The sequence below is a fragment of the Tiliqua scincoides genome, chromosome 3 (assembly GCF_035046505.1).
Source record: "Tiliqua scincoides isolate rTilSci1 chromosome 3, rTilSci1.hap2, whole genome shotgun sequence".
NCBI lineage: Eukaryota > Metazoa > Chordata > Lepidosauria > Squamata > Scincidae > Tiliqua > Tiliqua scincoides.
Genome location: NC_089823.1, coordinates 23,654,149 through 23,798,327, shown reverse-complemented (window position 1 = coordinate 23,798,327; position 144,179 = coordinate 23,654,149). Strand labels below are relative to the sequence as shown.

The 144,179-nt window shown below is 42.9% G+C and overlaps 2 protein-coding genes across 11 annotated transcripts; one reads left to right on the top strand and one right to left on the bottom strand.

Moving 5' to 3' along the window:
• The first annotated feature begins 40,121 nt into the window (after positions 1-40,121).
• SACS (sacsin molecular chaperone) lies at positions 40,122-109,165 on the top strand. 3 transcript variants are annotated; one of them, XM_066620798.1, is made up of 10 exons: positions 40,122-40,255; positions 55,196-55,708; positions 75,267-75,417; positions 76,708-76,795; positions 78,823-78,908; positions 80,398-80,509; positions 82,343-82,489; positions 83,769-85,245; positions 87,560-87,651; positions 95,666-109,165. In XM_066620798.1, the coding sequence occupies exons 2-10, from the start codon at positions 55,671-55,673 to the stop codon at positions 107,230-107,232; spliced, it is 13,758 nt and encodes a 4,585-aa protein (XP_066476895.1). In that variant the 5' UTR covers positions 40,122-40,255; positions 55,196-55,670; the 3' UTR covers positions 107,233-109,165. The 3 variants fall into 3 exon arrangements, with proteins under 3 accessions (XP_066476895.1, XP_066476897.1, XP_066476896.1); XM_066620800.1 differs by lacking the exon at positions 55,196-55,708; XM_066620799.1 differs by lacking the exons at positions 40,122-40,255; positions 55,196-55,708 and adding an exon at positions 73,019-73,085.
• Positions 109,166-113,813: 4,648 nt separating this feature from the next.
• SGCG (sarcoglycan gamma) lies at positions 113,814-142,305 on the bottom strand. 8 transcript variants are annotated; one of them, XM_066621934.1, is made up of 9 exons: positions 142,199-142,292; positions 137,248-137,317; positions 131,331-131,367; positions 128,644-128,745; positions 127,381-127,468; positions 125,680-125,805; positions 124,196-124,265; positions 117,511-117,631; positions 113,814-114,373 (listed from the first exon to the last, which is right to left on the bottom strand). In XM_066621934.1, the coding sequence occupies exons 2-9, from the start codon at positions 137,307-137,309 to the stop codon at positions 114,194-114,196; spliced, it is 786 nt and encodes a 261-aa protein (XP_066478031.1). In that variant the 5' UTR covers positions 137,310-137,317; positions 142,199-142,292; the 3' UTR covers positions 113,814-114,193. The 8 variants fall into 8 exon arrangements, with proteins under 8 accessions (XP_066478031.1, XP_066478032.1, XP_066478025.1 ...); XM_066621935.1 differs by having other exon boundaries at positions 131,331-131,364; positions 142,199-142,291; XM_066621928.1 differs by lacking the exon at positions 137,248-137,317 and having other exon boundaries at positions 131,170-131,364; positions 142,199-142,305.
• Positions 142,306-144,179: the final 1,874 nt, after the last annotated feature.

Sequence of the window (144,179 nt, the reverse complement as noted above, 5' to 3'; positions counted from 1 at the left end):
AGGCATGCCCGAGACAATCAGCACTGGAGCCCACACTGGCCCAACACTGGTCAGAAGCTGGCCAGCTGGGCACTGCCCAACGCTGCTCAGTGCTCCGTGTGAGTGCCTAGAAGCAGAACAGTAAGTTGGGGAGGGGAGGGAGGCATTCTGGTGTGGGGGAAGACATGGAAGGGGAGGAAGTGGGGCAGGAGGGGGAAGAGATGGCGGCAAGCCCTTCCGGTCTGGGAGTCCCAACACGGGTCTCCTTGAATCTGCTCCCGCTCAGTAGCAGGCACAGATCTGAAGAGACCCATCAAGGCTACCTATTTATTGGATTTGTATTCCGCCTTTCTCCCCGAAGGGCACCCAAGGCGGCTCCCATAAGCTCCCTTACTCCGATTAGCCCTGGCACTGCTTCCCAGTCCAGCTGGATGCAGTGATAGCCGTTTTGGCACCATTGCAGCTCTGGGTGCTGGGAAGCATATTGAACTGTTAATCTGTTTAGTGTCTTTTAAAATCTCTCTTTGAAATCAGTCGGATTTAGCCAAGCCCCTGTCTTTAGACATCTTCCAATTGAATTATCTCTTTTCTAGTCTTATTTTCTGGTCTTATTTTGCCTGTGCTTTGGGACAATTCCATGTACTGTGTTCTTGACAAACTTGGAATTGCTGCACGGGATTGCAGATACACAACGCTAAACAGTCCCATGTCCTATTTTCAAAGGCAAATGTTTCTAGGGAAAATTATTGTTTGGCAGTGGTAAAAGTATTTTGTGTCCTTATATTTAAGTAAATACCAACAATGGAAAAATTGCAAGTATTCTTGGTTCTAATCCATAACACGAGAGGGAAGGTGAAGATTAGAATTTGAAAATTGTTAGTGTATTGACAATAATACTGCATGCTTACGGAATGTTTTTTAAAATGTGGAGCCCAGCAGTCTAGCCAACCCAGTTCCTTGTTATCCTGTTTCCATCCATATGGCTTAGAGGTTATTAAGTAATAAAAGGTTACTTTGCATCTATATTTTTTATCCAAACATCTCAGAATACTTTCCAAAATTGGTTAGGCCTATTTTTGCCGTTTAACACATACAGGAAGCTTGGGTTAGAGTACATGATTTTCTGGAAATTCTGTGCTAGGTTGGTAATAGAGAATGAAACAGAATTTCAGTTAACCTAACTCTTTCCCAGGGCCTTTTCGCACTGTCATTCAAACTATATCCTGCAAGGACTTTGGTCGTTTCATTGTTTTCTTGAGACATTTAAGCAATAACAGAGAAAAGCTCTGTCCCGTCTTGAAATCATAGGAGAGTTCACACATCATGGGAGCCAAGCATGGGTCACCAGGATGACAGGTCAGGTAGAGTCAAAGGGACCAATTCTATCCAATTTTCCAGATCCAGCACAGCTGTGCCAATGGGGCATGCACTGCATCCTGCAGTGGGGGAACAGTCATGGGAGGCCTCCTGGAGGTAAGGAAGCGTTTATTCTCTTACCTTGGTGTTGCATTATGGCTGCATTGGTGCTGGAAAGTTGGATAGAATTGGGCCCAAAGTCATTTATGATCTTTGACACCAGAGCATATCAGCTGAGATTTCATCAGGTTCATCCACAAAGACCTGCAAGGTGGCCTCATGAAGATAGGTTTTACTACTTTATCCCAACATAAGCTTTCACAAGCAACCCAATCCTACCTAACTCCCTGTGTGCCAATGCAGTCATGCCAACAGGGTGCACACTGCATCCTGCAGGGTGTTTCTAGCAGCGAAGCCCTCCTTGAGGTAAAGAAACCTGTGTTCCCTTGCCCTGGGGTAAGACTTGGATCTGCACCAGCTATACCATATAGCTGGTGCATATCTGAATGGACCCAAGAAGGTGGATTGAGGCTGGGAAGGGGGAGATTGGTGGCTACACTGGTGCTAGTACTGCCTGCTTCCCAGCTTCAATCTGCCCTCCTCTCTGCCTTGGTCTTCTCCCTGTTCCTTCCCTTCTCTGCTCCGTTCCACCCACTCCTGCCTTCCATTCGTCCCCTGTGCTGAGCTGGAACTTGTTGACAGGCATGTGGACCTTGCCACTTTTGGTGGCCAGGCTGTGCTGCATGTGCTGCATCTTGTGGCAGCCATAAATGACCATACAGGATGTGGTGATGGCATCTGGCCTAGTTGCCTCTAAAAGAGGATTTGGCAGATTTCTGGAGGAAAAGTCAAACACAAGTTACAAGCCATGTTGGGTATGTGCAACCACCTGGTTTTAGAAGTAAGCTACCTCAGAATGCCAGGTGCAAGGGAGGGCACCAGGATGCAGGTCTCTTGTTGTCATGTGTGCTCCCTGAGGCATCTGGTGGTCTACTGTGAGATACAGGAAGCTGGACTAGATGGGCCTTTGACCTGGTCTAGTGGGACTCTTCTTATGTAAGGTACTGTTAGAATTGGGCCATTAGTCAATTCTCAACATGTACCAGAGTGAGGAAAAGTAGCCGTACATCTGTCCACCATTTTTAAAAAGGAAAAAAGTGAGGTCTGATGCACTAGTCTGAGGTAGGGTGCGAAACAAACAAAAAAACTCCATGTTTGAGCAACTTAAAAAAAATCTTATTGGAGATGTGCTGCTAGAAAAGAAAAATTAAATAACATGATTCGGCATGTTTGGGATTGATGAAATGTAATTCAATAGGGGAGGGTTGTAAACTGTGCAGTAAATACATCCCAAATGATATCCAATAGGTGTTCATAGCACACAGACAGCTGCTTTCCACACGTCATTGATAATGATCATTCCTTCCAAAGCTGTAGCTTGCCTGCTGAAATGTTATTGATCATGGATCATCATACTCCTGGTTCCATGTCCTGTAGCTGTGTGTAAGACTACCCTGTATACAGTTCCTACCTCTCTACAAAAGGATGTGTAAGTCCATTCACAATAATTGTGCAACATATAGTTACAGAAGGCAACAACCAGCTAAGCAAAAGAGCTGGCCACCTGATTTTAGGCTGCAATCCTTTACACATTTTCCTGAGAGTATGTCCTATTGAATTCAGTGAGACTGACTTTTGCATAGGCATGCATAGGACTGTGCTGTTAGATTCATTTTAGATAAACAGCTTGCCTTGTGGTGAAACAACCTTCTGGAATCAGTTTACTCTGCAGGCGGAGAATTTCTGCTTCTCCATATTTAAAACAACCTTTCTGCAAACAGAATGCTAGACATCAGAAAGAAGGTATCAAGCTTAGTCTTCTCCTTAATGTGCTAGTTTTCTGTGTATTGGAATTGTTTGGATGGGGGGAGGGAATAATCAGTTCCCCACTTCTAATCTGAAGTCCTACATTTGATGGAAATTTTTAGACTTTAACCAGGCTTTAGTACAGCCGTTAATTTTCTGTGGCTAGAGGTGGAAGAAAACGGTTTTCTTTTTCACTGATTTTGGTGTTTTCCAAAAGTTAAAAGTGCAGAAGGCGGTGTTATGTGTTTTTATTCAAAATTTACATTATAATTCTAAATTGTAATTGATTTAAAAGTGTACTAGATAGGTGAAATAGGTGGTATAGTGTCAGCAGATGCAGCTACAGTCATAACCCATGCATTCCTCAATTTAATAATAAATAGAAACCAATAAAACTGTTTTATTTTTTGCACTTTTTTGTTTTTTTTACAAACATGAAAAGTTAAGAAAGCCGTGTTACATGTTTTTATTTTGTTTTCACCATTTTCTCTCACCTCTGTCTATGAAAAGTGATAGATGTGATTAGATGTATTCAAAGCCTGAAAACAGAAATAGCCACGTAAGTGCATGATTTGTATATCTGATTTTTGCAGTTTCTTCCCCTCTTTTTGATGCATGCCAGTCTGACATGTTTAGCTATTCAGAGGCCCAGGGACTTTCTGGCAGGGATGGGCAAGTCAGACGTGGCTTGACTCGTTGAGTCATGAGTTTCCACCCCCTGCGACTCAACTCAATGACGAGTCATAATGGGCACTTTCCAAGTTGCCCAGAGCGACTCGACTCAACTCATGAATCTTTCCCTTTAAAAAGCAAGCTGCAATTCCATGGAAAAAAGGAGCTGCTGCTGGGGGTGCATGTGTGTCAGAGTTCTCTTTAAACATTCCCTTGCTGTCCCCATCCCACCTGTCAAACAAGGCAGGAGTGGGTGGGACGGACTGCATGGGAGGGGGGACAGAAGTGGCAAGAGGAAGGAGGGTCATGTGCAGCAGCTGTGAGGCTTACAAGGACAACCCAATCTTTTGCAGCTCTACTCAGAAGTAGTCCCATTTGCACCATTCATTCAATGGGGCTACCTCCTCGTAAGTAACAACGGTGCTCACAGCAGCCATGCGGTTGGAAAGCACAATTACTACGAACCTCCGCCCCCCAACTTCCCCACCTCCTTTTCCCCTAGGCTTCTCCAGCCAAGGCAAGAACCCTCTTGGCCTCCTCTTCCAGCCCTTCCTCATCCAAAGAAACAAATCGGTCTGCCCATCCTTTGTCCAATGACCATCGGTTCCTTTATAGATGGACAAGAGAGCCTGTTCCTGCCTCCCCGCTCCTGCTCAGATGTGAAAGCAAATCTTAAACCTTCCCTGCCTCCTGGCTGGAACCTCCCTGCTGCTTGCCCAGTCTGAATGATGAGGTCTTTCACACCACGAAAAATGTAAGCAAGCACACCCAGACACAGGCAGACTTGAGTCTGCATGCATGGGGACAGAGTACAGAAACAGTGGCCTCATACTTGAGTCAATTCCCAAGTCATTGGCGCAGCTGACTCGAGTGTACACGAGTCAGCGAAAACCACTGATTTTTGTGACTCAGACTTGAGTCACCTGATTTTGAGTTCCCACCCCTGCTTTCTGGCCTTCATTTGGTTGTTTGACATGTCCAGAAAATGCCCACAGTGATCCAGTTTGATCCATTACATTCATGATTGTGAAGCTAAAATGTCTCCATTATTTCATAGTTCTGCAGAAACAAAATCTATGGCAACTTTATACCTGCCAGGGTTTTAAGAGCTCTGCACCAGCATGCAAAACTTCAATAATGCAACATTCTTTGTAGAGGTTTCGGTACGGTTGAGTCCATGAACTGATTTCCCCGGGCTATTGGAATTAGATCAACACTTAGTATAGTTAGGCTAGGATAGGCCCATGTTTTTGAGAACCATTTATTGAATAACAGTGATGTGTTGAATTTTTAATAAGAGTTCATTCTTTCCTACTGAGAAATACAATAACCAGGGCAGTTTTGTTGCAGTTCCATAGTATAACATCACTATTTCTATGGAATAGTTCCCTGTTTTTCGTTCAAAAGTGGAATATCCCACTGCAGATAATGAAACAGAACTTGGAAGGATTACTTTTTGTGTTTCTCTCTCCTTATAGCTTCATGTGTTTGATGTTTTGAATACAATCCCTGAACAAGTTCTTCATTGCCTTTACTTATCTGTACTTTATTGCCCTTATGAATGTTTTGTCATGATGAAACTGATGGATTTGATTATTTTTCATTGGCTATGCTTAGCTGGACTGCAGATAACATGCTATAATTTCTTTTCTGTTGTAGTAGAAGACTGTTCCCTGTAGTGTTCATGACAGTGTTCATATCAGCTTTACATCTACAATTGTCCAAAGAGTAAGACAATATACAGTTGTGTTTGAGTAGTAAAATGCATCAGTTCTATCTATCCACTGTCTGTTTTTCCCAGCAACTGCTACGACTCTGGTTGTGGCCTGGAGATCCATGCCTACTATCAACAGGTATCTGCTGTTCCCTCTTCCCTCTTGAATTTATCTTCCAGTTAGCCTTAAATGCTATATTACTATTTCTACTGACTTGCTTTATGCCTGTTTTGTTTTGTTTAAAGGCAAAGGGCGCAATCCTAACCCACTTTCCAGCACCGACATAAGGGCAATGCAGCTCCGAGGTAAGGGAACAAACATTCCCATACTTTGAGGAGGCCTCCATGAGTGCCACCCAACTGCAGGATGCAGCATACACCCCATTGGCACAGCTCTGCCAGTGCTCGAAAGTGGGTTAGGATTTGGGCCAAAGTTGTCTGCCCTGACCAGGTGCTGGGACAAGATCTCTACCAACTCCAGCATTCTGTGTTTCTGTCTCCCAGATGGCTGGAGTGTCCAAGATCCTTGGCAGTTCTGAGTACAATCAAAAGGCCTCACTGCATGGGTTGCTAGGTTAGCAAAGAAACAATTGAAGTTTGCTGTAAAGGCATTTTGACATTGCATTGGTGCTGCAAGCCAACAAAAGGCAATACATTGGCAGAATAGGGTGTGTTGTTATAACACATCAAGAAATAAACAGCACAGTAATTCAGTGGGAAGTAGCAGTGGCTCTAAGGTAGCTAAACAGCTTGGAAATGGGCAGCAGGTAGGCACAATTTGGTGCCTGTGACAGGATTGAACATTTGGCCAATATGAGGATATGTCTTTGCAGAAAGCAGCCAGAGTAATTTGTTTGTTCTTTTCTAAAACACAAAACAAAAAGCTTATTATCTGATGGAACTACTAGAGGATTTTGCAATTTGCAGGCTAGATCACGGCAATGCAGATGTCTCAATCCCCTGTCTGCACTGCCCCAAGCTTAACTACAGCCTTTGGTGGAAACTCAAAATTGAAGTATACATGTTATTTACTTTCCTTTAATTCAAGATGGCTTGTAATTAAAGTTAATGACGCTGTCCTTTGATATCTTGTGGGAAGACATTTAAGATTCCATGACACAGGTGCTGGAGGGAAGCAGAACTTTTTTTGTGCCATTGAATGGTAGCCAAAGCATTTGTGATTACAGTATCTATCTGACTCATTTTAACTGACCATAGGAAAATATCAGTTGCTGATATTGCCTGCTGCTCAGATTTCACTGATATGCATCCTTGCCTTTGAAGTGTTGCCTATATAGTCATCATAATTTGTTCCACTAGTGTGTTTCTAAATAGGTTATACTCATATGTTGCCAAAGAATAGCATCTTTTGGACATAAAAATACATTACAGCTTGACAAATTATCTTCAAATTGTCCCAATGCGAAGCCTTTTGCGGAATTACTCATGTGTTTCAAATTGTGATCATTTTAGCCATAAAAATGATTCCTCGCAACCGAATTAACTGAGACCATGATGTAAAAGATTTCTACCAATGTGCCCCTACCGCATGCATTCACGCTTCGTTATAGAGCGACTGAGTGAACCAGTCCTAGGTGTAATGTTTCTAGGAAAGTATTTTACTAATGTGTGTCTTCATAATCCTGTGTTGCTTAAGATATCCTGCCACCCCACTAGTCATTCAAGATGGTTTAGTTGCAGACAAAAACCATGGTCACCCATGTCACTTTTGATGCACAAACTCTAAAATGATGAAGAGGAATTTGAGTTGCCAGTTTTTGAACTGGAGCATTAAAGATGGTTTGGGGTGTAACAAGAAACCGGTGATATCATTTTAGCTCCTTGCTGTGGTAAACATCAGCTACTGATTTCTACATATCAAACTTCTATTGATGGCACAGAAGCAGACCAGGGCAGGTTTTTCTGACTAGATTGCAACCCTAAGGGAAGGCAATATACCTCTTCAGTTAAGTTTCCGTTTTACCAGATTGGTTTAATTTCTCAGGCATATTTAGCCTCTGACTAATCAGGCAGAGTTCTTCGAAGTCTGTCTCATGTAGAGTTTTTAATTAAAGTTCAGAGTTCCAGGGAAATTGAAACAGAAGTCCTAATGTACGGAATCCCCTGACATGTAGATTCCCCCAAGGAAATCTGGTTACTCTAATCAGTCTTTACCACATAATTATAAATAGCCATGTGCTTGGTCACCTGTGATGGTTAAGAATTGAATTTCATTGGGGAAGCTTGGGTAAATTTGAAAAGAATTCTTAATATTTTTCTTTCAGGGAAATGTTGATTGTCCTGTATCTAATTCAATCATAAAAGCAAGCAAATAGAACTGCAGGCATGTAACCTCTGGATCTCTGTAGGACACTGTCAAAATGGTAATACTGTCTGAATAAGTAGAGATAACTTAAAAGTTTTTACTTGGATGTTTCAGGTTCTGCCTTCTTCAGTAACATTCAGTTTTTATTAAAATACAAGCCAAAGTGGCAGTTTGGAGAAAGCCGAGGATGGGGGAATTCTCAGCAGAGTGACGCGTGCAAGATAATTAAAGAGACATGCACACACCAAGTTTTATCCTCTATACCAAGGTGTGTTCGCACAGTCCTAATAGGCCCTCAAACATGTGAGTTTGTTATTAATAAAATGCCACATGAGTTTATGCAGGTTAAGGAAACATAAGATTTCTGAATGCAACTCAGTGCTGGCTCTGAGGATTTTGAGGAGTTGATTTAAATAGATTAACAGCCCAGTCCTACTGCTGGGCTACGCTGGTCTCCTGTGCTCTGCCCTGGCAATGACTGTTGCAAATATGCCATAAGGCATGTTATGGCAGCTGGGAGAGGAAAGGAGCCAGTGGGGAGGCCAGCACCAATTGGTGTTGGGCCTCTGAGCCGGTTGGACAATTACCAGGCTCTGTTGACAATAAGTGCCCTGCCAAGTAATGGGGAGGGGTTCTGAGTGGGGAGGGAGGCAGGGAGGGGCGTTTGTAAGAGGAGGAGGGTGAACCGGGGGAGGTTCAGGCCTGGGAGAGGACATGAATGGCAGCAGAGGCTGCCACTGCATCCTATCCCCCCTCCAGGGCCTTGAAGCCTACATGGGTCTCCCTTGCTTCTGCTCCAGCTAAATAAGAACTGTAGGGGTCCGACACAGGGTAAGGAGACCAATGTAGCCTTAGTTCGAGGAGACCTATGGCTGCTTCCCTGGCCCTGCAGGCTACAGCAGTGGCCATTTTGGTGCTGTTGTACCATGGGGTGGCAGTCTGTATAGGATTGGGCTGCCCATCCATCTATCCATCTCTACACTGCTTTTCCCATGTTCAAAATGGCGTACAACATAAAGATCAAAATTACTCTGCAGTAATGGGAGTTTCCTTTCCAGGCAATTGTCCTCAGAATCTAAAAACTGTCCTGGCAGTTCAAAGGCAGTAGACAAGAGATGAAAGTGTGCTAGGAACTTCTAAGAGCTGACATGCCCACTGGTTTAAAAGATACCTGCAGCCATCATTAGAATCTGTTTCCACAATGAAAACAACAATTATACTTTTCCAAACCACATTATAGAAATTAATGAAATTCAAGAATGTTTTATAATTATACTGAGTATTATTGTCTTGACATACTAACTTTCATGTAAGGATCATGAAGTCTCTTGCAAGGCAAGGAAGTTATTATTATTACAACAGCAGCAAAGGGGATTAAGTAGACAAGAGTTAGAAGGAGAAAATCAGAAAAAAAGACCCCTTTGAATTGCCAGGAGTTGAAGAGCAAGAATGGATATGTAGCATGATTGGATGAGCTCCTGTGTTCTGGCTCCTGTTGTATGGTATGAATTAAATCGTCTTTAAGATACAGCTCTATGATTACAGTATGGACTGCGCAATTAATCCTTTAAAATACATTTTCAGAAGGGACCAAACACAGTTACATATATATCATGGTTACAGCCTGATTGGACTACTACTCTAACAAGCTCTGTGTAGGGCAGCCTTTGAAAGTTGTCCAGAAACTTCGGTTAGTGCAGAATATAGCTCTAAGCTACATATAGGAGTTGTGAGTTTAGTGGTTAATGAGGTCTTCTTACTGGTGGCTCCTGACCTTAGGAACACTTTAACTCTGTTCCCAGTGGCTGGAGATTTGGAAGATTCTTGGACCTCTTTCCAGGCACCCAGGACCAGGGATGGGAAAATTCAACGTGGCTTGAGTCAAGTTGAGTCGCTGAGTCACCAGCCCCCGCAACTTAACTAGAAAAAGAATCCTAACAGGGGCACTTTCCGAGTCTCCAAGTCACCCTTTAGTGACTCTGATAGACTTGAGTTGAGTAGCTCTCCTCCTTTAAAAAGTCTGCCATGGAAAAACAGGGCTGCTGCTGGGGAGTGTGTGTGTTGGAGCTCTTACTCACTCCCCTGATGTCCCCGCTGATCTGTAAAGAGGGCAGGAGGGGTGGGAGAGACAGCAAGAGAGCAGGGATGGAAGCAGCAAGAGCGAGAAGGAGAATCACAAGCAGCAGCTGCAAGGCTTACCAGGACCTTGCAGCTCTACCTTGCAGCTCTATGCAGAAGTAGTCCCTCTGTAGCTGGTCATTCAATGAGGGTCCCCCTCCCAAGTAACAACAGAGTCATGCTGTGCAAAGTGATAGCTATGAACTCCTTCCCTGCTTCCTCCCTCTCCCTGGGCTCAGTTGCCCCCTTTCAAAAGCCAACCATGGGAAAAACAGGACTGCTGCTGGGGTGTGGGTGTGTCGGAGTTCTCTTTAACTACTCCCCTGTTGCTCCATCCCATTTGAAAACAGGAAAGGTGGAAGGGACTGCGAGAGAGCTGAGGCAGAAGTGGCGAGAGGAAGAAGGGTCACAAGAAGCAGCTGCAAGGCTTACCAGGATGACCCAATCCTTGCAGCTCTACTCAGAAGTAGTCCCACTTTAGCTGGTCATTCAATGAGGCTCCCTCCCCCCACCTGTCATGCTGGCTCCTTCTCCTACTCTCTCTCAGCCAATGGAAATATGAGAATGTCCATCCTTTGTCCAATGATCATCAGTCCCTTCCTACTTATCAGAGATGGGAAAACAGAGCCCAGTCCTACCTCCCCCATTCATTGCAAGAGGAAAGCACAAACCCTTTCCTGCCTCCTGGCTGGAACTCCCTACTGCTTGCTGGTCAGAATGCTAGCCCCATGTGGTTTTCTACATGGTGGAAACAGTAAGCAAGCACCCCCAGACACAGGCATACTTGAGTTAGCACGCATGGGGACAAGTGTCAGGTCAGGGGGGGCCCTGACTCAAGTCTTTTTCAGAGTCTTCCATGAATGTGACTCACAAGTCGCTGAGTCACCCAAAATCACACATTTTCGCAACACAAGCCTGAGTCATTGATTCAAGTTCCCAATCCTGCCCAGGACATCCCAAGCCTATCCTCCTTTCCTCTGATTGTCCAGCCATTTCTTCTTGCTGACTCCCTAGCTTGGCAGATGCTGGGAACCTAGTGGGAACAGCTGGCTAGTGTGCACGCAAACCCATTGTAGTAAGGAGATGTGCCACTTCAGGCATGTTGGGGAGTTGGACCAGGAGTAGGTGGAACAACTATGTTTATCTCAGCATAGTGTCCCTCCCAGTGGGTGCTGCTGTTTTTTCCTTTTGTCTCTTTACTTGTGAGACCCATTGGGAAAGGAAACCAATGTCTAATTAATGGGTTTAATACTATGAAAACTACTTCGAGAACTTTTGTTTTTTGTGCAAAATGGGATGTAAAAAGAGCCTTCTTGGTGGTTTCCTGAATTTGGAACTCCCTCTCAGGTGGATCACAACCAGCTTCCTCCCTGGGCACTTTCCAGTGGGGCTTGAATTTTATTTTTTTTTTACATTTCAAAGCTTTGACCCAGTGGTGGGTAGGATGTAGTGGTTTGGGTGTTGGACTTAGACCTGGAAGATCCAGGTTCAAATCCTCTCTCAGCATGAAGTTTCCTGGGTGTCCTTGGGCCAGTCACTATCTTTCAGCCTCAACTACCTCACAGGGTCGTTGTGAGGACAAAAGGAGGGAACGAGCTATGTACACTACCCTGAGCTCCCTGGAGGAAAGGCAGTATAGAAATGTGAAAAATGGATGAATGAATAATAAGACAAATAAATGAGGTATTCATAGATCTTTCACTGCCCATTTATTCCTTCCCCAGTACTCCTGCTATGAGATTCATGGGGAAATGAACTGTGGAAATCATCCTGCAGTCGTTTAGATTTCAAGCTGAAACAACTTCAGCAACATTTAAACAATAAGGCATGCCAAATTCATGTTGGCACATATAATCTAAATGTGCAAGACATCTGTCCCAGTTCCACGTGGCCCATCACATGAGGAAAATGGAAGAAAAGTCATGTGATTCTAGCATGGCAACATTCACGGTAGCAAAGAATGTTGGTGCTTTCATGGCAAGATTTTTTTTTACTCTTTGCAGTTCACTGCTTACAACTACTTATTTTGTGGAAGATGTTTGCACTTCACCACATGACTATCTAATAGCATCTTGTCACAGATTCCATCAAAGAGGCTTTATCAGTCACATCAGCTAATTCTCCTGTGTTATGTTCTAAAGAATTGTCGCTTGAAGGCACTGTTTTCTGTTACCAAAAACCACATTAGTTTATGCCAACTGTGCCATGTTTTGTTTTCAAATATTATTACAAATACTTCAGATATTACAGCTTACTGAGCTGTAACCCTGGGATCTAATCATGGAGTTAGCTGTTCCGAAGGGTTTCAAGTGCTGGCATTGTAAAAGGAAGAATTTATGAAGTGACTTTAATCAGAATGCCAAGAAGTCAGGACTTCAAAGCAATAGGGAAAGATCAAATGTTGTCCTGTGAGATAATTATGTGTACTTGAGAAGAGTGTTTGAAGAGCATGGGGTTGAATTTGGTATTCATGAAAAAGTTTAATAGCTCTGCTTTGTGTCAGCTAGTCACTGAACAGGATTCCCTCCACAGGTTGGTCTTACGTTTCCGTCTGCTTCTGTTTGACTTTCCCACAGGACTGTAGTACATGCTCTTTGCCACCTCCTCCAAAAGTTATTCCAACCCTTCCAAATGTTTTGTGAATGCAACGGTTTCTATGCAGCCCAGCCATTTGGAACCATTTCAATTTCCCATTTTTGTGGAAAAAAGAGGAGAAAAACTTCCAGAAGTATTTTCACAACGAACAATACTTCTGGTGCATCTGAAGATATATATATTGCCATATTGGCAACCTTCAGTCTCGAAAGACTATGGTATCGCGCTCTGAAAGGTGGTTCTGGCACAGTGTCTAGTGTGGCTGAAAAGGCCAATCCGGGAGTGACAATCCCTTCCACACCGGGAGCAAGTGCAGTCTGTCCCTGGTCTGTCTCCCTGGCTATGGGCCTTCCTTCTTTGCCTCTTAGCCTCAGACTGTTGGCCAAGTGTCTCTTCAAACTGGGAAAGGCCATGCTGCACAGCCTGCCTCCAAGCGGGCCGCTCAGAGGCCAGGGTTTCCCACTTGTTGAGGTCCACTCCTAAGTCCTTCAGATCCCTCTTGCAGATGTCCTTGTATCGCAGCTGTGGTCTACCTGTAGGGCGCTTTCCTTGCATGAGTTCTCCATAGAGGAGATCCTTTGGGATCCGGCCATCATCCATTCTCACGACATGACCGAGCCAACACAGGCGTCTCTGTTTCAGCAGAGCATACATGCTAGGGATTCCAGCACGTTCCAGGACTGTGTTGTTAGGAACTTTGTCCTGCCAGGTGATGCTGAGAATGCGCCAGAGGCAGCGCATGTGAAAAGTGTTCAGTTTCCTCTCCTGTTGTGAGCGAAGAGTCCATGACTTGCTGCAGTACAGAAGTGTACTCAGGACGCAAGCTCTGTAGACCTGGATCTTGTTATGTTCTGAAGATATGAGTTGTAAAAACAACGCCCTTATGTCCCCATCAGCAGCACAATCCTGGGGATCATGTCGCTGCCACCCCTCCATCCCCTTGAATCGACTCACAAGTCATCATGGACAACCTTCATGACTCATCTGGAACCTTATTTAGAGTAGTTTTGATTCGAGCCTGATGCAATATCATATCCCCTTTTCTGCTCTTCCCCAAGTACCCTTCCCAAATTTAGGATAGATTAGACAAGACATTCCCCAATGAACATGTGCAGCTGGTGCAAGAATGGAGCTCTAGCATCCAGAGTTCAGTTGGAAATCCTGTTCAGAATTCAAGAAATAAAAACCCTCAGAATGGAGAAGCCCCACACAAGATTTCCCACTGGTTCTTTGACATCACATATTGTGGCCTCATTGCTAAACTTTGTAGATCAACAAGTTCTGAATATGTTATTAATTAATACGTTGCCTATTATTGCTAATAATAATGAATATGTTGTTTGACTTATTTGTATGTGAGCCTGCCCTAAATTGCTTCTTTTGTCAGAAGCATAAATTGGCATGTCTTTGCAGAAACTATGCTGCCATTGACCTGTTGTCTATTGCTCTTCATGGTCTAAACTCTCTTCCAGATTAATCTCCATGCCATTCTTCTTACAGCAGATGAGGTCTGTAAGGCTTTTCAAAGTTGCCAAGATCTGTTTTGGCAAGAGGTATTTCTGTATGAAGTCTGCACCATCTGCTGGTCAGAAAAAAAAGAGTAGTTTACACCCAAGAATAAAACAATGTTTTTTCCTAAAATTTGTTGTCACGAAGGGTGTTCTTGCACAGGACTTGACCCAACTATCTTTACTTAAAACTTTGAATACCATTCCAGGGCAACCACTAGGGCAGGGGTGTCAAACTTGTTTCATACAGAGGGCCGAAGTTAGCATTCAGGGTGCCAGCTGAGGGCCAGAAATGATGTCATCAAGCAGAAAGTGACATCATTAAGCAGCTGATGGCCAGAATTCAGCACCTTGCTGTCATATAGAAGTTCATTAACTTCAAATGACAGAAGAGAAAATACACAAATCTTGATCATATTTCACGATATGGGAAAGCCCAATTTTCATGTGGGCCACTGTTTCAGTGGTAACACCTCAGCACTGCTCAGCAACTGAGAGCCTGAGGGCCGGATAAAAAGCTTCCAGGGGCCACATCCGGCCCCCGGGCCTTATGTTTGACACCCCTGCACTAGGGAGAACATATTGTTTGATATATTTGCATTCCTCTGATGATCCCTGCTCACGGGAAGACCGGAGCCTAGCAGAATCATCATGTGTGGCACAGTTCAAAGCAACAACTTGTGATGCAACCTCCTCCTACTCAAGATGATATGTTTTGCAATATAGTACTTTAACTACCAGTTCAACAGTTCAGTGTTTCAACCTGCTGTCTGACAGATGTTATGTGGAGAAACCCTTGAGCCAACTAAGGGTTGAGCTCATCTAAGGGTTGAGCTAGAACTGATTGAGGCAAGCAAGTTTGTTTATTAAAGCATCTCTGACCTCTTCGTGTCTAAAGCAGTTATGGGGTGGTTGCATTACAACATCAAAAGTGGTGTGCAAGTGACAAACCACACATGACATGGGAAATCCATGATTGGATATTGTGGTATTTCACTTAATGGCAGCCTGGAGTTTGGATCAGAGCAGCAGCATGGGAGGGGCAGCTGACTAAGCCAGGGCAGGCGCAAGACCTCCTGACACCTGAGGCAGCAGGCCAAATGCTATCCCCCTTACCAGATGTTGTGCCAGCCTCTGGTCTTTCCACTCTCCAATATTCTAGCTCAGCACTGCTCCCCTCCACATTTGCTCTTGTTCTATGTCCCCTCTTTCACAATCCAGGGGTTGGATGAAGAAGGAGAAGCAGTGGAGGTAAGTAGGCATATATGACGGGTATCCCCTACCAGTCTGCTGCCTGAGGTGACTGTTTCAGTTGGCTTCATGGATGGGCCAGCCCTAGACCAAGCTTCCTCATCACCACCACAGCTTTCCCCTCAGTGAATCTGAAGAAACAGACAGGTTTGCAGCAGTTCCAGAGAACTTTCTGATTGCTTGCAAAGCTGAAGGGGAAGTGTGTCAATTCCAGCCATTTCATTAAACATTTTTCCCCTTACTGTTCACTCCCACACTGAAAGGCGGGGATGATGGAATTCTCTAGACTCCAGACAGCTATGCATTTTGCGTGAGAAGGGAAAAAAAAGTAACCTTTCCAAAGAGCTATCTAGAAACCATTTCACCCTAATGCCCTCCAAGAGCTTGCACATACCTACTATTACCTGTAACCCATAATGAACTTTTCCTCCAGAAATTTGTCCAATCCCCTCTTAAAGACATCCAGGCAAGATGCCATCACTACATCCTGTGGCAAGGAGTTCCATAAACTAATCACACGCTGGATAAAGAAATATTTTCTTCTGCCCTAACTCTCCCAACACTCTTTTGTGGATGTCCCCTGGTTCTGGGGTTATGTGAGAGGGAAAAGAGCATCTCCCTATCCACTCTGTCCATCCCCTGCATGATTTTGTATGTCTCAATCATGTCCCCCCTCAGGTGCCTCTTTTCTAGACTGGAGAGGTCCAAACGCAGTAGCCTTTCCTCACAGGGAAGGTGCCCCAGACCAGTAATCATTTTGGTTGCTCTCTTTTGCACCTTTTCCATCTCCACTATATCCTTTTTGAGATGTGGTGACCAGAACTGGACACAATACTCCAGGTGTGGCCTTACCATCGATTTGTACAATGGCATTACAATATCAGCTGTCTTATTCTCAAAGCCTTTCCTAATGATCCCAAACAGGGAATTAGCCCTCTTCACTGCCGCCACACATTGGGTCGACACTTCCATCGAGCTGTCCACCAGCACCCCAAGATCTCTCTCCTGATCTGTCTCAGACAGCTCAGAACCCATCAGCCTATATCTAAAGTTTTGATTCTTTGCCCCAATGTGCATGACCTTACGCTTACTTACATTGAAACACACCTGCCATTTTGCTGCCCAGTCTTCCAGTTTGGAGAGATCCTTCTAGAGCTCTTCACAATCTCTTCTGGTCTTCACCACTCGGAAACATTTGGTGCCATCTGCAAACTTGGCCACCTCGCTGCTCAACCCTGTCTCCAGGTCACTTATGAACAGGTTGAAAAGTACAGGACAGATCCTTGGGGTACTCCACTTTCCACCTCTCTCCATTGGGAAAATTGCCCATTGACACCCACTCTCTGCTTCCTGGACCTCAACCAGTTCCTAATCCAGGAGATCATGGAGTGGGAAGCCAGTCCTTTCATCCCCTTCCCCCAAGTAAGGGCACAGGGGCCTCAATAGGTCTCCTTCAGTCTGCGCTGGCTATTTTGCTGGTGCAAACTGAAGGAGCTCCTTGTTGGGCTATCCAGCCCAACACGGAGCATAAGATATGACAGAGCAGGGCTCTGCTGGTCCCACCCCCTCCTGCCCGCTTCCTCTTCCTGCCCTGGAATGCCTCCTCTCCTGCCCAGAAAGCCCACACCACTGCCCAGCAATGTACCACGAGTGTTCTTCCAGTGTCGACCTCCTGGCCCTGGGCCCAGCACTGACTGACACAGACCCAGCACTGGTGCTCCTTGCTTTCTCAATGCCGTAAATATGCTTTATGGCACCCAACAATGGTGCTGGGAGGGCACAGGATTGGGCCCTAACTCCGTTAGGAGCTGTGCACTCCTGTCTACTCAGATATAAGCCTCATTATTTTATTGGGACTTACTCCCAGGTAAGTGTGTGTAGGATTGCAGCCTTAGGGCGCAATCCTAACCAACTTTTCAGCACTGGCCTAGCCACAATGCAGCCCCAAGTAAGGTAACGAACATGCCCTTACCTTGAGGAGGTCCCCTTGACTGCTTCCCCACTGCAGGATGCAGTGCATGCCCCATGGGCACAGCTATGTCAGTGCTGGAAAGTTGGTTAGTACTGTGCCCTTAGGTAGGTAGGATTGGTCTGCTTGTCCTGCAACATATATTTCTTTATCATCAACAGTGGCAGTCCTGGCAAATGGGAGGTGAAATGCAGACCTGAATTATACATCTCACAACTCTACCATTTATAAGGCAAAAAAACTTTGCTGTGAAAAGCTACCATGACCTCAAATTCAGATCCACTTAAAAATAGTGACAAACAATGTTGCCTGTGAGAATAAAGTCAGTTTCATATTTTAAAATAGCAGTAAGCCAAGTTGATCAATAATCTAATTACTAGTGACCCATTTTCTTTATTTCTAGTTAAAAGAAAACATCTGCAGCTCTGCATATGTTATTATTTAGCCAACTTGTTATAGATGAATTCAGATGATACTTTTCCTGCCTTTAGGATGAGCTGAACCTAATCCAATTTTGTGAATTAAAAACAGGTGTCCAGATGTTTGGAAATGACCAACTAAAGCAGATCTGTGTACATTCTTTTTCCTACAGCATTCAGTTCTCCTGCCAAAAATAGTTAATATCATTAACATGAAAGATTTAGTGCCAAAAGTTTGGGCCACCTTAAATTACATTACAATTAAGGTTCGTCAGGGATTAGGTTTCAGCAGTTAAAGCAAACTTTTAGCTCTTCATAAATCATCCGTTTGGGAGAATCCACATTTTGCATATCTTTAAAATGAGATCTATAGAGCTCTATAGAGCTGCTTATTCTAAAGTAGCATTTGAATAACATACATACTTTTTTTAAAATAGCAAAGAACCGTGTGGCATTTTGGGAACTAACTATTTTATCATGGTCCAAACTTTTGTGGGTAGAGCTCATTTCATCAAATGTATGATGTAGCCACAGTTGGGAGATATATATCATTATTAAGAATATTTATACACTGCATTTCAACAAAAAGCTTCACTAATTGGTTAACATAGCAAAATAAATTACAGCACTGTCCTTTGCATGCCTACAGAGAAGTCTTTTTGAGTTCAGTGGGACTTACTCTCAGAAGTGGTGGACCTCCCATAGGCTTGATGGGGCAAATGCCCCAGGTATGGAGCTTTAAGACACCATGGAAGCCTCTCCGAGGCTCCTGACAGGTTTGGAGACTGTGCTTCTGATTTACCGGAAGCACAGTTTAAAGCGTCAGGGAAACTCAGAGAGGTTTCCCCGCTACGTCCTGGAGTTGCGCTAGGCACTGTGCGCTCCAAGCAAGTGAGAGGGAGCAGATTTGCATGAGGGGGGGGCAGCAGTATCCTGCAGGGGGCTCCATCTTCGACCTTTGCCTGGGGCGCGGGGCTGGGGAGGTCCGCCACTGACTCCCAGGTAAGTACTTTCTTGATGGAATATTACCATCATGTTTTAAATCACATGATGCATAATTTCATGTGGGATGCAATGAAACAAACCGCGTTGAAATATCTCTATTCTATCAAATGTTGTAGTCAAAAACTTGGGGTGGGACAATGGTGTGTCACCATGCCCATTGCCCAGGATGTTGCCCCGCCCACTTCATAGGAGGAGGTCCATTATGGGGCTGATTTATTGGCCTCCCACACCAGGTGACGCAAAACCTAGTGTCACCACTGGTGGGGTGAAGGGGAGAGTTCCTTCCTCCTGCTAAATATAAGCAGAGCACTAATTAGCCCTGCCCAATTAGCAGGGGAAGGACACACCTACATCCCTACATATGTAGGGATATAGGCTAAAGTAGGTACAGATGAACACAAAGCCAAAGGTTATGATATGTGAGAAGTTAAGTTTGTGACATTTCGATGCCAAGTTGAAATGCACAGTGCCCATTTACATAAGCAGTAATCGGTAATAACGTAGTCTTCACTGTGAGATGTCCAGTGATTTGATGACCTTGTTAAAAAATATTTAATGGGAACTCTGAAATGCATTTGAAAATATTCTTAAGCCATTTATGGCAGAGATTCTTTGTTATGCCCTGGAAGCGATAGAGTTACTGCATTGCAGTCAATGGAAATTTGGATTTTTGCCAATGCAATAAAATGCAAAGAAATCCCCCCCCCCACTGTGCATAACTTGTTTGCTGTAGCTTGTTTGTTCAATCTTTCAGCACCCACTTTTAGGCCACAGAGTGTCCTGTTGTCCTACATAAAATAGCCACATTACTGACCAAAAAAAAGACAAAGGATGAAATAATAGCCATGTTCATACAACAGTAGCATAGCTAGAAGGGATGGAAAGCACTAAGTTTTGCACGGCGCCTCATTGCGGTGTGCAAGCAGCCCCTTCCCCTCCCCTTCCGAGCCATTCTGGGCTGCTAGAGCAAAAAGGAAGAGATGCCTCCCTTTTGCTCTAGAGGCCTGGAATGGCTACAAGGAGGCAGGCCCACTTGCACATTGTGGTGAGGTGTCATGCAAAACATAGTGCTTTGACCCCCCCCCCAGCTACGATACTGTCATACATCCCAAGGAAGCTTGCTTTAATCCTGGATCAGCATAATCCTGGATCGGTACCACATTCATGAACTTTAGACTTGGGTGCTCCCCTTTCCTTCATGAGTGAGGAGAAGTTGTCTACTTCCATCTTCTGTTTAGAACAAGCTAAGATCTGCCATGATGTCCAAATCTGGCAAACTGTGGCTTGTTCTGACTAGAGTTTCTGAATAAGCCAGGATATTAAACTGTCTTTCTTTAAATCAGGGCCAGGGTGTCAAACATGAGGCCTGTGGGCTGGATGTGGCCCACAGAAGCAATTTATCTGGTCCCCCAGGTTCTTCTAGCACCATCATCAGCTGCTCTCAGCTACTGGGCTTGCTGAGGTGTCATTGTTGAAAGGGCAGCTTACATGATAATTGGGCTCTCCTATATCTTGCCATTTGCAGCTAATTAGTTCCCAAATGAGAAAAAAGTACTTATTTTTGGTCGTGACCTGCTGAGTGACATAACTTCCTACTCAATGCCATCACTTCAGGCCCTCAGCAGGCATCATGAGTGCTATTCAGCCCACTGTATGAAAAAGGTTTGACACCCCTGATTTAAATCATGTCCAACACATTGCCCTGAGAGCTTTATGTTTCAGAGTAGCTAATATGATCACTAAATAACTAACAGACCATTAAGGGCCAAATCCTATCCAGTTTTCCAACAGTGGTGCAAGCCATGCCAACGGGGCATGTGCTGCATCCTGTAGTAGGGGGAAGTCACAGTGGCCTCCTCCAGGTAAGGGGATGTTTGTTCCCTTTCATCAGGGTTGCATTGCAGCTACACCAGCATTGGAAAGTTGGATAGGATTGGGCCCTCAGTGGGTTGTTTCTGTCATCTGATAATCAAAGATTATCAGATTATTACCTCTGAAGATGGTGGCATTTTAGAATGAATGAATTTTACTGAGTTTATTTATAATACACATGAGAATTATAATATAGGCATGTAGAACTACATGAGAACCCTGCGGGCCAGATTGAGGATCCCTAAGGGCTGCAAATGGCCCACAGACCAGGCTTTGTCCACCCTGCTTTAGAGTGTCAACAAGCATGCAGACAAGTGGTTCCCAAACTACTCCTCAGAAGGGCGAAATAAGTGACATGATTGCCAGGATTGTGCTGCTGCTGGAGACAGAAGGGGGTTGCAGCGCTGGCCTGGTGCAGTGCTTACCAGGTGCAGCGCTGGCCTCCCAGGGGGTGCGGGGAGCCTGCAGATGCCTCCACAGGGCTTCCAAGGCTCCGTTCATCTAAAAATAATGATCCCGACCCACTTCCAGTTTGCAGTCACAAACCGGAAGTGGGTTGCTGCCTTCACTTCTCCCCACCCCTTAAAGGGACAGAGACAGGGCTTTCCCTGGCTGGTGGGTCGTGCCCCACCAGTTTGGGAACCACTGACATAGACAGTAGCCATATTTACCAGATCAGCCGATTTCCCATCCTTTAGTCACATCTTCATTTGACTATTACAATATTCTCTATATGTTAAATGGTGCAGAATGCTGCAGCTAGATTGGTGGTAGGTGTCACCCATGTGGAGCATATTACCTTTGTCCTTTCTGTTCCATATAGATCTGTAAACTCATTTAGATAATCAAGTGGGGGTTCTATTCCGCATGATTATGGCCTCTAAGGTGTTTTGGTGGGCTACTGTGCTTGTGGAACGGGCTTCACCATCTTCTTCTGCTGGGCTCTGGCTCTGGTGTGACCACTCTTGGAAATATGAGCTGCCATTGTGACAACTGGCAAATACATGGCTTTTTCACCATGTTTTTGGCCTGGTTTGGCCTGACCAGATGGTTTCTCATAGCTTTATTCCATGCTGTTGATTGAATTTTATCTATTGCATTTTTATTTGGCGGTTTTATTTTGTGAGTTTGTTTTATAATGCTTTCGGTTGTAAGTTGCTTTATGAAAGAAGATAAAAATAAATCAGTTAAATAAGGGTCAGACATTACACAAAGGTAATAACATGGCCTGGTGGGTTAAAAAATTGTTTTTAAAAAATAAGTTGAAATTGGCTTTGAAATCAAAGTGTTTTGCTTATTTGTTTAAAGGAGTGCATGGGAGGAAGTGATTGGGAGTGTAACTTCAGCAAGAGAGAAATCCTAAAGCCCCCCCAGCTATAATCTACCATGAACTCTATCATGGTCCTGCTGTTTTGCAGTCTCTTGATCGCTGTTTAACACAACAAACCAGTCCATGTTATGCATTTAGTTAACATATGAATTGGTCCTAAGCAAATATTAGGTATTGGACTTTCAACAAGCTTTTAATAAACTCACTTAAACGATTAAATTTAGCAGCCTTAGGATAGGGGGGTGGTTCTTCTTCTTATGGAAACAAATAGTTAAAGAAAGGAGGAGTGTGAAGGGTAGGAGTAAAATCAGTTCTCACAACAGAGGGGAGTAGTAGAGGATTCCCACAGAGATCTGAATTGGGGCCAGTCTTTTCATACATAAATGATCCAGAGCCAGGGATGTGCAGTGAGGCAGCCAAGTCTGTGAATGTCGCCAAATTATTCAGAATACTGAAAACCCAAGAAGACTGGGAAGCATTCCAAACGGATTTATCCAAGTTGGGTGAATGGGCAACAACAACAAATAAGATTCATTGTAAATAAGTGTAAAGCCATTAATTCCCATTGTGGAATCCTGCCTTTGTATTTATTTTTTTTACTGTTGTCTTCGATGTCTCCACATCAGACCCCTTTGACATCCGAAGCGGTGTGAAGCAGGGCTGTGTTCTTGCACCAACCTTGTTTGGGATTTTCTTCGCTGTCCTGCTAAAGCATGCCTTTGGAACCGCAACAGAAGGCATCTATCTCCGGACCAGATCAGACGGAAAGCTCTTCAACCTCTCCAGACTGAGAGCAAAGTCCAAAGTCCAGCTGAAATGTCTGCGTGACTTCCTCTTTGCCAACGATGCAGCTGTCACTACCCACTCTGCCAAAGATCTCCAGCAGCTCATGGATCGTTTTAGCAAGGCCTACCAAGATTTTGGACTGACGATCAGCCTGAAGAAAACACAGGTCATGGTTCAGGATGTGGACTCACCTCCCTGCATTACAATCTCTGCGCATGAACTGGAGGTTGTCCATGACTTTGTGTACCTTGGCTCAACGATCTCTGACACTCTTTCTCTCGATACCGAACTAAACAAACGCATCGGTAAAGCAGCTACCACGTTTTCCAGACTCACAAAGAGAGTCTGGTCCAACAAGAAGCTGACGGAACATACCAAGATCCAGGTCTACAGAGCTTGCGTCCTGAGTACACTTCTGTACTGCAGCGAGTCATGGACTCTTCACTCACAACAGGAAACTGAACGCTTTCCACATGCGCTGCCTCCGGCGCATTCTCGGCATCACCTGGCAGGACAAAGTTCCTAACAACACAGTCCTGGAACGTGCTGGAATCCCTAGCATGTATGCTCTGCTGAAACAGAGACGCCTGTGTTGGCTCGGTCATGTCGTGAGAATGGATGATGGCCGGATCCCAAAGGATCTCCTCTATGGAGAACTCATGCAAGGAAAGCGCCCTACAGGTGGACCACAGCTGCGATACAAGGACATCTGCAAGAGGGATCTGAAGGCCTTAGGGGTGGACCTCAACAAGTGGGAAACCCTGGCCTCTGAGTGGTCCGCTTGGAGGCAGGCTGTGCAGCATGGCCTTTCCCAGTTTGAAGAGACACTTGGCCAACAGTCTGAGGCTAAGAGGCAAAGAAGGAAGGTCCATAGCCAGGGAGACAGACCAGGGACAGACTGCACTTGCTCCCGTTGTGGAAGGGATTGTCACTCCCGAATTGGCCTTTTCAGCCACACTAGACGATGTTCCAAAACCACCTTTCAGAGCGCAATACCATAGTCTCTCGAGACTGAAGGTTGCCAACAACAATTTATTTTTTTTGTCACATTTGTTCCCACCCTGGTGAAAATCCGCAGTTAGGTTCTTCACTTCCGCAACTTGCCTGATTTTTCAAAAGTGTACATGGGAACTTCTATTTAATTTGGTGGGAAGTGGTGGGCTTTTAAAAACATTTGAAACTTAGGCATGTGTCTTAAATAGGAAGTGTGGAGCCTGGCTTTATTGCCTGCATCTGTTTTCAGTAGCTCAGTGAGAAGGGTGGGTGGTTATCGCTTTCTTTAGAAAATAAGCAGATTCTTTTAATTTAATTTTTTTTCCACGCTTGCCTTGCTGTCTGCATTACAAAGAATTGGCAACTGTGATCCAATATCAACAGAATTGTGGTGCTGGGAAACACATTTTAAAAAATCATCTTCAGTGCTCCAGTTTGGGATCTTGGTTGCCACTGTATGTGGATCTTTCTGAGTACAGTATTGTCCTCTAACCTTTCTAGGCTGTTCCCAGACTTGTATTCTCATAACTGTGGGAAGGACTTCTTCTGGTGAAGACTCCTCCAATGCACTTAACCTGCTACTTCACAGGCAAGAAAATCCAGAGCAGTGCCTAAGGCACTAGCCTTGAATTGTCTGTTTCTGAAGGGGAGCCCAACTATGCAGGATGGATCTTAGAGAAATGAATCCTTTGGACATGGTATAATGCCAAGTGGTAATGAGTGCCAGTTGGTATTCCCAGAGAAGTCCAGCATAGGGATAAAGGAAGGCTGGAAACTTCTGTGGCTAAGGTGCAGCCTCATCTCAAGAGATTCGTTTCCATGAATTCCCAGCACAAGTCCACAAGGACCCAGGTCAAAGGACTGAGGCTAGGAAGGAGGTTAGGATTCAGCAGACGTGGCTGCCACCGAACCCGTCTCCTTCCCAGTCCTGATTCACCTTCCTCCCCACTCTTATTGCTGTCCTGTTCTGCCCAGCCCCTGCCTTCTGGGGAGGCTGCAGAAGGGGATGGATCAGGTGGTGATGGCATATGCTGGATCCTATTCCCTCTTTTAACAGAATCCCTGTCTCCTTTTCTCCTTGGACTTGCACCAACTGAAAGAGCTTGCTTGGGTCCAAGTGTGGGTCCAAGGAGTCCACTGACAAAATATTTTCCATTACCTCTCCTAATCCTCCCGATCTGCCCCCCCCCCCAGATGCAGCAGTTGCCTTTTTGGCATGGCTGCATCAGTAGGGGTGGGGGGAAAGGATAAGATTGGGCTCTAACTCACTCATTTGGATCTGAAATTTTGCTTATTTGTGCTACTATTTAATTATGATTACAACATTCTTCTTAAAATGTACACTATGACTTTCTGCAATTTAAACCTACTATGATTTTTCTACACAGTAGTCAAATCAGTATCAATTTCAACAACCTTTAATGGCATAATAGAAATCAGTATCTATCTAATAATCCTTTACACATTAGACAGGTGTTATTGCATGCCTGCTGCCTTTTCTGCTTGGCCGTAACATTATTTTTATTCTCAGTTTTTAAAATAATATGCTTTTATTCAACCCCCCCCCCCTTTTTTTTTTTGCTAAGTCTATGCTTTTATGAACATCAGATGGCCGGTACATGATAAAGCGTTTTGTAAGATGGTGTTAACCCAAAATATTATGCTATTAAATATTGCAGCTAGTGGCCAAACTTTCAAAAAAAGTAATATGCTGGCATCCAGAAACATTTATAGCTGAAATAACTCTTTGTTCGGCCCCTATGATCTCCTCCTGCCTTCCTGCTCAACAAGTAATCATTTTATAGCAATGGCTACAAGTCTGTAATTTACATGCTTTGTTTTAGTTTTGATCTTTGGTTTGTAAAAATGTATTTTTTTTCACACTCTAATGACAGGATAACATATTTTCTTCTAATCAGTACCCAAAAAACTACTTCTCATTTTCCCTGAGGTTCTACAGTGCCACCCCATTTGCTTCTGCTAGTTGTTCCAGGCAAACACTTGCATTGTAGTTGCACATCACAGTACAATACTGGGGCACACTGCCAGCTCAGCAGTTTCTCCTGTGAACAATCTTTCTGTGAGTGTTTGCCCAGAGATCTTCCTGAGGAGCTCAATGTCAGATGACAGTAATTTAAATGAAAAACTCAAGCAATGTGGTTTAAATCCTGCTGGCCCAAATGTAAGATTTTTAGAGCACATAAGAACATAAGAACATAAGAACAGCCCCACTGGATCAGGCCATAGGCCCATCTAGTCCAGCTTCCTGTATCTCACAGCGGCCCACCAAATGCCCCAGGGAGCACACCAGATAACAAGAGACCTCGTCCTGGTGCTCTCCCCTACATCTGGCATTCTGACTTAACCCATTCCTAAAATCAGGAGGTTGCGCATACACATCATGGCTTGTACCCCATAATGGATTTTTCCTCCAGAAACTCGTCCAATCCCCTTTTAAAGGCGTCTAGGCTAGACGCCAGCACCACATCCTGTGGCAAGGAGTTCCACAGACCGACCACGCGCTGAGTAAAGAAATATTTTCTTTTGTCTGTCCTAACCCGCCCAACACTCAATTTTAGTGGATGTCCCCTGGTTCTGGTATTATGTGAGAGTGTAAAGAGCATCTCCCTATCCACTCTGTCCATCCCCTGCATAATTTTGTACGTCTCAATCATGTACCCCCTCAAGCGTCTCTTTTCTAGGCTGAAGAGGCCCAAACGCCGTAGCCTTTCCTCATAAGGAAGGTGCCCCAGCCCCGTAATCAGCTTAGTCGCTCTCTTTTGCACCTTTTCCATTTCCACTATGTCTTTTTTGAGATGCGGCGACCAGAACTGGACACAATACTCCAGGTGTGGCCTTACCATCGATTTGTACAACGGCATTATAATATTAGCCGTTTTGTTCTCAATACCCTTCCTAATGATCCCAAGCATAGAATTGGCCTTCTTCACTGCCGCCGCACATTGGGTCGACACTTTCATCGACCTGTCCACCACCACCCCAAGATCTCTCTCCTGATCTGTCACAGACAGCTCAGAACCCATCAGCCTATATCTAAAGTTTTGATTTTTTGCCCCAATGTGCATGACTTTACACTTACTGACATTGAAGCGCATCTGCCATTTTGCTGCCCATTCTGCCAGTCTGGAGAGATCCTTCTGGAGCTCCTCACAATCACTTCTGGTCTTTACCACTCGGAAAAGTTTGGTGTCGTCTGCAAACTTAGCCACTTCACTGCTCAACCCTGTCTCCAGGTCATTTATGAAGAGGTTGAAAAGCACCGGTCCCAGGACAGATCCTTGGGGCACACCGCTTTTCACCTCTCTCCATTGTGAAAATTGCCCATTGACACCCACTCTCTGCTTCCTGGCCTCCAACCAGTTCTCAATCCACGAGAGGACCTGTCCTCTAATTCCCTGACTGTGGAGTTTTTTCAGTAGCCTTTGGTGAGGGACCGTGTCAAATGCCTTCTGAAAGTCCAGATATATAATGTCCACGGGTTCTCCCGCATCCACATGCCTGTTGACCTTTTCAAAGAATTCTATAAGGTTTGTGAGGCAAGACTTACCCTTACAGAAGCCATGCTGACTCTCCCTCAGCAAGGCCTGTTCGTCTATGTGTTTTGAGATCCTATCTTTGATGAGGCATTCCACCATCTTACCCGGTATGGATGTTAGGCTGACCGGCCTATAGTTTCCCGGGTCCCCCCTCTTTCCCTTTTTAAAAATAGGCGTGACATTTGCTATCCTCCAATCTTCTGGTACCGTGGCTGTTTTGAGGGACAAGTTGCATACCTTAGTCAAGAGATCTGCAACTTCATTCTTCAATTCCTTAATAACCCTTGGGTGTATGCCAAGTTGGTTAGCACAATCCTAACCAACTTTGCTGCAGCGAGGTAAGGGCAATGCAGCTCTCAGGTACCAGCAAACATTCCCTTACCTTGAGGAGGCCTCTGTGACTGTCCCCCAACTGCAGGATGCAGCACATGCCCCAATGGCACAGCTATGTCAGAGCTGGAAAGTTGGTTAGGATTGGGGCCTTAGTGCAGTGGTTCCCAAACCTTTTAGCATCAGGGCCTACCTAAAAAAAAAAAAGTGGTTTTTACCAGCAGCTCAAGGCTCTGTGGCTATAATGGTGATTGGGCAGAAGTGCTGCCCCACAAGTAAGTAGTGGGTTTTTTAACCCTTGACGCACGTAGCCTAACCTAACTTGTCGGTTTCGCGACCCACCAAAAATTGGGTCACAGCACTTGGGAGCACAGCAAATTGGGAGAGCACAGCACTATGTTTTGCAGGGTGTCTCAATGTGCCCTGTAAGTGGCCCCTCCCCCTCACTGTCAGAGCCATTTGCAGCCATTTGGAGACCCCTCCACTGTGATCTTGCCACCACACTCCAACAGCAAGGGGGAGAGGCAATTTACATTGTGCATTGAGGTGCCCTGCAAACCTAAGTGCTGTGCCCTCCCATAGCTACGCTACTGGCCATGCCCACTGGTGGGCCACAGATCCACAGTTTGAGAACTGCTGAGCTAGTGTTTAATACACTGACACAAGTAATACTAAAAGGTATTGTTACAAATTCTTTATTACTTTTGCAGAAAAAAGATTGGGCCTCTGGTACACCAAAGGGGGTGTTTATCTCTTTTCCTTTAGGTTGCTATTCCAATGAGAATCTTTGTTTCCCTACAATCCCTCTAACCTTAAGAGGGAAGCTACCTTGCCAGTAATCGCTTCCTCCCTGAGGCTAATAGAAACAGCTCCAGGAAACTCTCCAAGGAGAGTTTTTCACCAGGATTGTGGTGTGAGGAGAAAGAGTTAAGTAACTCCTCCCCAGGTCCCAGTGTCCCAGTTCAGATTTCCTAGATCCATAGTCACTGCTTTAATGTAGAAAAAAGACATGCTGCAATGACACTTCTAGCATCACATCTGGCTTGACATCTGACTAATGCAGTGTGTACCTTTTTAAAAGTTCGACTTTCCGCTCAGTGGTTGACGTTAAAAATTACATTGCCAGGTCGTGACATGCAAAGATGCTTACCAGAGACCCAGATGGTGGTCCTTGTGAGCAGCAACCAAGAAGAAATAAATGAGTTTTTTTAAAAAAAACCTCAACTATTCAATTAAAATACAAAATTAATGTCTCCTAATGTTTCAGATGCAGTCTTTGCCCTTGAAGAGTCACCAATTCACCCATTCACCAATCAATTAAAAGTCCCTCTTACTACCATTGCATCTGGGTGGTGAGTGATGTGGTGAATACACACATGTTGGCATCCTTCAGTCTCGGAAGACTATGGTAACGCGCTCTGAATAGTGTTCTGGAACAGAGCGTCCTCTCCAGTGTGCGAAAAAGTAGGTATGGGTAAAGTAGGTATGGAGGATAGGCTGTTACCCACGCAGCAAATCCCCCCTCTCCACGTCGGTGAAATGGTCCAATGGAAAGGCAGAAGCCAATACGGTTGGTTCCAGCGGCGTCGCAGGAGTTGCCAGAAGGTGATATGTTCAGCCACGAACTGCCTCAGGGACTCCGGCTCCAGATTTTGCCTCGAGGTTGACTCCTGAAGCCTTTTCCGTAACTGGATGTAGCCACAAGGCAGTGGAGGTTTGGGATCAGAGCTTTCCTTCTCTCAGATGAGCTGCCTTCCCAGGCTGACGAGTCTCATCTACCCGGTGGCTGTTTAGTCGCCTCTTACGACAAGTACAGCCAAACTGAGGGCCTATTCTTATCCCCAGCCCCCAGGGGAAATACAGCATCTCTCCATTCAGGGGCTGAGTCATAATTTGTCTGTCATGATGGATTCAACACATCCATGGAAATAAGCCTGAAATGTTGGCTTTGTTTTGGGAGTGCCAGAGGTAATACAGATTGAATTTGTCATTTACTGGACGGCTTGAGCCCTACATACTTCTCAGATCGTGACTTCCCTTGGTCTTGTTACAATCTTTATCATCAGTGGATGGTGGCTGTTAGATGTTGCATAAAGATATGTAGACATTCTTGGTGGTCAGTCATTTGGAACTAGGTAAGAACATTTTACGCAAGCTGATATTCTGTGGTTTGCGAAAGTGTCTTTTAACTTTGGATTTTAAAAGCAATGACTGGAGAGCTCAAAACAGGTTGTGAGCTATCTGTAATTAAGACATTCATTCAATGGAACTTACCTTATTTGTACCCATTTGTTTTCTTGATTGTTTCATGCTTATGCCACTGACTTTTCATCCTGTGGGGCTGTTTGTAAAGTGGGTATAGTAATTTAATTTGTACCTTGCTGAATGGGTGGGCAAGGTAGTGCTTGTACTGCTGAGAGGCTACTTAACAGAGAATATGATCTAATACAGTACTATATATTATCTTCTTGACTTGAAGCAAATTACTTCTGATTGGCATGGGGTTACTGTGGTATACATGGATGTGCCCAGACTTGAATGTATGTTAGTGGATATGCATATACAGATAAATAAGTGGGGTTTGAACAGGCCTTTTCAGGAGAAAAAGGATTAATTGTTTAAAGACTGCTCCTCTTTCTCGTCCTTTGTCCAGCCACTGGTGCCTCTATATGCAGTCCCTCTAGCCCAGTGGTTCACAACCTTTAGGAGACCGCAGACCACTGAGGCAAACATTGGAATTGTCGGGGACCACATGCAACCCCCTTCATCCCCACCACACACAAAACCATTCAGTTTGGTAGCCCACAGGGGACTGCTCAGCAAGACACTGGAAATGCCAGCTGCAGGGGCTCTATTCTTTGCCCTCTCTGGCGGTCCATGGGGAAACATCTCACCAAGTGACCACTCCTCCACAGAATACCAGAAAGCATGGAGAATGAACCCTCCCGCAGGTGGCACTTCAGCAAGTGCTGGACCACCAGAGAGAGCGGAGAATGGACTACCTACAGCCACAGCCAACACTTCAGTGGTCCATGGGGGAGCGCTCACTTGGTGAGACACTGGAAGTGATCAAAGGTGGACTTCCCAGGGTCTCACAGACCACCTGTGGTCTCCGGACCACAGGTTGGGAACCACTGCTCTAGCCAGAAACTGCTGCTGCTTAACTTCAGATTGGTTAACAACTAAATCAGCTTGCCTGAGATTCAGGTTTGGGACTTTCAACTGGTTTTAGCTGCAGCTGTACTCCCTCTGAAGAAGTAGGTTTGTAGTTTGGGGCTCCTCCTGGATCCTGTGCTGCTTCTAGAGCACCAGATGGCAACAGTGGCGGGGGGAGGGCAACAGTGGCGGGGGGGGCTTTTGTAACTTTGGCTGGTATGCCAACTGCTTTATTATCTAAGGGCGCAGTCCTGACTGCACCTTGGGCTGGTGCAAGTCACTTGTACTGGACCAGGACGGTCGCAAATGTGCAATAAAGCACGTTTGCACCTTTTCGAGAGTCGGCTGGACTGGCACAGGGTATCCATTCTGAATCCAGTCTCTGCACCAACTTGGGTAGTGAGGGTTGCATCAGCCGAGCTTGGTTGATGCAAGGGTCTGGGGAGGAGGCGGAAGGGAGGTGTTCCGGAGCAGGGGGAGGGCAGGCAGAGGGCGGGAGGTGGGGCTGCGACCCGGCTGTTATGCCAGATCCCAACCCCATTCCCCAAGCAGCACAGAGTGGCTACAAGCCCTCTGCTCGACTTGGACTTATGCCACTTCCAGAGGTGGTGCAAGTCTGAGGTCTGAGGAGACCCATTGGGGCTGTGGTGGCTTACCTGGGGGTAAGGGGAAGAGTTTCCCCTTGCCTCTGGCTGAGCCACTTCGGGTCCCAATCTTGCACTGGATACAGCACAGGCCTCTAGGCCTGCCTGTTCCAGCACAAGATAGGATTGCACTGTACATCAGTCAGACCCAAGCATGATGGTCTCTGCACTGGTGATATCAAGACTTGTGTTGTAAATGCTGTAGGTGGGGCAGTCCTTGGTGACCATCTGGAAAACTGCAGGTACTGTGAAATGTGGTTGCGCATGTAGTGACCAGGGCCAAGAAGTTTGACTTTGTCAGGCTTACACAGGCTGCAGTGTGTAGTGGTCCATTTTCAGGGTGCTGGTATTGACCTTAAAGCTCCACATGGCTTAGGACCAGGGTGCCTGAAGGACCACCTCTTCCAAGATGAGACGATTTATCAAGATCATCTGGCAGGGATGTTTTACATTCTTAGCTGTCTTAGGGTTCAATCCTAAACAGGGCCAGTGCTGGGTGTTGCAAATGTGCTGTAAGGCATGTCCATGACACCCTGCAAGGAGTTAATTTTTAAGCACCAGTGTCGGCCCAGCACCAGTTGGTACTGAGCTCAGCACCTGCCGGACTTTGCCCAGAGTTAAGTAAGAACTCCGGGCAGTGGTGAGGGCATCAGGGTAGGGGGAAGGCATTCCGGGGTGGGAGGGCAAGGAGGGGGAGGAACCAAGGCGGGAGGGGGGATGAACTCTCTGTGTTGCTGGATGCAGTGGTTGCTGTTCTGCTGCCACTGCAACCTGCAGAGTTGCAGGCTTTAGGATTTGTCAGCTGGATGATAAGCTGAATGAGAAAAAACTTGTTCTAACCTGGAACATATAGTTTGGGCTTCAGACTTTAATAAATAAGAAACAATGTTAATTGTTTAACCTTAAACAGTTGTCTAACATTAAGCACCTGAGTTGCATTCTCTTGGAATCATGTGTACAGTGGCCTGTTTCTGAGCATGTATGGGTTGTAACTTAATTGGGGTGATTGTACTATATGTTTAAACTTTAAAGGTACTATACAGGATCAAATCCTTGTATTTCTAACCAAACAACAGCTCAATCATAAAGGCGCATTGCGCTGGCACAGGCCCCATAAGCCGGCTTCTGAGTGTGGCAGATATGCTGATTCTAGATCCAGTAGCGTTGGCACAAGGACATGCACCAGCCTGCTGGCGCAGGATCTCGATCCTGCACTGGCTGGAGGGGGTGGGTCTGTGCTAGCGCAGGGGGCGGGAGAGAATGGCAGGAGGGCATTTTGGGGGTGGGGGTGTTTCTGTGTGGGGAACGGAGGGAAAACTGAACCTGGGAGAGGGGGTGGGATCAGCAACAGCAGCACACGCCATATCCTTATCTGACCTCTTGGGCCTCAGAGCTCCAAACAGGCCGTCCAGGTTTGTATCATCTAAATCGCTGGTACAGATCTGAGAATCACCATACGGCAGGCTGGGGTGTTACATGAGATAAAGGGGAAAATATGCTTGCCCCAAGGTAACCTCTGACAGTCTCCAAATCTGAGTAGGATACAATGCAGACCATGCAACCTGGCTGTACCGGTGCAAGTTAGAACTGTGCTATTTGTCAGCCCAGTTTGTCTGCTGCTTTTTCAGATGATGAGTGCAAAACATGTTTTATATAGGCTGCAATCCTAACCTCATTTTCCTGGGAGTAAGTCCCATTGAACACAACAGAACTTACTTCTGAGTAGACCTGGTTAGGCTTGTGCCCATATTTTTTAAAAAGATGAGAAACATCTTTCTTGCTGATCATGTTTGAAATAATTACATGAAGTCAAATGGTTGATTGCCATCACTGCTTTTTTTATGTCAATGTAAATCTCTCTCTCTCTCTCTCTCTCTCTCTCTCTCTCTCTCTCTCTCTCTCTCTCTCTCTTGTTTTACTTTTCTCTCTTTAACTACCTGTGCATTATGTGTCATAGAATTTTGATTTCTCTAACAGCCTGGCCCAAAGGGATTTGGGTGCAAGCAAAATGCCACCAAACATTTCACTTAATTTTTAAACATTTTTACAGTCACTGCAAAGAAATGATGCTGTTATATGCCAATTTACCTGTGATACTTTGGGGAAGCAGCTTCTGTTAATGTTTTCTAAAGAGGGAAATTGATGTTTGGGGGGGGGGTCATGGCAAATACAGCAGCTATGATTAAAAATAGAGATTAACAGTAATAATTAAACACGTGAATTTCAGTGTATCATAGTATGTTCTGCCAACTTCAAATGCTGCTTATTCTGTTTCTCAATTTTTATTAAAACCTCTTTGTATTGTTTTAATAACATAATTACATTGCTGGATTATTTGTTAGAATGCAGTAAATGTGCAGTTGAATTTTTCACGGTGCAACAGGGGCCTCTTGTGGACAACTTCCAGACAGCAGTGTTTTGGAACTCTGTTCTGTGCAAGGTTCAGCTGCAAAAACATTAGCAGAGAGCACAACAATAAAGAATGCTTTTTTCCATTATGCAAAGGGACAAACTTTCTTTTTGAAGGTTCAGCTCTTTTCGGAAAAAACTGTATGCAGGACATGTAACTATGTGACGGATCTGAATTAAGCTACATTGGTTTAGGCTGCAATCCTAAACACACTTACAGCACAGTCCTATGCATGTTAACTCAGAAGTAAGTCTCATTGTGTCCATGGGGCTTACTCCCAGGAAATGATTGCAGCCTTACTAGTATGTAAGCTCCATGGGACACAATAGGACTTCCTTCTCAATAGGCATGCTTAGGATTGCACTTCCATTATCTAAAATAACTGTGAAATGCCTTGTTATTGCTATCTTTAGATCAAATTTATATAAGTTAGGATGTAATCCTAACCCCTTATGTCAGTGCTTTCCAGCACTGGCATAGCGGTACCAATGGGACGTGTGCTGCATCCTGCAGTTGGGTGTCACTCATGGAGGCTTCCTCAAAGTAAGGGAATGTTTGTTCCCTTACCTCAGCGCTGCATTGCCCTTATGTCAGTGCTGGGAAGCACTGGCATAAGGGGTTAGGATCGTACCCTTAACTGCTGTGTCAAAGTACAATAGAATGCTGGCTTGAAATCTTGGCTTCATTACAGAAAGTTGCCAATTTACATAAGAACATAAGAACAGCCCCACTGGATCAGGCCATAGGCCCATCTAGTCCAGCTTCCTGTATCTCACAGCGGCCCACCAAATGCCCCAGGGAGCACACCAGATAACAAGAGACCTCATCCTGGTGCCCTCCCTTGCATCTGGCATTCTGACATAAGCCATTTCTAAAATCAGGAGGTTGCGCATACACATCATGGCTTGTACCCCGTAATGGATTTTTCCTCCAGAAACTTGTCCAATCCCCTTTTAAAGGCATCCAGGCCAGTCACCATCACCACATCCTGTGGCAAAGAGTTCCACAGACCAACCACACGCTGAGTAAAGAAATATTTTCTTTTGTCTGTTCTAACTCTCCCAACAATTTTAGTGGATGTTCCCTGGTTCTGGTGTTATGTGAGAGTGTAAAGAGCATCTCCCTATCCACTCTGTCCATCCCCTGCATAATTTTGTACGTCTCAATCATGTCCCCCCTCAGACGTCTCTTTTCTAGGCTGAAGAGGCCCAAACGCCGTAGCCTTTCCTCATAAGGAAGGTGCCCCAGCCCAGTAATCATCTTAGTCGCTTTCAGGGTCTCTCCCATTAGACAGGGTTTGTAATGTCAACCACTGAGCGGAAAGTCGAACTTTTAAAAAGGTACACATTGCATTAGTCAGATGTCAAGCCAGATGTGATGCTAGAAGTGTCATTGCAGCAGTCACCGGGGCCTTCTTAAGGTATGGAAACATTTTCACAGGGCTGCACTGTGGCTACACAGGAGCTGGAAAGTTGGATAGGATTGAGCCCCCAGTTATCTGAGGCTCAATGATGAGAACAGCCCCACTGGATCAGGCCATAGGCCCATCTAGTCCAGCTTCCTGTATCTCACAGCGGCCCACCAAATGCCCCAGGGAGCACACCAGATAACAAGAGACCTGCATCCTGGGGCCTCCCTTGCATCTGGCATTCTGAGGTAGCCTACTTTAAAATCAGGAGGCTGCTCATACCCCTCATGGCTTGTAACCTGTGAACAAATTTCCCCCAGAAATGTGTCCAATCCCCTTTTAAAGGCATCTAGGCCAGATGCCATCACCATATCCTGTGGCAAGGAGTTCCACAGACCAACCACACACTGAGTAAAGAAATATTTTCTTTTGTCTGTTCTAACTCTCCCAACACTCAATTTTAGTGGATGTCCCCTGGTTCTGGTGTTATGTGAGAGTGTAAAGAGCATCTCTCTATCCACTCTGTCCATCCCCTGCATAATTTTGTATGTCTCAATCATGTCCCCCCTCAGGCGTCTCTTTTCTAGTCTGAAGAGGCCCAAACGCTGTAGCTTTTCCTTATAAGGAAGGTTCCCCAGCCCAGTAATCATCTTAGGGCGCAATCCTAACCCCTTATATCAGTGCTTTCCAGCACTGACATAAGGGCAATGCAGCTCTGAGGTAAGGGAACAAACATTCCCTTACTTTGAGGAGGCCTCCGTGAGTGCCACCCAACTGCAGGATGCAGCACATGCCCCATTGGCACCGCTATGCCAGTGCTGGAAAACACTGACATAAGGGGTTAGGATTGTATCCTTAGTCGCTCTCTTTTGCACCTTTTCCATTTTTTGAGATGTGGTGACCAGAACTGGACACAATACTCCAGGTGTGGCCTTACCATCAATTTGTACAATGGCATTATAATATTAGCTGTTTTGTTCTCAATACCTTTTCTAATGATCCCAAGCATAGAATTGGCCTTCTTCACTGCCACCACACATTGGGTCGACACTTTCATCGACCTGTCCACCCCACCCCCCCAAGATCTCTCTCCTGATCTGTCTCAGACAGCTCAGAACCCATTAGTCTATATGTGAAGTTCTGATTTTTTGCCCCAATTTGCATGACTTTACACTTAATTACATTGAAACGCATCTGCTATTTTGCTGCCCATTCTGCCAGTTTGGAGAGGTCCTTCTGGATCTCCTCACAATCACTTCTGGTCTTCACCACTTGGAAAACCTTGGTGTCATCCGCAAACTTAGCCACCTCACTGCTCAACCCTGTCTCCTGGTCATTTATGTAGAGGTTGAAGAGCACCGGTCCCAGGACAGATCCTTGGGGCACACTGCTTTTCACCTCTCTCCATTGTGAAAATTGCCCATTGACACCCACTCTCTGTTTCCTGCTCTTCAACCAGTTCTCAATCCAGGAGAGGACCTGCCCTCTAATTCCCTGACTGTGAAGTTTTTTCAGAAGCCTTTGGTGAGGGACCATGTCGAACGCATTCTGAAAGTCCAGATATATAATGTGCATGGGTTCTCCTGCATCTACATGCCTGTTGACTTTTTCAAAGAATTCTATAAGGTTCATGAGGCAAAACTTACTCTTACAGAAGCCATGCTGATTCTCCCTCAGCAAGGCTACATCATGTATACATGCAGAACTCATGGATATTGTTACTTAGGGCTGGGACCCTTTCTTGTAGGACCCTCTGTACTCTGGGGTAGATAGAGAAAATGTCTTGTGAGAAGTGGCTCTTGGTTTGGTGGTTTATAACAAATGTGGGTTGAATTGAGGGAGGGAAAGACTTTGGGGAAGAACTGGCAGAAAAGAGACGTATCTGCTAAAAAGACCAGAAGGACATATAGGAGGCAGTAGCATAGCTAGATGAGGGGGCTATACAGTAAGTACTGCAGGCACCACAATGCTCCCTGTAAGTGGCCCCTCCGGCACTGCATTCCAGGCAGTGATGGCAATGCAGGAGATGATATTTGGATCAGTCGTTTTGTCGTCTCCCCCAGCTATGTTACTTATAGGAAGAGGGGTTTTGGTGGGGGAAACACTGTGACTGTGGAAGTCCCATCATAGGGCTTATGCCCATAGGAAGATTTTGGTATGTGTTTCCCAGGCTCAGAAACTAAAAATAATAACTCTGCCCTAAATGGATATCAAGGGGTGAAGGGGTGCTTTGCCAGTTTTGCAGATGCGTATCCATTATAGCTGTCAAAAATGAAGAGCTAACAGTCTCACTACTTAGATGATGCCTGCATTTTATGAAAGTATCTGACAACTAAAATAGGACTCAAACCGATCAAAGCCAGAAGAAAAATGGAGTTATTAATGTGATTGACAAGCTATGGATTATGTTTCCCTAAAGAGATAGACGAAGGGCAGAGAGAGCAAACTGATAATCTGACAACAGGCTTGCAGCCCAATCCTATGTGGGCCTTATACTGCCAGAACTAGTCTTCTGGCAGGGTAAAGTCCTTTATGGCTGTTGCAAAAATGGCACATCATTTAGAGCAGCTGGGTTGCTGCTTCATTCCTGATGGAAGAGTGTCTATTTTCAGAATATCAGATATGAAATAAAAATTTCCACTGTGTGCTGCTTTTTTGCTGTTTCATCTCCAGAACTGCCTACACCAGTCTAAAACAAAATAAGCCACAAAAATCCAATAAAACCTAAAAACTTGATACAGTATAAAAACCAGAGACTAAGGGCCCAATCCTAACCCCTTATGTCAGTGCTCCGTGAGTGACACCCAATTGCAAGATGCAGCGCACGTCCCATTGGCACTGCTATGTCAGTGCTGGAAAGCACTGGTATAAGTGGCTAGGATTGCACCCTAAGGGTCCAATCCTATCCAATTTTCCAGTGCCAGTGCAGCTGCAATGCTGCCCCAAGGAAAGAGAACAAACCTTCCCTCTTGAGGAGGTTTCTGTGATTGCCCATCTATTGCAGGATGCAGCGCGCGTCCTGTTGGCACGACTGCACCAGCGCTGGAAAATTGGATAGGTTTGGGCCCTAAGGGCCCGATCCTATACAATTTTAGGTGCAGCCACGCCAGTGGGGTGTGTGCTGCATCCTGTAGCGGTGAGGTAGTCACAGAGGCCTCCACAAGGTATGGAAACATTTGTTTCCTTATCTCAAGGCTACATTGTGGCTGCACTGATGCAACTTTCCAGCACTGATGCAGCCATGCCAATGGGTGTACACTGCATCCTGCAATGGGAGAGCAATCTTGGAGGCTACCTCAAGGTAAGGGAATGTTTGTTCCTTTATCTCGGGGGTGTATTGTGCCTGCATCAGCGCTGGAAATTTGGATAAGATTGGGCCCTAAAACAGTTCTAAAAAGCCTGGTAAAATAAAAGGATTTAACCAATTACTGAAAAGGGTAAAGGGTGTGCATCACTCTCGTTTACAAGCAATGTAGGACTATTGGCTCATGACAAATGGGAACATACTTGCAGCTCAATCCTATGCATGTCTATTCAGAAGTAAGCCCCACTGAGTTCAGTAGGAGTCACTCCCAGGTCAGTTTGGATAGGGTTGCAGCCTGAAGTTTGTACCTCTTATTGATATCAATTAGCAAAGATGGAAGCATTGAAAAGCATTCAGGTTTCTGACTTGCATGAGGAAGAAATATGTCTTGATATTCTCTATAACGCAGAAACAGTAATGAATGGTGCTAAGAGGAAATAATGGTACAATCAGAGGAGTAACAATCTTATGTGCTTCTCCTTGGGTTATTTTTAAGCCAATAAGAATCAAAGTTCGTCATATTCATAAACAGAGCTAGAGGGGGGTGGCGTGGTAAGAACAGCATGCTACGCAATGTACTGTATAAGCTACCCTTCCTCCTTGGCGTTGGAGTCATTTGGGGCAGCGATGGCAAAGCACCATTGTTGCCCTGATTGGCTCCAACACCAAGGGGGAGGGGCAGCTTACACGGTACATTGCGGAGTGTGCCATACTTACTGTGCCACCCCCTCTAACTCTGCTTCCGGTCATATTGCTAAAAACTCATGCTTTTGTTTGGGACTTAATTTTTGGATACTTTTTATTTTCTTGTTATCATTTGTGTAAAACAGATCAAGGGCAACTGTGATTCTTTTCAGATTTGTTCCTCACAAAATATTGTTCTGAGCTACATCTTCTGGTGCATTTTGAAATCCCCCAAAACTGTACTGAACCGTAAGTTTCGAACATACTTACTGGTTCTGTTCAGGAGGCCTATCTGGAAGTTGTAATGTATGTGTCTTGAAAAAGCTGGCCCAGCACTACAACTGTGCCTGTGTGAAAGTTCCAACACCAGTTGTCCGTGGGACACCAGTAATTCAGGCACCAGTGTATTGTATAATTATAGAAGAGCTACACTGTTCATTATTCGCTTTGGAAAAGATTACTCTTAAAAAGGAAAGCAGGATTGATACAAAATAATATTTGCCACTTTGGAAAAAAAAAAGGTTTTCAGTTATAATAATCTGAATGGTTAATTAATAGAGATTAAAAAATAATTCTAAATATTCATTATTAACACTGTAGTGGTATCTTGCCCTTGCTCCATGACAGTATCAATTGATGCAATTGATTTTTGACAGCTGCAATTGATTTTTGGGTGTACAGATGCCTAAGCTTTGTGAGATCCTATCACTTTAAGAAAAACAAAGGAGAGAGAGAGGGAAAGGCAGGAAGGGGGAGCTAGAGCCTTTCCTGCATTGATCTAGCTTGAATAGGCAAAGACTGCAGCAGTGTTCATGCATGGCTCTGTAGAAACAGCTGATTTAAGACAAGGCATGCAGTCCTCTCAAGTTGCAGATGCAGTCAAGCAGAAACCACCAATGGAAGAAATGGCATAACAATCTGGCCAGTGTGTGGACGTGGCTTGTAGAGAAACAGGCAAATACAGTGGCTGGCCAGTGGTCCTGCTGGCAATTCATCTGCTGATGTAAGTAGGGGCTTGGTTGAAAATTGCTCAGTCACTGCAGTTTCTTGGGTGAGATTTGATAGGATGCACCATGCTATTTGCCTGCAATGTCCTTAACACAATAGCAATTGCTTTTTAGTTCCGACTATTAATCCACTGTTTTGCCTGTAAATTTAGGGGGATTTCTTGAAATGTGCCTTGCAAGTTGCGATGTTATTTGGAGGGTGAATGAAACTTGCTTCTGTCTTGATTGCATGGGAAAACCTGAGCTTTACTGCAGATGTGGTAATGGGCTTACTGAAGATGTGGTAATTGGCTTCTGTATGGATTTGGGACACAACCAACCAGGCACAGCTGCTGCACAACTTCTGTTCATTTCAATAGGGCTTATTTGGGAATACAGCAGGAGTGGACACTGAGGTTCATGATGCAGTCTTTGTTTGGAATGACAATGGATGATCTCATCAATGCCTATACATAGCCTTCACACAACTAGATAAAACAATGGACATCCCCCTCACCGTATGCCTTGAACAATTGGACGTTTTCATAGGCAGATAGTCACATTGTGAATGCTTGCTTTCACCTTGCCCGATTTTCACTGTAATGCTTTGCAAAGCAGAAGTCAAGTATGATTGATATGATAAGAAACCTTGAGATTTTAAATTTTTATTTAATGTTTTGTGTTTTAGTCAGTAACCCTTCCCCTTAAGGAAACTCCATACCATGTATTTTGACAGCTGCTTTTCAGTTAATGCTTTCCCTCTATCTGTCTGTAGGCATGAAATTGTGTACTCTTTGTAGACAGATGAAAGAAGGACTGACTTTCCAGTGCAAATGGAAGAGATTACTCAGTTACAAATATTTTAATTGCAACTGACCTGTTCATTTCTGTATTGTGTCTAATTGATTGTTCTTGGTCCACATGCATTCCCTAACAAAATCATCTTAATTGGAAATGAAAGAGCAGCCTCTTTCTGACTTCACATTTTCTTATCTTACAGTATTAAGTAGTACTATAGTACCATAAGCCCAACCAAGGCCTTGCTGACATCTGTGATGGAAAATTACCAGTAATTCAAGAGAGAGCAAAAATAAGTTGCTCCGGCATGGCATTCTTTGTCTGAGTGTACATAGTAGGTCTTCATGAGGACTTTCGGGAGGTCCAGCTATTCCTCAGGGGGCAGGGAGAGGGTATTCCCCTTGCCAGATCATGCTCCTTATTGCAGAACAGCACAACCCCATAGAAAAATCATTTTTAAATGCTTCATTTCCTTAGAATTCTGTTGAATGTCAGAACAATGCAGTACATACTTGAATTATGGGGGGAGTTAAAGGTCGTGAATGAAATCCACAGGCTCCAACCCCTGATTTGCCCCAGTTTTAGCAGTCTTGCCCCCCACAAGCTCTATATTAGAGCTCAAAACAGATATTTCAGCATTGATATTTGTCAATTTTATGATGTATAATTTCTCAAAGACAGCAGGTATGCCAAAATCAGATCTTTGGCTGCAACTTGTTTTCAACCAACACCTTTGGCTATAGCACTAGTCTTCCACTGTTGGTCAGGAAGACCCAATTAAGGGTGACTGGTGCACCAGTACGATTTTGGTGTTCTTTAGGATTTGGTGGTTAAAAAGAAAAAAAGGAAAAAGGAAAAATAGAGAGACAGAGAAGGGGGCGAAAAGAAAAGGAAAGAGTGCAAGCCAAAAAAAACAATTTGGTGTAAGATTAAAAGTAGATCCTACATCACAGATTGGGGCTGAGAACAGATCAAGGATTTAAACAGCTGAGGACTACTGGCTACACATTGTGTAAGTAAGTAAGTAAAAAGAGTCTTTGCTTTTTAGATGTGTGCAAAGTATATTATCAACCACTGCCTTGCTCTAGCCTTGTAGTTGGTGGTTCTTTGCGGAAGATGGTAGCCCTAATTCTTGCCCTGTGAATCAGTTCCTAATACCCCGTTTCTGTAATTGCATCTTATGGCTTTCTTTAGAAGCACTGCAGTTCTAGAGCTACTGCAGACCCAGTGTACATTGTGAAGGTTTCCTGTAGAAGGCTATAGGTAGAAGACACACTGATAAATAATATAATAAAAGCTCATACACTGGAGAAGACAGTAAATTATCTGTACAATCATGGTAGTGAAGCACAGTCTGTACATAAACCCCCCTTACTAGCAAGGACACAGGGGAACACTGCTTTTGCAGTACTGCCAAGTATGTTTAACTGCCTCTGCTGCAGAAATATGCTCCAGGTCACCTCTTCCATTTTCTAACCTTGATGCTTAATGGTGATATTTGTGCGCATGTGCTCTGTCTTTCACACACACTATTCACTATTCACACACACACACCATTATGCAGGGGATGGACAGAGTGGATAGGGAGATGCTCTTTACACTCTCACATAACACCAGAACCAGGGGATTCTAAACCACCAGAACCACTAAAATTGAGTGTTGGAAGAGTTAGAACAGACAAGAGAAAATATTTCTTTACTCAGCATGTGGTCAGTCTGTGGAACTCCTTGTCACAGGATGTGGTGACGGCATCTGGCCTGGACGCCTTTAAAAAGGGATTGGACAAGTTTCTGGAGGAAAAATCCATTATGGGGTACAAGCCATGATGTGTATGTGCAACCTCCTGATTTTAGAAATTATGTCAGAATGCCAGATGCAAGGGAGGGCACCAGGATGAGGTCTCTTGTTATCTGGTGTGCTCCCTGGGGCATTTGGTGGGCCGCTGTGAGATACAGGAAGCTGGACTAGATGGGCCTATGGCCTGATCCAGTGGGGCTGTTCTTATGTTCTTATTCAGGGCACATACAGTTGTTCCCACTGTCATTCCTACTGCTCTCTTCTTCTCTTTATTCCCTCCCCTCCTAAAGTGCTGATGTCCTGGCCTTGGGCGGCCTATTTCTAATTCTTTCCTTCACACTGCTCAGATTATACAAAAAGAGTCCTGTGACACCTTAAAGCCTAACAGATTTATTGGGGCATAAGCCACAATAAGCTTCTTTGTCTTTAAGGTGCCACAGGACTCCTTTGTGTTTGCTGTGACAAACTAATACAGCTTACCTCCTGGAATTGTTCAGATTGTCGTAGAAAGTCAGAACAAATGAAGTGTGCTGTGCCAGATGGATGTGCAAGGTAAGGAATGAATTTAGACTTTAACAAGAAAAACCTGTGAAAAATATTCCCTGCCTCGGTATGCCTCATTTTCCCTGTTGGGCAGAGTCCTAGAAGTACCATGGGGAGAGCTTCTCTGGAGCCGTCCAGCAAGGGCAGTAGCAGCACCCCTTTCTTCCTTAGAGTCATAAAGTTGGAAGAGGCCTAATAGGTCATCTAGACCAGGGGTGTCCAAAGTTTTTGGCAGGAAGACCACATCATCTTTCTGCCACTGTGTCGGGGGCCGAGGAAAAAAGTAATTAATTTGCATTTAAAATTTGAATAAGTTTACATAAATGAATATATTAAAGATGAACTTATATGAATGAATGAAGGTCTTGCAATAGCTCAAGGCCTATAAAAGGCCTTGCACAAAGCAAGACCAGCCTTTCCTTTGCTGCTGCTACTGCATCACAGACGTGAAACAGCAAGCAGTGGAAGGAGACCTCATCCCACAGCTCATGTGAGAGGCCAAACAGTTGCCCTCATGCTGAGAGCAGTTGCGTCAGGCCAGTGCGGGCTCCAACAAATCTCCGTAGGGCCAGAGGCTCATTGGAGACTGGGGGCTCCCTGAGGGCTGCATTGAGAGGCCTCGAGGGCCGCAAGTGGCCCCAGGGCCGGGGTTTGGGCACCCCTGATCTAGACCAACCCCCTGCCTGTAGCAGGAAATCCTCCTAGAGCATCTACAACAGGTGCTTGTCGATCCTCTGCTTGAAGATCTCCAGTGAGGAGAGTCCACCACCTCCCTTGGTGATCTGTTCTGCTGCTGAACCACACTTACTGTCAGGAATTTTTTCCTGATCTCCTTGACTAATATAGCAGTTTCATGACCATGCTGTAAACAGTTTGATGTGCTTGAAAGTGTTTTTCCATATTTCAGTCCCAAAATTCTTGGGAGAAGAACAGTCACCTTATGGTCAGCTGCCCGCTTAGCATCATTTTTGAACCTTGGAGGAATCTAAGATAGCTGCATAGCCTTCTGGATCTCAGGTACTCTGATTTTGTGCATGCCATAAGTTACAAAAGCACTATAGTTGCTTATGGATAGAGGTGTTTGAACACGGTTTTATTTTTTCATAGATTTTGTGACTTGAAAAAAAGGCAGAAAGTGGTGTTATATGATTTTATTCTGAGTTCTCATTCCAAGTTCTCATTTTATTAATTTTAAATGCTTTAAAAGTGTACGAGGCAGGTGATATAGTGCTAGCAGATACAGCTGCAGTATTATCTCAAAGTTTTCCAGTTAATTTCTGGAAAAAAAAAAACATCAAAATGCGGTGTTTTGTGTTTTTATGTCATTATTAACAAAAACAAACACCTCTGCCAATGGACAAATGATAGTATATAGTCCTAGTAAGAAACTGGGAGTGCCTATATTGCCATTGCTAGGGGTGTTTTTTGTTGTTATAATTCATAAAAGCACAAAACACCACCTTTTTGGTGTTAAAATATCTGAATAAGAACACAAAACACCACATTTTGATGCTTAAAATATTTTACAGAAATTAAAATAGATTACTTTTCCAGTTATCATACTGTGGCTGCATCTGCTGACCTGATACCACCTACCTAGTACATTTTTAAAGCGATTATAATTTATAATTATAATTTATTAAAATATGCTCTTGGAATAAAAACACATAAAACCACAATTTGCTATTTTAATCAAGAAATTGTGGAAAAAATATTACCAAAAAAACACACCCCTAGTCATAGCATCACATTGCTGAAAGTAATGAGATTGATTAATTGAGAGGGTGTTGGCCTATACCAGCGGTGGGCAAACATTTTGGCAGGTGGGCCACATTATCTCTCTGACACTGTGTCAAGGGCCAGAGGAAAAAAACTTAATTTACAATTCAGATTTGAATAAATTTACATAAATGAATACATTAGAGACGGGGCATATATGAATGAATGGATTTTACTGAACATTAATACACATGAGATCCAGAAAAGGGGGAGGGGTTTAAAATAACTCCTGACCACACTCCTCAATACAAACATACACCAGCATGGACTCTCTTCCCCTCCTTGGAGGAGCATGATTTTATTCTCTCTCTCTCTCCCCTCCAGTGCAAAAGCAGCATGTTTCTTCCCATTAAAACACAGCAGTAATCATCCCCCCTCTGTCAGGCTCCCCATTAAAAGTGAAAGCAACCCACCCCAGTGATCTTCCCCCCTCTGTCAGGCTCCCACATCTCAAAGTGAAAGCAACCCACCCCAATGATCTTCCTCCCTCTGCCAGGCTCCCCACACCTCAGTGAAAGCAATCCACCCACCCCCATTCAAACCGACCTGCAAGGAGGCTGGAGAGGCAAGATGTGGAGGCGAGGAGGCTTGAGGAGGAGGTGGCAACGCTGGAGAGCTTGTCCCGGCTGCCTGTGATCCTGCTTGCCCCATCTCCAAGGCTTTCCCCAGCTGCTGTGAGCTTCAAGCTCCACATGCAGGCAGCAAGGAAAAGCCACTCTTGCACTTGTGCAAGACCTTTCAGAAACCTGAACACGACATTTGCAAGTATCGCATTAGTTCAAGGCTATAAAAGGGCTTGTACAGGGGCAAGGCTGGTCTTTTCTCTGTTGCCTGTGGAGCTTTGCAGACGTGAAGCTCACGGCAGTCTAGAGACAGCCTTGCCGGAGCTTGTGCGTCGGGCCAGCGCGGGCACCGGTGAGTCTCCAGCAGGCCGAGTGCCCATTGGAGAGGATGGTGCTCTCTGGGGGCCAGATTGGGGGTCCCAGTGGGCCACAAATGGCCCGTGTGCCGGGGTTTGGGCAATCCTGGCCTAAGGTTCCCAAACCTTTTTGACTGGCAGCTCCTTTGACCTACAGGGCCATTTGCCATGGCTCCCCATCAGGGTTACAATCATATACATTGTACCCGGTGGCAGGTTTTTCGCTAGGATTCTGCAGCTCCTCACAAACCGATCGCAAAGCAGAAATGGGATTTCATTGGAGATACGAACTATTTGGGGCAGTGGGGAGGTTTGCAGGGGGAGGTTTGTGAGCTCCTTGCACCTTCTGGATGACCAGTACTACCCCCAGGTATGTTACAAAGCCCCTTGGTTCTGGCGGTGGTGCATCACTGTGGTGCCACTGCTGGAATATTTGCTGGGCCACTCCCCTTAAGGGGGAATGACCTGCTTCCAGTTCCCTGATGGGTCCACTGGGAAACACTGGCCTATACCATTGTTTCACACCAATTTATGTCTCATTTGTTAACAGGCAGTCAGGATTTCTGGCTGTCAATGGGATAGTGGCATGAATCGAAAGTATGAGAATGACTTCCTAAATGATTAGTTTTGATCCTATTTGGGGGTGTGCTTGTGTGTAAGTGTTAAATTTTACACCTATTGCCACACTACTGTTATCAGTTGAATAATATACATAGTATATTAATATACATATACAATATAAAATGATATACATAGTATAGTATCTAACAAGATACTTAATCAGATATTGATCTATAGATACAAGATACTGGGCAGGAGGTCTGGCTCAGTTGGTAGAGCTGCCGCCTTGTATGCCTGAAGATCTGAGGTTGCCAGTTGGAAACAACTGGAAGTACCCGAGAACTGACGACACGCTGATATACTGATGGGCTGACCCTAGGTGGCAGAGAGGAGTTGCTGTCAAGTGGAGCGTGGGAGGCGAAGGGCCAGAGAGGCCAGACCAAACCGGGAAGGAATCCAGCTGGAATGAGGAGTTCTATGAAAGACTAGAACCATTCAATTGTAAAAATCCCTAAGGGGGTTTAGAACAGCCTGCCTATGTAAACAGCCTTGGATTAAAGTCTGAGAAGAAATCTGATGACCAAAGAAAGGCAGTATATAAATACCTAAATAAATAAATACCTAAATAAATAACAAGTAGCTTGTTAGATATAGTATTGGTCTGTAACATTTGCCCAGATGCAGTCACAGGCCATGGTATCATCAAGTCTAATATATTAAAAATAAAATATTGAAATGAATGGGGACCCACCTGAAATTGGCTTGTGACCCATCCAGTGGGTTCCTACTCACATTCTGAGTCTAACGCTGAGTTAGACATTATGGGCTAATTTTATTTAAAAGTTACAGACTGATCCATGCATGAAAATTTTCAATTCTTCAAAATGTCATAAAGGTTTATAGAACATCAGTCAACTTTACTTATTATGGTATGGTTCTTACAAATGTTCCCTTATCTTGTGGAGAACTCCGTGACTGCCCCCCCCCCCGAATACTGCATGCATTTTGGCATGGCACAGAATGGTCACATTGGCATTGGAAAATTAGTTAGAATTGGGTGGTGAACCTGTAATTCCATAGGATTAAAATCCCACCAAAGTCAAGCATTGTGCTCCAGGGATGCTGAATCTATATGCAAGGTAATGCATGTTTAGGGGCTTTCTGATCATTTTCTATGTCTTCTCTTGGGATGCCCACATACACTCAGAGCATTTTGCATCTCAAGAGCATGTGAAATGCTTGTAGGCAAATGGCTCTGGATTGCCATTGGCATGTTTAAGCATGGACTCAAAGTTAGTTTTTGTGATTAGATATGCAGATTTCTGGCTCATGTGCACTGATGGCATTTCTGTGTTCTTACATGACAGAAGATGTTGAAAAGGAGGTCAAATTCTGAACATATTTTAAAAGCTCTTTTTAGAACTTGGAGGTCATGTGTTTTCAGAACTTGATTGTACACACAAATGATTCTCTATCAATTATTTATGCCTTTGCTGAGGAACAAAAGGAGATAGACTAATTTGCTGCTCTGTCCTTTCTCTGAGGGAAATTTGTCTTTGGATTCTTCCCACCAGCTTATTTTTAGCGCTTTCATAATGCCAGTGTCCAATTTCAAATGGTATTTTGCCTTAACACACCTAAGCAATGTTATAGTTGCCTTAATAATAAAAGTTGTTCATCACTTTGAACTGTATTTTTCCCATATGTTTTTATATATGCTTTTTATAATATGTTTGATCTGTTCGTAGATCAAAATATACTGAAAGAGATACAACGAAGCAAAGGCACTCCTTTTATTCAGGTAGCTACTTAGTGATCTTCTGCGAACTAACCTGAAATTATGAACCATCTTGTAATTATTTTGCCTGATGAAGCTTGCATCTTCCAAAACAACTAGTTTGTCCAATAAAAAAAATGCAATATGCCTCCTTCACCAATTCTCTCCCTTTTAACTGTTTGGGAATTTTTTTTTTTTAATCACAAACTTGCATGTGGATGAATAGGAAAACCTCACTGGGAGCGATAATGCAGAGGTCACAGAAAGGTGAGAAAGCAGGCACTGAACTGGTAATCCTAGTAGGAACAGCTGGCTGAAGCATCTGTGAGACCCCATCAGGGAGACTCATCAGGGAGGCCCCAACAGAACACAAGACACAACAGGCTCAGATGCTTTTGCTCCGATGACTTGCAATTCTATGACCTGGAGCTGGATGGAGAGTAGGGCCAGATTCCATCTAAGTTATCTAAATGTGCAAAGAGGGTTATTGACTCATTGCTTGAGGGTGTTCAGGGTGAAAGGTGGAAATTCCAGAGTGGTGGACATCTTTGTCTGGGATTTAGTTGTCCATGTTTGTTAACTTAAGGGCGCAATCCTAACCCCTTATGTCAGTGCCTTCCAGCACTGGCATAGCGGTGCCAGTGGGACATGTGCTCCATCCTGCAGTTGGGTGGCACTCATAGAGGCCTCCTCAAAGTAAGGGAATGTTTGTTCCCTTACCTCAGAGCTGCACTGCCCTTATGTCAGTGCTTTCTAGCTCCCTTAGTGTGTTAACACAATACTTTTAATCACCCTCTGAGAGTGGTTCAAAATGGTGAAGTCCTTTTGTGGGTATGATGCACAGTCTCAAACTGATTTGGTTTTGGATACTGTCTGTAACTGATTTTGTAGGCTACCTGAAAGCTATGCACATGCATAAATCCTGAATGGCATCACAACAGTGAACCACATCACATTAGTGAACGCGTTGCATTTTTCCTTTTGATATGAGCAAAGGTAGCTTGGTTATACTAAGCATTGAGTAAATTGCCCTTTCAAATGCCAAAAGTAAATACACTGAAGAAATTTAGATGGTGAAATAATTACAAGCTGTCCTTAACCCATTTCTGCCCAGCCCACAGGTGTACACATCTGGTCCCTGACGTGTATATGCAACGTTGGGCAGAAATGGCTTAACTAATGCTAGAACGTAGCTCATTGAATCATGCCTTTCTGCCTAGTTTATGTTTTTGAGGAAAAAAAATCAAAATGTTACTTTTAGCCAAAATTGTTCCTTCGAATGAAAACATTACCTAGATTTCCACCTAAAGCTACATGTTTGCTTACCACATGAGAATTTGTTAATAAACCCAGTGTAGTTTCTTTCTCACGCACACACCCATGGGCCTGTGAGAACACTGTGTACTATTATTTTTATACCACCAATAGAGGGCCTAATAAAAAGGTTTCTAAGAGCTGTCTCAGCAGTTACCCCTCTAATTTGTCCATTAAAAGCTTGGACAAGGCCACAGAATGTTTTATTTGAAGATGGCCTATTTGAAGATAGCAAATGGATTTGCTTTCCTGGATTTGCTAGGTAGCAATGGTAAAAATTAGTCTGGCTGAAAATTATATTTATGTTTTTAGCTTTGCTAATTTTTATCCCCTCCCAAGTGGAACTAGATTCAGTCCAATATAAACTACTCTGTTTGAAGTGATGACATTCCCAAGTTATAAAAGATTCCTTGCCACATGAGATTTGATGAGCTTCCACCCTGCAAAAGGATAAGATTGTTTCTGTTCTGGCAAGCTTTTGATTTCATTCATTTCATTGTGCTCTCTCTTGACTCTGGTTATTTTCTTCTGTGTTTTGGCCTGCTGTTTGTACCTGTTTTTGTGAGTTTATGAATGTTTTTAAATTGATTATAAGCCACCTTGTGTACCTCACTAAGGAGAGAAAAGGCAGGACACAAGTTTTTATATTAATAAAATAATAAAACAAGGGGAAGTTTGGTCCCACATGATCAAAGATTTTAATGCAGTTGTTTTAACATTAATGCTGGTAGAACCTGGCAAGAATAGTTTATGTTGAGAATTAGAACTCATTTTTATGGTTTATCAGTGGATGACATTTATGACAATCCTTTGAGAGAGACCCCACTATTCTAGATGGTTGTGTCTTCCAAGTGTCAGGGAGATTTCACATGTGGGTTTCATCAAGGATCAGGGAGATATCACATGTGGGTTTCACCTGCTCTTAACAGAGAGGGACCCTCAGAGCTTAGGGCTTGTTTCTCACTCAGCAGAATCCAAGAAGCCAAGAAACAATTGAATAGGTTTTAGAGAATTGTACTTCTAAGGCAGGGGTGTCCAAACTTTTGGGCCGGAGGGCCACATCATCTCTCTGACATTGTGTCGGGGGCCGGGGAAAAAAAAAGAGTTAATTTGCATTAAAATTTGAATAAATTTACATAAATGAATATTAGAGATGGAACTTATATGAACGAATGAAGGTCTTGCAGTAGCTCAAGGCCTATAAAAGGCCTTGCACTAAGCAAGGCGAACCTTTCCTTTGCTGCCACTGCTGCATCACAGATGTGAAACAGCAAGTAGTCGAGGAAGCCCTCGTCCCACAGCTCAGGGGAGAGTCGAACAGTTATCCTCATACTGAGAGCAGTTGCGTTGGGCCAGCACGGGCTCCAGCAAGTCTCTGGAGGGCCAGAGGCTCATTGGAGACTGGGGGCTCCCTGAGGGCCTGATTGGGAGCCCCCGAGGACCGCAAGTGGCCCCCGGGCCAGGGTTTGGGCACCCCTAAGGACACAATCCTAACCAGGTCTACTCAGAAGTAATTCCTATTTTGTTCAATGGGGCTTACTCTCAGGAAAGTGTGGTTAGGATTGCAGCCTAACTGTATAGTAGCAATAGCCCCCTCTACAGAACTTAAAATTTGGAAAGAAAAAAATTCAGTGAGCCCTTATTTTATGGCCAGAGTTCCTTTCAGAATTTCTAAAAATACCATTCAAAGATCACTGTCATTAGTAACATCTGTTCCACATGCAGTCTGCCATTCTTGTTGTGATACCTAATAGTACAAGGAGAGGAATGGAATATTCTTATCTTTAAGGGGATGTCTTTTTAAAAAATGTTTCTGTATAAGAAAGACATAATGTTACTCCTCATTCTTCTGCCATTTTTTGTATTCCTAGAGCTAAATTTTCCAGCATGGTGTAAGTTTCAGATGTCATATGGAATTCTGACATCAAAAGCAGAGAGTCAGTAAGCTAAATATGTACATCCAGTAGTCACATGTTTCTTGCATGCCATACCTCCTAAGTCAGCAGATGGTATACAGCTGGGAATTTTCTGGGCCCCATGTGAAGAAAGATGGCTGTGACTTATTGATAATGAATAGTAAGCAACTTTGAGCAGAATCCTAGGCTTGTCTACGCAGAAGTAAGTACCATTATCTTCAGTGGGGCTTACTCTCAGGAAAGTGTGCATAGGATTATAGCTTTTATATTGTATTTCTGTGAGCCTCACTTTCTTATATCTGATTATGAGTGTTATATTCTTGCTGATTTACAATAATGAAGCTCAGATAACTTGACTGTTTCTTCACTGTATTTTGAAAATATAGTACTAAAAATTTAGTCTTGCAGTATATTATAGCAAACAGTTGGAAAGGCCCTCCTAAGGTTGCAGTCCTAGGGCACAAGCCTAACCAGGTCTACTCAGAAGTAACTCCTATTTTGTTCAATGAGGCTTACTTTCAGGAAAGTGTGGTTAGAATTGCATCCCTAGTCACATTTACTTGAGAGTACATCCTATCAAACTCGGTGGGGCTTACTTCTTAGTAGAGAGGCATAGGATTGTGCTGTAAGTTATGTCCAGTTTTCCATGTGATCAGCTGCAAAAAATGGAAAGAGGAGGTGGTCTAGTCCTCGCTGTCCTCCATGACCTCTCCCTCACTATTCTTGTTTAGCCCTCTGCTTCCTGGCGGTGATGTATATTACATTAATAATGAATGCATTATTCCAGTGGTTCTCAAACATTTTAGCACCAGGACCCACTTTTTAGAACGACAATCAGTTGGGACCAACCGGAAGTGAGGTAATTAACGTGTAAGTGATGCCATGGCCAAGAGTGACATCATGAAGTAGAAAAACTTTTAACGCCCCTCATTTGATTTTATCATATGAAGTACAAGTTTAAAAATTTATTTAAAATAAAGAAGAACCCTCCTAACCCTTTCAAGCAGTTGCTGATCCGTTTCAAAAAATTCCCCAGACATCCCAAAGTCTGCAATCCTGTTCACACTTACGCAGGAGTAAGCCCAATTGACTATCATTGTTAAAAGCATATGCCTAGTAACCTGTTAAAAGTATAGATCTGTAACATTTTCCCAAAAACAGTCACATACCATCATAGCATCAAGTATATTAAAAATAAATACACATTGAATGAATGGGGACCTACCTGAAATTGGATCGCGATCCACCTAGTGGGTCGCGACCCACAATTTGAGAAACACTTCATTATTGCACAACTGGTCTATACAAATGTCATATGAGAACGTAAGAAGATCCCTGCTGGATCTGACCAAAGGTTCATATACGTAGTTCATCATCCTGGATCCCCTTAGTTGTCTCTTTTTTTTTTTTTCTAAACCAAACAGCCCAGACTTTATAGTCTTTTCTTGTAAGGAAGATGCTCCCACCTCCTATTCCTTTGGGTTGTCCTCTTCTGCACCTTTCCCATCTCTGCAATGTCCTTTTGAGATGTGACCAAAATTGAACATGGTACTCCACACGTGGCTGTATCATAGCTTTGTGTATGGGCATTATAATATTCAGTTTTATTTTCAAATGTCCTCTAGCATGACTTTACCTTTTTCACAGCTACTGCACTTTGGGTTGTTGGTTCACTGAATGATCCTCCATGACCCCAAGACCTCTTTCCTGGTTAGTCCCTGACAGCTCAAACCCCATCAGTGTATATATGAAATCTAGAAATTTTTTTGCCCCAATCTATGTCACTTTACACATATTTGCATTTACACATATACCATTTTGACCCATGGTGCCCATCTTAGTGTCCATTTGTTGATTCGTTCCTTGTGAAATAGTTCTGAGGGTGATTTGTGCCATTTTACTCATCCACCACCCATTTTGACAGCTAATTCATTGCAGTAGCTGCTAAAGTCAAATACTTCTTATTCTAAGGACCTGGCTATGTCACAGTTACTCCATACGGCTTTTTTCTTTTATCATGGGCTTCATGGCACATTTAAATTACTGAGGTGTGTGTAAATGCAATTGTATGGAGGCTACAAAACCCTTTGTCATTATCGTGTGATCATTTTCATTTTCTTGAAAGGTGGCAAATGTTATGCAGTGGTTCTTTTAAAGTGCACATTCCTTATTTTCATATGATGAAGGCTTTATTGAAAGATAATCCCAGGAAATGACGCAGCATGAATCAAACACAGATTTTATTCCATATGGAGTTATTTGGAACAGATGGGTTTATTTACAGCTTCTGTGGACAGGAAGATGCATCACTTTCATGGCTGAGCCACTGCAACCTCATCTGTTTGTCTTGTCCTCAGTATGGCTCTTTCTTGGTTATTTTTACTTGAACTCCCCTAGAGAGAATTTACAGTGGACAAATTAATCTCCTATCCTTTATCAAAACCTCATTTTGGTCTTCTCATTATTGGGTCAGTTTCTTTTGATGTCCTAATACAAAATAGGGCTTCAGAGGGACCCAAACTTGCTAAAGGCTGCTTGGCTGTTAGCCAGATCATTATGAGAGAGAGGCAGTGAGAGCTGATTCACCAGCCCCTGAATGAATGGCTATAGTCATTATTGTTGGCAACTCGGTATGTCTGATGCGTCTTTGGTTTGACCCAGGGGTTCTGGTGCATGTTTTAATGAGCAGTGTACTTCTTCCAAACTTTTAGAAAATGAACAGATTCTTGGAATATCCTCTAGAAATTAAACAACAACTTTGAAATGTCAAAGACAGAATTATCCTGACCAATCTGGTAGAGTCTTTTGAAGGTCGTGTGACTATTTCTTAGGGAAAACTAAGTATCTCCAAAGTACAGTTAAATAGACCAAGTATTCTTTGGTCCTATCTGACAGGAGAAGTACAGGTCTGTAACATTTCCCCAAATGCAGTCACATACCATGGTAACATCAAGTCTAATATATTAAAAATAAAATATTGAAATGAATTGAGACCCACCTGAAATTGACTTGCAACCCACCTAGTGGGTCCTGACCCAGTTTGAGAAACACTGGGCTATAAGGTTGCATTCTAAACCCACTTCTAGAAGGTAAATCCTATTGTGATGAGTGGGATTTACTTCTGAGTAAATCTGTTTAGGATTACACTGTACACTTACAATCCAGTTTTTTCCTGTACACATGAGAAAGAAAACCACTTTTCTCTAGAATTATCTGCAAGGTAGAAGAATTTTAGCTATCTTCTATTAGCATATGATGTGATAAGAGAAAGTAGCACTCTGGTTTTTAACTAATACAGCTACATTTGTACAGAGAACAGATATTTACACTTGAGCAATTAGTTTATAAGAGGAAGGGAAACTTTTTTCTTACTCTCCCTCTGCTTACAGCACCGTACAGTGCAGAAGAATTTATAATTGGAAGTATGACTCATAAACCCAGATAGTGCAGCTATGTCTTCATGAGGAAATGACTTTTCCATACCCTTCAGAGCTGTTTCTCTCGGCGTTCATGTCTATCTCTTGTCTTACTCACTTTCTTTTTTATCCGTCAGGAACACGGATCTGATGTTAAGATTCAGGGAACATAAAAGGGGCAGACTCGGGATCAATTGTAGCCTTTTGCGGCCTTGAAAATTACAGCTTCCACATTTCCACACTCTCAGCAAAACACAAGGTTTGCCTACACAAGAAAGAAAGTTGTTTGACTTTATCTGAAGTGCAGAATGAACCCATATAACGTTCCGGGCACAGCACCAGTCTCTTTAATTTGAAGCTGAATACAAGGAAGCCAAGCCCTCCAAAGAGCTACTTACAGCGAAAGGTTTGACAAGGAAACTGGATAAGGAACAGGCAGTGAGAAATACTGTGTTCTTCTGGGGAGAGGTTTAAGAAACTAGTGAGATGCTCTACATGGTTCGTCATAGCTGGATTTTTTCTTTCTTTGAGATGACAGACTGATGTACAGTCACAGAGTTTTTTTTAATTGTGGCACCTGTACCTGCTTCGTGTTCCTAGTGGGAAAAGATCATGGCCACAGAAAGGATGAAGACCATGGATGGCCTCAGGTAAATTATTTAAGCAATGTCAAACATTTAAAATAAGTAGACATGTACAAATTATTTGATCTTGCTCTCCTACTTCCAGTGGGAAAAAGTCTGAAAAACACAAAGATTCCATTCACATGTAATACTAAACTATGATGGTGATAGAGGAACAAGCTCTGAGCTTGTATATTTCCTCCCCCCCCCCCCGTTCACTCAATTTAGGGTGCAATCCTGTGAGCCTCTTACAACAGTATATCTCCCTGTTCATTGTTGTAAGAGGCCCAGCAATGGCATATCACACTGCTGCCGGGCCATTTGGGGCATGTCTGCCACTGCAGAGCCTACCCTGTGCTGACCTTGCTAAGTAGGTGTAATGGGTGGGGAAGGAAACGGCAGGGGTTGGATAGGGGTGGAGAGGGCAGGGCAGGGGTTGGATCCCGGCAGCAGTGACTTACACCAGGATCCTAACCACTCTTTCTCAATCTATCCATCTCTTTTCTCTTCTTGGACTTACACCAGTTACGTACACCAGCTACCTAAGTCCAAGGAGACCTTCTGGCTTCCAGAGGCTTTATTTACTAGAGGTAAGTAAAATATTTTACTTACCTCTAGGTAGACCTCTGGCAGCTAAAAAGACTTGGGTAGCTGGCCTATGGTTGGCCTTCTGGCTGCTTGCCCATAGCATGTAGCACATGTTCTGTTGGCACAGCTGCATGTTATAATATGGCAGGGGATAGGACTGGGCTTGTAATTAGCTACTTCCTGATTTGTGGCAAACTATATTTCGCTGTAGCACCCAATTCGGTAAACCATTTTTTAGTTTCTTCCTGCATACCTATATTGTGAGGGAAAATCCATGGTTTGGTATTATGGAGACGGTACCCACTGAATAACATACCACCTCTCCAACATCAATGCACACCTACAGCCATGGATTTATTTATTTATTTATATACTGCCTTTCTTATCCTCAAATTTCTCATCAGATATTACTCAAGGCAATTTACATAGGCAGGCTATCCTAGACCCAATAAGGGTCTTTACAATATTGTTCTATTCATATATAGAGCAGTCTCCAGGTGTTTCCCATTGCACAGTTCTCTAGCTGCACAGCACATGCCCTTGCGCTTCCACAGACAGCAACAAATCACTCCAGACAGGATCTTAAGCCAACTGACATTCTCAGCATTCCATTGCATCCTTTCACCATGGTATGCTAGCAACTCCCCTCTCTCACCGAGGGTTGTGGCAGTTTGTCAGCGACTTCCAGTCTCCCCTCCAGGCACAAACGAGCTGCGTTGTCTTAGCTTCAGGCAGCTAAACCTCCAGACCACACCTCCTGCCCTCCACACCACCTCCTGGTATAATGTTCATTCTACCTCCCAAGGGATGTTGGAAGATAATAGTTCCGTGAGGGGCGCTACAGATCTCTAACAGAATTCTCAGCTGCAAGGTTGGTATCAGAGGTTGGCCAAGTTGAATCGCACTGACACTGGGTCAGGACATGCCCATCAGAGGGCTCACCTATCTGGGCCGACCGCTCAACCCTCCATGCCAGCAGATGGTACCCATTGTGCCATCAAACAGAGCAGTTCATTGGCTCTTCCTCCTTATAAGTTTCTCTCCCTCCTCTCAGCATGGCAGCAATAGAGGAGCAGGGGCTACGTAGCAAGAAGTCTTTCCTGATGTTGTTCTTCTGGCTGCCATGTGCTGCTTGTGAAATCTGCTGCGGTACACATGTGCATACGTTTGAGCGCGCGCGCGCACACACACACACACACACACACACACACACACACACACACACTCCCAACCATGGAAATTAAAAGTCTATGCACTTGTTCCTTTAAAATATTATTAAAATTGCATTACTGTGTCAGATAACTTTGTTTGTTTGTGGCATTTTTACCCCACCTTTGTCCCCATAATCAAATGTAGAAAAAATTAGTTTGATCCTTTCCCAGGTATTTTCATTGTTTTTTGGAAAATGGTGCCTTCTATGGCTGTGAGCCATTGATTGACCATTATGTTCAGTCTTGTTACCTTCTTTCAGCCTGAATGATCCTTATGTGCAATGGCAAAATTTCGTGCAGAAATTGAAAGTTTTCTTCATAGATGAACACAAAGCACATCTGTGTGCTTGGTGCTCACAAATTTCCCAATATTAAAGCAAGCCTCCTTGTATGGCAGACTTAGGAGAGGTAGCCTTATCTCAGGTCCACCTGCCCAGGACTTGTCCCTACACCCATGCCATGGTGTGACACCATACAAGAAGTGGGGTTCAAGAACTTCCCAGGCATGAGAATGTCACAGCCGTACCAGGCCCTGTTGCTGGGCTACTTTTCAGCTGCTCTTGGAGTGTCAGCTTCTACCCTCTTGCTCCACCTGAGCACTACCCAATTTCTGCTTAAAGGTGGGAGCTTCCACTATACTAGCTCTACAGTCGTATCACCCAGTTGCTGCAGGCGATAAGCCATACAGATGTTTAGGATGCATTAAGTGCATGGAATCTAAGAGTTAAAAATTAATTTTTTTAAAAGTTTTTCCCCATGTGTATTCTTTTCGTATGACCCTTGTCTTTGACTTTGCTCTCTTTCAGTTTTCTCTCCTTTTGCCAAAATGTAATCAATTAAGAATTTGTCAATCAAAAAGTAGGGATTTTCCTTTTGGCTTATGTTTGTACAATGTTAAGCACCTGGTATGCAATAATGCATTATAAATAATAGTTAACACTCTCTGTACAGCATTCCCTAGACCAGTGATGGTGAACTTTTTGGGTTTGGCGTGTCAAAAATCTGGAAAATGCCTAACTTGACTCTGCTGGCATGTCACACCCTCCTCCTAAACAAAACGGAAAACGATATATTCATTTACGAGTCCTTACCCATTTATACCCATTTATACCCAAGGTACGAGTCCTTACCCATTTATGAAATGTGTATATTCATTTACAGTCCTTACCCAGGGGTAAGGGGAAACGTTTCCCCTTATCTCTGGCTGAGCTGCTTCTGGCCACAATCCTGCGCTGGATACAGTGCAAGCCTCCTGACTTGCCTGTTCCAGGGTAGGTTTGGATTGCGCCCTTATAGTTACTTGAACTCATTAGTATAATCTCTGAATTGAATTAAACTGTATGCGCACCGTCGTTCTCTACAGCCATTCTAGATACGAAGGGCTGTGAATAGGCCACCTCAATAGAAATCCTGCTAAACTTCAGTAATAGACTTACGGTACCTTTAGAGATGATTTGGAATTTCATCTAATGAATAACTTCTTTGTTTTTCTATGGTTCAAACAGAAATGAGTTAATCTTATTACAATTAGTTTATTGATAAGTAGTGACCGTAAGACAGATAAGCTGCAGCCTGTAAAAAAATTTTCCTAAATGGCAGTGGGACAATGCAAAAATATATATTTTATTTCAGTTTAAATTAATATTGTTTTGTTACAGCACTGGTGACCTGAGGTGTTATGTCAAATGCTGCCCCCCTTACCCAATGTTGTGTTGTCCTCTGCTCCCCCCACCTCTCCAATATCAGCTCAACAATCTCTTCCCCTCTGCATTTCCTCTTTGTCCCTGTCTTCCTTTTCCAGTACAGGGACAGGAAGGAGAAGGGGAAACGGTGGAGGCAATTAGGTGGACAAAACACCAATCTGCTGCCTGAGGTGATAGCTTCAGTTGGCCTCATAGATGGGCCTGCCCTGCTTTGTTACTCCAATCTGTTAGATGGCTGTAACCATTGTTCACTTATAAAGAATCTAGTTTATCCAGATTTTTTACTGTGGCTTGATCTTGGAGTCAAATCATCGGGCCTCAGGCAAGTAGCCTACCCAATCTGTTTAGCTAAATGTGATCAGTTTTCTAGAGCTGCACGTCAACAGGAGTTAACAGAAAGGGAAACTCAAACCTCCACATGCCCAAGGCATCCTAGGTGACCTTCTCTAGATGTTTTAGAAGGCATCTCTAAAATTGTGGAACTCCTGTCTGTCACAAAGGGGAATTTTTTTTGTCAAGAGTTTCAAGAGCAAAATGGCCACTGAGGGGAAACATGCTTTGATTTGCATGCAGCTAGATGCACCCCATTCCCCTAGCAGAAGGACATGGCTTATGTTGACTCTGCCTAGCTGTGGCCTCTTTCAGTCTGATATTCAGATATGGTTTTCCTTGACTTCCTTTTACGTTCAGTTCACCCCATTGTTCCTTCTACTGCCCACTGGCTGTTCACCAGCATTGGTTTGGTATGTGGGCATTACTTCTGTCCTGGGACCGGTGCTTTTCAACCTCTTCATAAATGACCTGGAGACAGGGTTGAGCAGTGAAGTGGCTAAGTTTGCAGACGACACCAAACTTTTCCGAGTGGTAAAGACCAGAAGTGATTGTGAGGAGCTCCAGAAGGATCTCTCCAGACTGGCAGAATGGGCAGCAAAATGGCAGATGCGCTTCAATGTCAGTAAGTGTAAAGTCATGCACATTGGGGCAAAAAATCAAAACTTTAGATATAGGCTGATGGGTTCTGAGCTGTCTGTGACAGATCAGGAGAGAGATCTTGGGGTGGTGGTGGACAGGTCGATGAAAGTGTCGACCCAATGTGCGGCGGCAGTGAAGAAGGCCAATTCTATGCTTGGGATCATTAGGAAGGGTATTGAGAACAAAACGGTTAGTATTATAATGCCGTTGTACAAATCGATGGTAAGGCCACACCTGGAGTATTGTGTCCAGTTCTGGTCGCCGCATCTCAAAAAAGACATAGTGGAAATGGAAAAGGTGCAAAAGAGAGCGACTAAGATGATTACGGGGCTGGGGCACCTTCCTTATGAGGAAAGGCTACGGCGTTTGGGCCTCTTCAGCCTAGAAAAGAGACGCTTGAGGGGGGACATGATTGAGACATACAAAATTATGCAGGGGATGGACAGAGTGGATAGGGAGATGCTGTTTACACTCTCACATAATACCAGAACCAGGGGACATCCACTAAAATTGAGTGTTGGGCGGGTTAGGACAGACAAAAGAAAATATTTCTTTACTCAGCGCGTGGTCGGTCTGTGGAACTCCTTGCCACAGGATGTGGTGCTGGCGTCTAGCCTAGACGCCTTTAAAAGGGGATTGGACGAGTTTCTGGAGGAAAAATCCATTATGGGGTACAAGCGATGATGTGTATGCGCAACCTCCTGATTTTAGGAATGGGTTAAGTCAGAATGCCAGATGTAGGGGAGAGCACCAGGATGAGGTCTCTTGTTACCTGGTGTGCTCCCTGGGGCATTTGGTGGGCCGCTGTGAGATACAGGAAGCTGGACTAGATGGGCCTATGGCCTGATCCAGTGGGGCTGTTCTTATGTTCTTATGTTCTTATGTAAGCCTGGAGAGGAAGGTGTATGTGGTTTCTGGAAATGTGTTGAAGCAGGTCTGTTCAAACTGTTATCAACTTATATGCTCTGAGATGCCAGGAGGTGCTGGCAAAGTGAGATGAGACTGAGCATACTGGAGAAACGGGGGGGGGGGCGAGGGGCAGTGAGGAGATGTGGCTGAAACAAGTGCAGGATTCACTAGGGTGGGGGGAGAGAGAGAGAAAGAATGGGAGGCAACTGGTTATGAACTTTGGAAGGTGGGGAAGAGGGAGGGGTGGGGAGGGGCAGTCAGAGGGGTTAATTGCAATTATGATGGGGGGATGTGTGTGCAGGAGGGGAGGAGGTGGGGTGGGAGAGAAAAGCATCACTTGCCTGCTTATTTATTCAAGAGAGAGTGCAACCAAGCCTCTGTATGTCTACTCAGAAGTAAGCCCCATTATAGTCAATGGGGCTTATTCCTAGGTAAGTGTGGATAGGATTGTGACCCAGCGCCCTTCCTGCCAAAGCCTTGCCAGTGGAGGCAAGGCAGGGAGGGTCACTTTGGGGCATTGCTGGCAAGGAAAAGGGTTTCTCCAGGATCCTTTCCAGCTGCTTCTGGCTCCTACCTGCCTTCAGGCTCGCTCTCACTCCTCGCTCTTGTGGCTCACCCTCATTCCCTCCATGTTCCGCCAGGATCCCTTCCAGGCTCTTCTGACTGCCTGCCCAATCAGCGTGCGGGGCAGGCACCAGCAACAGCAGGAGTGTCCAAGCTGCTCCTTTTTCTCCTGCTGCCGCTCCAAGCAGCCGCTTCTCCCAGGAGCGCTGCTGCTGCTGCTACCGCTACCACCGCCTGATTCCTTGGCCCCGCAGTACACCTGAGGCAGCCTCACGGCACACCAGTGTACCACATCACAGTGGTTGAAAACCACTGCTCTAGAAGTAGAAAGAACCTTTACCTATAGCAGTGTTTCTCAAACTGGGTCGGGACCCACTAGGTGGGTTGTGGGCCCCTTTCAAGTGGGTCCCCATTCATTTCAGTATTTTATTTTTAATATATTAGACTTGATGCTACCATTGTATGCATCAAGTCTGAATATATTGTATGCAACCATATCTGAATATCCAGCTTCCTGTATCTCACAGCGGCCCACCAAATGCCCCAGGGAGCACACCAGGTAACAAGAGACCTCATCCTGGTGCTCTCCCCTACATCTGGCATTCTGACTTAACCCATTCCTAAAATCAGGAGGTTGCGCATACACATCATCGCTTGTACCCCATAATGGATTTTTCCTCCAGAAACTCGTCCAATCCCCTTTTAAAGGCGTCTAGGCTAGATGCCAGCACCACATCCTGTGGCAAGGAGTTCCACAGACCGACCACGCGCTGAGTAAAGAAATATTTTCTTTTGTCTGTCCTAACCCGCCCAACACTCAATTTTAGTGGATGTCCCCTGGTTCTGGTATTATGTGAGAGTGTAAAGAGCATCTCCCTATCCACTCTGTCCATCCCCTGCATAATTTTGTATGTCTCAATCATGTCCCCCCTCAAGCGTCGCTTTTCTAGGCTGAAGAGGCCCAAACGCCGTAGCCTTTCCTCATAAGGAAGGTGCCCCAGCCCCGTAATCATCTTAGTCGCTCTCTTTTGCACCTTTGGGAGTTTCTTCTTTTGGGAGTTTTGCTTCTTGGGAGTTTCTTTCATTGTCATGTAATGATCTAAGGCTGCAATCCCAACCACACTTTCCTGAGAGTAAGCCCCATTGAACAAAATAGGACTTACTTCTTAGTAGACCTGGTTAGGCTTGTGCCCTTAGTTATATTAATTAAATTAATTGTAACATAATAATGTAATTAAAAACTAGTAGTGTGCCTTGACAATTTTAGTGCCTTGTGAGTGTGCTGTGAGCTGAAAAAGGTTGAAAATGGCTGTTCTAGAGGATCCTTTTACAAAGGCTGACTGGTTACCTTCCCAGAAAGGAAGCATGAGAGAAATGGCAGATATTCCAGTTCACTGCTTGTGCTTGCATTGATCTGATTTTAAAAGCTATTGATCTCAAGCCCCTGTTGCTAGCCTGTTGTGCTGTGATTGGCTTGATTCCACTGCAGTGAAAAGTGGAGCTTTTGTCCCTTTGCAAGGATTCAATTTCCCTGCCTAAGAAATTATGTTACAGATATGCCAACGCTGCAGGATGTTTCAGGATTCAGTATTCTACGGCTTCTGTTTTTCTCAAAATCTGTATATTTTATTCCAGCAACAGGATGACCCATTTCAATTTTACATACCCTGCATCATAAATAATTTCATCCCTAATGCTTGGCAACCAAATGTTCATTGCTGATAAGAGTAAATTCTATTTCCAGATTTTATGTATGTCATAAAAATGTATAAGAACAATATGTTAAAAAAAATGACCTTGAATAAATGTGAACTGTAAATATAGCTAGCTCCTTAGCTAAATAAAATATTAATGTAACATTAAGGGCTTTTAAAAATCGTATTTAAACAAAGGGGATGAGTGGTACTTGTTGAGTTTTATTATTTTATTTGAAAGCTCAGAATAAAAGAAATTCCACATCTCTATCATACTACAGTATATTCCAATCCAAGTTGGCAACCAGAAAAGTGTCTGGAAAGAAAATAAATAATATGAATTGAGATTGATTCTTATATTAATTTGTGTGTTTTGTTACAGTTGTGAGGCTGAAGAGAGGGCCTGAATAGTTAGGATTTTTCTCAGGGGAAAAGTACTGTATATATTGCACAGGAAATCAATAATTGTATCTCTGATGTATTGTGTCGCCCCCCCCCCCCCCCAAGAAATAATGCAGCCAAAGGAGGTCTATCAACTTGATTGGAGCAGCAGGGTGTTTACTGCTTCCATTTTGCAGCTGAGGTGGGGTGATTTTTATCTGGAAAGCAACTTGGAGGAAAAGGGATAAACAGCCAGGTCCAGCACATGACATTATGTGGCCTGAAGAGGAGCACTAAATGGAGCTCCCTCCCTACCACAGTGTCATCTTTTTTTCTGTGAAAATTACACACCCATCCTTCTTTCCAGTCTTCTCTCCTTTCTTCCTTTGCTGTTAGGAATGGTACAGGCAATTTATGGGAGGGTTCTGGGAAGGCTGCCATGCTGCCCCACATGCCTGAACTAGGTGCTTCACCCTGCTTCATGATGGGGCCAGCCATGTAAGAACCCAGTGCTGCTCCTCCAGTCAAACTGGCAGTCCCCCAAGGCTGAATGTCATTAAAAAAGAAAACATCAGGAGATCAGATTATGAATTTTCTTCATAATGTAGTTTAGCTTGCAGTCATAGACTAAAATAGAAGCTGGGAAAACAAACTAGGATTCATTGGGTGCTGAGTCAAGGGGAATAAATCTGTAGGAACGACTACTGGGAGCAATGGAGAAGAACTGTGATCTGCAGAGAGGTCTTCTTTTCTAGCCATGGAAAGCTCCTCCTCCTGTCCCTGGCCCATCCATTCTTTTCTAAACTTACAATGCACACTTTTTGCAAACATTTGTATTTTCTTTCTCCACCATGGCAGCTAGAATTTACGCTTTTCCTGTCTGCAAACAAAAGATGAGATTTGCGGGATACTGTTGAGATATTCCAACATGGTGCGATCACAGCCACACAGATAACCCACCCATGAATAATCTGAGTAGGGATAGTAAGATTTGACAGCCATGTAAGTACTGTACTATCCACAGTAATACTGATTATGTATGGTCATTGTATGAAACAGAAATAGAACAATGGTATACTCCAAGCCTGGAGTAACATTTTGAGGATGTTCAAAACTGCTTGTGTGTTTGGTTGTATTGAGTAAACAGCTCTGAGGTCGCTTATGGACATAACTGAGCCATAAAATTAGAGTATATAGGTGAGGCATACTCATTGCAGATGGGATGACTAATAGGCATATATAAGTATGGTAAGCACTACTAGATCATTAGACTGACTGTTATAATGACAGGTATTTGTCAATAATTAGGAAAGGGATGGCCCCACAGTGTGAGCAAAACAATGTTTTTTACTTGAGCTGCAAGTGTTTTTGAAAGTCTTTAAAGAAATTACAAAGACTAGTTATACATTGATGGGTATTGCAATAGTGTACATGCCCCACAGATTGCTTTCATTGTACGATGTATGAGTGTATGATATTCTGTGTGCATGGCACTCTGTACTGTGCATAATATTATGTGATGCATATGGTTTCATACACATGTATCATTTCATTATTTCCCTTTTGGAAAATAATATGCTAAACATGTTTCCTAGTAGAAAAAAGATTGAAGGTTAAAATCTAGGTTATGCTGGTCAGTGAGTGTCACTTGTAAAAGGGCAGCCTAATCCTAAAGCTGTCGGCTCCACTGGGTGCAGCTGCACCAAAACAGCTATCGCTGCATCCAGTGGCACTGCTGAGGCTGCCAGATGTCTCCTCAGAGGAAGGGGACTATTGTCCCCTTCCCACAGGGAAAGCCCCAAGCCCCGCAATGACTCTTCTCAAATCTGTACCAGCTATTTAGCTGGCGCAGACTGGGCCAACCCCTTCCTCCTAGATTCCTCCCCCTGCCCTGCCCCAGAATGCCTCCCCCAGCCCCAAGGCCCTCACTGCTGCCCGGAGCTCTTATCTAGCTCTGGGCGGTGTCTGGCTGACACTGCGCAAGGAGTCACGGACGTGCCTTACAGCACATTTGTGACACCCTACACTGGCACTGGCCCAGTTCAGGATTGGGCCCTGGGTCATTGTAGGAAAGTTGAGCCTATAAACGTGCTTTAGTTGACTCTGAGCAGTCAAATCAAGTTGTGCAAATCAGACTTTTCCCATACTTTTTCAGTGAAATATAGCTTTCTCTGTCAACAGAAATCTGTGCCATGCGCAAACTGTAAATTCAGTCTGTGTTGTTTTGAAAAGTGATTGGCAATTTAAATAGCATGTAGGTACTTTGCGATTAAAATAGGGAAAAATCATCATGAAAATTCTCTAGCATGGCATAAATGGCATTAAAAAATGACATTGAAAATCCATTCAAGTACATGACTTAACTTTTGATATAAAAAACTGAATATATGCATTACTTATTACTCTACAAAAAGTTCCCGAATAGTAGTGCATTGTTTCACATTTAAATGTGGTTGCTGAGTCACAGGCATTTTCCTGCCAGCACTGCAGAATCTTAGCAGCTGTTGTAGGTCTCTTACTGCAGTGTTCTGTTGCATTAGTAAGCCCCAATTATAATGCCCACATTTATGCTACCCTTCCCCCGGCTCTGTCCAGGCTATTTATTTGTAGACTTGTAACACATAAGGTAAAGCTGAAGATCAACACTGTGTGTGGTTGTCCAAATGAGCACAAAAATCTCTAGTCATTCAAAATCAAAAGATAGCAACTCAAAGAAAAGGTTATTGGTCCCTTGGTTTTTATGATAAAGACCACAGAATTGCAGGCACCATTCCTGCAAATATTTTATTTCCACAGTTGCGGCCAAGCAGAAGTACTGTGGTTCAGTGCATGCCCATCTTAAAGGAGCAACAAACCTTGTGAGCACTGCATTGAATGTGCTGCTGTTTTAAAAGGCATAGTAGCTTGAAGTGTTGGAAAGAACGACATCGTGCTGCGCAAGTGTTGATGTGGAAACAGGATTTCTCCTCTTGAATTCTAATTCTGCAGAGTCAGAATTGCTCTGAGTGTTGAACAATATTCTTGTACATCAGGAATGGCTTGCTGCTGTTCAGCATTAAGGTTCCTTCTCCTTTAGCAGTTGTACAGAAGAGGAAATTTAGGCACATGCTGCTTTTCATGCAGCTCTGCACTTGATAATTTGCACTTACTGAAACTCTCACTTCTATGCAGTTCTTACCTATGTGATACCGATGGATTGCTACTGGGTCCTTTCGTATCCTCAGTGTTTTTAACATCCCCATGAGTTGCTGGGTGAGGTCATCTGGACATTTGGGCTTGGGTGTATCAAACTGCCAGTGAAATCCAGGTCTCTCTCATCTGATCCTGAGGAGGCGGTAGAAGTTCTAATCTAGTGCCTGTGGGAAGTTTTGGTATAGATGAGGGGAAGAAATTGAAGCTTAATCAAGTCCTGTTGTTGGCAAGAGGATCTGATGACCTGGGAGGAAGAATGCTGCTGGTTCTAAAAAAACTTGTGCTCCTCTTTAAAGAGCACTTTCAGAGGTTGGGAGTGCTCCTGCATGTTGCCATCTCCTTATTCTGAGTGCCTGAGTTATAGCAGTGGCCAGGCAGGCCTTTTACAAATTTAGCCAAGTACACTAGCTGCATGCCATTCTTGGAAAAATCAGACTAAACCACAATAATTTATGTTCTGATCACTTTGAGCTACTGTAATGCTCTTTAAGCGGTTGCATCCTTGAAAACAGTTTGGAAATATTAACTGGTTCAGAAAGCAGCTACCAGGGCTTTTGGGTAAAGAGGCATTTTTTCAAGTGCTCTTCTTATACTTAGCAGGGAGAGAGTAACTGACCCTTTGATCCCAGCAGTCTTTTCTAGTGGCTATTTGCATCTTTTTCTTCTGCATCTTTTTCGACTGGGAGCCCTTTTGGGACAGAGAGCCTCAGGCAGGCCAATCCTATGCTGCATGAGCACTGGTGCTGCAGCCCCAGCATTGAGTGTCACAAATTAACGTGATGCATGTTTGCGCCCAGGAAGTAAGTGATGCTGGTGGAGAGGCCTGTGCCACCCTGTCAATATCACAGTTGGAGACCTGGCTGCTGGCAGAGACCAAGTAAGCACCGAGTGGTGCAGGGGCATGAGAAAGGTGGTAGGTGTGTGTGTGTGGGGGGGCATTCTTGGGTGGGGGGAGGGCGGAACAGTGGTGGAATGGGCCTGGGAGGTGGTGGGACCGCTGGAGGCGTCCACTGCCGAATCATATCTCTTCCTCTCAGGCTAAACCCAACATGGGGCTTCACAAGTCTGCTCCAGCTAAATAGTTGGCACCTGACAAATGTTTCTTTACTCCAAGGAGACTTCCAGCCTGCTCATAACCAGCACAGGATAAAGTGGGAGCTGTTCGACGCTGCTGTGCCTGTGCTGGATAGGACTGGGCTCTAAGGTATTTGATTTTATCTGTAAATTGCTTTTTGCTGAAAAATGGTATACATAAATATTCTTAATAAATAATAATAATAATAATAATGATACAATGCAATCTGCTGGTCCTATTTTATCACACCTATCCTTTATCAGCTTCACTGGCTACCACTTGGTTTCTGAGTTCAATTCAAGGTGTGGTTTTTTCAAGCCCTAAATGGCCTCAAACCCCATTGAACACAGAGTATTTTGAGGATTGCTTTCTTCTGTACAAACCTGCCTGTGACCCTCACTCCCCTGTGAAGACCCTTCTTTGTGTCCTATCCTATCTTCCCATCTGAGGGGTGGCAAATGTCACTATAGGCTTAGTATGCCTTTGTACACCCGGTTCCTGTCTTCATTAGAGATGTTGCATAGGATGTTGTGACGTATTCAGTATAACACAGGAAGTTAGTGGTTGAGCTAGGAAGAAAACTTGTGGTCTCAGGTTCATTTATTCCTCACTGGGTAGTTATAGTACAAGCTTATATGCATTTACTCAGAAGTCCTATTTTCTTCAATGAGTTGGATAAATTCTATCCAACTTTCCAGAGCTGATGCAGCCCCAAGGTAAGGGAACAAATGTTCCCTTACCTTGAGGAGGCCTCTGTGACTGCCCCCTCACCCAAGGATGCACCGTACACCTCATTGGATTGGGCCCTTACTCATTTAGGGTTGCAGCCTTTGCTTCATCTAGAGATTTTCCTTAAGTTACACATTAAAGTTCATAGTTTAAAGTACATTCCTTCAGTTCTCCTGTGGTTTCAGTTAGTAAGCTTAATGGGTCTTTGCAAGGTGATTTCCCATAAAAAGGCTAAAATTGTACACACAATCATTTTTTAAATTAAATTGGGATATAAATAGTATGTACTATGTTACAATTCTAGCTGACTCTTTTGCCAAAAATGCTATTGAAAAATGTAGCAAGCACATAACATTTACAATAACATTTGTAATATTTTTTACTTAATTTTGGGAAATCAATAAAATGATACAAGTATCAAAATTTTCACAGTATCAGCATTATTCATTCCATTCAGTAGGCAATTTTGAATGTATATCTATTTAGTAACCAAGGAACATTTTTGAATCATAAAGATTTCCTTTTGGGGATAAGACACTTAAAGGTTCAATGGTGTTTTTAAAAATATGACTCTTCAGTCATATTTTAGGTAAAGGATGCCTTATATATGGAGGTCTTTGTTTCTGGTAAGATAGGCCTAACAGATAAGCCTAAGGCTTATTAAACACAATGGGCTTACTTCTGAGTAAAATAAATAACATGATTTTCAAACACCACTACAGTTTTAAATACATGATTGAATGTATCATGTATTTGACTTTTGCAGTAGCATAAATGAAATAAAGCTGTACACACTCAGGAATAGTGATGGCAAGCATAGTATGAGGTACAATGGTTCACTGATAAATGTAGTGAGATTTTGGCATGGTATGCCACAACCAAGGACCTAACCAAGAGTGTGATTTTTCAAAGATTGCATATTGTTTTATGAATGGCCCTCTTTCTGGAACTCTCACCTCTATGTAGTAATGATAATGCCCTCTTTACAACAGTTTGGTGCCATCTCCAGATGTTTTTGTTCCAAAAGGCCTTTGCTGGCTCATTAATAGTGCTCTTTTCCACATTCATTATTTTTAATTTGTCTTTCTGGATTTTTAAAAAAATATGCTGCAGTTAATTTGTTGCACTGCTACAGTTCATCTGTGCTTTGTTTGTTTTAGTTACTTCAAACCACCTTGATTTTTTTTTTTAAAAGGGGTATATATCTTTTTAACAAATAAATGCTCCTATACTTTAAAAAACAAACACATGCAATCAAATCTCTGTGACACCCACATACATACAAGAAGTGCCTATAAGAACCATAATAGTGCTCTGAGCACTAAATATATGGCTCTGCTCTCTTAACAGGGTAGAATAAAGTGTAAATGAAATTATTGCAAGAAGAAATAAAAGATATTCAGCAGAGCAGTGTTTTTCAAACTTTTTTTGCACCAGAATCCACTTTTTAAAATGACAATCCATTGTGAACCACTAGGCAAAAAAAATCTATAATTTATTATTTATAATAATTAATAAATTTTTGATTAATAGTAAATGGCGTCCTGTGCTCCCAAGGCTGTTCGAAACCCTACATATAGTACATGTGTATGTAGACATTTGCTAGACCAGAGATGTCAAAGTTGTTTCATACAGAGGGCCAAGGTTAGCATTCACGGTGCCTGCTGAGGGCCAAAGTGACATCAGTAACCAGAAAGTGACAATAAGCAGATAATGGCCAGAAGTAAGCACATAGAAACTCATTAGCTGCAAATGACAGAAGAAAAAATGTGCAAATCTTGTTCATATTTTCAAGCTATGAGAGAACCCAATTATGAGGCTGGAAAAGTCCAGTTATAACGGGGGCTGGATAAATTGCTTCCAGGGGCTGCATTCGGCCCCCGGGTTAACACCCCTGTGCTAGACTCTCCCTTGAAATGGAGTTCATGGACTGTTCCCCCAAACCCTTTCAGTCATTACAGCAGTGGTTTTCATGGAGAGTTTAAGTTTCATGGAAACTCATGGAGAGTCTGAGCCACTGTAAGTGCTTGCAGGGACGGGGGGGGGGGAGGCAGCGGGGGCAGGGGGGAGGCAGCGGCGTGATCCCCAGGATTGTGCTGCTCAGGGGGCTTGGGTGCACTTACCCAAGCCTCCTGCAGCCTCCCTGGGGTGGGGGAGCCCAGTGCGACCTTTGGCAGGGCTCCCCGTAGCAGTGGAAGTGGAGCGATCGTGCTTTGCTAAAGTGGAAGGCTGAAACTGGGTTCACACGTGATCTATGGCATGCCAATTACTAGAGAAAATTGGAAGTGACATTTTAATTTGGGGTTATGAAGTTTATCTCATACCAGCTAACAATTTTTTTCTGCAAACAGGGAAAGGGTGCTTGCAAAGTTTTTGTTTTTTTTAATGTTTCAAAAACTTTTCATGACCCACTGGTGGATCCCGACCCAGTTTGGGAAACACTGGATTAGAGAAATGCTGCTCATGGTACAGTACAAGGCATTAGCCTGGATACTAGTTCCTTGTGCACCACGAAGGAATTATTTTTATGTGTGTGCTGCCATTTCTGTGGAGTTTGGCCTGGGTGTCCTGCCAGGGCAGAGATGGTCTGGAGTGACGCAGTCTTCCCAGGAAGGCAGGAATGAAGCTGCGTCTTTAGGGGGATGCTTTTCCTCACTTGTAGAAGATGCAGAAGAGCATGACCAAAATGATTACTGGGCTTGGGTACCTCCCTTATGAGGAAAGGCTACAGCATTTGGAGCTCTTCAGTTCCAGAAAAAAGGTGCCTGAGGAGGGGCATGATTGAACATACAAAATTGTGCAGGGGGTGGATCGAGACTCTTTTTCCTCTCACACAACACCAGAACTAGGGGACATACACTAAAATTAAGTGTTGGGAGAGTTAGGACTGACAAAAGACAATCTTTCTTTACCCACTGTGTGGTTAGTCTGTGGAACTCCTTGCCAAAGGATGTGGTGATGGTGTCTGGCCTGGATGCCTTTGAAAGGGGATTGGGCAGATTTCTGGAGGAAAAGTTCATCACAAATTACAAGCCATGATGGGTATGTGCAACCTCCTGATATTAGAAGGAGGCTACCTCAGAAGACCAGGTGCAAGGGAAGGCATCAGGAAGCTGGACTTGATTGTCCTTTGGCTTGATCCGCAGGGGCTATTCTTATGTTCTTATGACATGCCAGGTGCAAGGGAGGGCACCAGGATGCAGGTCTCTTGTCTGCTCCCTGAGGCACCTGGTGGGTCACTGTGAGAAGAAGGAAGCTGGACTAGATGAGCCTTTCGTCTGATCCAGCGGGGCTCTTCCTATGTAATTAGCTTGTGGAACTCCTTGCCACAGGATGTGGTGATGGTGTCTGGCCTGGATGCCTTTGAAAGGGGATTGGGAATATTTCTGGAGAAAAAGTTCATCACAAGTTTCAAGCCATGATGAGTAAGTGCAACCTCCTGATTTTAGAAGGAGGCTACCTTAGTAGGTCAAGTGCAAGACCGGGCCTCAGGATGCAGGTCTCTTGTGGTCTTGTGTGCTCCCTGAAGCATCTGCTGGGTCACTGTGAGATGCAGGAAGCTGGACTAGATGGGCCTTTGGTCTGATCCAGCAATACTCTTCCTATGGCATTAACCTGTGGAACTCCTTGCCACAGGATGTGGTGATGGTGTGTGGCCTGGATGCCTTTAAAAGGGGACTGGACAAATTTCTGGAGGAAAAATCCATAACGGGTTACAAGCCATGATGGGCATATGCAACCTCCTGGTTCTAGGAGGCTACGTCAGAATGCCAGGCGCAAAGGGCGGGGTACCAGGATGCAGGAATCTTGTGGCCTTGGGTGCTGTGGGATGCAGGAAGCTGGACCAGATGGGACTGTGGCCTGATCCAGCGGGGCTATTCCAATGTAATTAGCCTGTGGAACTCCTTGCCACAGGATGTGGTGATGGCGTCTGGCCTGGGTGCCTTTAAGAGGGGACAGGCCGTTGTTGTGGGGCCCTGCCAGAGGCTTTGGGGGCACTGGCTCAATACTGCCGAGGGAGAAGGGGTGCCTCAGGAGGGAGCAGCCCTGGCGTGACCCAGTCCCTGCTGGGCGAGGACGCCGCAGTGCTTTGCCGCAGTCTGAAGGGGGAACGACGCAGCGCTCGCTCGCTCGCTCTTCCCTTCCCCGCTCGGCCAGCCTCCCCTCCCCCCCCCGCTTCTCCTTCCCCTGCTGCGGGGAGCCACCTCGGGCAGGCACTGCCCTCTTCCTCGGGCGGCCCCACCCCTTCCCCCATGTGCGGAGGGCGGCGAGGCCTGCCGGATGCCGCAGCTAACGGTCTCCTTTCGCGTGCCGGGCGCGAGCGCGGCGAGTTCGAACTGGCCTGCCTGAGGCGCTGAGGAGGCCGCGGGGCCTTCGGAGGGGCATGTGAGTGGGCGAGGCGGGGCTGGGCGGCGCGCGGGAGGGGGGACGGTTGGAACGGTTGGTCACACCCCACCCCCCCCAGGGAGAAGGGCGGGGGGAGGGGCCCCCGCACGCGCCTGGCTCTCCTCCCCGGGGCGCCCCATGGAACTCTGGGCTTCGTAGATAGAATGGGGCGCTTGCCCAGACAAGGCAGTGCTGTGGTGGCACCTTCAGGGCTTGGGCTCTGAGGGGCTTCCTGAGGGGGGTGGGTGGCATTTACCAGCTCAGGTTATCACGAGGACTGTATTCCCCCTTTCATGGCTGAGGTGCGCGGGGCACCCACACTCCTTTATATGTCCTGGCACAGGGTGACCAGACGGCTGGGACATGCACTGGGTGGTGAGGCAGAGCCTCCCCACCGGAGTTCTTTGAAAAGCACCGCCACCTTGTGAGGTGTGCAAGCACTCACAGCCACACGCTGGGGAGGCAGGTGAGGCAGAGCCTCCCCACTGGAGTCCTTTGAAAAGCACCATTGCCTTGTGAGGTGCCCAAGCACCACTGCTCATGAGGCAGAGCCTCCCCACTGGAGTCCTTTGAAAAGCGTGAGGCACCCAAGCACCCACAACCCATGCATTCTAGGGGCAGAGCCTCCTCACCGGAGTCCTTTGAAAAGTGCCACTGCTGTGTGAGGCGCCCAAGCACCCACAACCAATGCACTCTGCAGCAATGCTTCTCAAAGGACTCCAGTGTGGAGACTCTGCATCACCTGCTTCCCCACGCACTGCACATCCCTGCCAGATGTCATAACTGTCGAAGAGGACCAGGTACCCAAAATGTAGGACACCTGAGAAAAATGTAGGACACGACAAACTAAAAGCTCAAAACACTCATGTATGTTGATTTCAAGTGGTTAATTTAAACCCTATGTTACTTATGAGTAAGTTTAAAACTATACTACCCATAATTTATTCCATATAATTTATTAATTACAAGAAGGCTCTGTGCTGCCTGCTCACAGGGAAAAGGCTGAAAAAGAGGATATATGTAGATAAGAGGGGATATAACTTTTGGAGATATAACATATATATCTGGGTGTTAATTTAGATTATTAAGATACAAAGCTGTAAGTAATTAGAATGTTCAACTTTGCCCATGTTACACTGTTTGAAGTACTCTTTGTTCTTTTTATAGTATTTATGCGCCTTTAATGTTTATTTTCTTAATGTGTTTTTCCTTCCTTTTTACTTTAGTATTATAAATAAATGTAAAAAAAGAAAAAGAGAACATCTGGTCACTCTGTCTTGGCAACTTCAGGCATCTTCCAAAAAGAGGTCAAAAAAAATTTAGAGGTATTTCTTCCACATCCCTTCATGTTTGAACCTAAAAAAGGTTATGGCACAACCACGTGCTAATTTTCACAGTACCATAGGAATCTATTTGTCTTTTTTAAGAGGATCCTCTCTCCCAGTTTTAATTGTGCTTTGTAAAATGAAACTTGGTGCTGTGGTGTGGAGGGTAAGTTGCTTGTGTGTGGCATCTGTTTGCTGCTGCTGTGAAGGAGAGTGCCATGTTCTCTTTCTGCCTCAGTACTTGGAGGTGCTGTTGGTTCTTTCATCACTTTTGATCTGGAGGAAGTTATAGATGCAAACACCTCCTCCCAAGCCCCTAGAATGGGTGCCCTCAAAAACATGATGTGGAAGAAGTATCTCTTAACTACCTCTCTTTTTGTGTAATACTGCAGAAATTCCTATCGGACTGAAACAAAAAATTTAACAAAAACAAAACAAAAATGGGTGAAAACTGTATAGGGTGGTTTACCAGTGTATAATTCACATATGTTATTGCTGCAGGTTGGTGAAGGTCATTAATTTGGATGATTTCAATAACAATTGCAGTATACACATTCTTATAAATGTGTTACTGGATATTAGCAGGAAGGGCAGTATCCTGACAGCCAGTTGCTGGATAAAACATCACTGCCATCACGCTCATTTGTAAACTTCCTAAGGTACTTGGTTGGCCATTGTCCAGAACAGACAATTCTTACATATTGTTATTAGTTGATGAAATTACATCTGAAGAATTTATAGAGGTTTGAGAGGCTACATATGGTAACTAGCAAAACTTATCACTCTGTCTTTTTATTGCTGTTTTCTTTTTGCTGTTCATTTAAACATAACTCTCTTTGATTTGTTGTTGATTTAGGTCAGCCAGGGTAACCGTGCTTCATGACTATGTGGGCTGCAGAACGTTTGAGGTACCATCTTCAGTGTCTGTGGGAGCCATCAAAGAGTTAATTTATCCTGAGACAGGTTTCCCAGTAAAAGAGCAATGTCTGCATTACCATGGAAGGGAGGTAAGCCTCTTCTTGGAAATTCCCTAACTGGGGCCCAGGTATTATTTTTGAAATAATTCATCTCATGAATGACATGATGATGATAATTTTTGTTAAAGTGTAACAGCCCAATTCTATGCATGCCTACTCAGAAGAAAGTCCCATTGAATCAAATGGGATCTACTCCCAGATAAGCATGTATAGGATTGCAATCTAATAAACTGGAACACTGACTTGTGTATACATGGGTGTACTAGTAAATAAACTTCTGTTACGCTTGGCAGTGCAAAGACAAAGTGTTCTCCTGAAAGAGTTGGGATTATAAATATTGTTTTTCAGACATAATTCAAAGCACTGATTTTGATATCCAGAACCTTAAATGGGATATCCAGAGTGCCTTTTTCATTGTGTCCCAGTGCAAGATCTAGATAGACTGAATAGGGCTTCTTAAGAGTGCCAACTGTGACCTAAAGCAGTAGTGTCTTTGCGCAACCCCTTGTGCTGCTCTCTTTCCTGCCTTTCATCTGTAATAAGTAGGAGGTCACAATGAGCAGTAGAAAAGTATGCTACTAGGAAAATCACGGAGAGCTGGAATTCTGGAACTGATGGTTGGGAGTTCCTGTACCTTGAGAGAGTGTATTTTGAAAAATAAGAATGTATGTATAAATGAGGTTCACAAATGGAAGATTTGTTGTAACCCAGATTGATTAAAATGTACATAAGTAGTGGTAAATAAAATGATACATTTTATTGAACCACTTTAACGTTAGTGTGAGTGAAATCTTTTATGTTACTAAAGGCGCAATCCTAACCCCTTATGTTGGTGCTTTCCAGCACTGACATAAGGGCTATGCAGCACTGAGGTAAGGGAACAAAAATTCCCTTACTTTGGGGAGGCCTCCGTGAGTGACACCCAACTGCAGGATGCAGTGCATGTCCCATTGGCAAAGCTATGCCAGTGCTGGAAAGCACTGACATAAGGGGTTAGGTTTGCGCCCTCAATGTATGGATATTTGCTTGCACATGTGTGTTGTATAAAAGGATTTCACCTTTTTAAAAAAGTATAATTCACTGGTGTTTCCAGCACATTGATATAACTTTGTGGTTCTATAACAAACTTATAAGTCTCTTTAAGCATTTTGTGACCTTTGGTGTATGTTATCATGTCCTCTTCTATATCCTGATTACTTTTGAGAAAGCAGCTGCTAACTTCTCATTTGTTGACTTTTAGTAGTCAAAGGTGGATGCAGTTTATTTACTTTGATGTAAAGTATGCACCATTAAAAAAACTAACAACTTTTTACCTTTCAGTTATTGGACTGTGTCAAGATTGAGGACCTTCAGGCTTCTCAGAATCATGTATTTCTAACTCTTTTGTCAAAGGGCCTGAAAGGAGGAGGTATGGTAAATTATGATAAATCAGCCCTTTGGCTCCTTTTCCCTTCCAGTCCCATTCCTCCCTCTCTTTATTTTTGTTACCCATCTGTCTTGCCTCCAGAGTGATAGAACTTTTGGACAAGGTGATGTCACAGTGTATGATAAACAAAGTAGTGTTGGTTATTTAGATAAACTGCAATGTATGTCTACTTAGAAGTAAATCCCATTTATTTAATGGGCCTTACTTCCAAGTAAGTGTGTGTAAGATTGCAGCCTAAGAAATCCTACATCTTTGTGTTATGCCAAATTGAAAATAGAACCCCCAAATTTAGATTTCTTACAGTTGGAGTGGAAGACTGAAGCTGATAATAGAAATCACATCAGTGCAGTGGGCAGCAGTTCTTAAAATTCTGCCAAGTTTCAATAGCTCATACATTAAAAATAACACAATGTAAGATTGTTCATAGGGTTCATTGGACACCCTTATGTGTGTTCAGGAGAAATTTATATCCTAACACTAATATTGATTCTGTGGAGAGAAAAAAGGGGAATACTTACTCATATGTTGTGTCAGTGCCAGATTGTGAATTATTTTTAGATATGAATTACGAATCATGTTAGCATTATTTCTTTGATAGATTATGATATTTAAAGTAGTGGTTCTTGCACATTAAGCAAACTTAAGCCAACTTAGTGGCTATCACAACATAGGCCAGTTAGCCTAACATCTGTTCCAGGTAAGATGGTGGAATGCCTCATCAAAGAGAAAATCTTAAAACACATAGACCAGTGGTTCTCACACATTTAGCACGGGGACCCACTTTTTAGAATGAGAATCTGTCAGGATCCATCAGAAGTAATGTCATGACTGGAAGTGACATCATCAAGCAGGAAAATTTTAAACAATCCTGGGCTGCAATCCTACCCATGCTTACTCAGGAGTAAGTCCCATTTACTATCATTGTTAAAAGAATATACATAGTAGCTTGTTAAAAGTTCAGATCTGTAACATTTCCCCAAATGCAGTCGCATATCATGGTAGCATCAAGTCTAATATATTAAAAATAAAATATTGAAATGATTGGGGACCCACCTAAAATTGGCTCACGACCCACCTAGTGGGTCCCTACCCACAGTTTGAGAAACACTGCTTTAAAGAATTGTGGGTGCAATCCTGCGCCCTTTTGCTGGACTAGGAGGGTTGCAAACGTGCCATAAGGCATGTTTGCGCCTCCTCAGGAAGAAGCCGGGCTGGTGTTCCGAGAAGTGCCAGCCTGCAGAGGCTGACGGAAGCCTCCATGCCAGCTTCCTCCCAGTGCTTTGCGTACGCTTGGATGTACCAACTCAAGGACAAAAGGGAAGTGGGAGGAGGTGGGAGGGAGGCGTTCCTGGGCAGGGGGAGGGCGGGTGGGGGGGCGACCCCTGGGACAGGTGGGGAGCGGGATCCAGGGCTGGGTTCCGGCAGTTCCCAGGGAGAACAGAGTGGCTCCAAGCCGCTCCACTCTCCTTGGACGTGGCGCAAATCTGAGGAGACCCATCGGCGACAGAAGCCCTTACCCAGAGGTAAGGGGAAATGTTTCCCCTTGCCTCTGACTGAGCCACTTGTGGCCACTATCCTTCTGTGCCCTGAGATGGTCTTCAGGCGTCTCTTTGTACTGGAGTCTCCTGTACCAAAACAATAGTATCCAGAGGTTTGGCTCAGCAGCATGTTGTTGGGGTATGCTACAGCAGCACACAGTTCACACAAGAACCTTTTGTGTGAACACCGCTCTCTTTCATGCAGAATCTTTCACCAACAGTGGTGACAGGCATGTGTCTTTTAGCACTCATGCTAATGTTCCAAGGAGTTCTCATTGCGTTGGGAATTCACATTGCTGCATAAAGTATGGAATTTCAAATTGAAATTACTTTTAAGTAAGTTTGCATAAATTTTCAGCTTATCTGTAAATCAACAATAAAAGTCCAAATCCAGTAAATGCAACAATATGCCGAAAGATAGCATGTATTTTAAAAATAAGATCACAAACATATTGTTGCTTCTTTATCTAGGTCGTTTTGGGCAAACAACTCCACCACTTGTTGATTTCCTTAAAGATATTTTAAGAAGATACCCTGAAGGAGGACAAATCCTTAAAGTAAAGTATAATATATATAAAATATAAAAATTTTCAAATATTATCAAAGATTTCTACAACGTTGTGCCTGTTTTTCTGTCCAAGCCAGTTGCTTTTGTTGTATTTCACTGTCCTATTTTGTGAAGTCAGTAGTATGAAGAAACAATTCAGGGAGTTTATTTTGTGAGAAGGGTGGAAAGAGGCAATGCATTACCATCTCCATTCCTGTGTTAAAAAATACATACACAGAGATGAAATCTGACAGACAGGGGACTGGGGAATACTATTATGAAGGCTTTTTATCATCCCAGAGCTCGTTTCATACCTACATTTCATAATTAGACATTGTAAAGGGATTGCAATACTGATAGATGATCTACACTAGCTTTTATGTTTTAAGTTTTGTATTTTTTTTATTAAAAATGGGTACCCCATTGTTGGGAGAAAGATTGGGGTATAAATCTTTTAAATAAATCACTGCTACTTGTCATACAGCAATATGAATAAAAAGCATAGAAATTATGAAGTCCCTCCTCTTCAACAGCTCATGCACCTCAAATGTAATTATTAGTGTTAACTAAAGTTTATATTCTGAACTCATAAAGAACATCAGGAGTTATGCATTGTAAGTAAAGCAAAAATTTTCAGGATCTTGTTACGGTTATATTATGAATTGGAGTATGGGCTTTGTTTTTCTGCTGCTGTAAAACTATTATTTTAGTGACAAATTTAACACTCCCCATGGTAGATGTGTGTTACTATAGGTTCCACATGAGATAAAAAAAACTGAGAAAAATATGAACTGCCAATAATAAAGATACCATCTTAACTAATGTGCCTCTCAATATGTTGTACCAGCAAGGCAGTAATACATTCAAGAAAAACTTAAGGGCCCAATTCTATGCTTTTCCTCACCATAGCATGCATTCATGCCAAAATGGACTGTGCTGTATGCTGTGGTGGTGGGGTGATCAGGAGGCTTAGGAGGGAAAAGGAAAAATATTTTACCACGCCCCTTCACTGTCAGTTGGTCTTCTTGGACCTGTGCAAGTCCAAGGAGACAAGGGTGTGTGTAGGCTTGCTCCAAGGGGATAGCATCTGGTGCAAACCTCCTGTACTGCCCCCCCTTCCTCTGACATGCCTCCGGCCCTCTCCCATTTTGCCCCATTCCATCCACTCTACCTACTCACCAATGTGGATGGACCACCTTCTCCCCACCGCTGTGGGCTGGACCTCCACAGCATATTAGTGGCAGTCCAGAATCATGTGCCTATGCATGCTTCCAGATCGCGGTTTGCAATGGCTGTGTTCCAACAGTAGCAACACTGCATATATTTGGTCTGTTAGTGGTTGAAACATTTGCTGTGTTTTTCTGCATTGTACCTTATGTTTTAATGAGTAATAATTTGACCATAACAACTGTGATTACATTTGCATAATCAAGTATGTTTTGTCCTGATGTTTCAGTTACTTTTTTGAAACTTTTTAAAAAGAATGTTTTTTTCTAAAGGAATTGATTCAGAATGCAGAAGATGCTGGTGCCACAGAAGTTAAGTTCCTGTATGATGAAACTCAATATGGGACAGAGTCTCTCTGGTCAAAAGAAATGGCCCAGTACCAAGGTAAGTGTATTTTTTCATATTTAATTTTGTTTTTCAATTACTTGTTTTCCTGTGATTCACTGATACAACAAGAAGCATCATTGGTGCTAAAACTGCATTGTTACATCTGGCACTTGCCTTTTAGGGATCAATATTTGATGTGAATCCCAGCTGCATCAGTTTGCTTACCAGTATGGTCCACCATAGACTTCTATTGCCAGTTAAAATTAAATTTTTGCCAAGTAATCAAGCTCCAATTATCAGTATGCCTTATCTCAATCAATCAGAGGGCAGAGCCTTTCAACTGAAAAGTTTTGTTTCTTGCTAAAGCAGGCTCATTAGAAGCAATGCAGAGATCATTTGTTTCTATAGTAACTTTCCTGGGAAGTTCCACCCAAAGTTAACCTTTTATTCTCCTCTGTTCCATTTTGCAAATGCTGTTGCAGCCTGGTTCTGTTTAGCAAAGGCTTGCATTTAGCAGAGATCTGTTTTTTTCAACGCCAGGATGGGATCCTCCTTTCCATTTGAAGCAAAGTCCCAGGCTACAATTCAATGCACCATTACTTAAGAATAACACCCATGGAAAGCAGTAGGTCTACTTCTGAGTAAAAAGAGTTGCAAATATATGCAGCTGCATCTCTCTGCTGTGAATTGAATTGCACACCCTCAATTATGTGTTATGGGTTGTATGTTTTATGTAGAGCTTCTGGCTTAACACACCAGACATCTTAAAGGTAGATTTGATTCATGGATCTCCTGCAGTGGTTCCCAACCTTTTTCACTTGCATATCCCTTGGCAGTCCATTTGCATAAATTGTACCCTTCATATTAGCAAAATGTTTGTAATTAATAATACAAGCCCTCATCTCCTCTATATGAAAGCCCAGACTTCATGTATTTATCACAGTTCTGCACCAGAAGTGTGCTGAGAGATTCTGGGTGATTGATCGCTTTCTATATTATGTTTTAGCTTTTTTACTGTGCTGGTTTTCAATCACTGGTTCATAGATGAATTGATGACCAAAAACTAGCTATTAGTGGGGCTTTCACAACCAACTAGCTACCTTCCTTCCTGCCTTGCTGGCCCTGCAAAGCATTCTGGAGTACGACCTGCTGGTTCATAGATAAATTGATGACCAAAAACTAGCTATTGATAGAGCTTTCACAGCCAACTAGCTACCCCCCTTCCTGACTTGCTGGTCCTTGCAAGACATTCCTGCCTTGCAAGGCATTCTAGAGCACTACCTGCTTTTTTTTTTTTTTTTTTTTTTTGCCATTATTCCATTCTTTTTCAAATACCCCTAAAGGTCCTGTTGAGTGTCCCTGGGAGTACATGAATACCAAGTTAGGAACCACTGTTCTACTGGTATGTTGTTTACAGTGCACTTACTCTGATAGTGTTTACAAAAAGGTGGCTAAGACCAGAATTTAAAAAGAATAAAAATGTATCTTATGATCTTTTACTATGCTTTTAATAAATTAGAGACTGTACAGTTCTTACGTGACAATTAGTGGTAGGTTATTTTTCAGGATCTGGCCTCGGGTAAAATCAGACAAAACTATAGTCCAACTTATCCAAGGGTCATAGAAAATTCCATGATTTTTGCCTCAAAACCTGCCCTCAGCTTATCTGTGGGATCGACTTATAGGCGAGTGTCTCCTGTATGCATTGTTGTTAGCATAGATTTCTCATTAGTTAGTTAAAAACAAGTTTTTGAAGTCACCCAAACCTTAAATTTGTAAGAGAAGGGATCAAAAACCATTTGTTTATCCCAATAGTCTTACAATATTAATTTCATTCAAATGAAAATGAAATCACATTTTGAATTTCTTTTGTCTTATATTATCCCTTAGGACCTGCACTTTATGTATACAACAATGCAGTTTTTACTCCTGAGGACTGGCATGGCATTCAGGAAGTAGCAAGAAGTAGAAAAAAGGATGATCCTCTCAAAGTTGGAAGATTTGGAATTGGATTTAATTCAGTTTATCACATAACAGGTATGTATAGAGAAGTTCTTATTTTAAGAACATTTTTAAAAGCATGTACAGCAGTGGTTCCCAAACTGTGGGTTGTGACCCACTGGTGGGTCATCATCTAATTTTTGGTGGGTTGCCAAAGAGTGATGGAAAGATTAGAACTGATTGCATCAAGCCTTGGGACTATTCAAAAATCAGATACTGTAGCTGCTAATTACCCTGCAAAGAACTCAGCTCCTGCAGTTTGCAAGCTAGAGTGACTATAGGGAGTAATTGACAGTTTTTTCCTGGTTATTATTATAAATTAGTAAAATATTACTTTTCTAGTTCTCTCTTAGTCTTATAAAGCTAGGTGGGTCCTGATAGAGTGTCATTTTAAAAAAGTGGGTTCCAGTGCTAAAATGTTTGGGAACCACTGATGTTCAGGATTGTACTACAATCCTGAACACCAGCAGTTCCCAAACTCCTGCAAGGAAGTTGGGATTGCTTTTAGTCTTGGCATGAAAACTGGAAGTGCACTCCAATTGTTGACTGTAATGATTTTGAGCATTGCAGAGGTCCACAGAGGGCACTGTGAGCCTTCCAGACCCTCCTGAAGGCCAGCCAACCCCCCCCCCCCAGGTAAGGGAGAAAGCCTGTTGTTCCCTGCGGTGCTGGAATTGCTTCAGCATCGTCAGGACACTCATTTCTGGGCCACTGCCCTCAAGGGGGAATGGCCCACTTCCAGTTCCTCTGGTGGGTCACGATCCATCAGTTTGGGAACTGCTGCTGTACATGCTTACCTGGAAGTAACTTTGGGGACTTCCTTCATTGATCTTGAAAGGCTTACTTCTGAGTATAAATGCTGAAAGACCATAATCTCCAAGGGCATTTGCACCATCTGTATGCACATTTAAAGTTTGTTTTGTTTTGAATTTTAAAACTAGCTTACAGTGCAATCTCATGAAGCAAGTTCCATTAAGTTCAGTGGGGTTTACTCCATGGAAAGCATGTATAGAATTGCAGTCTTAGTATTTTGGGTATGAGCTGTTTTACAGAAGAATGTGGTAATGTGTCCATCAGTAGTTGTTTCCCTTTAAAATTTTATAGGTCTTTTTGCAGACTTTAATTCCCCAAGGTGGTGGAGAGGGCTGTTTGCTTTATGTGGTTGAATTGTAGCAGTTTTTTGTTGGTGATATCTTGTTGTTTAAATGTATTTGTTTATTATATTGGTAATTAATGGATGGCTTTAGAAGCTTTTGTTTTTTGCTCATTTGTATTTTAAGCATGCTGTTCATTGTTCTGGTTTTTCATTTTGTAGATGTCCCTAGCATATTCAGTGGTGACCAAATTGGAATGTTGGACCCTCATCAAATACTTTTTGGACCCCGTGAATCTGGTCAGTGTTGGAATCTAAAAGATGACAGCAAAGAAATTAATGAACTCTCAGACCAATTTACACCTTTCATTGGTGTGTTTGGAAGCACTAAGGACACATTTAAAAATTGCCACTTCCCTGGTACTTTTTTTCGCTTTCCTCTTCGCCAGCAGCCTTCCCAGCTGAGTAGCAATCTGTACAACAAGGAAAAAGTTCTGGAATTGTTTGAATCCTTTAGAGCTGATGCAGATACTGTACTTTTATTTCTCAAAAGTGTGCAGGATGTTTCCTTACATGTTAGGGAAGCTGATGGGACTGAACGACTAATTTTTAGAGTTACTGCCAGTGAGAACAAAGCTCTGAAGCATGAAAGACCCAATTCCATCAAGATTCTGGGAAGCGCAATAGGCCAGTATTGTAAAGGTGTTCCAAGTAATAGCATAACATGTGTGACATACCACATAAACATAATTTTAGAAGATGAGAGTGTTAAAGATGCGCAGAAAACATCTTGGTTGGTATGTAACTGTGTTGGGGGACGAGGAATATGCAATGAATTGGACTGCTTGGCTGATGACTTGAAATATATCCCAATTATTGGTATAGCTATGTCTTTATCAGCAGAAGGAAAAGGAGCTGCAGCACCATTTTCAGGACGAGCATTTTGTTTCCTTCCATTACCTCCTGGTGAGGAAAGCAAGACAGGTCTCCCTGTTCATATTAGTGGATTTTTTGGTCTTACAGATAACAGAAGAAGTATCAAATGGAGAGAGCTTGATCAGTGGCGAGATCCAGCAGCTTTGTGGAATGAGCTCCTTGTGGCCAACATTGTCCCCAAAGCATATGCAACCCTCATATTGGAAGCAATTAAAAGAATGGAAACAGAAGAAAATTCAGATTTTCCTCTCTCAGCTGAGAGAATTTACAGATTATGGCCCCAAAAGAACAAAATAAAAGTGCACTGGCAGCCAATTGTCCAACCTCTTTTGAAAGAGTTGTTTCAGAATGAAGTCATTTACTCAATTAGTGATCACTGGGTAAAGGTGGAGCAAGTGTGTTTTTCAGAAATGGATATGAGCTTGGGATACACCCAAGCTGTGCTCAACTACCTCCAAGACTCAGGGAAAGAAGTTGCTACAGTACCAGATAACATTTCTAATGCAGTAGAGCTAATTGTATCTAGTACCAAACCTGTCAAAAAAGTTACTCCTAGTACTGTACGGCAGATATTAAGAAAGTCTGGACACAAGGGGCCTGCTGAAGAAAAACTTCATATCCTAGACTTTGTGCTTAGTGATGGAAACTACAGTGAGCTTATTGGACTGGAGCTTTTGCCCTTACAGAATGGAAATTTTATTTCATTTTCTTCATCTGCATCAGATCAAGATGCAGTTTACATAACTTCAGAAACTTTTCCAAGGTACAGTATACATTTTATAGTACAGGCACCTCTCAGTTTATGTGTGGGTTACATTCCCGAAAATTAAAATGCATCATATATACTCATGCATAAGTTTAAAAAAATGATACCTTAAAATTTACCCTGAAAACCTGGATTGACTTATACATGGGTTGTTGTGGTAAGGCCTCCTTGGTGTCGAAGAAGAGCTCCTTGTTGAATTGTGAGGGGAGGGGGGGGAGACCAGACTGAGAAGTGGGACACATGGAGAACAGCAAAAACAAAACAGAGATATTTTACCTTGTTCTGAAGCTGCAAGGAAAACAAGAAAGAAGGTGAAGAAGCTTATCGGAATTGTAGTCTTTGTGAGAGCTGCTGCTATGGAAGTACCATACTCCTCACAAAGCCTATAACTCCCATAATCTCTTTCACCTTTCTTCCTGTATAAGAGCAGCTGCTTCGGAACAGTTACTGGTAAGTTGTTTTTCAGGATCTAGCCTTGAGTAAAATCAGGCAAAATTATCTAATTCAAAGGCTCTCATAAACCCCTAAGTTTTACATTTGACTTATCTATAGTTCAGAGTGAATTCCATTATTTTTGGCTTAAAACATGCCCTTGACTAATCCATGAGATTGATTTATACGTGAGTATATATGGTTATTAAAAATGTGAAAATTAAAATGTTTTTGCTGTAAATGGTTAAAGGGGGAAAAGTCATCAAACATGCTGATAACTAGGAGCCCAATCCTATGGATGTCTTCGGAAGTAAGACCCACTGTAGTCAGTGGGACTTACTCCCAGGTAAGTGCAGATAGGATTACAGCCTAGGTGACTTCTGTTTGCCCAAGATGGCATAGCAGGAGGATTGAGGAGGGAGGCTCCTTGGAGTGAGACAGGGATGTTGATGGCTAAGAATGCAATGAATGAAGTAGCAGCTCTGTGAATACATTTTCTTTCTTTTTTTAATCCTCTAGCTTTAGTGGAGACTCCCTCCACCTTGCAGGAAGCTGTCAGCATCTAAAGGGGTTGCTATCTCTTCTTCATTACCTAATTAATTGAATATCAGTGCAACTTTGGAAGTGCTGAGCAAATTCCTCAAATGTCTCCACTCTGAAGCTTTGTGTCTTCTGGAGTGGATTGACTGTGTTGTTTTAAAAATTATGTGTGTGAACTAAGCTTCTGGTATTTTCAAATTGTGCTGTTTCAGAAACATGTAAATCAAGACTGTAATTCAAGAGGTGCCTTTTTTTAATTAGTGTAAGTTTTTAGTATAAATATTAAACAGTATGTCATAATATTCTGAAATAACCTACAGATCTGTCTGTGTTCCTTTCTGAAGAACAGTTTTATCAAGGCAGGCTGCAGAAATATTATCTAAAACTAAATGTTTGGGATAACCAGAACCTTTCATCTTGGAGAGAGCCCCCAACTGCTCCACCCAAGAACAGCATTTGAGGTTAGCTCTGCTTGCCCTAACTTTGGGTGAGGCATCAACAACCACAAGCAGCCTTCAGTGTTTATCTACTCTCATACCCATTTGAGTGCCTTGCAGTGAGCATGGGGACATAATGAAATGAGGAACTTTTGCCTCACTTCTTGGATGAATGGAAATGATTGAATAACAGTGCAGGATTTGGAGAAACAGGGACACTTTGTCCAAGGTTTGGGACGAAACAAGAAAAAAAGCCTCTGTATGTAAAGGCGTGTCCATTTCTAGGCTGTATTTCTGTACGTGTTCCCATAGTTTGGTAGGCATCTCAGCAGCTTGGTTAGAGAGTGGCCTACTGTTGAATTGGAAGGTAGGAAACCACTGAAGTAAAGGTGCACATGAGGCAAAGAGGGCAACAAAAAAGCAGTAGTCACAGAAAAGGACAATGGAAAAAAGGGTAAGGATTTATGGAACTAGCATTTATTCACTTAGCCTTGATTTATGATCACATTTCCATACACCTTCCCATCCTGTGAGGTGCATCTCACTAGTATAATTGTATAGACAGAATCAATAGATTATAATTCCAAATGAATTTGTGGAGAGTGCTGATAACATTTTGGTGGAGTTATATTAGTGCATTGTATAATCCCACTTAGTCTGCAAGCCTGCAGCAAAATAGTAGGATGTGTGTGTAGCCATAGTTGGGCTGAATTGCTACATGATGGCTGAGAAATACCTGGGCCACTTACTTAGGTTGAGGTGGTGTCCGTTGGGAGCATGGAAGCATCCAAAGCTTTTTATTGGTCCAGAATTATAATGTATTACAGCTTTTATAGTATTTGTGATTCTGAACAATTGCAAACAAACAATTAGATGATACTCTGTTTTTAATGACATACTAGGTCCCTCTTCCCAGGTCTTGAAGGAAGATTACTTGCTGATGACTTGAAGCCTCAAGTTATGTCTGGTTTGAAGGATGCTGCCAAAAGCCGAGGTAAAATATATAAATGTGTTTTATCATGATAAAAGAACAGTCACAGTGAATTGATTTGTGCCTGGGGTCAGCTGGTCAAGCCAGAATGATGAGAATTCATATAAATTGCAGACATTCTCAATGATTAATAATCATTTTACTTATCAAGAGGCTATTGTATCTGCTTGATAATTACACTGAAGGATTCTCTGTCTCATTGGTTCCCAAACTGGTGGGTTGTGACTCACCAGCCAGGGGGGAGGCAGGGGAGGCAGCAGTGCGACCCCTGGGACATCCTATCCTCCTTCCTGGTCTTGATCTGCCTTTCCTCGCCTGTTTAGACCTGTGCCTTCTGAATAGTTGGTGCAGGTCTGGGATGATCCATTTAGGCAGTGGATGTTTACCTCTGGGCAAGGGAACAAATGTTTCCTTACTCAGAGGAGACCTCTGGGACTGCTCCCCATAGGATGTAGCATGTGCTCCAGTGTTGTGGCTGCATTGGTGGGGGGAATTGATAGGATTGGGCTGTGTGTCATTTTCATGTACTTAAACATAGTGACAGAGAAACAGTTGCTGTATGAGGAAATGTTTATATACTTTCATATGAAATATGGTGTGAGTTTATTTCACTGTAGTCTCATTGAAAGGGCAGTTCATTTGAATAAAATACATTTTTGTGATGGACTTCATGTCCCTGTGTACATACTGTTTCCTCCTGAGAGTTTATTCATGGAGGAAAAAGTCATGTATAATGCAGACCCTATATTCAAGAAAGTTTTATAGGCAACTATTGTCTTATGTCATATGTAAACTGATGATATTAATTTACAGTTGACGTTGCTGCATCATCTTTGGGAAACCTCCTCTATGGATGTGCTTACCTGGGAATTAAACCCCAAACATAGTGGAACTTCACACACATATAGGGTTGTGCTATTAGTCTCTTCTGTATTTGCTCTTTTGGGGATATTTTTTGTTTTTACAAATCAGGTACTCTTCATTTATTTAAAATATTTATACGTAGTGATTCTAACAAAAATTTCAGAGAGCTAACATAAAATAGTAAACATAAACAAGATATCAAATGAAATAGAATATAACTGCAATTTTGACAATTGTTATTGCATATTAAAGATCAAAGTCAATTTTCTGCATTTAAGTCATTGTCTTCATACAGAAAATTGGTGCAGCGCAATCCTATCTTGTGCTGGCCAGGAGGCCTATCTTGTGCTTGGCAGGCCAGGAGGCCTGCGCTATATCCAGCGCAAGATAGGGGCTCAAAGTGGCTCTGCCAGGGGTAAGGGGAAACTGTTCCTTTCACCCCCAGATAAGCCACTGCAGCCCCAGTGGGTCTCCTCGGACTTGTGCCACCTCAGGAGGAGAGCGGACTCTCCTAAGTCCAAGGAGAGTGGAGCGTCTTGAAGCTGCTCCGTGCTGCTTGGGAGTGGGGGCTGGGATCTTGCATATCTGCTGGGTCTCAGTCCCGCCTCCGCTCCCCACCTGCCCACCCCAGGACCGCTCTCCGCCCACCCTCCTGCCACCCTGGAACGCCTCCTCCCCGCCTCCTCCCTGCCCACCCCAGATCCTTACCTGAGTCGGCACGGAGGCTGGATTCAGCCTTCACAGGCCGTTGTGCATCACTGCACAGGTCCAGCCGACTCTAGAGGAGATGCAAACATGCTTTACAGCACATCTGTGAACCTCCTGGGTCAGTCAGCCGAAGGACAAGTTTGGATTGCGCCCTTATTCTGTTTGAAATAAAATGGTTTATGTGAGCATGGGATAGTTTCTATTATCCACCTAAAGCATTTCCTTCCTTACTGCAGATAACATGAAAACCTTTACACTTGACAGGGAATTCTGGTATAAAGGCCTGTAGATCACAGCTGCTATGTTCCATTATTATTATACAAAGCAAAAATAGCACATTTCGTAGTTAGGTGTTTTTTTCCGTTCACCTTAAAAATACACTTCATTATGTATTTTAGCTCACCAGATTCTCTGGGGATTTTCAGGTAGGACAATTGTCTGATTGCCAACCTGAAACCTGATGCTTGTGAATGCTTTATTTCTAGATGTTTTGCTTGTCCTGTATTCCAGATGGGTAGTGATTACTGTCTTGATCCATAGTACTTGTGCTTTTCAGATTTTGTTTCACGGTACTAATACCTAAAGCATATTTGAAAAAATAATCAGGCACCTGGTTGCTGACTTGTGTAAGGTGAAAAAATGTTCAGGACTGATTAATCCTTTAAAATATGGAACTTGTATTACTTTCTACACATCTGTTTTCATTGTAAGCAAGATAGCAGACAATCAGAATTAATTATTGGTTGTATACTCTTTGAATTAAATGTTTGTGGGAAGATTATATTGCTTGGAAACTGAAAATTGAAAATGCTTTATAATTTATTCCATACCAAAATGTTTTTATTTACTCAATTTATAGCTCCCCTTTCTCCCCAAAAGGCACTCAATAGTTCAAGAATAACTTAAGGCTGATGAATACAAGTTGAACTCTTGCAACAAGTTACCCCATCCAAAAGTTTTAAAAATCATATTATAGTAAAATTCCTATTGTCCGGCATCTGATAGTCCATTATAAAAATCTCGCTGGAAGTGTTTTCAGCTTTGAAGTAGACTCCCAATGTTGTTGGTCCCAGCTCAGGTGCAGACAGGCTACAGAAGTTGCTTGGAGTCAAACCAAGCAGCTAGGAGTATTGTACGTAGTGACAATTACACACATGCGCGCACACCCCTACCTCCCAATGGTCTGGCATATCTTGATAGTCTAGCCTCGACTAGATCCTTGAGATGCCAAATTATCTCAGTTTATACTATATTGTATTCACAAAACAGGTAAATATTAGGCACTAGTATTTATTTTAAAAGATTTATATTTTGCCCCCCCCCTTTTTTGAGAACTCAGGATGATGCATAATCACAACTATAGTATAATAAAAGTCAATAAGCAAGCTTTCTCGGATATAAAGCAAAACAATGCATATCAAGCTTCATATAGATTTCAGATTTTCTAAGGAACCAGTTTAACATTTCATGAGAACTAAAATTAATGCTGAATCTTAATAGTTTGAAAAACCAGACAAAAAAAAAACTTTAGTCTTCTCTTTATTGCAGGCTCTACTGTATCACAACATTTTTATGAAACTGCCCTGAGTAGTGGTGGACCTCCCCAGCCCTGCACCCTGGGGCAAAGGTCCACAGTGGCACCCCCTCCACAGCATACTACCACTCCATGTGCAAATCTGCCCCCCCCTTACCTGGAGCACACTGTGCCTTGTGCGACTCCAGGATGCATCAGGGAAGCCACCTGAAGGTCCCCCAACCCTTTAAACTGTGCTTCTGGAAAACTGGAAGCACAGTTTCCGACCCCATCAGGAACCTCAGAAAGGTTTCCATGGGGTCCTAAAGGTGTGCAAAGCTCCGTGCCCAGGGAATTTGCCCCATCAAATGAATGGAAGGTCCGCCACTATCCCTGAGTGCACATGGCTTGGGGTATGCCAAGTTTTGCCTCTTGTGACCATTGTGAAGATTTTAGCCTGGTCAGATGATCCAGCAAAACATAGTTTGTCAGATATTGAATGAGCATGCAGAGAAAGTACTGGTCAGGAGAAAAAGGTGTATAGAACACATACCTTTTCTAGGTGGTTTATTTCACTATTTAAAATGTTAGACACTCTTGAAAATAGGTTGTATCCAAACCCTGTCTTCCACAAGCAGAATTTCAAGTTGTGTGGGTGCAATTTTCTGCCATCTGTGTTTTTCATGCCTTCAAAATCTGCTCTTGGAACACAATGGTATGTGGCATGGTGGGCTGGAGAGAGAAGGGAGGATTGGCAAAAATTGCTTCTACCACTTGTATTTAAAAGTTCTGCTTGCGGAAGATAGTGTTAGGTAATCGGATACATTTTTCCTTCAGCTCTTGTTTTAGTGAAAATAAAATTAAAATGTACCACCACAAAATTGCATGTCATTGAATTAAGAATCTACTGAAGAGTTGTATGTATACTTGCATTTGCATGGTTGGAGTGGTAGCTGCATGCTGGTTATAAAAAAAAAAAAAAGTTAAAATCTAAATTATTTTTCTGTGGATTTTTTAGGTAAAAACAGAAATTCCACCATGTAGTTGGTCCATGTAGTTAAATTGTTAAAATAGTCTTTTGAGTTGCATTGTATTAATTTCAGTCAAATAAAAATAAGCAGTTTCTACTTCTTCAGTTGTTTGAATGCTGCCTGTATTTTGCTTGTTTCTTGTACTGATCCTGATCATCTGTCTGAAGTTTGACAGTGCGAACAGGGCTCATTACCTGGACACAGACCAACCAATTCTCAGATATTGTATCACAGGTTGTATAGTTCCTGAAACTAGGGTATTAGATTTTTTTGTAGTACTGATTTTTCCAATATGTTACTACATCATCGTATGTTGTCTGCAACATAGTTTTCAAGGTAAATGTAGCCCTGTTCACACCCACAGAAGCATGTAAGCTGAATGCATGCAAAGGGTGGAGCAGGATTGCATTCATGCCCATGCTCCTGTTGTCTGTATGTTCAACAGAAGGACCAATGTGTATGCGTGATCAGGGACCCTGTCTTTGTGATAAGCCTACATGTTTTTGAAAGTGTGAACAGCACTTATGTTTTATATAAAACTACTATGTATTAGTCACTTGTATGCCATGGTAATATAGGTCTGGGATACATAAGATTGTAGGCAGCTAAATATACTTACTGCACTGAATAGTAAATACTGTTAAATATTTGTGGGGGGATGTTGTTTGGTATTGGGGCCAAATAATTTTTTGGATTTCTTACAGGATAATTGATGAGTGCCAAGTTTGTGTTAGGTACTGAAAAAAATAACTATCATTATTATAATCTTTGGACCATTTATTAACCATGAAAAATAACTTTTTCAAGACTATTAAGACTATTCATTTGTAAAATGGAACTAATAGCATATTTTTTACAGGGACACTTTGGGTATCAGCTCTTTAGTAGCTATTTAATGAAATATGTGCTGTTTTACCTCCTATAATGCTCTGCAACACTGTTTTGTTATAGCACTCTTTGACCTGGATTTAATTTTTACAGTATTATAAAACAGAAAAAGATTAAAATCTATAAAGTCATTCAAAAATTTGGTGTAGAAAACTACAGCTGTTGTGGCTGTATATACATCCATCAGAAACTGCATATTCTGACTAGCACTGTGCCAATGAGAATGGTGTGTTCTGGCTAGCACGGGACCAATAATTTAATATTAGGAAATGTTTTGGGAGAGGAATCAGCAGGCAAGACAATCTATCCTAGATACCTTTTTCAACAAGAAGCTTGTAGTTCCCATGGATCAGTTACAGCCTCCTGTTCAGAGTAGCTCTTCCCATCATTTTCTTCCTCTGCCATGTAGGAGGCATAATAACAACAGTGTTCAATTTTATAGTAGGCTTGTACCTAATGCACTGGTGAGTACACTACTGTGAACGCATCTACATTACTGTTATAATTACATTCTACAGCTCTGTTTCACACAGCACTCTGTTTTCCAGGAACATATCCATAGCACTATAGGGGGTATTACTGTACATATTAATAAAATATTTGTATAGTGCTTTGAGTGTGCAGAGTACTTCATATGCATTATCTTTGTGTATGCTTTAAAATAACTTTGTAAGGAAAGTAGGTAGTGATATCCCTACATTGCAGCTAAGCCTGAGAGAAAGTAGCTTGCCTAAAGACACCTAGTTAATTCATGGCAGAGATAAAATCTGAACTGGGGATGTCCTGCTTCTCAGCTTACAATGCAATACTATGCATGTTTAATCAGAAGTCTCATTGATTTCAAAGGAACTTATAACCAGATAAGTGTGTATATGCACACTTTCCTGGAACTAAACCTCACTGAATATAGTAGGATTTACTTCTGAGTAAACATGCATAGGATTCTGCGTTTGAGAGTTCAAGTAACTAAGGTAAGTGCTTGTGGGGGCAGGGAAAAGGCAGCAACGTGATCCGCAGGATTGTGGTGCTGCTGGTGCTGTCAGGGATTATTTTCACTTACCTGAGCCAGCTCCTGCCTCTTGGGGATGTGGGGTGCCCAGAAGCCTCTAAAAATGTTTTAAAAAAAGGCAGAACTCATTTCGTGTTTTTGATTGGAAAATAGGAAGTGAGTTCTGATTGGGTTTTGGTTTGTTTTTTTTAACTTTTTTAGAGGCTTGGAGGGGTCCCTGTGGAGGCTGCTGCAGGGCTCCCCACACCCCCAGGAGACAGGAGCTGATTCAGGTAAGTGAAAATCAAGCCTAATCAGCCCCAACAGCAGCGCAGTTTTGGGGACCCTGCTGCTGCCCTTCCCATCCCCTGCCCTTAAGGGGACAGAAGCAGAGCTTCTCAGACTGGGGCATCGCAGTGCCCCAGTTTGAGAACCTCTGGATTATGCTGTTAGTCTTTTTCCACTACACTTGTACCAGCTTGAGAGATAAACATAACTTTTTACATTAGATTGCATTTTTAAATACATTTTTTACGCAGAGATACAGATATAACCTAATTATCCATGGATTTTTCACTTGTGTCTTTATCTCAATGCAGTGAGAAGGGCCATTTAAATTAAAGGGAAAAAAATTAACAATAGCCTTGTTAATGTGAGAGAGGGCAGTCAGCTGAAAATCCATCAATCATTCTCTATCCACTTAGAACAGCTTCATTCCAAGTGACCCCTCCCTTCCCCCTGAGCACATGAAAGAATGATAATCACTTTGCATTGGTGAAGGGAAGGGTTGCTGAGTGAAGCCTTTCTAATCACCTGGAGAGAGACTGATTGATGGATTGTCTGCCTGATGACTGTCTTACATCACAAAAATCAACAAGGCTGTTTTTAAATCGCCTAGCAAAGGGACATTGTTTTTTAAATGGATTTGCTTGAATGCAATTTTTGCCATCCATGTGTGTTCTAGGAATGGAACCCTCGCGAATAATGAGACTCAACCTGTATATTAAAAATATACCTTTATCCTTAGTTTTAAGAGATATGTGTGCACTGAATGCAAAAAAGTAACACTAAGGATAGTAGAACCAATTGCTAGGGTATTCAGGCCAGCTGTGAGGGCATAGTAGACCACAGGGGTGTATTTGCCATAGCACATTACAGGGGCGTATAAGGACATATGTCCTTATCTTCCTATACCTAAATGCCTAAAAGGGCAGTTATCCAACTTGGGTTGCAATCCTACCCTGCACTGGAACAGGCAAGCCAGGAGGTTTGTGCTGTATCCAGCCCAGGATAGTGGCCATAAGCAGCTCAGCTAGAGGCAAGGGGAAACATTTCCCCTTACCTCTGGGTAAGAGCTGTTGGCCCCTACAGGTCTCCTCGGACTTGGGCCACCTCTTGAGGTGGCCCAAGTCAGAGGAGAGTGAAGCGGCTTGATGATGCTCTGTTCTCCCCGGGAACAGGGGTTGGGATCCAGCATAACTGCTGCTGGCCCGCCCCCAGGGCCGCCTGCCCTCCCCCTGCCCAGGAATGCCTCCCTCCCGCCTCCACCTCGCCTACCTCACAGCCTTGCTTTAGCACATCCAAGCCGATGCAAGGTACGTGGAGGAAGCCGCCATGGAGGCTAGATCTGTGCGCTGACGCAGCTACCTTTGTGCACCGACACAGCTTCCTCCTGAGGAGACGAAAACGTGCCTTACGGCACGTTTGCAATCCTCCTGGGACGACACAAGGGGCTTGCATCAGCCCATGGATGCCTTTGGATTGCATCCTTGGTCAGAAAGGGAGATTGTCTTTTAGCTATCTTGCATATCACTCAGTGATCCTTGTTGGTAATCAGATTGGCCAGCTGCAGTTCATTCCATTCTATTTTGTAATATGATTCAGACCAATGAATTCGAGTATGAAACCTAATTAATTTTGAACTCTCCCCAAAAGCTGAGCTTTTGTGCCCTATTTTATTCCAATTGCAACTTTAGTGCTCTTCCACAGTATTCCTAATTGTATTATCTTTTATTTTTACTTCAGGAAGACCATGCACTCAGCTGCAGCTTCTGAACCCCGAACGTTTTGCACGGCTCATCAAAGAAATTATGAGTACTTCATGGCCTAGTAGAGAGATCATAGTGCAATGGTTTCCACTATCTGAAGATAAAAAACATCCACCTGTTTCATGGATTAAAATGGTATGGAAGAACTTGTATATGCATTTCTCTGAAGACTTGTCCTTATTTGATGATATGCCACTTATTCCAAAGACATTATTAGATAAAGATCAAGAGGTAGTAGAACTTATTAGATTAAGGACACCATCACCAATTATTCTAGATGATGGATCTGAAGCACAGCTTCCAGAATTTTTAGCTGACATCATTGAGCAACTTGGTGGGATTGTGCTTAAGAAACTAGACCCTTCCATACAACATCCACTTTTAAAAAAATATTTACATGCCCCATTGCCGAGTGTAGTTTTGCAGATAATAGAAAGGCTTTCTGTACAGAAATTGACCAGTCAAGTTACGTCATTGCCCATGTCCTACAAAAATGCCCTTAGGAGTTTCCTTGCTAGTTTAACTGATATTACTGAAAAAGAGAGAAGAGTCATTCATGAACTAATAATATTTAAACAATTTGGACAACAACTTGAAGAAATTGCTTTTACTGCATTGAAAGGTTCTGAAGTACTTCATCACACTGCCAAACTTCCACCTGATATAAAGTTCTCTGTTTCATTAATTGACAGCAGTGATGAAGCGACCATTCGCTTGGTGAACATATTGAAAGTAGAACAGCTAAAGAGTACCGATTGTGTGAAGTTTATTTTAAAAGATATTGAAAGTGGCTTTTATTGTACTGAAGAAGCCACCAAAATTATGCTGTGGATTCTGGAAAATCTGACTTTCCTCAAAAATGAAAATGCAGAAGTGCTGGATTGGCTAGTGCCACTAAAATTTATTCACATTTCAGAAGAAAAGATTGTATCAGCTGCTGAGCTATTTGATCCTGAAGTGGAGGTATTACAAAATCTGTTCTATGGTGAGGAACAACACTGCTTTCCCCCTGCTATTTTTAAAACATCTGCAGATATTCTCCATTCTTTGAGATTAATAGGTCTTAAAGGTGAAGGCAACTTAGAGGAAAGAGACATTTTATGTGTCGCCCATAGCATTGAAAACTTGAAGGACTGCGATAGCACAAATCAAGATGCCATTATAGGAAAAGCGAGAACTTTGTTAACAGTTTTGAACAAAAACTCCTCATTACTGCATTCACCTGAAACGAAAGCAATGCTGAAAAAAATTAAATGGATTCCAGCATGCAAGGAAAGACCTCCGAATTATCCAAGCTCATTAATTTGGAAGGGCGATCACAGTAATCTGTGTTCTCCACCTGAAATGTGTGATTTATCTCAGGCAACCTTAGTAGGTTCTTCTGTTCCTCTTGTGGAAGGTGTTCAACCAAGTGTTGAAAAAGCATTAGGGATCTTCATCAAACCTAGCATAAAATCGGTTTTAAAACATTTTAAAGTAGTAGTAGACTGGCATAGTTCCAGAAAATTTAGCAATGAAGATTACTATCAGTTTCAGCACATCTTGCTTGAGATTTATGGCTTCATGCATGATCACTTAGATGAAGGTAAAGAATCTTTTAAAGCTCTGAAGTTTCCCTGGGTTTGGACTGGTAAAACCTTTTGTTCACTTTCGCAAGCAGTGATAAAATCAGCACATGATCTCGATCTACAACCATATCTGCACAGTGTGCCAAAAACTATGGCTAAATTCCATCAGTTATTCAAATGTTGTGGGTCCATTGAGCAGCTGACACCAGACCATGTTTCCATGGTTATTCAGAAAATATACCTCAAAAGTGAACAATCTCTCACTGAAGAAGAGAGTAAGCAAAATCTTCAAATTATGTTGAATATTATAAGGTGGTTATACAGCAATCAGATTCCTGCAAGTCTAAATACACCTGTCCCACTATATTGCAGCAAAAAACCTTACAGACTTGCAATGAAACCAATTCATGAGTGTTGCTACTGTGATATCAAGGTTGATGACTTAAATGATTTGCTTGAGGATGCTGTTGAGCCAATAATTTTGGTTCATGAAGACATACCGATGAAAACTGCAGAGTGGTTGAATGTACCGTGTCTCAGTACCAGATTGATTAACCCAGAAAATATGGGATTTGAGCAGTCTGGGCAAAGAGAGCCTCTTACTGTAAGAATTAAAAACATTTTGGAAGAATACCCTTCTGTATCTGATATCTTCAAAGAGCTGCTTCAAAATGCTGATGATGCTAATGCAACTGAATGTCATTTTTTGATTGACATGAGGAGAAATAATGACATAAGGGAAAATCTTTTGGATCCAGGAATGGCAGCCTGTCATGGGCCCGCTCTGTGGTCATTTAACAATTCTGAATTTTCTGACTCTGATTTTCTAAATATCACTCGATTAGGTGAGTCTCTAAAAAGAGCAGAAGTTGATAAAGTTGGGAAATTTGGCTTGGGGTTTAATTCTGTTTATCACATCACGGATATTCCCATCATCATGAGCAGAGAATTTATGATCATGTTTGATCCAAACATCAGCCATCTCAGTAAACATATAAGAGATAAATCTAATCCTGGGATCAAGATTAACTGGAGCAAACAACAGAAAAGGCTTAGAAAGTTTCCTAATCAGTTCAAACCATTTATAGGTGTATTTGGTTGTCAGCTCCCATTGACTGTGGAGGCACCTTACCATTACAAAGGGACACTTTTCAGACTTTCTTTTAGAACTCAGCAAGAGTCTAAAGTGAGTGAAGTTTGCACTACTTGTTACAATACTGCAGACATCTATTCTCTTGTGGATGAGTTTAGCATTTGTGGGCACAGACTGATAATGTTTACTCAGTGTGTAAACTCTATGGTTTTGAAGTATTTGAAAACAGAGGAAAGCAATCCTGGTGCAGCACAAGATACAGTGACTATTAAAAAAAATCTGTGTTTGTCCAAAGCAATAACTACCCCTGTTGAAAGTGTTCTAAAGGAAGCTGCTAAACTCATGAAAACCTGCAACAGTAATACTAGAAAGCTTCCTACAGAATCACCAAAGTCCTCATGTATATTGCAAATAGTAGTCGAAGAATTTCATCATGTGTTCAGGAGAATCGCTGACTTGCATTCTCCAGTTTTTAGAGGATCAGAAGATGACACAGCTTCTTTCTTTGAAATGGCAAAATCTGGACAGACAAAAAGACCTGCTGATGAATTGCCACAAAAAACAGTAGATGCTACAACATGGCTTATCTGTTCTTGCATGGATACAGGGGAGGCTTTAAAATTCTCATTACATGAAAGTGGGCGAAGGCTAGGACTTGTCCCATGTGGTTCAGTAGGAGTTATGTTGTCTGAAACTCCAGATCAAAAATGGAAAGTGAAACCCAAATGCAGCAGCTTAGGAGAAGTGTTTTGTTATTTACCTCTTCGAATAAAAACTGGTTTGCCAGTTCACATCAATGGCTCTTTTGCTGTTACATCAAATAGAAAAGAAATATGGAAAACTGATATGAAAGGAAGGTGGAATACAGTGTTCATGCGACATGTCATTGTAAAAGCCTATCTGGAAGCTCTTGTGGTTTTACGCAATATGGCAGTCTGTGGAGAGCTAGAAGATTACAATTACTGTGCAGTGTGGCCTGATCCTGACTTAGTGCATGATGATTTTTCAGTTGTATGTCAAGGATTTTATGAAGACATAGCTCACATGAAAGGAAAAGAAGGTATCCGAGTGTTCTCTGATGGTTCTTCTTGGGTGTCCATGAAGAATGTGAGATTCTTAGATGATTCACTGTTGAAGCGTCCAGACATTGGATCTGCAGCTTTTAAGATTTTTCTCAAATACTTAAAAAAATCTGGCTCAAAAAATCTCTGTGCTGTAGACCTTCCTTCTTGGGTGAAAGCAGGCTTTGAAGAAGCTGGATGCAAACAGGTCTTACTAGAAAATACTTTTTCAGAGAGACAGTTCTTTTCTGAAGTGTTTTTTCCAAATATTCAAGAGATTGAAGCTGAACTCCGTGATCCATTAATGCACTATTTGCTTAGCGAAAAGGTTAGTGAGTTCTCAGAAATTCTTTGTGTTACTCCATGTATTCCTTGTTCTTTGAATGAACATCCTCTGGTGGAACCTTCAAGACTGATTCATCCTGAAGGCCGGGTTGCAAAGTTGTATGATAAAAAAGATGGACGATTTCCTCATGGCACCAGCCAAGATTACCTTAATCCAGTGATTTTGGTCAAACTTGTTCAGTTAGGCATGGCTAAAGATGATATTTTATGGGAAGATCTGATGGAACGTGCAGAGTCAGTAGCAGAAATTAACAAGACTGATCACGCTTCAGCTTGTCTCAGAAGCAGCATATTATTAAGTCTCATTGATGAAAAACTTAAATACAGAGATCCTAGAGCTAAAGAGTTTGCTGTAAAATTTCAAACAATACCTTTCCTTCCATTTCTCTCAAAACCAGCAGGCTTCTCACTGCACTGGAAAGGTACTGATTATGAACCTGAAACAATGTTTTCAGCAATTGACCTTTTTACTACTGATCACCAAGATATAGTTTGCCTTTTAAAACCAATTCTTAATGAAAATTCCCATTCTTTTAAAGGCTGTGGGAACATTTCATTGGCAGTCAAAGATTTTTTAGGCTTGCTTAAGAAACCAACTGTCAATATGGTTATAGATCAGTTGAAAGAAGTTGCAAAGTCATTTGATGGAATTACTTTATATCAAGAAAACATCACCAATGCATGCTATAAATATCTCCATGAAGCACTCCTGCAAAATGGAGCAACAAAAGCAATCATTATTGAGGAACTGAAAAACAGGAGCTTTATTCTTGTTGAAAATGGCTATGTTGACCCCACAAAGGTGTCTTTTCATCTGAACTTTGAGGCAGCACCATATCTCCATCAGCTTTCTAATAAATATAGAAATAGTTTTCGTGAGTTGTTTGAAAGTGTGGGTGTGCGTCATGGCTTTGCAGTAGAAGATTTTGCTCTAGTTCTTGAGTCAGTCAATCAGGAAAGAGGAACCAAACCCCTGACTGAAGAGAATTTTCAACTTTGTAGGAGAATCATCAGTGAAGGAATTTGGAGTCTCATTCGAGAAAAGAAGCAAGAGCTTTGTGAAAAAAAGTATGGTGAGATTTTATTACCAGATACTCACCTTGCTCTCTTGCCTGCTAATTCTTTGTGCTACAATGACTGTCCTTGGATAAAAGTGAAAGACACAACTGTGAAGTACTGCCATGCTGACATTCCTAGGGAAGTAGCAGTAAAGCTTGGGGCTGTACCAAAACGACATAAAGCATTAGAAAGATATGCATCTAACATCTGCTTCACTGCTCTTGGGACTGAGTTTGGACAGAAAGAAAAATTGACAGGCAGAATTAAAAGTATACTTAATGCATATCCATCAGAAAAAGAAATGCTGAAAGAGCTCCTTCAGAATGCTGATGATGCAAAAGCTACAGAAGTCTGCTTTGTGTTTGACCCTCGGCAACATCCAGTTGATAGAATATTTGATGAAAAATGGTCACCGCTTCAAGGGCCTGCACTGTGTGTCTTCAACAATCAGCCTTTTACTGAAGATGATATCAGAGGAATTCAGAACCTTGGAAAAGGCACTAAAGAAGGCAATCCCTATAAAACTGGTCAATATGGGATAGGATTTAATTCTGTGTATCACATAACTGATTGTCCTTCTTTTATTTCTGGTAATGATATACTTTGCATTTTTGATCCTCATGCTAGATATGCTCCAGGTGCAACATCACTTAGCCCTGGTCGTATGTTTAGAGACTTGGATGCTGATTTCAGAACACAGTTCTCAGATGTCCTGGATCTCTATTTAGGCGATCACTTTAAGCTAGAAAACTGCACTATGTTTAGGTTTCCACTGCGAAATGGAGAAATGGCAAAAGCTTCAGAAATTTCCCAAGTGCCATGTTCAGACAGAATGGTGCAGAATCTTCTGGATAAGCTGCGTACAGATGGAGCAGAACTGTTGATGTTTTTGAACCACATGGAAAAAATTTCTATTTGTGAAATAGAGAAAACAACAGGAGCACTTAATGTGTTATATTCTGTAACAGGCAAAGTAACTGATGGCGATAGACTGAAACGAAAGCAGTTCCATGCCTCTGTAATTGACAGTGTAACTAAGAAGAAGCAGCTTAGTGAGATACCTGTGCAACAAATCACTTACACCATGGATACGGAAGACTCTGAAGGTAACCTCACAACCTGGTTAATTTGCAATAGATCAGGTTTTTCAGCGATGGAGAAGGTGTCTAAAAGTGTTGTATCGGCTCATAAGAATGAGGATATTACCCTTTTTCCACGAGGGGGAGTTGCCGCTTGCATTACTCACAACTACAAAAAACCCCATAGGGCATTTTGTTTCTTACCATTATCTTTAGAAACTGGATTACCGTTTCATGTGAACGGACACTTTGCCTTGGACTCTGCCAGACGAAATCTGTGGCGTGATGATAATGGAGTTGGAGTACGAAGTGACTGGAATAATAGTCTAATGACAGCACTGATTGCACCAGCCTATGTTGAACTTCTGATTCAGCTGAAAAAACGTTACTTTCAAGGGACCGATCCAATGGTATCAGTCTTACAAAATGCATCTATGCATATTGTGAAAGACACCTTGAAAAAGTTTCTTTCCTTTTTCCCGGCGAACAGACTTGATCTGCAGCCTGATTGGTATTGCTTGGTGAAAGCCGTTTACAGTTGCATTCATGAGGAGGTAAAGCGACTCTTGCCTGTTGTGCGTGCTCCAAACATTGATGGCTCTGATTTACATTCTGCAATTATCATAACTTGGGTTAATATGTCTACCTCAAACAAATCTCGACCATTCTTTGACAATTTGTTGCAAGATGAATTGCAGCACCTTAAAAATGTAGAGTACAACATTACAACACGTAAAACAGTTGCAGAAAATGTATATAGGCTCAAACATCTTCTTCTGGAAATTGGCTTCAACTTAATCTATAGCTGTGATGAAACTGCAAATCTTTTCTACTGCCTTGTAGATGCTGGCATTCCTGTGACTTATGTGACTCCTGCTGATGTCCGCTCATTTTTAATGACATTTTCTTCTCCAGATTCAAATTGCCACATTGGGAAGCTGCCTTGTCGGCTTCAGCAGACAAATTTAAAACTTTTCCACAACCTAAAACTTCTTGTTGACTATTGTTTCAAAGATGCAGAAGAAAATGAAATCAACATTGAAGGATTACCTTTGCTCATTACACTTGACAGTGTGTTGCAAGTTTTTGATTCAAAGCGCCCAAAGTTTTTAACAACTTATCATGAACTAATTCCGTCTCGTAAAGATCTGTTCATGAACACACTCTATTTGCGGTACAGCAGTATCTTACTTAAATGCAATGTAGCTAAAGTGTTTGATATCACCAGCTTTGCTGATCTGTTGTCATCGGTGTTGCCAAGAGAATACAAAGCCAGAGGTTGTATGAAGTGGAAGGAGAATTTTGCAAGTGAATCCTGGCTTAAGAATACATGGCATTTTATCAGTGAATCTGTAAATGCCAAAGATGACCAGGAAGATTCAAAACCCACATTTGATGATGTTGTTGATACTGTGAAGGACTGGGCGTTGCTACCAGGTACAAAATTTACAGTCTCCTCCAATCAGCTTGTTGTACCAGACTGTGAAGTCTTGCTTCCTCTCAGTCTTATGCATATAGCTCTCTTCCCAAATTCTCAGACTGATAAAGTTTTTCATGCTTTAATGAAAACTGGTTGTATTCAACTTGCTTTGAACAAAATTTGTTCCAAAGACAATGCTCTAATGCCCCTGTTGTCAGGACATACAGCAAACATAGATAACCCTTCAAGCATTCTAAGAGCTATACATTACATGATCCAGACCTCAACATTTAAGACTGAAAAATTAGCTGAAAATGACTTTGAAGCTCTCTTGATGTACTTTAATTGCAACCTGACTCACTTGACATCCCAGGAGGACATTAAAATTTTGAAGTCCCTCCCATGCTATAAATCTATCAGTGGACGATACATAAGCATTTCAAAATGTGGAGCATGTTATGTACTCACAAGAAGCATCCCATCAGTTGAAGTAGATAAGTGGGCACAGTCAACTTCAGCTGCCTTTCTTGAAGAGAAAATCCATTTAAAAGACTTGTATACTGTGCTTGGCTGCGTTCCAGTAGATGACCTTGAAGTTTATTTGAAGCACCTTTTACCAAAAATTGAAAGTCTGTCTTATGATGCAAAACTAGAACATCTTATTTACTTAAAGAACAGGCTTTCTGCTATTGAAGAATCATTAGAAATAAAGGAACAGCTGTTTGAAAAGTTGGAGAGCTTTTTGATAATTCATGATGCATGTAATAGACTGAAGCCTGCAAAGCATTTTTATGACAGGACTGTAAAAGTGTTTGAAGTTATGCTGCCTGAAAAACTATTCATTCCTCAAGATTTCTTTAAGAAATTGGAGCAGCTCACAAAACCCAAGAATCGTGCTGCCTTCCTTGCATCATGGGTAGCATTTCTTCGAAATATGGGACTGAAATATGTTATTTCTCAGCAACAGTTGTTGCAGTTTGCTAAAGAGATTAGTATGAGAGCCAACACTGAAAACTGGACTAAGGATACACTGCAGAATACTGTGGACGTCCTCCTTCACCATATATTTCAAGAAAGAAGCGATTTGTTCTGTGGAAGTTTCCTTAAAGAATTATCTTTAATTGCATTCTTGTGTCCTGAACGTGCTCCTGCAGAAATTGTCAGATTCCATCCACAGTATCAAGAGATTAATGGAACACTTCCCCTTATAAAGTTCAGCGGAGCTCAAGTAAATCCTAAATTCAAACAGACTGATGTTTTGCAGCTTCTGTGGACGTCATGTCCTATCCTTCCAGAGAAAGCAACACCTTTAAGTATCAAAGAACAAGAAGGAAGCACTCTTGGTCCACAAGAACAACTTGAACAAGTTTTGACTATGCTGAATGTCAATTTGGATCCTCCTCTGGATAAAGTAATAAATAACTGCAGAAATATATGCAATATAACAACTTTGGATGAGGATATGGTAAAAACAAGAGTTAAGGTCCTAAGGAGCATCTATGAATTTCTTAGTACAGAGAAAAGAGAATTCAGGTTTCAGCTTCGAGGAGTTGCTTTTGTGATGGTTGAAGAAGGTTGGAAGCTGTTGAAGCCCGAGGAAGTTGTGATAAATCTGGAGTATGAATCTGATTTTAAACCTTACCTCTACAAGCTACCATTAGAACTTGGTACCTTCCACCAATTGTTTAAACACTTGGGAACTGAAGATGTTATTTCAACAAAGCAGTATGTGGAAGTTTTGAGTCGTATATTCAAGAACTCTGATGGGAAACAGCTTGATCCTAATGAAATGCGTACCGTTAAGAGGGTTGTTTCTGGCCTGTTTAAAAGCCTTCAGAACGATTCTGTTAAGGTTAGAAATGACCTTGAGAATGTGCGAGATCTGGCTCTTTACCTTCCCAGCCAAGATGGTCGATTGGTAAAATCAAGCATCCTTGTTTTTGATGATGCCCCACATTACAAAAGTAGAATACAAGGTAACATTGGTGTGCAAATGCTGGTTGACCTTAGCCAGTGTTACTTAGGAAAAGACCATGGTTTTCACACTAAACTAATAATGTTATTTCCTCAGAAACTGCGACCACGTCTTCTGAGTAGTATTCTTGAGGAGCAATTGGATGAAGAGTCACCTAAAATTTGTCAATTTGGAGCTCTCTGTTCTCTTCAGGGAAGGCTCCAGTTACTACTGTCTTCTGAACAGTTCATCACAGGACTCATTAGAATTATGAAACATGAAAATGACAATGCATTCTTAGCCAATGAAGAAAAAGCCATAAGACTTTGTAAAGCCTTGAGAGAAGGTTTGAAAGTCTCTTGTTTTGAGAAGTTGCAAACAACACTAAGGGTTAAAGGCTTTGCTCCTATTGCTAACAGTAGAAGTGAAACATTTGCTTTTTTAAAGAGATATGGAAATGCAGTGATACTACTCTATATACAACACTCGGACAGCAAAGACATCAATTTCCTTCTGGCATTAGCAATGACGCTGAAATCTGCAACTGATAATCTGATTTCTGATACTTCCTATTTAATTGCAATGTTGGGCTGCAATGATATTTATAGAATAAGTGAGAAGCTTGACAGCTTAGGTGTGAAGTATGACTCGTCAGAACCATCAAAACTTGAGCTACCTATGCCTGGCACTCCTATTCCCGCTGAAATCCATTACACTCTTCTCATGGATCCAATGAATGTTTTTTATCCTGGTGAATATGTTGGTTACCTTGTTGATGCTGAAGGTGGTGATATATATGGATCATACCATCCTACCTATACTTATGCTATCATTGTGCAAGAAGTAGAAAGGGAAGATGATGAAAATTCCAGTTTCCTAGGTAAGATTTATCAGATTGATATTGGATACAGTGAATACAAAATAGTAAGCTCTCTTGATCTGTACAAATTCTCAAGGCCTGATGAGAGTTCTCAGAGCAGGGACAGTGCACCATCTACTCCAACAAGTCCTACAGAATTTCCAGCACATGGACAGAGGACAATTCCTCCTCTTTTTCCTGGAAGGGAGAGTCACAAATCCTCCTCCTCATCATCATCTAAACATCATTCTCCCAAGAAAATTAAAGCAAATTCTCTGTCAGAAATTTTAAGGGAAGTAACATCAGTGGTGGAACAAGCTTGGAAGCTTCCAGAATCTGAAAGGAAAAAGATTATAAGGAGGCTGTATCTTAAGTGGCACCCAGACAAAAATGCAGAGAACCTTGATATAGCCAATGAAGTTTTCAAACACTTACAAAATGAGATCAACAGGTTGGAAAAACAAGCTTTTATAGATCAAAATGCAGATAGGGCATCTAGAAGAACATTTGCATCTTCAGCTTCACGGTTTCAATCGGATAAATTTTCATTTCAAAGATTTTACACTTCATGGAATCAGGAAGCAACAAGTCATAAATCTGAAAGGCAACAGTCCAAAGATAAACATCCATCTTCTACTGGTTCTTCATATTCCCAACGGTTTTTTGTGCCACCTACATTCAAGTCAGTTGGAAATCCTGTTGAGGCACGTAGGTGGTTGAGACAAGCGAGAGCAAATTTCTCAGCTGCAAGAAATGACCTTCATAAAAATGCCAATGAATGGGTGTGCTTTAAATGTTACTTGTCTACCAAGCTAGCCTTGATTGCTGCTGACTATGCAGTAAGGGGTAAGTCAGATAAAGATGTGAAACCAACAGCCCTAGCACAAAAAATAGAGGAATATAGCCAACAACTTGAAGGTCTTACGAATGATGTTCACACGCTGGAAGCATATGGAGTGGATAGCTTAAAAACTCGCTACCCAGACCTACTTCCTTTTCCCCAGATTCCAAATGACAGGTTCACATCTGAAGTTGCTATGAGAGTGATGGAGTGTACAGCATGTATTATAATAAAACTTGAAAACTTCATACAGCAAAAGCTATGAGAGAAGTTAAAGATGTGGTGGATTCGGATGTACTCACCATATCTCCTGCCATAGTTTTCTTTAAGCTGCTTTTTAGTGACATATCACTGTTGATGTCTCATGCTCTCAGCCATATGCCTCTGTGTGGTGGGAGTGGAAGTTCTCTGCACATGCACAGAGAAAATTAGAGCATGTCTGAGTTTACCCTTGCTTGCAAGACCTATATATTAAATATAATGGAATAAAACATGATTTGTGTGCAATTACTGTACTTCAGAAGCTAAATGGTTTCTAGCAGCTTATAAATATGATGCATTTGATTTAGTGGTACTGAGGGCCAAGCTAGACTTTTGGTGGCAGCCATGAGCCTGGGAACCTGGGTTGCTATTGAAGAGCTGTGGAGCAGCAGGGAGAAAGCAGGATTGCAGCAGAGAAGTTTCAGAGAGGGAGGGAGCACTTAACCTTTCCCACTTTTCCAATGAAACCTCTCTCCTCTCATCTGCATTTTCCTGGGATACAAAAAATGCATGTCTGAGGAACCTAGCAGAGGGAATAGTGGCTTGGAGGGAGGCAGCTGCAGCAGGAAAAGTTGCAGGCAGGGAGAAGTAAGGAGGCTTCACCACCTAGTGCTTTGTCATTGCAAATCATGCATCCTTTTACTGCTTGCAGCTATTGGGTGGCAACCTTGGTCGTTAGTGAACAACTGGTTTATTCATGAGGTACATATGATTGGAATCAATTTATGTAGGTAATTAAAAAAACAACTGAGCCCATTATTAGCAAAACTGTGGATCGTATACTGTATTTAAAGAAATGCAGGGAGCCTAAGCTGTAAAATGTGGTTATGTACAATAATGAAAAATACAGGGCTGAATTGCACTTTATGTAACCAAAGTTTAGGATCATAGTCTGTAAAATATGTATGTTTGTATATATCTGTCTTCTTGAACTGTATTTGTTCAATTCTTTGTTTCCAAAATAAGTCATTTTTTCCGTGTACTAAGACTGGGCATATTAGTCTCTTTAATGAGTTCAAAAAATCTGCAGAGAAAAGTCACTCCAGAGCATTCTTTATTTTTTTCCTGGACATTGATTTCACTTGGAATAATACTGGCTGCTGGATCTGATGATAGATTTGCTGTAGTCTTGCATCAAAAGTTACATCAGGTATTACTAGGGGACCTTTGACACAGCACAGCATTTTAATCCTTGTTGAATGATTTTCACGTTACTTCCTTTCCTTTTAACCTACTTTACACATCTTTGGCATGTGTATATTTTTTGTTCAATGAGAATTGCATGTGCATAACTTAGAAAGTAATTTATTTTTTGTAAGATTTTTGAAACTGCACCCCAGACCCATCCTTTCAGAGAAGTAGTGTGGATTCAGCTTTTTGTTTTTCATTTATATTAATGAGCCGCCATTGGAAATAATATAACTTGTTAAAGCATTTTGGTATTTAGTAAACTTTTTTTAATTACATATTAAATGGTGCTCCAATGTTCTGCTTTTTTTATTTTGTCTCACACTGTGGCATATGAGATGTCTTGAGTTTTCATTCATATACTTTCTTTTATAAATTGTAATACTTTTGATAATGCCATGTAAATTATTCAATATTTGTAAGAAAAATAATGAAAACTTATAAAATAAACCTGCTGCATTTAGTATTATGTTCTGTTATTACCCAATGGTCATAATTAACTTGATTAGTACACTGAAACTATAATTCTATTTAAAGAATGTAAAACAGAAAAGAATAAGATGAGCTTTGAGAAATTACAACCAAAATTGATAAAAGCTCTTCAGTTAAATGTAATAAAGGGCTTTTAATATGAAAAATAATTGAAGTTCTAGGCTTTCAAATCTTTTTCTTCTGATTGCAAAGCCATGTGATTATTTCTGCTGTTAAGTGCCATAAAGTAATTTTTCATAATAAACTTGAAGATACTTCAGCCTAGTGTGATTTTTAAACAAACTTATTAAACTAGTGGTTCTGCATGGATAACCTAAGAAGAGCCCTGCTAGATTAGGCAATAGGCCTATCTAATCTTGCATTCTGTTTCCCAGAGTGAACTTCTGAGAAGCCCAGAAGCACAAGGTGAGGGCATACCCCTCTCCTAAAATGGGATTCAAAGATTTATGTACTGCCTCATAACCTGGAGGTAGATTATGTGATAGATATGCTAGATGTCCACCATTAATTTGTCTCGCTTTTGAAGCAAACTTAAGCCAATTTAATGGCTATCACAACATAGGCCAGTCAGCCTAACATCTGTTCCAGGTAAGATGGTGGGATGCCTCATCAAAGAGAAAATCTTAAAACACATAGACCAGTTGTTCTCACACATTTAGCACCAGGACCCACTTTTTAGAATGAGAATCTGTCAGGACCCACCAGAAGTGCTGTCATGACCAGAAGTGACATCATCAAGCAGGAAAATTTTTAAACTATCCTAGGCTGCAATCCTAACCATACTTACCGAGGAGTAAGTCCCATTTATGATCATTCTTAAAGAATATACATAGTAGCTTGTTAGAAGTACAGGTCTGTAATATTTCCCCAAATGCAGTCACGTACCATGGTAGCATCAAGTCTAATATATTAAAAATAAGGTATTGAAATGAATGGGGACCCACCTGAAATTGGCCTGTGACCACCTAGTGGGTCCTGACCCACAGTTTGAGAAACACTGACATAGATGTACAAGCCTTACTGAGGGAGAATCAGATTAGTTTCTGTAAGGGTAAGTCTTGCCTCAGGAACCTTTTAGAATTCTTTGAAAAGGTCAACAGGCAGGTGGATGCGGGAGAACCCGTGGACATTATATATATATATATATGGACTTTCAGAAGGCATTTGACATGGTCCCTCACCAAAGGCTGCTGAGAAAACTCCACAGTCAGGGAATTAGAGGGCAGGTCCTCTCCTGGATTAGGAACTGGTTGAGGTACAGGAAGCAGAGACTGGGTGTCAATGGGCAATTTTCACAATGGAGAGAGGTGGAAAGTGGAGTGCCCCAAGGATCTGTCCTGGGACCTGTACTTTTCAACCTGTTCAAGACCTGGAGGCAGGCTAAGCAGCGAGATGGTCAAGTTTGCAGATTACACCAAACTTTTCCGACTGGTGAAGACCAAAGGAGACTGTGAAGAGCTCCAGAAGGATCTCTCCAAACTTGGAGACTGGGCAGCAAAATGGCAGATGCGTTTCAATGTAATTAAGTGTAAAGTCATGCACATTGGGGCAAAGAATCAAAACTTTATATATAGGCTAATAGGTTCTGAGCTGTCTGAGACAGATCAGGATTGAGATCTTGGGGCCCTTGTGGACAGCTTGATGAAAGCATCAACCCAATGTGTGGTGGCAGTGAAGAGGGCTAATTCCATGCTTGGGATCATTAAGCAAGGCATTGCGAATAAGACAGCTAATATTGTAATGACATTGTTCAAATCAATGGTAAGGCCACACCTGGAGTATTGCGTCCAGTTCTGGTCACCACATCTCCAAAAAGATATAGTGGAGGTGGAAAAAAATACTGTTAATAAAAGGTGCAAAAGAGAGCAACCAAAATGATTACTGAGCTGGGGCACCTTCCCTATGAGGAAAGGCTACAGTGTTTGGGCCTCTTCAGTCTAGAAAAGAGGTGCCTGAGGGGGGACATGATTGAGACATACAAAATCATGCAGGGGATGGACAGAGTAGATAGACGCTCTTTTCCCTCTCACATAACCCCAGAACCAGGGGACAACCACAAAAGTTGAGTGTTGGGAGAGTTAGGACATACAGAAGAAAATATTTCTTTACCCAGCGTGTAATTAGTCTGTGGAACTCTTTGTCACAGGAAGTACTGATGGCATCTTGCCTGGATGCCTTTAAGAGAGGATTGGACAAATTTCTGGAGGAAAAGTTCATTACGGGTTACAAGTCATAGTAGGTATGTGCAAGCTCTTGGTTTTAGAGGTAGGTTGCCTCTGATTGCCAGATGCAGGGGAGGACACCAGGCACAGGTTGTGTGCTCCCTGGGGCATTTGGTGGGCCACTGTGAGATACAGGAAGCTGAACTAGATGGGTCTTTGGCCTGATCCAGCAGGGCTCTTCTTATGTTCTTAACATCTTGCATTAGCAAATGGTAGGGAAAAGCACTGCTTTTCATTTCTTTGGTTACTTAGTTAAATTGTTTGGTGAGTCAACCTTGCCTGGATCCCTATTCCACTTCCCTTTTGAGGTAGTACAATTTGAATACAATACTTTATTATTCCTATTTTTTGCAGGGAAGAATCAGATTACACCACTACAGTAACCTCATTCCAACACCATCATATTCTGAAGCTAATCTAGTATGTTCCATTTTTTTAAAAATTTTATTTTGTAAACCTTAGGAAAATAAAGTAGAGCAATGTTTCTCAAACTGTGGGTCAGGACCTACTAGGTGGGTTGCGGCCCAATCTCAGGTGGGTCCCCATTCTTTTCAATATTTTATTTTTAATATGTTAGACTTGATGCTACCATCGTATGTGATTGCATTTGGGGAAATGTTACAGAGTTGTACTTTTAACAAGCTACTTTATACTTATATTATTTACAATGATAGTAAATGGGACTTATTCCTGGTTAAGTGTGAGAAGGATTGCAGCCTAAGATTGTTAAACATTTTCCTGCTTGATGATGTCACTTCCGGTCATGACATCCCTTCCGGTGGATCCTGACAGATTCTGACAGATAAAAAGTGGGTCCCAGTGCTAAATGTGTGAGAACCACTGATGTAGAGTATCCATAATTCAGTTTCATATTTTAACAAACAATACATCTTTAAATTATGTAATATTTATAAAGAAAAAGCATAGACACAAAACTGAATTATATGTGAAGACCAGAAGTGATTGTGAGGAGCTCCAGAAGGATCTCTCCAGACTGGCAGAATGGGCAGCAAAATGGCAGATGCGCTTCAATGTCAGTAAGTGTAAAGTTATGCACATTGGGGCAAAAAATCAAAACTTTAGATATAGGTTGATGGGTTCTGAGCAGTCTGTGACAGATCAGGAGAGAGATCTTGGGGTGCTGGTGGACAGCTCGATGAAAGTATCGACCCAATGTGCGGCGGCAGTGGAGAAGGCCAATTCTATGCTTGGGATCATTAGGAAGGGTATTGAGAACAAAACGGCTAGTATTATAATGCCGTTGTACAAATCTATAGTAAGGCCACACCTGGAGTATTGTGTCCAGTTCTGGTCACCGCATCTCAAAAAAGACATAGTGGAAATGGAAAAGGTGCAAAAGAGAGCGTTTAAGATGATTATGGGGCTGGGGCACCTTCCTTATGAGGAAAGGCTACGGCGTTTGGGCCTCTTCAGCCTAGAAAAGAGACGCCTGAGGGGGGACATGATTGAGACATACAAAATTATGTAGGGGATGGACAGAGTGGATAGGGAGATGCTCTTTACACTCTCACATAATACCAGAACCAGGGGACATCCACTAAAATTGAGTGTTGGGTGGGTTAGGACAGACAAAAGAAAATATTTCTTTACTCAGCGTGTGGTCGGTCTGTGGACCTCCTTGCCACAGGATGTGGTGCTGGTGTCTAGCCTAGACGCCTTTAAAAGGGGATTGGACAAGTTTCTGGAGGAAAAATCCATTATGGGGTACAAACCATGATGTGTATGCGCAACCTCCTGATTTTAGAAATGGGTTATGTCAGAATGCCAGATGCAAGGGAGGGCACCAGGATGAGGTCTCTTGTTATCTGGGGCATTTGGTGGGCCGCTGTGAGATACAGGAAGCTGGACTAGATGGGCCTATGGCCTGATCCAGTGGGGCTGTTCTTATGTTCTTATGTGGAAAAAATATTCATGTATCACAACAATCACGACAGTACTACTGTTGACTACTTTTTACTACGACAGTACTACATTTTTCTTTGACCTGGGGTGAATTCTGTGAATGAATGCCTTATGGGCTGGATGTGGGTAAACATATTAAATCTGAATCAAGAGGAGTATTAAGAACAAGAACCAACAACTCATCTTTTCCAGATAGGCCCATACAACTGAAAGAGCAGGTTCTCAGTCTGGTGGGCTTTTTTTTGTTCTTGACACCTCTGTTGTTGGATCAACCAACAACAATTGCAAAGAGTGCCTTTCGCTAGCTTTTGCTGGTACTCAATGGCTGAATTGATAGCCATTCAGATAAATATCTAGACACCATTATCATCCTTATCTTCCAATTTAATTAGTAATTGTATTTTGTTTTTAAACTTACAAAAAAGAACTATTGATAGCTGCCTTGAAAGGACTGAGCAGAAAGTGTGATATAAATTAATAATAATAATAACAGTATTTATATATATTCATTTGAATGAATGATTACTCCAATGTCCTCTATTTAGTGCTGCCACAAACAATGATTTGACTGCTTTAGCTAGAGGAAATACTGACTTGCATCTATTAGCATGGAAACACATTCTCACAACACCAATTTTATTTCATCTGTATTGGCTTCCTCTAAGTTTTGGGACTCAATAGAAGGTGTCGGTGCTTACCTTTTAAAGCCCAGTCCTTCAAACATCTTTTCCCATATGTTCTTACCTGAATACTCAAGTCATCATCTTAGGCACTCATCTGTGCTCTTCCTTTTATTGTTGTGAGATACTGAGCATGCATAGCTCATGTTTGTGACACTAGAACCACAATGACTATATTCACTTACAGGAGAGCTGCAAATTGCAAAGATTACGGCTACTGTATTTTACATAAATATTTGCTTGTTTTGTTGGCAAGGTTTGCAAGTTTCATTACAGCTGCTTCCGTGTACTTGCTTAACTCAAGGATTTATTTTGAAGCATACATTTTAAGTTGCAATTCCCTGGTCTATTCAATAAATACAAAAAATGTATTGGTTTCACTTTTTCCTTCAATACCAATAATGATTGTTTCTCAGTGCTATAAAACATGGCAAAAATGGTCAGAGAACAGGTGATCACTTCAGGTGCTTTGTTGACAGACAGGACTATATTCCAAGCAAACAGACTCCTGAGCAGCCGCTGCCAAAAAAAGCTTTCCATCTGGGCAAACGCAGACCTCATAGAGTTCTTGGAAACTGCCAGATTCACCATCTGTTCCTTGAGGCAACGCTGGCAGTCGCAAAGTCGCATCAAGTGTAAGCTGCAAGGAAGCAAAGGAGACACAATTTGTGTTGCAAGAATTTAGAAAGAAAGAAAGAAAGAAAGAAAGAAAGAAAGAAAGAAAGAAAGAAAGAAAGAAAGGTTAACTGCTTATAACATATCATGCACTAGACTGGGTTCGGTTTTGACTCTTGAAAACAATTTTAGTCTACATGGAAAAAAACCCATTTAGAATAGCTGTACTTGTGCAAGGCTGTTTCTTCCTAAAATGTTTTCTTTGGTATCACATTACGCTAATCAGTGGAAGTTGCATTATCAGTTTAAAAGTGAAAGCTCTCTCTCTCTCTCTCTCTCTCTCTCTCTCTCACACACACACACACACACACACACACACAAATGAAAGCCTCAATTAGCAGACGTGTAAATACCATATTTTTCGTGCCATAAGACGCACTTGACCATAAGACGCACCTAGTTTTTAGAGGAGGAAAACTTACTTTTAAAGTAAGCCTGCCCTCCCCCTGTGGCGCCTGTGCAAATGAGGACCTTGCCCCGGTGCAGACCTTGCCCCCTTTGTTCTCCGCCTGCCCCCCCCTGTGGCGCCTGTGCAAATGAGGACCTTGCCCCCGGTGCGGACCTTGCCCCCTTTGTTCTCCGCCTGCCCCCCCGTGGCGCCTGTGCAAATGAGGACCTTGCCCCCGGTGCAGACCTTGCCCCCTTTGTTCTCCGCCTGCCCCCCCGTGGCGCCTGTGCAAATGAGGACCTTGCCCCGGTGCAGACTTTGCCCCCTTTGTTCTCCGCCTGCCCTCCCCCTGTGGCGCCTATGCAAATGAGGACCTTGCCCCCAGTGCAGACCTTGCCCCCTTTGTTCTCCGCCTGCCCCCCCGTGGCGCCTGTGCAAATGAGGACCTTGCCCCCGGTGCGGACCTTGCCCCCTTTGTTCTCCGCCTGCCCTCCCCCTGTGGCGCCTGTGCAAATGAGGACCTTGCCCCCGGTGCGAACCTTGCCCCCTTTGTTCTCCACCTGCCCTCCCCCTGTGGCACCTGTGCAAATGAGGACCTTGCCCCCGGTGCGGACCTTGCCCCCAGTATTCGCTCCATAAGACGCACACACTTTCCCCCCACTTTTTTTGGGAAAAAAGTGCATCTTATGGAGCGAAAAATACGGTAATTTAGCCTGGGGAAAGCCACTCTGAAAACAGCATCAGCATTCAGAGGAGAGGTCAAGTGCTTGATGAGACTAGAAAAGGATGTCTCTTGTCCAAGACCCAAGAAGGCTTGCTGTAATTAACCTTTTCCTTATGACTATAAAATCAATTTTTACAGATTTTACACTTTAATATAGCCAGTTATCTTCATTTTGCATGGAATATTTTCTGCCTCCCAGTTCAGTAAAGGCAATCAGTTCAGGGAAGCAAGCTCTACAAATGAAACAGATGGCGATGCATAAAATACTTGTTTAGGGAATTACTGCTGATACATTGCTTGAATAGCACTGGACCCAGGTGTTACCATTTCATTTTTAACCACATTACAATGTTAACAAAATATGTGCCCTCCAAATCTGTGACGGATAGATTCTTCAAGTTTTTTATTCTTAAAGGTTGTGGTCACAAGGATTCTAGCTCTTTATGAGCTTGGATATATTTACAGGTGGCATCTTGGTATCTGTTGGGGTTTGGTTCTGGGACTTCCTGCAGATACCAAAAACTGGGTTAAATAAAAGCAGTTAAAACAAACACCAGTCAGTCGGTCAATCAGAAATGCTATTTTGCAGCTTGCTCTGAGAAAAATGATCCCCTCCCATCACCCTGGCTCATTCCAGGCATCACCACTTCCTCATTCCATTGTTCAGCGAGCCAGAGCCAGGTCCAGGGGAGGAATTCACTTTTCTTGGCAGTTTTAGCAGTCTGACTCCCTAGAAAAGTGGTTTTCAGAATGGGGATTGTAAAGGAACTTTTTCACCCTTCTCCAGGGATCAAAAGGGTTCTTCTTATTTGTAGTGCCCATCAATGTTGAGTCTAATCCGTGGATTAAAAAATCAGTGTATAAAAAGGTTGGACCTGTATATTCAAAACGTGCTATATGAATCAGCTCTGAATCAGCAATAGCACTTTTGTGACCAAGCAGCAGTGCCCTTTATCAGAACACACAATTGCCTCTAATCATTGGAGCCTGAAATATATGGTAAGTCTTTAAAGGAAACAACAGAAAGAAGAACTTTGGCTTTGTATTCTTGTATGAACAGCTGAGAGTGCTAAACATGGTTTCCATGGGATTGTTATTATTTTTTCATTTTGTCCACACTGGCAACTTCATTAAGATATCTTGAATATACATTTATATAAAACCGATTGCCCAATCCTATCCAACTTTCCAGCACCAATGCAACTGCAATGCAGTCCTGAGGTAAAGGAACAAATGATCCCTCAGCTTGAAGAGGCTACAGTGCTGCCCCCTTGGGATTTGCCCACCCTGTATCACAGCTGTATCAGCACTGAAAAGTTGGATAATACTAGGACCTAAATAATTTAACCATGCAGTCACTACAAATGTGTAGTTTGCTTTTTGAGATCCATATTTAGGGCCAGCATTACAGGCTGAGACTAATTATTCCAGTGGGTTCCCTTCTAAGCACTCAGGTGGATGGCAAAAAAAGCACTATAGCAAATCAATTTAAAAAACAAAGTTTCTTTGCTCCAGTGATTTAAAAACAGCCTTGCTGACCTTTTGACTCTAAGATAAGAGTCATTAAGAAGACAATCCATCAATCAGTCCTCCTCCAACCACTTCACTCAGCCCCTCCCTTCACCAATGCAAATGCAGAGCACCAATGCTCAGGGGGAAGGGAGGGGCTGCTGGAGAGAGAAGGAATGATGGATTAGCCAGCCAGCTGCCCTATCTCTCTCATTAAGGAGGCTGTTGTTAAAGGACTGTTCAGTTTTTTAAACTGATTTTAAAGGGGTGCATTTTACCCTTCTCCAGGGATCAGCAGATTCCTTCTCATTTGCAGGGGCCATTTGTGTTGAGTCAAATCTGTGTATAAATAGGCTGGACCTGTATAATATTTTCTAAAACTAGCAGGAAATTGGAAAACTAGCAGGTACATTTGAACTCAAATGGCAACCTCAACATTCTCAACAGAAGATGTAAAATGGAGTAGGTTTTTGTCACTCACCAAGCCAGAACTATGGAACCTGATATCTTCATGAGAAAGAGCCTCCATGCCCCCACTTTGTGCTTTAATACGAACCCCTCGGGGAGCATCCATGCTCAGAGTCCGAGTTGGAGATTCTAGTCTGAAAGCAAACACAACATTTTAAGCAAACTTAACATCTCAATACAGTGTGGTTTTTTCACCCTGTTGTAAGTGACACTAATTGTAATAAAACTACCAGTATTTAAGATTGCAGCTTTGAAGCAGATTCCATTTAAAATAGTGCAAGTTAGTCCACATTCTGTGATCTTTGATGGTCTGGTGCCTGTTTGCGTATGTTTCCTTCCCACAGTAGTCACTTCTACTCCTCTTTGCAGGCCCTGGGCATAAAAGGGTCATTGAGATGTCTGGTGGTACTCACAGGACCCCCAAGCCCCCACTGCCTGGCAGCAAGACCAGCAATACATTGTGACAAGCAGCAGTAGGAGGCTCGGCTCACATCCAAACTGCGCCTCTTACTGGTTTTTGTCATGTTGTGTCTGGACTTCCAATCTGGAAGTAACTAATGATTACACCATCACCAGTTACTTCAGGTGGTACTTCCAAAAGGTGGACCATGTGACCATGTACAGTGTCAGACGATCATGGAGAAATGCTGATCTACGGCAAAATTTTGATGAATTTTGTACATTTGCAAATATTGATTTCATTTTCTGCTCTAAATATAATGTATCTCCAAGCACAGACTGCTTTGCTAGATCAGGACAATTTCCTAATGAAAGAAATATTCAAAGTGCGCACAATCCAACAACAGGAGACAGTGCAGATTTATTTTTTTCTGCTGCAGGAGAACACTGCCTTAACTCCTTTGAGTGTCAACCATTCCTTTCCTTTGCTTTCATTCCTTCACTTCCAGCTACCAACACACAAAACCGGCTTGGGAGCCAGTGTGGATTTTTTTTGCTGAACTTCCATGTTTCAGACAAGCTTTGGACTGTCTTAAAAAAAAAAAAAATCTTCCCTTACGCCAAGGATGTCTCAACATTCCAAAACACCCCCATGGGATACAGTGGAAGCCATGTTGGTGCTGCTGTTTCGCCATGCAGGGAGTTAGGATTGGGCTGCCCAATAGCCAGTGCTCCAATTATGGAGGAGGGAAGCTTGGGGGAAACTTAATAAAATCTACAAACCCACTGATCACCCCATTTTAGATTAAACATGCCCCTTCCCTTACAGTCCAATCCTAACCAAGGCCTGCACTGGTGGAATGCATGTTCCAACAGTGCAGGCTGTCAGAAAAGCATAATAAGTCACTTCACAGCAGTGGAGGGAGCTGGCGCACCAGTGTTCCAATGCCTCTGTCCACCTCCTGCCCTTCCCTCCCCCTACCCTGTTCCACTCCCTGCACTGGGCTTAGCCACTCTGGCGGACACCCATCAAAGTAAAAAAGGGGAGGAAGTCTCTGGTCAAGTGCAATGTAAATTGTTTTTTGTTTTTTTTTTGTTGGCAACCTTCAGTCTCGAAAGACTATGGTATCGCGCTCTGAAAGGTGGTTCTGGAACAGCATCTAGTGTGGCTGAAAAGGCCAATCCGGGAGTGACAATCCCTTCCACACCGGGAGCAAGTGCAGTCTGTCCCTGGTCTGTCTCCCTGGCTATGGGCCTTCCTTCTTTGCCTCTTAGCCTCAGACTGTTGGCAAAGTGTCTCTTCAAACTGGGAAAGGCCATGCTGCACAGCCTGCCTCCAAGCGGGCCGCTCAGAGGCCAGGGTTTCCCACTTGTTGAGGTCCACTCCTAAGGCCTTCAGATCCCTCTTGCAGATGTCCTTGTATCGCAACTGTGGTCTACCTGTAGGGCGCTTTCCTTGCACGAGTTCTCCATAGAGGAGATCCTTTGGGATCCGGCCATCATCCATTCTCACGACATGACCGAGCCAAAACAGGCATCTCTGTTTCAGCAGTGCATACTTGCTAGGGATTCCAGCACATTCCAGGACTGTGTTGTTTGGAACTTTGTCCTGCCAGGTGATGCCGAGGATGCGTCGGAGGCAGCGCATGTGGAAAGCGCTCAGTTTCCTCTCCTGTTGTGAACAAAGAGTCCATGACTCGCTGCAGTACAGAAGTGTACTCAGGACGCAAGCTCTGTAGACCTGGATCTTGGTATGTTCCGTCAGCTTCTTGTTGGTCCAGACTCTCTTTGTGAGTCTGGAAAACGTGGTAGCTGCTTTACCGATGCGCTTGTTTAATTCGGTATTGAGAGAAAGAGTGTCGGAGTTCGTTGAGCCAAGGTACACAAAGTCATGGACAACCTCCAGTTCATGCGCAGAGATTGTAATGCAGGGAGGTGAGTCCACATCCTGAACCATGACCTGTGTTTTCTTCAGGCTGATCGTCAGTCCAAAATCTTGGCAGGCCTTGCTAAAACGATCCATGAGCTGCTGGAGATCTTTGGCAGAGTGGCGATGTAAATAAGACATGCTGAAATGCACTGACTGGTTAAGGGCGCAATCCTAACTTGCACTGGAGCAGGCAGGCTGGCAGGAGATTCAGCGCACGTTTGGGGACTGAAGCGGCACAACAAGAAGAAAACTTTCCCCTTACCACATGTCACACTGCACCCAATGGGTCTACTTGGAACTGCGCCACCTCAGGAGGTGGTGCAAGTCCAAGCAGAATGGAGCAGCTAGAGGCTGTTCCACGCTGCCCAGCAATGGGGTCATGTTGGTGTTGCCTTCCCTTTTTTGCATTTGTGCCAATATAGCAAAGTCACTTCAAATTAATATATAACAAAGTTCAGTATACATATTTTGGGTAACATTGAATAATTATTAGTTTAGTAAAGAAAACCCTAAAATTCTCAATTTATAAACCTTAACATAATGTAGAACTATTTATTATAAGAAATATATCATTTCCTGTAAGGCCCTGAAAATGTGTAGTGCCACAAGGTGGCAGAAAAGGATAAGAGAACTTTCTCTTTACAGCCCATTAGGACTGCTGCATTGTCTAAATGCAAAGGAACACATACACAGTCCAGCTAGCTGCGTTTCTGTTGATTTTAGTGGTAAAGCATGTGTTTGCATAGGGACAGGAAAGATAAAACAACAAATTCGGAAGTGGAAATTTCTTGTTATTCATTTAAAAGGTGTTTTTCATATTTTCAGAAATATGCCCTTTCTGCTGGTACTTAAATCACTATCAGGTATTTACTTTTGAAGAATATTACCCATTTGACAACTATGGATAATACTGTTCAAAAATATTGACACTGGAGAGTTGAATAGGATTGGTCCCTTTGACTACTGACTCTGGCCAGGATCCAGAGAGATCTGTGCTACCAGGATCTGGAAACCATAGCCTTTTCCCCATGGAACTATGTGAACAACTTACAGACCAGACCCACATTTCAATGTCTGCTGTCGTGATTGACCTGCATGTGTATTTATTGCTTATGTCTCACCTTTATTCTACCATGAAACATGGAGTATGCAAACAACCACCCAGCCAGGCTCTAAACTGTACTGTCCCACAGCTGTGTGGCCACACAGCCAAAATCAAAGCCCCACATGGCTTTTGTCAGGGTGCTCTAGACCTTGGGGATGACAAATTATGTCATCGTAGAGCACTCCGGAGCTCCCTCCACCCAGGCACTGTACAGCTCTGTGGGTTTCCTATAAAAATTACAGGGAACATTAGAACAAAACCTGCTTAGCTTTAGCAGTGTGGCCCTATTCTATGCCCTCCAGGAGCCAAACCAAACAGAATCCAGATCTAAAAAGATGGTCAGAGAGATCTGCTCAATGAACCAGAATCCAAACCCTAAACACCAATTCCAAACAGGTTAAATAATCAAGCATCCAGCAGAGCTTCTCTCTGCTGTAGTTCTCACAGCACAACCCTAACTTGCACGGGAATGGGAAGGCTGGCAGGCCTGCCCCAAATATAGCAGAAGTTTGCGGCTGAAAGTGGCTCAGCCTAGGGCAAGGGGAATTGCTTCCCCTTACCCCAGGGAGAGTGGCTGCAGCCCCAATTCGTCGACTTGGATCTGTACCACCTAAAGAGGTGGTGCAGATCCAAGCAGCCCAGAGCTGCCCCAGGCTGCCCAGGAACAGGGTCAGGATCCTGGCCCCATCCTCCATTCTTCTGCCGCCCACTCATGAGCTCACATGCTGTCTGTCCCGAAACATCTCACAATGAACACAGATTCATTACAGCCTTAGGGAAAACTTCATCTTTGCCTATAAAATGCTGAATGCCTGGTTCGTATTCATAGTGAAGAGTGAATATTGCATTTATTTTTTAAAATAGATTTTGACACAGTAAATGCATGAGTGAAGCTACCATAGTTGGAAACAATGTATGCAGGCAGTTCAAGTGACAAAGGAACTCAGCTTAATTTCTTCTAATTTTCTAAGTCAAGTTTTTTTTAAAAAAGAGCATTATGAAGAAAGATGTCAGTCATCCCCAGTCTCTTGTTTTGGGAACATTTCCACAACAGACTCTTTCTGAATAAATATGTCTTTCAAAAAAAAACAAAAACAAAACTAGACCTCAAAGCCAAGAGGCCATTCACTAGAAAAGACCTTTGTGTCAGCCTCATGCTATGATGTTTTCTGTTGGAATGACTCACAGATAACCAAGAATAAGGGTGCAATCCTAACCAACTTTCCAGCATTGACATAGCTGTACCAGCTATGTACATCTATGTACCAGCTATGTACATCTATCAAGCTATGTGGCGTGTACTGCATCCTGCAGTGGGAAGGCAATCAAGGGGGCCTCCTCAAAGTAAGGACATGTTTGTTACCTTAATTTGGGGCGGCACTGCAGCCAAGTCAGTGCTGGAAAGTTAGTTAGGATTGTGCCCTAAATGTCACAATACATGCAAGAGAAATACTCCCAAGCAAGAGTTTCAGCTGTAATGAGGTTGCTTCATCTTTGACACAAAGAGCACTAAAAACAGCACAATCTGGAGCACAGTCTAATTTTGTAATGCATGGATCCTGTTTACTCGTTTCATAATTTAAGCAGGAAATATGGATTTCATTTTTAGATAGTAGCTTAGTGTTTTGCTTTACATCTCTAACCTGAAGTTATCTCCTGAACACCACTATAAGTGCAGAACTAAACTAGGTAACAATTGTCTGGTGAGAGTGACCTTCCTACTGGGGGGTTCAACAGGAAACACCAAAGAAAACATAGCTCAGACACATTGAGGAAGATCTAAGGAACCAGCAACTGATCACTGATGAGGCTAGAAATATCACTAACAATTGCAAAGAGTGGAAGTGAATGAATGACACCCGGATTGTAGCGGTACCTACAGCAGTGTATTGGTTGAGAGGAAAACCTTCTCCCCAAGTGCCAGCTAAGGACTAAAGAAGGAGGAGAGGTAACAACGGCAGGATGCAACTGCAAACCCACATCAAGTTTCTTTTCTCTGCTCATAATGCAGGGTGGCCCAAGATTTCTTAATCTTTGGCCCAAGCAGCAGGCCAAATGCTGCCTCCCTTCACCTCTGGTCCCCTTCTCACTGCTTCTCGCACTCACTGGAATGGGTAAAGAGGGGGCTGGAGCAGAAGAGGAAGCATGAAGGAGAGGACAGTGGTAGGCTAGAGCATATCTGACACCTAGTCAAGCATTTCTCAACATTTGTCTCGCCATATCACTTCGCGTGGTACTAGAAGTACCACCAGATAATGTCATCACCAGTTACTTCCAGATCAGAATGCCAGATGCAATGCAAGAAATACTGGTAAGAGGCTCAGGGTGAACAGGAGGTTTTTTCAAGTGCATGAAAAGTGCACGCTGGAGTTCTGCCTGCTGAGCTGAGCCTCCTACTGCTGCTTGTCACATTGCTGGTCTTGCTGCCAGGTGACAGGGGTCTGGGGGTCCTGCACATACCACCAGACACCACCTCAAGGACCACTGGTTAAGAAATGATGTTCCTCCATGTTCTCTCTTCTGGTCCATTTCCCTCTTCTTTTTACAGTTCAAGGTGTGGGAGGTTGAGGAGGTGAGTGGGCAGACAGAAGTGGTTCGCTCCCCCCGTCTGCTGCTTAGGAAACTGCTTCAATTGGCCTCAGGGAGTGGCCTGCCATAATGTGTAGTAATAGGAATGCATGACAATAATTTAGCATGTGAGTGACAAAACACAGAACATGGTGACATATCACACACAATTATACATTATGTGTATTATACACTGGAAGAGGAAAGGAACATGAAGTGGGGAGACTACACTCAGTGGCAAACTCACAGTTTATTGTCATGTCTCATTGTGCCCCATGACTGGAGACAAACAGTATTTTAAAGCAAACTTAATAGCATGTCTCAACATGTACCACACTGTGCCTGGCTGCAAACTGAGGGGGTGTACTGGCCCATGGGCTGACTTTTTCTATGAAGGTTACTCTGTCCTTGAATGGCTGCATGAACTGGACATTGACATTTGATCCTGTCTAATTGATAAACAAGTCCATGTATTATATGCCACACGCTAAATAAATAAATAAATAAATAAATAAATAAATAAATAAATAAATAAATAAATAAATAAAATATGCAGATTAAATTCTCCAAGTAGTGAATCTGTACCTTCTGTGATCTGCCACTATGACATTCTATATATAGTGTCATGAGTGACCTGTTCCTAATGAGCTGTGAACATGATTTACAATATAACAGGTATATGAGAGACATTCTTACTTAAGCTCTTCACCTTGAGATTGGATAAGTGGTGTTTCTATAGAATGTTCACAAAGAGCTCCTTCTGGCCCTGAAACACAAGAATAAAGTATTACAGGAAACAGAAAATTGTTGTAGCCATTAGTCATTATAAGAAGCATTATATTTGAAGGTGGGGCAGGGAGGAAACAGCAAACCTTTTCTGATTAGAACTTGGCAGAGTAACAGAACTGGTCCTACAACACCTTGGGTTTACATTATATATGTCCTTGCATTTTGTTATGAATTTCAGGGCAGCTTTATCAGACCACATGCGGTCCTGTAAACTCTAAGAGTTGCTTCACTTGTTAGCAATTTCCTACGTGTAGGCACTTCAGTGCAAACCATGTCTAGGTTGTAAAGCACAAGGATACTACATTTGGTTTCTTGCTGAGTTCACGTGTTGGAAAACTGAAGGTAACTATGGCTTTTCAGCATTTGTATGCCCAGTGAGAAGCCTACATGTAGGATCATCACAAGTTCAGGATTCAGGGCCCAATCCTATGGGCCTCTAGTGCCAGTGCTGGGTGTCACAAATGTGCTGCAAGGCATGTCCGCAAAACCCAGAGAGGAGGGAGCACTGGTGCCAGTCAGCACTGGGCCCAGTGCCAGATAGATGCTGCCCGGAGCATGGTAGGAGCTCTGGACAGTAGCGAGGGCCTTGGGGGTGGGGGGACGTGTTCAGGTGTGGGGAAGGTGGGGCGAGGGGAGGAGGTGAGGCAGAACGGGGTGGGAACGGTGGAGCCCTATCCTCCATGCAAAGCCTAGGGTGCAAAGCCTGACATGGAGATTCAGCAAAATAGCTGACATAGACTTGAGAAGCCCCACTGCAGGAACGTTTGTCCCCTTCCTCCACGGAGACCTCCAGCAGCCCCAGCGCTAACCATTTTGGTGCCACTCCACCTGGCGGCACCACTAGGGATAGGATTGGGCCATCATTTTACCACACACTCTAGATTCAGACAATCATGGTGAAGACTGAGTGTGCATTTGCAGAAGCTCTATGTAGCTAAATACCTAAGATGAACACACTAGCAAATAACTATTGAAAGAAAATATTAGAATAGTATTGGCTTGGGCAAATTTGTAACAAGACTGCTAATCAACTTTGAAGAGCTAAACATATATCCTATGAATGTTAACTTACAAAATAGCTCCCTTGCTTCTATTTGACTGATTGACACAGTTAAAATAAATTTCCATATATCAATGTTGGAAAATTTTTGAGGAAATTTAATGACTGATACTTTGTTTCAATGACATAAAACAGGAACTAGCACTAAATAAAATACCACTGAAAATGGTTGTGCTAAAACAATGATTAATAAACACTGACTATTTTCTATAATTAACTATAATTAACACTGACTATTTTCTGGAATAATTATTTCACTTTACTTTCACATTGAAGCCTTTATGTCCTTTAAATGATTTTTTAATTTTGTTTCTTAGACTTGCATACAAACCCAGAATTCGAAGTTTATCTGTACCAATTCTAACTTCAGTTTCGTTTACTGTAAAAAGATGTTTTCCATCCAGATTCATGGAGTTGATCTGAAATTCCGGACTGTCGATTTGTACCATGTTAGGACCTAAAAAGTACATGATTAATATTTTTAAGGGAACATTTATCTCTCATCTCTTCAACATATGCAAATTTTTCAGTGATACGTTGCATGTTTAGCAGGAAAAAATTGAATTGTTCAAAGCAAATGGTTAAGAAAAATAGTTTGAGGAATTATCTAGTTTGTATCCACATGCAAAAATGTGTATGTACAACAATGCTGGGAATGTGAAAAGGAGAAGGAAGGATGGAGCAAGGGACTAAATAATCCATTAGGTTTTATGCTATAATTTCAGATTTTATTTTATTATTAAATTGCTTAATATTAGTTGTCTAATCAATGTCTGTGCAATTTGTATCACATGCTACAATTGTTTAACTGGCAATGTTCACTGTTCACTGATCTGTATTCCCTGTAAAAATTACAGGGACTGTGCAGAACCCTAATGGAGCTGCACAAAGTCAGCTCCAGGAGTGCTCAGCGATAATGTCATCATTGCCAAGCTCTGGAGCACCATGATGGAAGCTGGTCTGGACTCCAATACTGTCCAAGGGGCTGCACAGTTTAGGGGGAACACTGTCAGCGATGTATATTAAGTGCCATGAATTATGCTCAAAGCTTGAAAAAATTTGTTAAAAGTTCAGAACACAAATAGTCCCAAGTTGGATGATAAAAGCAAATCGCCCAGATGCTGGTGTTCCAGTTAAGACCAACAAATATCAGTGCTTTGTTTTCTTTATTCAGAGCCCAATCCTATCCTTTCTCCCCCTCCACTGGTGCAGCCATAACCAAAAGGAGCATGCTGTATCCAGCAGTGGAAGGGCAGATCAGAAGGCTTTGGAGGGGAAAGGATATTTAAATCTCATTAACCCTTCATAAAGTCTCCTGCTCCGCAATGGGTCTCCTCAGACCTGTGCCAACTCTGTAGCTTGTGCAAGTCTGAGGAGAGGAAGGGGACAAGGAGGCTGCTGACAGAGGGAATAGGACCCGGTGCACAGCACCGCTGCTGGATCTACCACTCCCACAGCCTCCTCACCCCTGTTCTTTCCCCCTCCCTACTTAGTTTCTCTCCCTCCCAGTCACTGCCTTATGTGATCCAGTGGCTGTGGCGAGGTCTGGAGACAGACAGGGAGTGCTCCCAAAACGACTGCCAATGGAGCACTCCGTGTGTTGTTGGTGACCATTTTGTGACAATGGAGATCCATACTGCTATTGCAAGCACTCCAGTTGGTGGCCCAAGCCTGCATAGGATTGGGTAGTCCATTTGACTATCTGGGAGTATTTAAAAAGCATTTGGACTACGCCTTATAGCCTAAGATGCTTCTGTTTGCAGAAACATTTTCATCAATCTCCCCTTCCCTCTGCAACCCTCTGTGCCCCCCAAATATCTGCACCTGAGAAGCCCCCAGCCCTCAGCAGTGGGAATTCAGGGGATGCAAAGGGCTATAGTGGAATGGAGAGATCAGTTAAAATTACCTCTTCCCTCTTATGCAAATGGAGCTTTCTCAAAGAACAACCCTATAAATCAATTAATGAGTGAGTAACTCTTTGCGTATTAGAAGTCTTCACAGTGCAAATTGAAGAAACACAGTTTAAACCTACCCACACTTAATCTGCCTGTGATGTTCCCATCATCATTGCGTGCATTTAGGGTCACATTTTGAGTAGACTGTAAAAGCAGCGATGAGTCCTAGAGTATAGAAAAGAAGTTGCAAACTTTTGTTTCAGATATTCCTCACAGGAAAAACTATTTTGGTCCCTTGAATACTCCAAATAGCCTATGACAGACTGTTTAACAGAGGGCAAGCTAGCTGCAAACCTGAAATCCCCTGACTTATGTCTGCATTGTCTTCCTTCGCTTGATCTGTCAGTTTGTTCACTGCCACAATGGCATATTACAAGGTCCATCACAGGACCAGTCTTGAACCTCAGCACCTTCTGGTGTGTATGAAGGTAGAAGAGAGTGTCTCACAAGAACCAGGATAGGAAACAACAATATGGCTAACAGGGCCAGTTTATTCCATGATAAATGAAAATGATGTGTGTGTGTTCGTGGTTTAGATGGTAATACACATCTGTGCTATCCTGTCCATGCCACAAGACATGATGAGCAGCTAAAAACAAAATCAGAGAAGCACAAAGCCATATTAGTTTTTATTCTAGTTTTACAGTGCATTATTGAGTTGCGCCTATGTAAGCTTTGTAAATGGTATTTTTTTAGATGACGCACTGATTACCTGACATACAGCCCAATCCTGCACTCCTGTGGCACGCGGCTGCAACGGCACCGAAAATGGCTGCTGCCGCATCCAACACACCCATGACAGCTGCAGGTGGCACCTTGGGAGAAGGGGACTTTCATTCCCTTCTCCCAGATAAGGGAAGTAGCCCCGCAATGGGAAGAGTGTTTGTGTAGGGTGCAAAGCCCCATATGAATGCTCTGGATCTAGTGGAGCAGAGCTCCACTGCACACACCTCCCTCCCTCCACGCTCCCTCCCCCCGGCATGCCTCCTCCTCGACCTCTCCCTGCTTCCCCCCTCCCTGGAACGCCTCCTCCCCGTTTCACCCCTGCCCCTGCTTACCTTACTGCGGCTTGGCAGTATGTGTGACCATTAAGTGGCGGAAGCCGAGCACCTGCCCAGTGCTAGCCCGGCGCTGGCCAGCACTGGGTTAGCATGGGTGCTGACCCACCATTAGGCCTCGCAAACGTTTGCGATAGTGCGCGCCGGCAGTAAACCGGCATGTCGAGCCCAGGATTGGGCTCTTATAGCCCAATCCTATGCACCTTTACTCAGAAGTATGTCCCACTGAATTAACTGGGGTGTAGTCCAAGTAGGTGTATATAATATCACAGTCTTATTTACCTTTCTAGAGTGAACTTCTTTGGCATATAAAGGATATAAAAATTCTGACTCTCCTTCTAGACGAATTCCTTCACTTTCAACATGTAGATATCCCATTCCAATCTGTAACAAGAAAAAAAACAGCTCTGTGCTTTAAGTGACCTGTATTCTGTATGCTTTACGATTGTGACAATCTCTCCGTAGTAAGTATTATACAGGCTGGCCCCCATATCCACAGATTTGGTTATCTGAAAATCCTCCCCCCATGCACACACTAACATGATTTACAGCCCAAACCTGAACTCTCTAGCGCCGTCGGTATGCTGGCGCTGGGTGTTGCAAATGTGCCATAAAGCACGTTTATAGCACTCAGATTGTAGGGAGTGCTGGCGGTGGGCCAGCACCAGTCATTACTGGGCCTCAGCGCTGGAAGGAGGGTGATGCACAGTCACTAACAGTAACACAACTGGGCAGTGGTGCAGCTTTATGGGGCGGGGTAGAGACGTCCCTTTATGGGACGTTCCTTTATGGGGTGAGCTTTATGGGGCAAGGGAGAGGGCGGTACAGGAAGAGACTGGCCCAGGAGGGGTGTGGCTGGATCCTATCCCCTGTGTTGGGCTGCTAAGCTTGACATGAGGCTTCTGTTGTCTGCGCTGGCAAAATAGCTGGTGCAGATGTGAGTAGTCCCATTGCATGAATGTCCCCTACCCCTGAGGAGACCTCAGGCAGCTTCCCTGACCCCACTGGAAGCAGCAGTAGCCATTTTGGTGCCATTGAACCCAGTGGTGCTGAGGCAGATAGGACTGGGCTGCCCAAGGCCATTGAAATCGTCTTCCTTTACAGGATCTCTATAAGCATACAAGTTGTTAATGACACTGCCTCTTGGCAGCCTGCATACTTGCAAAAAACTAGGTTAACAGAAAGTGGTCAACATCTGCTTCCTGTTAACCTCGAGATAGTTCTCTTTTTTTAAGTGCCCAGGTTGCAGAGAGGCAGCCTGAGTGTCACTATAAGCTTGTATGGTTATAGAGACCCTGTAATGGAAGACCATTTTTGCTGGGATAACCTTCGAAATCATGTTAATGGGAGTACTGAGGGGTGGGGGGGGTGTACAAAGACAGGTGCCCCTCCATATCCACTGTTTCCACATCCTTGGGGGAGTCCATGCAACTCATCTGTGGACACAGGGGCATGCCTGTTTCTATGTTTTTGAAATGCCAAATCACATTCTCATGAGAAGCATTTTTGATTTTGATGAAAACATCTGATGAAAATTTTTCAGCATTTTTGATGAAAACTGTAGGGGAATGAATATTTAAAAATGCATATCATGATGCCAAGGTGACAGCAGAAGAGTGATGACCACCCGTAAGTGTAATGGAGTTCAGAAAAATGTCATGCCACAGTGCAGTTAGCAATCTAATGTGTGAGACGCAAACATCTGCACGGACAAGTAGTTGAGCTACAGCAACCAGCACCAGGTGCTGCGAGGAAGTTCCCTCCCCTAACTCACCTGCCAGTGGTATGTATGTACATTTCTGCTCAAAAAGCAGCATTTCACAAATAAGCTATTTGGGTTGGAACAGGAGGGGCTACATGTAATCTTCCCACACCTTTGTCCTTCTCACCCACCCACCCACCCACAAACCCACCCACCCACAAATTGGTTCAGGGTCAATATGTTTGGCAGTCATTCTTCTATCCAACAAGAAGCCACTAATTCAGGCAGTTGTATTCTCACACTATCAGGGTTTTTCAGAAAACAGTGGATTTGGATATTCCATCAGTAAAGTAACATTTCACAAATTCAGAGCCCAATTGTATTCCTCCCCCCATTGATGCATCCAAGCAAAAAAGGGCATAATTGTGTTTGCCCGGGGGTGGGGGTGGGGAGGGAAATCAGAAGTTTCAACAGGGATTTAAGTCCCCTTATACCTCTGTAAGCCTCACATTCCACAATGGGCCTCCACAGACCCATGCTAGTAATTTTGCTAGAGCACGTCCAACAAGAGAAAGGGGGTGGAGAAGCTGCAGAAAAGGGGGATGGGATCTGGCATGTGCTGTTACCACCGGATCCACCCCTTCTACAGTCTCCCCACCCATTACACCCCTTTCCCAATACACCCTCCCCCACCCCCTTTCACCTCTCCTACTAACTTGCTTTGGTGGGTGGCAGGACAGCTGAAAACATGGGCAGGAAGGCACTGGCTTTCTTGCCGTTGTCCTGGTCTGCTACTGGAAACCACTTTATAGCACTTTTGTGAGAGCACTAAAGCCCAATAGGATGGGCTATGAACAATTTAAGACACTTGAGGCACCTGAACAATTTATCTGATAAAGACATGACGGAGATCACTCAAGGATTCATTAAAGGAATGTAGGTAAACTTAAAAGTAGGATAGTTTTGGATAGCATAAGGAAACAGAAATATCACGAATCTGATGAACTTATCAGGTGAGAAGATGTTATTTTAAAAAGCTATTTACATGCATAGGAGATAAGGGAAGCAATACTACATGCAAAAGAAAAATGTGGAGAGTCACTTACAGGAGAAAACCACATCACTTTAAGAATCCAAATTGTCAGAGCAAGATCCACAACTAAAATGATTATCAGGAGGAGGACAAAAAGATACAGACAACGCTTTCTCCATCCATATATGCCAACATTGTAGATGTACTGAGGTTCAGGCCTATCTAGGTTAGTACCTGGTGATGTTGTTGTATACTCTTCGCGCACCATCTGCTAGAGAATAAAGAATATTAGAAAATTGTGAACATTATCTGTAAAAACAATTGCTAAACATACAAATGTAGAAATTTGAAACTGATACAAAAACACAGCTGAAAAACCATTTTTGCTTGTTCATGTCTTCCTTCAAACACAATTTCACCTTAATCTGCTTTAGCTATATGCCTGTCACAGCAAAGACGTTCTAATTATCCTTAATCTTTTCTATATCGCCTGATGTAGAGGGAAACATCTAAAGTTACTCTTCCTCTGAACTACGGTACTCTAGATTCTACCCAATGAAATATTAATGTTTATAGTGACATAGAACTGAATGGCTGATGGCTTCAGATTGTCCTGAAAGCTTTTGGGAGAGGGTGGAGTTGGGGGAAGAAAGGTTAATCAATCAACAATCAATCAACAGTATTTATATACCGCTTTTCAACTAAAAGTTCACAAAGCGGTTTACAGAGAAAAAAACAAATAACTAAATGGCTCCCTGTCCCAAAAGGGCTCACAATCTAAAAAGATGCAAATGAATACCAGCAGAAGCCACTAGAACAGACAGTGCTGGGGTGAGGTGGGCCAGTTACTCTCCCCCTGCTAAAAAGAGGAGCACCCACTTGAAAAAGTGCCTCTTACCCAATTAGCAGGGGTTAACCTTTTTGTTCCTTAAGATCACCTCTCCCCAAGCTTGTGGGAGAGGTGGGAAACTTGTTCCCAAGAGACAGACGATACAGGGATCTATTGGCAAAAATTCGTTCATTTCCCACATTATGATGCATATCACATGAAGATGCAGTCTTCATTTTTACTGTTCTAGTTTAGATGTTCTGTGTACAGTTTCTTCAAGCATCACATTTCATTATAATTTAGAATATTTATACCACTTCTCAGCAAAAAGTTTACAAAGCAAAACAGATGAAAAATTGGTAGTCTGTTCCAAAGAGGCATGCACAAAAGAGACCCCAGTAGATTTCTGGGGCAATTGCTTTTCCCTTGCTAAATGCAAGAGAACCACCTCTTAAAAGGTGCTTCTTTACTCAATTAGCAAGGGTAAATTACATCCCTTCCTACAACTGGGCTGTATTTTTCAATATCTTTTACAACTATGCTGGCTTTAACTGATAATCACATGTGCTAGAAATCTTATTATGTTGTCTTTTATTTAAACCAGGGGTGTCCAAAGTTTTTGGCAGGAGGGCCACATCGTCTCTCAGACACCGTGTCAGGGGCCGGGGAAAAAAAGGATTAATTTAAATTTAAAATTTGAATAAATTTACATAAGTTTACATAAATGAATATATTAAACTTATATGAATGAATGAAGGTCTTGCAATAGCTCAAGGCCTATAAAAGGTCTTGCACAAAGCTGGCCTGTTCTTTGCTGCTGCTGCTGCTGCATCACGGACGTGAAACAACAAGCAGTGGAGGGAGCCCTCATCCCACAGCTCACGCGAGAGGTCAAACAGTCTCCCTCAAGCTGAGAGCAGTTGCATCAGGCCAGTGTGGGCTCCAACAAATCTCCGGCAGGCCAGAGGCTCATTGGAGTCTGGGGGCTCCCTGAGGGCCGCATTGAGAGGCCTCGAGGGCTGCAAGTGGCCCCAGGGCCGGGGTTTGGGCACCCCTGATCTAAACTATGAGCAAGAGAAACAGAATCTAGGGCGTGCAACTAAGGGCGCAATCCTAACCCCTTATGTCAGTGCTTTCCAGCACTGGCACAGTGGTGCCAATGGGATGAGTGCTGCATCCTGCAGTTGGGTGTCATTCACGGAGGCCTCCTCAAAGTAAGGGAATGTTTGTTCCCTTACTTCAGAGCTGCATTGCCCTTATGTCAGTGCTGGAGAGCACCGACATAAGGGGTTAGGATTGCACCCTTAATCAAGCACATGCACAACTCTGTACCATTTAAAGGATTACACTAACAAGGTCATGTCAATTCATTCTACTTTCTCAAGGCCTGAGAGTTGTTTTTCTTGGGGGGGGGGGCACAAATGTGTATACTTGAATTCATAAGAACATAAGAACAGCCCCACTGGATCAGGCCATAGGCCCATCTAGTCCAGCTTCCTGTATCTCACAGCGGCCCACCAAATGCCCCAGGGAGCACACCAGATAACAAGAGACCTCATCCTGGTGCCCTCCCTTGCATCTGGCATTCTGACATAGCCCATTTCTAAAATCAGGAGGTTGCTTGTACCCCATAATGGATTTTTCCTCCAGAAACTTGTCCAATCCCCTTTTAAAGGCATCTAGGCTAGACGCCAGCACCACATCCTGTGGCAAGGAGTTCCACAGACCGACCACACGCTGAGTAAAGAAATATTTTCTTTTGTCTGTCCTAACCCGCCCAACACTCAATTTTAGTGGATGTCCCCTCGTTCTGGTATTATGTGAGAGTGTAAAGAGCATCTCCCTATCCACTCTGTCCATCCCCTGCATAATTTTGTATGTCTCAATCATGTCCCCCCTCAGGCGTCTCTTTTCTAGGCTGAAGAGGCCCAAACGCCGTAGCCTTTCCTCATAAGGAAGGTGCCCCAGCCCCGTAATCATCTTAGTCGCTCTCTTTTGCATCTTTTCCATTTCCACCTCACCATTCAAGTGAGTACCATGTGGGCCACCGTATCTGCTTGCACTATGGGAGTAACAGCTCTGCAAAAATAGTATAACATATTTACTGTATAAGATGGAACTGGTTCAGCTATAGATGGATGACTAGAAGCCACTAGCAAGCCACTGGCAAGAGCAGAAGAATGTGGAGGAGTTAGCTGGCGAGAATGGATAACATAAAGAGGGGAGTGACTATGATTCTTCTCATCCCTCCCTAGTATACCCAACCCCGCATAGCTCAAAACGAAATTTTGAAAACTGGGAGACACTCTGGAAGAGGATGGCATGGCTTGGTGGGCTGATTTGAGAAGTAGCGATTGGCAAAAATGGTTCACCCCTTGCCTTCTAAGAACAAGTTTAGGATACAACTAACTGCTAGCTCATTAATGCAAATATTAAAAAAAATATTACTGGAACTTTATTTTATAACCACATTTCTTAGCTTCAGTTTAATATGAGTTTATAACACATATCATTAAATATTTTACTCCATCATGAATTCTGCTTTAGCCATCTATTTAAACAGCTTTCTTTGGTTATATTCAAATGAATATAAAACATTAGTTTTATTTACTTTAGCTTCAAATTTGAAAGTCAAACAATGAATAATTAAAAGGAGCAAGAAGTGGCTAAGGCTTGACTTGTTGCTTTAATCACTCACTGAGAAAATAGTCCTGTAACACTGCTGGCTAATAATAGCTGCAGCAGCTGTTACAGCATTAGAATTAACAACTTTAGATCTTCCTTTATACTACTTAAAGTGCTTTCTGATAAAGTATCACATTAAGAGTACAAAGAAACAGGCTTCCTAAGTCAGTGTTCAAAGTTCTGAAAAAAAAATGCAACTGGATTTAGTTTGGTGACTAATAAAGAATGATGTTTTTTATTTCTTCATTAAGCAGACTCTTGCTTTTGTCTATTCACTATGTTCTCTCATGTCCCAGTTGTAAATTTTTATTGGCGTTTCACAAACTTTATAAATTAACCTGGATTCATCCAGCCACCCCAATCCATATGGTCTAGTTCTGAGCACATACAGTATGCTCTACAGCAGTGTTTCTCAAACTATGGGTCGGGACCAACTAGGTGGGTCGCGAGCTAATTTCAGGTGGGTCCCCATTCATTTCAGTATTTTATTTTTATTATATTAAACTTGATGCTACCTTGGTATGTGGTATGCATTTGGGTAAATGTTACAGATCTATACTTTTCACAGGCTATTATGTATATGCTTTTAACAATAAGAACATATAAGAACAGCCCCACTGGATCAGGCCATAGGCCCATCTAATCCAGCTTCCTTTATCTCACAGCAGCCCCACCAAATGCCCCAGGGAGCACACCAGATAACAAGAGACCTCATCCTGGTGCCCTCCCTTGCATCTGGCATTCTGACATAGCCCATTTCTAAAATCAGGAGGTTGCACATACACATCGTGGCTTGTAACCCGTAATGGATTTTTCCTCCAGAAACTTGTCCAGTCCCCTTTTAAAGGCATCCAGGCCAGATGCCTAACAATGATAGGAAATGGGACTTACTCCTGGGTAAATGTGGGTAGAATTGCAGCCTAGGATTGTTAAAAATTTTCCTGCTTGATGATATCACCTCCGGTCATGACATCGTGTCTGGCTGATCCCAACAGATAAGCATTCAAAAAAGTGGGTCCTGGTGTTAAAAGTTTGAGAACCACTGCTTTACAGTATGCTCTCACTGCTGGCTCTTCCTGTACACTTGGGAGTGGTAACTGAGGGCCCAATCCTATCCAATTTTCCAGCACCGGTGCGGCCACAATGCAACCCCAAGGTAAGGGAACAAATTTTCCCATATGTTAAGGTGGCCTCTGTGACTACCTCCTCATAACAGGATGCAGTGCATGCCCCACTGGTACGACTGCACTGACACTGGTAAATTGGATAGGATTGGGCCCTAAATGTACAAACTATATCAAATGAACTTATACACCACACCAGGATCAAATTACTTGAGACAGAGTCCCACCGTGTCAAGGATAAAAGGGAAGGGAGAGAATGCTGAGGGGATGGTAGAAAGAAAAAGTCAGCAGAAGACTTCCACCATAGGGAAGGAAAAGAAATCCTGTTTTGATGCCCAATTAAGGTTTAGCTGAACAGGGATCAGTCATGTGATGGAGCTGCAAAACAGGTGATTGTGATAAAGATCAATGCAATTTTAGGCTGCATTAGTAGAACCATAGTTTTCAAGTCATGAGAAGTAATTGTTCTACTTTTTTTCTGCATTAGTCAGTTCTCATCTGGAGAACTGTGTCTGGACTCCACACTTTCATGAGGATGTTGCAGACAAACTGGAATAAGTTTAGAGGAGACCTTCTGAAGGCCTAAATACAGATTACAGACTGCACTGATAGATTGGAACAGATTCAGAGGAGTGCAAAGAAGCCATAATAGGAGACTTACAAAGACCTAAACAAAGATGAATAACTGCTTGGCTTATGTTTATCAGCACAAATCCACACACTGTAATTTCAAAGATCACATGAAAGTACTTTTAAGACTTCCAAGCTGAAGACTGAAGGCAGACAGTGTTTGCCCATTCCATCCAGGCTGGTTAGAAAAATCAGTGTGATTTGAATATAATGAAAATTTGTGTTAACTAGTCCTGGCACAGCTATGTTAACACAGAAACACTAAATTCTCCAGATTAACTTTTAAATTCAAATAATATTTGTGAGCTTCAACAATTGCAGAATCATGTCTCTGTCATGTAATGTAAAAAAAATGCTAAACAGTAGTCGTGTTAGTAAGAGCAAGTACAAAGGGCGCAATTCTAACCCCTTTATGTCAGTGCTTTCCAGCACTGGCATAGTGGTGCCAATGGGACGTGTACTACATCCTGCAGTTGGGTGTCACTCATGAAGTTCTCCTCAACGTAAGGGAATGTTTGTTCCCTTACCTCAGAGCTGCAATGCCCTTATGCCAGTGCTGGAAAGCACTGACATAAGGGGTTAGGATTGTGCCCTAAGATGAAACATGTTGGCCTGGTTCATAAAATCAACTCTTTTCCTAGACTGGGTTACTTCAGAGCGCAGGTGAAAAGTGCAAGTTTGAATGCTCTACCATGTAATAAAGCTCCCTCAATGCCGAAAAACTACCATGTCAGAAAGCAGTTTAGTTTTCTCCCAGCATATTAGATTTCTATGTATAAAGGTGTTTTGCTTGGTGGGAGTATTCAAACACTCAACTCTCCCATCTGCAGCTTTAATTCAGTAAAAATTCCCATTTCCCTTCAACTGTCTGCCCCAGTGGTACCCAAACTTATCAGCGTTAACTACTCCCTTCTTCCACGGCTTCCTCTTCCCAGATGCTGCCATCTTGGGACCTGCAAGATAGTATGAGATATCACACGATCAAAAATGGCAGCACCTGGGAAGAAGATGCTGGGCACATCCCGTGACACCCCTGTGAATACATAGCAGCTCCCTTGGGAGTTGCACTTCACAGTTAGGGAACCACTGATTGTTTCACAATCTTTGGTGACACTTCAGATTTTTTAAAAAAAGGGGGATTGTGGCCACCTCTCCTCTCATAAGACTTGTAAACATGTAACCTGGGGAAAGATGGTATAGACCAGGGGTCTCCAAACTGCATCCTGGGGGCCACATGTGGCCCGCGGTTAGCCTCTTGTCCCCTGAAAGCCTCTGGCCCACTTGGTCGAACATGATTGGAGCTGTGCTCTGGTTGTGTCTGGAGGGTATTCTAAGGGCCAAAGAGGTTGAATGAATGAGCCCATTCATTCATTTATACACTCATCTAAGTTCCATCTCTTATTTATTTATATAAATTTTATATTTAAATTTTTTTTCTGGTCCTCTACACCGTACCAGATATATGATGTGGCCCTCTGGCCAAAAAGTTTGGAGACCCCTGGTATAGACAACAGAATATACAGTCAGCCCCAGCTTGCATGAGCATTTCTTTCCAGAGTCACTGTGTAAAAATAAAATAGTGTACACTCAAAATTGCCTTGAAAATCTCTGACATCTGGAAAATGCATATTGTCTCTTTAAAAATGACAAGACACAAGTGGGAACCAAGATTGAACAGCAGTTTCATTATCCAATCTCAGGTGCCCTCCAGAGCATGTATTTATTTTAGTAAACAGAATGGTGGGTGGCATTGTCTGCACTATTTAAATTGCTGATCACAGAAGATGAATTTGCACAAGTCTATCATGGTCAAAATGTGGGTCAACTGTATACATTTTCTTGATCTTCTAGAGAAGATGGAGAAGTGTTAACAGAGGATGGGGAGAAGACAGAGTTGTTCAGTTCTCTCAGAAGAGGAAGATGGCCCAACCTAACAGTTCTACTAATGAAGTACTGGGGCACCACCTTTCCTGATAGATAAGGAAACACCTAGCTACTCTGAATGAATTTAAGTTGCCAGGGTCAATGAACTACATGCTAGGGTACTGAAGGAGCTGGTGGATGCGATTGTGGAGTTGCTGTTTGTCATCTTTGAGAATTCAAGGAGAATGAATAAGGCTCCTGAAGACTGGAGATGAGCAAATGTTATGCTTATCTTTAGAAAAGGGGAAAAGGAAGACCCAGGAAACTACATTCAGCCTGTGTCATGTCCTGGAAAAAGCCTGGAACAGACTGTTCCCTTGCACAAAAAGGCATTTTTTCAAGTGGTGCACCTCTTATATTTAGCAGGGAGAGAGAGATAGAGCAGATAGAACAAGTGTCCTTCACCCCAGCATAATCTTTCCTAGTATCTGTTCACTGGTGTTCTGCAGCTTTTTAGACTGACAGCACTTTTGGGACAGGGAGCCATTTAATTATTTGATTTTGTCCGTAAATTGCTTTGTGAATTTTTGTTGTTGTTGTTGAAAAGTGCTACAAATTCTTGTTGAAAAGTTGTGTTGAGGTCTGAACCCAGGAAATCACTCAGGTCCTGTGCACAGGAGGAAATGTGACAAGCACTATGTTTGAATAGCCTGTCTGTAGCATGTAGCAAATAGCAAGAAGCAGCTGTTACTGATTGCTAACTCTGTGCACCTGATTGTGGGCGTGACTTGTGCATAAAACAAGCCTGCGGACAAACGCTCATGTCTCTCTCTGTGGGGGGGACATAAGAATCGAGAAGCCGTATGTGTGTTGCTGTATGTTCCACCATGTTATGGTAAATATCCTTTGTATATAATATACCTTGGTGATGGAACCCAGCTTTTCGTGTCGAGTGCTTCTTTGCAATTTACAAAGCCTCCTGAGGGACTTCCTTGGACATTAGCCTCGAGTTTCTGCTGCGCTGCTGTTTGTTTTTCACTCTGCTAGAAACTCCTACACCCTACCCACAACAAGTTGTATATATTCTTATTAATAATTATTATAATAATTATCAGTGGTCATTCCAGGAGATAATTGAATTGAGGTGAAACAATTGAAAAAGATTACAAAGACCTGGAAACTGAAACACAATTTCTTTGGAGAAAGAAAATAACCACTACCCTACTGTCATTGGTACACTAGGTGCAATTCCCAAGGGCCTTAAGAAACATCTGGCCAACACAGACATAGACAAGATAAAGGTTGAATAATAGCAGTGAACCATGCTATAGGGATGTTGAACATTATACGGTATCTCACCAGTTCTTAAGCTCTTGGGTAGAGTTTGAACTAGTGAGCACCCAAAAATCCCTGTCTAAACATTTGGGGTGATTTTCAGAAGCCTGATGAAAGATGAATCTCATCTCCTTCTTTGATAGAGTGACTAGTCTGATAGATCATGTTAGTGGACATAGTGTATCTAAATTGCAGCAAATTATTTGATAAGGTATCCCATGATATCCTTGTGGATAAAATGTGGGTTAGGTGATACTACTGATAGATGGGTTCAAAGCTGATTAATCAACTGTTCCCAGCAAGTACTAGTAAATGGTTCCATGTCAGCCTACAATACCAGCAGTATTTTATCAGAATCAAGAATATAAAATTAGCTGCATCAATTGCAAATCCGGCCATGGTGCTGCCCAGGGCCAGGACCGCAAAATGCCACAAACCCTCTCTGAAAAAGTCACTTCTGGTTTTCTTTGAAAACTGGAATGCCGGTTTTTGACACTTTGAAAGCCTGAGAAGCCTTCTGGGGGCCAAGGAGGCAAACTTCCTAGCCCTTAAAAGGCCTTTTAAGAACTAAAAAATGGGCCCAAAAAAGAAAAAAAAGGGGATGGGTCACAAGGGCATCCCCCACAGGGTGCTGGCCGGTGCATTTGCCCCCAGACCTCCTCAGGTATGCCAGTGGGTTGCATCCAAATGCTAAAGCACATTGAAGGACATTCCCTGCAAGGGACCATTGGCACTCTTTCCTCTTCCCTTCAGGCCCTGTGCTTCCTGAAAAGTCACTCTGGATGGGATGCAGCAGAAAGGGTTGCCAAAGGAGGAAGAATGTGCAAATTGTCCTCCTTGCACTAAGAGAAGTTATTTCCATCCATTCAAAAACTAGCATCTATTAAGATGCTACCCAATAGCTTTTAGTGAAGAAAAGCATCCACTGCAAAAAAAGAAACAGGTCTGAAGATAAGGAATCTGGGTTGTCAAGGAAATATTTGGCTAGAGCAAATTTAGGCTGCAATCTACATTCCCTTTCCTGGCAGTAAACCCCACTGAACACAATTGCCCATTGTGTTTAATGGGACTTCTGAGTAGACATGCATAAATTTATGCTGTAAAGTTGGCATCCTTCAGTCTTGGAAGACTATGGTGTCACGCTCTGAATGGTGGTTCTGGAACAGAGTGTCCTCTCCAGTGCGCGAAGCCTGGGTAAAGTAGGTATGGAGGATAGGCTGTTACCCATGCAGCAAATCCCCCCTCTCCACGTCGCTGAAATGGTCCAATGGAAAGGCAGAGGCCAATACGGTTGGTTCCAGCGGCGTCGCAGGAGTTGCCAGAACATGACTGTGTTCAGCCATGAACTGCCTCAGGGACTCCGGCTCCGGATTTTGCCTCGAGGTTGACTCCTGAAGCCTTTTCCATAACTGGATGTAGCCACAAGGCAGTGGAGGTTTGGGATCAGAGTTTTCCTTCTCTCAGATGAGCTGCCTTCCCAGGCTGACGAGTCCCATCTACCCGGTGGCTGTTTAGTCGCCTCTTACGACAAGTACAGCCAAACCGAGGACCTATTCTTATCCCCAGCCCCCCAGGGGTAATTTATGCTGTAAGTGGCTTCTAATTAACATGAGTTTTTTTTAATGAATTGCTACTTTCATGCTTCCATTTAATTTCTGTTTTAATCCACATACTGTTTTATCGTTTTTGTGTATTTTTTCACTGTATGCTAACCTTGTGGATTTGATCAATTGGAATATGAGACAGAAATAAATAAAAGTACAAAATCTACTGGCATTAAAACTGGATTAATCATGACCACTTTCTCAAGTGATACTAGGAATGCCTTTTAATCCAGAATGCAGTGCTTGTGGCTATTCTTGATATAGTACAGAAAACAATAAGACTGCCATTTTTAATCACAGATATACATTCTAGTCAAGGTAGTGTTCATTCTTTTTACACGTTTGAGAAATGCAAGACTAGGTGTCCCATTTGTGGAAATGGTCTAGTTCAGTGAATTTCAAACGTAATATTTGATACATAATATGTAAAATATAATAAATGTGGTTGATTTTGTGCATGTGTATTATTTAATACATTTGGACTCAAAGAGAATGTAACGGAAAATATAATAATTTTTATACCTATGCCCAAATATGGCAATTGCAAGAAAAATCCACAGTTGGGTACAGATTGTACAGATTATTTTCTAATTAAAAGTTAGCCAAGCATTCACATGCACAAGAAAATCCCTTGCCAAAAAAAAACTTGCATGCCAAAAGAGCCACATTTTCTTACGAGTTAAAGAGACATAAGGTATACAGTATCCTGTCCCAGTTACCATAGAGTACATAACATTTTGATATTACCCAGTCTTTTTAATACCATGTAGCAACGTAACATGCAATGAACCAATCAGTGTTATTGCTTGTTTAGAAAAGATTATACTCAGGGTATATAGTAATTAATAATTCATAAAGATCAAAACATTAAATTCTCTGTTTCATGCTTGAAGCTAAGATAGCAACAGCCTAATGGCAGACAGAAGGGCAGAGAAACAGAACTGAAAGCACTCTCACAATCGTTTTAAAGATGTTAGTGTACTATACTAATTATAATTCATAACTTTAATATATCCAAGCATACCTCCTTACCTTAGGAGACTAAAAAGCAGCAGAAATTGCTGAACTAACTATGACCAGACTCTTTCTGACTTACAGAATGACTTTCCCCACTTGTGGCTGGAGTGGAAGATATTTTAGGCGTGGCTGAACTTGTTTACCCATTTGGCCACATCTCACATTCCACTGCCTTACACTGGCAACACAGACAGAGCTAATTTTACTCTATGACAAACTAGCTAGTTCAGTACTAATGCTTTCAGAGATGAAAAGCTAAGAGTAATTCTGGAACTGGTGGATCTCTGCTCTGCAGGATTGTGAACTTCACGTTAACCCTTCTGGTCCAACACAGTGTCCCTCAGGTCTGCGCCAGCAAAATAGCTGGTGCAGCCTTGAGAAGCCTCATTGCGAGGCTTGGGGCTTTCCCTGGGCGAAGGGGATGAATGTCTCTTTCCCCCCAGGGGAATTCCAGCGGCCTCAGTGGCGCTGCTGCATGCAGCAATAGCCAATTTGACACCACTGCACCCAATGGAGCCACCAGCTTTAGACTGGGCTGATACTCAACATGAACAGGAAGCACTTCATGTTCAGTTAGTCTCCATCTAGCGTGCAGGCTGGTTCGGTTGCTCTTCATTTTAGTAACAATTTCGCTTTGTTTAAGGAAGAAACACCAGCGTTAGCGCTTCCCACTAGCGGGAAGTCGGCACAGACCGCACGGGGGCACAGGCCCCCTGATCCATGGTAATTACATCCGCAGATCCCTGATCCACAGAGGCAGAGGTCCGCCTATATGTTTTGTGTGTGTGTGATCTATTCAGTCTTGTCCACAACTTTATAGATAGCTCTCCCTGCTACCCTGTAAAGCATGGCTTCTTTCAACAGGATGCAGCGCTAGCCATTTCAGCACCGCTGCTCCAATGGGCACCAGAACAGCATAGGATTCGGCTGCAACCTATTGTATTAGAATAGGGATGCAGTTATAGGTAATCCTAGCCACGCTTTCCTGGGAAGAAACCTCATTGAGCAGAATGGGAGATGCACCAGCAGGGAAACAACTTGCGAGGAACTTAAATCCTCTTCAATTGTGAGGAATTAACACATTTCTCTGAAGTTTTGACCATCCTCCCTTGAAGATTTATTTTAGGAAAACATATTGTAATGACAGCAAGAGAGCAAGGTGGGCACAATGCCTATCAGTTAACAACCAGCACCCACCTCCTGCTCTGCTCTTGTCCCTTCTAACTACCATAGATACTTGCCTATAAGGCGAGAAATTTGTGTGAAAAAAATCACAGGTGAATCGCCCTCTCACCTCATCTGTGCAGTCACACAGGCAGATGGAAGGGGCGAGGGGGCCATCTGCTCCCAGCCTGGGTCACGGTAGGGAGTACTCTGCAGGTGGACGGGCAATGGTACATTCTCTAGGCCTCATGTGGGGTTCCCGGCAGCTACATTTCCTGCCTGTACCTGGCGGGCCCCCCCATTTTTCCAGGAGCCGGAGGAGCCCAGGAGGAGGCAGGGTGGTATGGGGGCAACCTGCTGGCCCAGCCCTCCCCTGCACCCTCTTGGAGCCCACCGCACACACTCACCGCAGTCCTGCTGCCCATGGGGGCAGGGAGCAGAGCAGGAGCATGATGGCTGCCACTGCTGCTGAACCAATGGAGAGCAGGGAGCGCACAGGGAGCATCCTGCACTGCCCACTCCCTGCCAGGCGCTCCCCAGCGTGGGGGCAGAGTGTCTCCCTTCTTGCCTGCCGCAGCTGCAAACTCAGGAGTGAACGTTGCAAGCCTCTGGGAGTGCTTTGGAGGGCTGTGCAGGGCTATCCACACCTCCTGCAGCCTGCTGCAGCCCTATCTACACAAAGTAAGTAAAAGCACCCCCATTCGCCCCCCCTTTAGCAAAGCAATCCTGCCCTAGCCCCTCCCCCACAAAGACTTACTGAGGGAGTAAAGCTCCCTCAAAGTTTGAGAAACACTGCTAGAGACTAGTTTCAACAGCAGCGGGCAGCCTGCTG

What these genes read in the sequence shown, in the direction of transcription:
- SGCG (XM_066621928.1), bottom strand. Translation starts at nt 131,364, where the DNA reads ATGGTGCGCGAAGAGTATACAACAACATCACCAGGTACTAACCTAGAT. An exon ending in TCTCAAGGTGAAGAGCTTAA is followed by an intron (nt 117,632 to 124,195) that starts GTAAGAATGTCT and finishes GTTTGCTTTCAG; the next exon opens with ACTAGAATCTCCAACTCGGA. An exon ending in GGTTCCATAGTTCTGGCTTG is followed by an intron (nt 114,374 to 117,510) that starts GTGAGTGACAAA and finishes GCTTCCTTGCAG; the next exon opens with CTTACACTTGATGCGACTTT.
- SACS (XM_066620798.1), top strand. Translation starts at nt 55,671, where the DNA reads ATGGCCACAGAAAGGATGAAGACCATGGATGGCCTCAG. An exon ending in TGCATTACCATGGAAGGGAG is followed by an intron (nt 75,418 to 76,707) that starts GTAAGCCTCTTC and finishes TTTACCTTTCAG; the next exon opens with TTATTGGACTGTGTCAAGAT. An exon ending in GGATGCTGCCAAAAGCCGAG is followed by an intron (nt 87,652 to 95,665) that starts GTAAAATATATA and finishes TTTTTACTTCAG; the next exon opens with GAAGACCATGCACTCAGCTG.